Source organism: Oncorhynchus clarkii, chromosome 1 (genome assembly GCF_045791955.1).
Source record: "Oncorhynchus clarkii lewisi isolate Uvic-CL-2024 chromosome 1, UVic_Ocla_1.0, whole genome shotgun sequence".
NCBI classification, from domain to species: Eukaryota; Metazoa; Chordata; class Actinopteri; order Salmoniformes; family Salmonidae; genus Oncorhynchus; species Oncorhynchus clarkii.
The window spans coordinates 34554466-34667324 of NC_092147.1; the positions used below are offsets into that span (position 1 = coordinate 34554466).

Below are 112859 nucleotides of genomic sequence, written 5' to 3' on the forward strand. Positions count from 1 at the left end.
CAACCTCTCTCTGACCCAGTCTGTAATACCTACATGTTTCAAGCAGACCACCATAGTCCCTGTGCCAAGAACGCCAAGGTAACCTGTGTAAATGACAATTGCCCCGTAGCACCACATCTCTAGCCATGAAACACTTTGAAAGGCTGGTCATGGCTCACCATGAATGTGGATCGCCAGTGACAACCGGAAAGGTCTCACTGCGTTTACACAGCCAGTGTGACAAGATTGAGATCATTGAAGCATTCCGGAAGATGGAAGCTTCCTACAGTTCCCACGACCATTGTCGCCAGTACTTACCTGATGGACACTGCCAGTTGTCACCTGACTGTCTCAGCCAGTTCTTCAACAGTTCTCTCCTCTTACAACTGAAAGACATCTTAGATGGGGAGAACAGGGACCTGTGCCACCAAGTTGCCCAAGAAGTTGATGACATCATCCTAGAGATCGTCATGCAACAGATACTACACCAGAAGTGCCAGAATTAGGTTCTGTGGTGCCAGCGCGACCAGCTCATAGACGTCAGAAGATGCTTGAGACGGCCCGCCGTTCCACATCAGCTTCACCATTAGCCCCGGTCTCGGATCTGACCCTTGCTGTGGAGTCCCTCACAGTGATGCAACAGCTTTCTCCAGGGCCAGAGGAGCTACCACAGCTCACCCTGGTGGAGCGCTGTACCAATGTGCTCCAGCCAACCCCAGCCGTGCAAATCCAGCCTGTGGGGCCTACTACACTGCCATGTAGCTTCAGCTCACCACTCCCACCGCTGTGCTTCAACCCGCTCCTGTCGCAGAGTCTCAACTGGTTCCCACAGTCGTGAGATCACCGTCTCCAGTGACAGAGGTTCTGATGGCCCCTGTTCTAGTTAATCCTTAACTCCCTACCTATTCACAAGAAGGAAGATCTACAGCCTTCTCCAGGGATGGAGGAGATACCAGAGTTCACCCTGAGGGAGAACCATACTCCTACTCGAGCTGACATCTCTGAATGTCAGTTGGTCCATTGTGGGAGCCCTGTCTCCAGTCGCTGAGGTCGCCAAGTCCAGCCCTGCAACTCAGACCTCTCCGACCCCTATCTGGCGGGATCTGCCTAGTCCTACCTTCAACGTCCTGCCTGCTGCTGTTCAAAGATGGCTCCTGCTCCTTCTTGGGAGCCCCCTCCAGTCTCTGTTGCGGTGGCTCGGTCCGTGTCTGCTGTCCAGGCCCTGTCAGTCCCTGCCTGGTGGAACCTGCCGGTCTCAGTTCTGGGGTTCTTGCTAGCTCCAGCCTTGGAAGACCCTCCTGACATCCCTGTGGGGGACCCTTGTGACCGAGGTGTTCCATGTCCTTTTGTAGGAGACATCTCACCTTCTACCCTACTAGGTCCTCAGTCTATAGCCCCAGTAGGTCCAGAGTATATTAGCCCTCATTTCCCTGATCAGGGAAATGAGGGCTAATATACTCTGGACCTACTGGGGCTTCCCAGTTTCCTGCTAAGCTAGGTCTCCAGTTCCTATCCCAGTATGCCCAGAGCTATCTGTCCTGGTAGATCTAACATCCCCTAGCTCACAGTCTGTAGCCCAGTCAGGCCCCAAGTCACTATCTCTGTCAGGCTCCAAGTCAACAGCTCTGGCACTCTCCTGGATCCAGGGTCCAGCTCTCTCCCGTCTTTGGGTCTTTCAGGTGTGCTGCTGTCTCCTGTCCTGAGATCTTCGCCTTTCGCTGCTGTGGTGATCCAGCCAACCCCAACTCCTGTTTCTGGGGCCTCCTGTTGCTGATGGGGTGGCCTCACCATCTATAGTCCAGAGACCCTCGTTGAGCTCTGCTGCTACAGACCTGTGGTCACTAGTCCTGAGAGCTTCGTGGAGACCTGCAGCCAAACTTCCACCGTCTGCCGCACTGAGACCTACATCGAACTCTGCTGCCTGACCTCCTGATCCCGTACCCTCATCTGGTCCCGCTGCCTGGGTCCGTCCTGTGGCCACTGCCCATTGCTGCTTTGTTGCTCCAGCCGCCTCTGTATCCAGTCCTAGGGTCCTCGTCAAGCTCTGCTGCAGCCCTGTGGTCTCCAGTCCTGAGACCGTCGTCAAGCTCTGCCGCTGTGGCTCTGCAGTCTCCAGTCCTGGTGTCCTCAGCTGACACCGTATCAGGGGTCAATGTGACTCCTGCTCCTCCCCTCCTCGCCCTCACTGTTGAGGTAATCCTGTTGCCTGTTCCTGGGCCAAGGGGGAAGCCGCCACCAGATCCACCATCACATCTTGTTGGCTCCTCTCTTACAGAACTTATTCACAGCCTGCACTGGCCCCACAGTATCACTCGCCCTGGTCTGGTGATCTCAAGCACATTTGTGACGGTGCGGCCAGGTGCATTGAAGACAGGCCTTCTGTTGGACCAGTCGCCCGTCTGGTCTACATTTCAGCCTCTCTGGATGACCACAAGTATTCACGTCATTCCTCTATCACTGTCTGCCTTTGCAGCCCTTTGCTGTTGATTACAAATCTGTCAACACATTTGGGGGCAGCTGTTAAAACGGCCAGCTTCAGTCAGCTGATTCTAGCCATCCCTTCTGATTAGTTCTAGTCGGGCAGTTTAGACTTCCATTCAGAGGACCCCCACTTTTGTTAGTGTCTTAATGGTCAAAGTCACACCATCTACGTATCACCACATCTCGTTCAGCCTATCAGTGGCCTTGATTACCGGGACTTCAGTTTCAGTTAGTCTATGACCCCAGCAAGCTGTGTGGTCAGAAACGGGCTTTCCCCATCCTAATGAACACTTCCAGTTTCCCTCCTGCTGACATTTTCCTCCTGTTGACTGAATCCCTGTATGTCTGATGTTTAATTCTGCGTGCATCTAAACGTAAGTGCCTTGAGATCTGTGTCATATTATGTGGAGCTAAGTTTTGTGGTTTACTGTGTACAATTACCATGTGATGAGCTTGTTAGCTAGCTCGTGCATCCGCTAGCGTTAGCACTATTGTAAGCATTTTGCATTGGAATGCATGAGCATGTACCATGACTGTTAGCGATTAGCCGTTTATCAACATTGCTCATATTCTATATATACCGTACCAGTCAAAAGTTCTGACACAAATACTCATTCAAGGGTTTTCTTTATTTGTACTATTTTCTACATTGTAGAATAATAGTGAAGACATCAAAACTATAAAATAACACATGAAATCATGTAGTAACCAAAAAAGTATTAAACAAATCCAAATATATTTTATATTCTTCAAAGCAACCACCCTTTGCCTTGATGACATATTTGCACACTCTTGGCCAACTAGTGGTTCACTACGCTTTAGGTGCCTTTTGGCAAACTCCAAGCGGGCTGTCATGTGACTTTTACTGAGGAGTGTCTGGCCACTAAAATAAAGGCGTGATTGGTGGAGTGCTGCAGAGATGATTGTCATACTGGAAGGTTCTCCCATCTCTACAGAGGAACTCTGGAGCTCTGTCAGAGTAACCTTTGGGTTCTTGGCCAAATCCCTGACCAAGGCCCTTCTCCCCTGATTGCTCATTCTGGCTGGGCGGCCAGCTCTGGGAAGAGTCTTGGTGGTTCCAAACTTCTTCCATTTAAGAATGATGGAGGCCAATGCTGCAGACATTTTTTGGTACCCTTCCCCAGGTCTGTGCCTCGACACAATCCTGTCTCTGAGCTCTACGGACAATTCCTTCGACCTCATGGCTTGGTTTTTGCTCTGACATGCACTGTCAACTGTGGGACCTTATATAGACATGTGTGTGCCTTTCCAAATCATGTCCAATCAATTGAATTTACCACAGGTGGACTCTAATCAAGTTGTAGAAACATCTCAAGGATGATAAATGGAAATAGGATGCACCTGAGCTCAATTTCGAGTCTCATAGAAAAGGGTCTGAATACTTATGTAAATAATGTATTTTTTTATTTATAATAAATTTGCAAACTTTTCTAAAAATCTGTTAGCTTTGTCATTATGAGGTATTGTGTGTAGATTGATGATCACTTTAGAACAAGGCAGTAATGTAACAAAATGTGGTAAAAGAGAAGGGGTCTGAATACTTTCCGAATGCACTGTATTTGAAGTAAAAATCTGTTGGAGTTTACATTATAGGGAATAGGCTGGCTTGCATAGTCCTCCATATTACATCACATCCCGAAAATAAATATAGAAAAATATTCGGAATTCTGATTAGTTTTGTGTAATAACTCAAAAGATGCAAATCCATATGTTACATATGGTTAAGTATATGCTACCTACCCTTTAAACATTGGCAATAGCAGTGGCTTTTGACACACCCACTCCTTTCCACACCCCATTACTTTACTTTTGACAAACAAATCAAATCAAAATCAAATCAAATTTATTTATATAGCCCTTCGTACATCAGCTGATATCTCAAAGTGCTGTACAGAAACCCAGCCTAAAACCCCAAACAGCAAGCAATGCAGGTGTAGAAGCATGGTGGCTAGGAAAAACTCCCTAGAAAGGCCAAAACCTAGGAAGAAACCTAGAGAGGAACCAGGCTATGTGGGGTGGCCAGTCCTCTTCTGGCTGTGCCGGGTGGAGATTATAACAGAACATGGCCAAGATGTTCAAATGTTCATAAATGACCGGCATGGTCGAATAATAATAAGGCAGAACAATTTAAACTGGAGCAGCAGCACGGTCAGGTGGACTGGGGACAGCAAGGAGTCATCATGTCAGGTAGTCCTGGGGCATGGTCCTAGGGCTCAGGTCAGTTGAAACTGGAGCAGCAGCACGGCCAGGTGGACTGGGGACAGCAAGGAGTCATCATGTCAGGTAGTCCTGGGGCATGGTCCTAGGGCTCAGGTCAGTTGAAACTGGAGCAGCAGCACGGCCAGGTGGACTGGGAACAGCAAGGAGTCATCATGTCAGGTAGTCCTGGGGCATGGTCCTAGGGCTCAGGTCCTCCGAGAGAGAGAAAGAAAGAGAGAAGGAGATAATTAGAGAACGCACACTTAGATTCACACAGGACACCGAATAGGACAGGAGAAGTACTCCAGATATAACAAACTGACCCCAGCCCCCCGACACATAAACTACTGCAGCATAAATACTGGAGGCTGAGACAGGAGGGGTCAGGAGACACTGTGGCCCCATCCGAGGACACCCCCGGACAGGGCTAAACAGGAAGGATATAACCCCACCGACTTTGCCAAAGCACAGCCCCCACACCACTAGAGGGATATCTTCCAACTTACCATCCTGAGACAAGGCTGAGTATAGCCCACAAAGATCTCCGCCATGGCACAACCCAAGGGGGGGCGCCAACCCAGACAGGATAACCACATCAGTGAATCAACCCACTCAGGTGACGCACCCCTTCCAGGGACGGCATGAGAGAGCCCCAGTAAGCCAGTGACTCAGCCCCTGTAATAGGGTTAGAGGCAGAGAATCCCAGTGGAAAGAGGGGAACCAGCCAGGCAGAGACAGCAAGGGCGGTTCGTTGCTCCAGAGCCTTTCCGTTCACCTTCCCACTCCTGGGCCAGACTACACTCAAGCATATGACCCACTGAAGAGATGAGTCTTCAGTAAAGACTTAACCCACTCATTTCCTTTCGACACACCCACTCGCCAATAGATACACATGGCAAGGCATGGAATAACATGACCACACCACGAGTAGGGTACAGCCGTAGGGTACTCCCTATACTCCCATGTTAAATTTCCTACTTTACTCATAACCCGACAATGGCTGTATTCTTTTTTTTAAATCATTCGATAAACATTTTTGATATGCTTGGTTGGTCGTTAACATACTTCCATGTCATTTAAATCAACAAACTATACTGAACAAAAATATAAACGGTTTTACTGAGTTACAGTTCATATAAGGAAATCAGTCAATTTAAATAAATTCATTAGGCCCTAATCTACCCACTGGGGAGCCAGGCCAGACAATCAGAATGAGTTTTTCCCCACAAAAGGGCTTTATTACAGACAGAAATACTCCTCAGTTTCATCAGCTGAGTGGCTGGTCTCAGATGATCCTGCCTGGAATACAGCCACCCGCAGGTGAAGAAGCCTGATGTGGAGGTCCTGAGCTGGTGTGGTTACGCGTGGTCTGTGGTAGTGAGGCCGGTTAGACATACTGCCAAATTCCCTAAAATTACGTTGGAGGCGGCTTATGGTAGAGAATTTAACATTACATTCTCTGGCAACAGCTCTGGTGGACATTCCTGCACTTTCCCTCAACTTGAGACATCTGTGGCGTTGTGTGACAAAACTTCACATTTTAGAGTGGCCTTTCATTGTTCACACCACAAGGTGCTCCTGTGTAATGATCATGCTTCTTGATATGCCACACCTGTCAGGTGGATGGATTATTTAGGCTAAGGAGGTATGCTCACTAACAGGGATGTAAACAAATGTTTGCACAAAATTTGACAGAAATAAGCTTTTTGTGCATATGGAACATTTCCGGGATCTTCTATTTCAGCTCATGACACATGGGACCAACACATTGCATTTCTTTTTTTTCAGTCAACATCATACCTAAAATCACTTTGATTCTAAAGGTAAAAATGTTAGCATGAACAGAGACTGTCTCATGGAATGTATGTCACAATTAGAGACGATTCCAATGGGCTTTCTTCAGCTAGCTAACATTAGCTATCTAACCCCACTTTTATAGCCAAGATACCGAAAAGATGTTGCATACCGTTTTGTTTGAACAATAGTAGGAAAAAAGACCGCTAAATTATGTTTAAACTACCCAAGGACCAGGTTAAACGAACCTCATGGTTTCAGGCTATACCCTGTGGTGATGATGATGATGATGATGATGATGATGATGATGATGATGATGATGATGATGGAAGGCTCTGGTTTATCTATAAGTCGTTGCTAGGTAAAGCCCCGCCTTATCTCAGCTCACTGGTCACCATAGCAGCACCCACCCACAGCACGCGCTCCAGCAGGTATATTTCACTGGTCTCCCCCAAAGCCAATTCCTCCTTCGGCCGCCTTTCCATCCAGTTCTCTGCTTCCAATGACTGGAACGGACTGCAGAAATCACTGAAGCTGGAGACTCATGTATTCCTCACTAGCTTTAAGCACCAGCTGTCAGAGCAGCTCACAGATCACTGCACCTGTACATAGCCAATCTGTAAATAGCCCATCCAACTACCTCATCACCATATTGTTATTTATTTTGCTCCTTTGCACACCAGTACGGCTACTTGCACACTCATCTTCTGCACATCTATCATCGCAGTGTTTCATTTGCCATACTGTAATAATTTTGCCACTATGGACTATTTATTGCCTTACCCCCCTTATCCTACCTCATTTGCACACACTGTATATAGACATTCTCTATTGTATTATTGACTGTATGTTTGTTTATTCCATGTGTAACTCTGTTGTTGTTTGTGTCACACTGCTTTGCTTTATCTTGGCCAGGTCGCAGTTGTAAATGAAAACTTGTTCTCAACTAGCCTACCTGGTTAAATAAAGGTGAAATAAAATAAATAAAATATACATTTGTGTGTTCGAAGCACTGATTTCAGAGTAAATTGCAAGCTAACACTTGTTTATATCTAACTCGCTATGTAGGTGTAGATATCACCATAGGCTACTTTGGACAACTTGGTAGGGTTGTCTGCACCACTGGTCTCTGGCAAGTTGAAAGGACATATAGACATGCTAACAAGAATCAAGTTTTCTAAATGACTGTTCAAGGGTAGGCAAAGACTGGAAGTGATCGAGACTAACTTATCTCGCTAGCCATAAGTTAACCGGCAAAAAGCTAGGGGTAAACAAACAGTGACATAAGTATAATGTGACAGCTTTACTGTCAGTGTTAGCAGGTCGGGTAACACAGAGTGGCAGAATAAGTATCATGCAAATAATGTGTTGTGACAGCCAAGTATGTTAATAACGACAAGTGATGCTGCTGAAAACGTTTATTGAAACGACAAACGTTTTGGTAGTTTGCTTCGGATGATGCCAAATTTAGGTTAATTACATTATGAATTACATGGGAGTAAAGGTACCCAATCTCTGCTCCCTTCTTGGGGGCGTGGCCATGTTAAGCCACGCCTCGCCTTGTGTATCTGTGCTCCGGTCGCCATATTGGGCTTCAGCTTCCCCCTTCTCAGTAGGAACTAGGAGTTTCCGATAACACGTGAACGCGGCATTAGCATAGCAACTGTGAGTCTAGGCATAAAAAACAACATAACAAACGTGTTACGCGCTAATTAACGGTTATCTGGGACTATTACACTTGTATTGCTTAACACAATTTGCCCCCCAGACGCAATATTGCCTGTTTGTAGACCTTCTTTTATTTTTTTTTATTCATTGCTCACTAACGTTAGCTGGCTTCGTTCTGATCCATAGTACTGTTAGAGGGCGTCCGCTACGCATCCCTCCATGAAGCGCTGCGATGCCCTCTGATTTTATATCCCTTCTCAGCGCTGATCTCGACCTTAATTCCCCCAAATCCCTTTACTCCAAAGGTAAGACTTCTATACATGTTATGACATGGCTGCCTTTGTATTGTATTGCCATTGTTTTGGACTAGGACTGATGAACGGATAGATCACGTTAGTTGGCTAGATAGCTAACGTTAGCTAGCAGCTAGTTTTGCTTATAGCTAGCTAGTTAACTAATGAGTGCATGATGGACCAACTAACAGCTAACGTTAGGGAGCAGTAGGAGGCGTGTTGTGTTATTGTTTTCCCCCGGTACACTCGTGGTTCGGTCCCCCATGACTATGCCATGGTTACAGTATTTAAACGTTAGGTACAGGTTGCATTGTCACAAACCCCTCGATTGCTTGCTGAATTTGTCACGATTGTTCGCGAACCTTAGCTAGCTATTTAGCTAGCAGTCTTAGTTAAGCTGTTAGATATCTAGTCAGCAGATCTGGCCCGCTTGAATACAGCTGCACTGGCGTCGGACAGGCTTTCTGTGTAAATTAGGGGTGTTTTCAGATATAGTCCTCTTTTTTTTTTTAAATAACTGATCTCAGTCCTCTTTAAATTGAACTCAAGTGTGAAAACAAAGCTAAATAAGTCTTTATATTCACACTGCTCTTGCCTTTGAGTTAGGACTTTCTTGACAGTTCAACATTTTTGTGGACAGTCCTCTTTGCATTCATGTTGCTATGTTTCGAAAGGACCCATGATCTTTTTCCAACATTCGCTCAATGCACTCTGGGTAAATGCACAGTGCTGGACAAGCCATACCATCACAACCTGTTATTGGACAGCCAGAGATGTACCTTCATACATTTTGGAAGATTTTAGTTGCAAAATAAGACCTACTAATTAGAATCAAATTATAATATTTACATGTATAAATGACTGGTAACCGGATAAATGGTAGAAGAATAATAGCATAAATAATAATGCTGTAATTGAACTTTTTAGTTTGTGGGACTAATGTGGGGCGGCAGGGTAGCCTAGTGGTTAGAGAGTTGGACTAGGAACCGGAAGGTTGCAAGTTCAAACCCCGAGCTGACAAGGTACTAATCTGTCGTTCTGCCCCTGAACAGGCAGTTTACCCACTGTTCCTAGGCCGTCATTGAAAATAAGAATTTGTTCTTAACTGACTTGCCTGGTTAAATAAAGGTAAAATAAAAAAAATAAAATAAAAAAATGTGAGGACCTATGGCAGGGGAAATGGTTCTGCAGTAGCCTATAGTGTTTGGTGTGGAAATAATGACAAGTGAACCTGGACAGTTTTGTGTTCACATTGCACTAAAAAGGGAACCAATGTAGCTGAAAAGGACCAAGTGTGAAAACACCAAGACACCACAGAGCCAGTGTGAGATATGTCTTGCAAAAAGTTGAGAAATGCGGTGTAATCTGAATTGTCCCATTATCCCAACTGTTACACCAAGGCTGAACGTCTGCTAGTTTAATTAAACTGCCGTTTTCGTCCTCGTGCTAGATGGCAGAAGCCATAGCAGCCATTTTGAATGGCACATGGCGTTGAACAACAAAGGAGCTGATTTGGCTGACACTGCCATTCCAAAATCTCTGCTGTGGCTGCTGCTGCACGGACATGCCTGGTGCCCAGATTGATGGCGTTTGTTGCACAGCGAGAGTGGAGACGAACAGATTCGGTCCAGTCAGTTCAGTCAGTCGTCCTCATGAGTCCTTCCCAGCTAGCTAGTTTAGGCTCGTGTCTAGAAACTTCAAGAATTTGAAACTTGTCTGCCAAAATTAAGACTTGGGAGTGTTCAGAATCATTTTTATCAGCAATTTTAGACATTAATGCCGTAGTTATACATTTTCGGTGACAATCACTATAATACATATGCTTTACCTGTCACCCTGGCCTGATATTGGCTACAATATCTAGCTACATCCCTCTCGTTACAGCAACAAGCGGGAGCGAATGACACTGCCCCGTGTTGTCGGCTTGCAGCGCAAACTCTCCCCATTGAACAGTGTAGACTGTATCATGGTGACCTCTAGATGACTACTACCAATATTACAGGTTATTTCTCGTGTAGTCTACTATCCTATTTGAAATCAAATCAAGTGGGATGGAACATTGGAGATGGTGACCAAATCCACATGGTGACTTTAGTTATTTCTTCCTTGCCCATCAAAATAAACATCACTTTCTTTTACAAGTTTTAACTAGCGCCATGCTGCTGCTGTTGTCAGCTAGTCAACATACATTAGCTTGGGAAGAGCTTATCAGGACGGTTGACTGATCTGAATCTATTCGTCTCCAAACTCGACTCTCAGCTGCACAACATACACCATTCATTTTGGGAACCGGGCGTGTCCATATAGCCTCTCCTGCCTAGTATGAGGACGAGAAGGACAGTATGTATCAGTTAGGATAATGCTGCAGCACAATGCATTTTTCATCCCTGGATTGAGGTACATTTTCAGAGACATCTCACGTCAGCTCTATGGTGTCTTAATCTACCCAGGAAGTCTGTCCGACCCTAGTGCAGCTGTAAGCAAGTGGGTTGGATCTGCTAGCTAGCTGCTATCCTTAGCCAAACCCATTGCCTTAGGCAAACCAAATACTGAGAATCAAACTAGAACTTTGGCAAGCATTTGGGTACATAGCAGGTTACAAGCAGGTTCTGGTTGTTTCAGATGAGTGAAAGTGGTCTTATCGGATTCAGAAAACTTGAATGTCCTCAGAGATGCAGTTAGTCTTGCAGCAGTCATAAAATGTATCACATTTATGAAAATAATCTTTGTGTGCTTGCACATGTCTGTGGATGGGTGTGTTTTTGCCAAGTTCACCTTAATTCATTGGCAGGCCTTGTCAAAAGTGAAGTAGAGTGAAGTGGATGGAATGTTTAAATCGTGATCTACCCAGGAATGAGTTATATGATACAGTAGCTATATTATCTAGCTACTTGGCCAGTTGATGTGGTGTCTGGTTGGTGCTGACTGAGTCATGGCTGCTCTTGTGATAACACCGCTATGAACAGGCTCCATTGTCCTCTCTGCTCAGTCCACTACTCTTTCAGTCCAGCTGTGTCTGGAAGTGATCAAAGCCTGGGGGGTTTTAGTTTAAAGACCTTCTACAGGTGGCAGATATGGCTGCCATGCAAAACCTTTCAGTGAAAATGTACACTGCGCTGTCTTGGTGCATGAGGTTTGCTAGTGGTTTTGGACCTCTCTCTTATTCGTTGTTGGCTAGTCATCTAGGCCTAGCTGGGCTTGCAGCGACGCACTACTGCTGTTTTTTCTCCACATGTAGGCTGACGGGCTTAATTCAAAATGTTTTTTTTTGTTTTCTCTGAACTTGGTCTTTCACCAGAGTTCACAGATGCTCTGTGCATGGACTACCTGTCTCCTGACACTGGTTCAGACATCTGCCTGGACCCTGTGTGTGTTACACTAATGAGCCAGTGTATTAGTGGCCATGCCATGCTAACAGGGGCTGGCCATATGGTGCTGATGTGATGAGGTGATGTGTAGCCTATTTATATGACAGTAATTGGCTGAGGCCGATAGCAGTGTTGCTGCTTCATAAACACTTCTAATGAACACATCTCAAGTGGTTTACTGTTTGTAGACTGGCTACATCTTATATCATCATCACAAATTGATCAAGGCTATGCCATCCATGACATAGGCAGCCTTTTGTATTTCAATGTCTGGCTTTGATTTTGCCATGTAAGTATATACTGCGGAGTGGATAGGATCTTTGTCTTTACTCTGCGTTAATCTCATAGAGCCAGACGTGTGTCTAAATATTGCATAGTCTGTAGCTGTGAAGTCTAAGCATGCAAGATTACCTATGAGTTTAAGATGCATGTTAGATGCCGGGGCATTGCAAGAGACTGTGGTGGATTCTTGGCGTCTGCTTGTGGGCCAACATATTTCTGTGTCATCAAAGTAAAGGGCCAGCTGCGAACAGTAAAGTCTGACCGTTGGCTTGGCACAGCTTCAAAGCTAACGTAATGTGAGCAGCGTGTAGCCAGCTACATAACATACAGTAAGTATGTGGTGAGGTAATCGGATTGTAACAGGGGATGTATGCTGGACTTGGCTGACTTGTTGGCCTAGGCTAATCAGAGAACTGTTATAACGTACTGCTTCACATAGAGGAGGCTCCCCTAAATACATTGAGGTCCAAAAGTATTTGGACAGTTGTTGTTTTTGGCTCTGTACTCCAGCAGTTTCATTTGAAATGATACAATGACTGAGGTTAAGTGCAGACTGTCAGCTTTCATTTTTTGGGAATTTTCATTATGGGGTGAAGCGTTTAGAAATGACAGCACTTTATGTATCTAGTCTCCAAGGCGTCATAAGTATTTGGAGAAATTCACATATAGTGTATTAATTTTGGTCAAAAGTTTAGTATTTGGTCCCATATTCCTAGCACACAAGGACTAGGTCAAGCGTGTGACTCCGCAAACTTGTTGGATTCATATGCAGTTTGTTTTGGTTGTGTGTCGGATTATATTGTGCCCAATACACATGAATGGTAATAATGTATTGTCATTTTGGAGGCACTTTTATTGTAACAGAATATGTTTCTGAACGTTAATCTAGATGCTACCATGATTACGGATAATCCTGAATGATGAGTGAGAAAGTTAAAAGCACAAATACACTCAGTTTTTCACAATTCCTGACATTTAATCCTAGTAAAAATTCCCTGTTTTAGGTCAGTTAGGATCACCACTTTATTTTAAGAATGTGAAATGTCAGAATGATAGTAGAGAGAATGATTTATTTCAGCTTTTATTTCTTTCATCACATTCCCAGTGGGTCAGAAGTTTACATACACTCAATTAGTATTTGGTAGCATTGCCTTTAAATTGTTTAACTTGGGTCAAACTTTTCAGGTAGCCTTCCACAAGCTTCCCACAATAAGTTGGGTGAATTCTGTCCCATTCCTCCTGACAGAGCTGTAACTGAATCAGGTTTGTAGGCCTCCTTGCTCACATAAACTTTTTCAGTTCTGCCCACAAATTTGCTATGGGATTGAGGTCAGGGCTTTATGATGGCCACTCCAATACCTTGACTTTGTTGTCCTTAAGCCCTTTTGCCACAACTTTGGAAGTATGCTTGGGGTCATTGTCCATTTGGAAGACCCATTTGCGACCAAGCTTTAACTTCCTGACTGATGTTCCTTATCCACATAATTTTCCTGCCTCAGGATGCCATCTATTTTGTGAAGTGCACCAGTCCCTCCTGCAGCAAAGCACCCCCACAACATGATGCTGTCACACCCGTCCTTCACGGTTGGGAAGGTGTTCTTCGGCTTGCAAGCCTCCCCCTTTTCCTCCAAACATAACGATGGTCATTATGGCCAAACACATCTATTTTTGTTTCATCAGACCAGAGGACATTTCTCCAAATAGTACCATCTTTGTCCCCGTGTGCAGTTGCAAACTGTAGTCTTGTCTTTTTTACGGTGATTTTGGAGCAGTGGCTTCATCCTTGCTGAGCAGCCTTCAGGTTATGTCGATATAGGACTTGTTTGACTGTGGATATAGATACTTTTGTACCTGTTTCTTCCAGCATCTTCACAAGATCCTTTTCTGTAGTTCTGGGATTGATTTGCACTTTTCGCATCAAAATACGTTTATCTCTAGGAGACAGAACGCGTCTCCTTCCTGAGCGGTATGATGGCAGTGTGGTCCCATGGTGTTTATACATCTGTACTATTGTTTGTACAGATGAACGTGGTACCTTCAGGCGTTTGAAAATTGCTCCCAAGAATGAACCAGACTTGTGGAGGTCTACAATTATTTTCTGAGGTCTTGGCTGATTTCTTTTGATTTTCCCATGATGTCAAGCAAAGAGGCACTGAGTTTGAAGGTCGGCCTTGAAATACATCCACAGGTACACCTCCAATTAACTCAAATTATGCAATTAGCCTAGTAGAAGCTTCTAAAGCCATGACATAATTTTCTGGAATTTTCCAAGCTGTTTAAATGCAAAGTCAACATTGTGTATGTAAACTTCTGACCTACTGGAATTGTGATACAGTGAAATAATCCATCTGTTAACAATTGTTGGAAAAATTACTTGTGTCATGCACAAAGTAGATGTCCTAACCGACTTACCAAAACTATACTTTGTTAACAAGAAATTAGTGGAGTGGTTGAAAAACGAGTTATAATGACTCCAACCTAAGTGTATGTAAACTTCCGACTTCAACTGTAAATATCATACCCCCAAGACCTGCTAACCTCCCCTGTTATTGATAATGGTGCAAGGTTTGCATGTCTTCTCACTCATTATTCACAATTCAATTATCATTATCTGTAGTCACGGTAGCATGCACATTTAATGTAGAAGTGTTCAAAAACCTATTCATATTTACAATAAAAGTGACCCCAAAATGTCACAATACATTATTTACCATTCTATTGGGAACAAGATAATTCGAAACGCAACCAAAACAAACTGCTGATGCATCCAATAGGTTTGTAGTCACAAGCTTGATGTAGTCATTGCGTTCTAGGAATATGGGACCAAACGCTATTCTTTTGATATTTTAATACACTAACTAAATCTGTCCAAATACTTAAGACACTTGCAAATGGGTGGACTAGATGCATAAAGTGATGTCATTTCTAAATGGTAAAACAAAATATGTATGACGTTCTGTTTTTCATATGAAAAATTTGACCTTGAATCCAAAATGCTGGAGTAGAGCCAAATTAAACATTTTAGCTTCACTGTCCAAATAAATAGGTAGTGTATTAATAGGCTTAGCCAATCTCTCTCTTTCAAAATCTCTCTTTCAAAATCTTCACCAATCACATTTTTTTCCTGTTGGTGTCTTATGCAAACAGTGGGGCTTTTGCAAATGTCTAACTTCCATAGAAAATTAGCAGACCCCACCTACTATGGAAAAGGAGAGCGGTGAGTGTGGAAGTGTAGGCGAGAGACTGAGTGCCAGTGGAGCAGCTCCTGCACTGGGCCCTGACCTGACAGTCGTTAGTGTGACTCGCACAAGGCTGAGGTCATGCTAGATCGTCATCCCTCCATCAGCATTCACAAGGGCCCACTCTCTCACTCTAACTCAGTGGAACAGAACACAATAGACACATACCAACAGAGACCATGACCACAGAGGGTGGTGGTGTTACAAAAAAGTCCCACTTAACCGGCAGCAGGCAGGCTAGTCCTAATGTAGGCCGTTGTACGCCTCATGGGCGGAGTCGAGACATTTTAAAAATGAATTGGATGAAGCAGAACATGAGTGCTGTACTGTACCATATGCTGGCTGGAAGTCCTTGTCCCCCCCCCCCTCCCGCAGTGGTTGTAGTGCAGCTCTTTGTGTGTGTGTGTGTGTGTGTGTGTGTGTGTGTGTGTGTGTGTGTGTGTGTGTCTCTAGCAGCAGGGCTGACATCCCAGAGCCAGAGATTGTGTCCGTCTCACTATGCTGCTGGCGTTGACTGTATCACAGGCATATTAGATGACCGCTTGATAGGCTGCATATGGTGGATGGATAAACTGCACATTCACAACAGATATATCTATATCAGGGTGTCTATGGGTTGTTTCTTAGCAACCAGGTGACCTCCCACTGTTAAAACAGTAACTAGTTGGTTGTTGGTTGTTTCTGGTGCACTAACAAACCCGTGATTTCTCTCCTCCTCACCAGAGTCTGTGTATGACCTCCTCCCTAAGGAGCTCCAGCTGCAGTCGTCCTCCTCGCAGACAGACACACCCACCATGAGCCAGAAGAGTGGGGGAGAGGCCGGACCGCCCCCTTCTGCAGCCATGGCCTCAGGTTAGCTCTTCACTCTGTCTGTATCCTCACCTAGATTATTAGGGGGCAGAACATAAGACTGACCTTAGTTCAGTGTCTAGTGGACAACTTCATGCTAGTCTACTTCCACCGTTCCTGCTGAGTGCCTGTGGGGCAGTTGGTGCTAGTGGTGGTGTATTCTGGGAAATTGAGTCTTCAATTGTGGGCCATGGTTACTGTAGACAGGACGGGTGCGAGAGATTGAGAATAAATATTGTTTTGTTTGAATGAACGAACATGGCCCTGGTTTATATATATATTTATATTTGCATTAGCCTATAGCCAAAGTCATATTAGGCTAGTATTGCTTGCAATCTGTCTGGTGTGTCTAATCAAAATTGGATTAAAAATGGTTTTGTTTTCTTCCCATTGTCCTACGTTTTCAACTCTCTTAGATGGAGCGATGTAAATTAGCCCCACCACTAGAGACAACCTTTACTGTCAGTTTCTATTGTTTTAATTGTATTCTTAGATGATGAGAAGAGGTGAAAAGAGCTAGGCTATAATTAGCAAAGCAATTATTGTGTCCTTTTAGCACTTCTGAATTAGCACGCCTGTCTGAATCAACTGTCTGTGATAGACTTTCAGTGAAGATGAGATTACACACACACACACACCATGTGGACCAGCATAAAGAAAATATCTCAAGAGATGTCATTTATATTAGATCAGAAAAGCAATATGTAGTGTTCCATCAGCATGCGATTTGAAGGAAGTTGCTAACTAGCGTTAGCGCAATGACTGGAAGTCCATGGGTATTAGCAAGCATGCTAGCAGATACCATAGACTTCCAGTCATTGTTCTAACAGTAGTTAGCCAGCATTGGCTTGCAAAACTACCTCTAACTTCCTTCAAACTGGACGCATAGACATAAAAATGGTATCCATGGGGTCATCTGACTCTGAGGAAGTAGATAAAGTATTCATACCATTTAGCAGAGGAAGCTGACTGACTGAACACAGTAGTCATGTGGCTGCTGTCATTGTGCACAGTAACTCAGGATTAGGTTGAAGTTGACCCTATAACCACTGGTAGAGGCTCAGATAATTCTCAACCCCTTTAATGGTTACTGTTAGGATTGGGGTGTAGGGTAGACTGGTCCCAGATCTATATGTGTTTTAGCCAACTCCTCTGACTCTTGTCATGCCATACATGTACCAGGCTAGGGTAATCTGATTCTAGATCGGTGGTTAGGGGCCGCTTCTACCACAAGCTCATTTTCAGAGTTGGAGAGCTGGCTTCATGCTAGCCCAAGCAAGCACTACATGCATCATCGTTTTATCAAAAGACACTTAAAATAAAAAGGATCAGCTATCCTCACACAGTATTTAATTGACCCAATTTGCTGATTGCCAGGAAATTGAGTCATGACTGATCAGCTCTCTTGTTGCTCATTGGCTGTCTCATTTGTATTGCAGGAAGTTCCCTCCCTCTGAGGCAGGGGGCATCTGCATATAAAATGGCCTGCAGGTCACTGCTCCATAGGTCAGAGCCTTGTTTATTCTGTTGCCATGGCTACGCTCAGTCCCAACCCAATCCTCCAATTGGCATGCTCAGACTGCTGTATAGGCCCACTGCTGTATGCACCAGCTGCTGTATAGCTCTACTAGTGTATGCACAAACTGCTCTAGCCCCCCTCTACATTTAATTTGGCACTGTATCATTAACCTGCAAATTTGTTAAGAAGAAAGTCTGACTGACCAGATGTTTTTATTTTTGGGGGCAATGTATGTAACAATTTTAAAAGCTTGCGTTTGTTTTTTGTAAACAAAGCATGTCAGTTTTGTCACTGATTTTGTGTTTTTTTTATTGAGCAAGTTTTGATTACAGAACATTCGATTTGGGCCTATTTGTACCATTCTCAACTTTAACTTCAGAAAATTTGCCTGACACCAGAGAACTCTGGCATGCACAGTGAGGGCATTTAGCCACACAAACAACGTCAAATGAATTTAGAGTTGGGAAGAGGGAAAACTCTGGACAAATCATGCACAAATTCAGCTGCGTGAATAGCCTGCTCTGTATTGACATCCATACTAACAATGTGATCGGTCCACACGCCATCCAGCCACCTCACCCAGCCCTTCTCCATCCTCTTTGGCCACGGGAGGCCCCAGCTCGGCCCCTTCTACCTCAGCCATGGACCAATCCCAGCCTCCTCTCCTCCTCCACCATCCCAGTGGGGCCCCCAGAGAGGGGTCCGGAGCCCCAGAAGGATCCGAGAGGGAAGGGGTGGAGGGAGCTCTGTCTGCCTCTGAAGGTGGAGGCGGCAATGGGACCAGCTCTGGAACAGGAGAAGGAAACCCAGGAGCAGGGGGGGTGGGATCCCAGCAGCAGCCCCAGAACACCCCCTCTAAGCGGAGGCCAGTGTTGAGCATCTCCCCCCCTCCGGAAGACCTGTTTGACGACAGCAGTATGTCCTGCCAGGAGAATCCAGCCCCGGCCGGGCCAGCAGGTCCAGACTCAGAACACAGCAGCAGCATCTGGGCTGACGACTCGGCCTCCAACTTCAGCCTGGTCAGCTCCAACTCCTACAACGACAACACAGAGGTGCCCCGCAAGTCCCGTAAACGCACCCCCCGCCAGCGGCCCGGGGCCAAACCTGCACCCCCAGAGGACAGCATGGACGTGTTTGATGCAGACAGCGCCACGGCCCCACACTTTGTTCTGTCTCAGCTGGGCCCAGACAAGGCCAGCCCCAAGCCCAGGTTGGTTGAATAGAATGCTAGTCTCCTTTTTAGGTGCCTTTGCTAAGAGCATGAGGATTTAAGTTGCCATACCATTGACTCTGTTGCACACACAGCAAAGCAGCGGCATCACCTGGAGGCCTAATAAAGAGGTCCTCTGAGTGAAGTATGTTGTGTGCTCTTCAGTTCTCTGGAGGCTGGGTGGCTGCTGAAGGGAGGCCTGCTGTCAGGTCAGTGTCCCCAGAAGAGTGAGGGCAAGGAGCTGAAGATCCTGGTGCAGCCAGAGACCCAGCACCGGGCACGCTACCTGACCGAGGGCAGCCGCGGCTCTGTCAAAGACCGCACCCAACAGGGCTTCCCCACGGTCAAGGTGAGAGACACTTAATAAAATATATAAAATATACCATTGGTTAGCCGTAGACAATTGTGCTATGTTGGGTTGAGCTGTGTTGCCCTCTACTCACCATCTTCTCCCCTTTCTCTCTCCAGTTAGAGGGCGTCAGTGAGCCGGTGGTGCTGCAGGTGTTTGTGGCCAGTGACACAGGCAGAGTGAAGCCTCATGGGTTCTACCAGGCCTGCAGGGTGACAGGACGCAACACCACGGCCTGCAAGGAGGTGGACATCGAGGGAACCACCGTCATAGAGGTCCCTCTGGAGCCCAGCAGCGCCATGTCACTTGCGTAAGGGACTCATCCATTGAGTTAATGAACATTGGAATATCAGTGGGGTGTTTGTTTCATCATCTGAATGTTCTGTAACGTTGAATCTTGACAGGGTTGACTGTGTGGGGATCCTGAAGCTGCGTAACGCGGACGTGGAGGCTCGTATAGGAGTGGCCGGGTCCAAGAAGAAGAGCACCCGGGCCAGGCTGGCATTCAGGGTCAACATCCCCCAGCCTGATGGGTCTGTCTTAACCCTACAGACCACCTCGTCACCCATCCTCTGCAGTGAGTCAACCAACTATCGCCCTATTCATACAAACACAAGTAACTGGTTACCCAGTCAAAAGTACATTTGAATGTGGATGTGTTTGTTTGATGTTCATTAAATTCTGTATATTCTTGTCGGGCTGGAACGAAAGCTGGCCAACAACGTAGTGTCAATGGTAGGGTTTTGTGAACAGCAATTCTTCACACTCGTGTGCGTGTGCTTCCCCAGCCCAGCCAGCAGGGGTGCCAGAGATCCTGAAGAAGAGTCTCCACAGCTGTTCAGTGAGAGGAGGAGAGGAGCTGTTCATCATAGGGAAGAACTTCCTCAAAGGAACCAAGGTCATCTTCCAGGAGAACTCAGCAGGTACCAGCACTAACCTGCCGGTCTTCCTCCTTTCTTCCCAGTCTTCTTTTCCTTTTGTTCGCATCCTTTTCTGCCTCTCTCGGTGGTGTCTGTGACGTCTCCTCATAGTGACCATGTTAAGATATTGATTCCTTTTCTTTCCAGATGATGAGTCGTGGCGGGCCGAGGCAGAGATTGACATGGAGCTGTTCCATCAGGTAACAGATGGATATTGATGCATGAGGAATGCATACGGGCCCGGCGCTGACTGTTCTAATTCTGACAATGTTCTGTTTCCTCCAGAACCATGTGGTGGTGAAGGTTCCGCCATACCACAGCCTGTCTGTCTCCTCTCCTGTCTCTGTGGGCGTCTACATCACGACCAATGCCGGGAGGTCACATGACATCCAGCCCTTCATGTATATCCCAGACTCAGGTATGTGTGCTGATACTTTCCTTCAGTATTTGGATAGAAGGTAGTAAGCGATGGGATGAAGAAGGGAGGGATGGGTTTGAGTAATGGTGTGGTGTGTGTGTATATATATATATAGTACACTGTGTGTGTGTTTCTGTTTTATACCACAGCAGATAAGTCCCTGAACATGTCTGTGAAGACAGAGGGTTCTTCTCTGGCCAAGGCCTGCATCTTCCATGACCAGATCAATTATCTGGCCTCTGACCCTGCCCAGTCTGCTGGCGAACTGGTTAAACGACAGGAGGTCACCCCTATGGAGGTCTCCAGCAATACCCCATCCACAGCACTCTTCAAGGTAGGAGCAATATACAGGTCATATTTAACCAAGGGTCCTTGTATGTACATTTAGATCAGATGGTTTGGCTGGGACATCACCCATTAGTTGTACAATCAAAGAAGACATCTTGAGTCATGGCCAACTTGCAGGGAAGTGTGTAGATTCTAGAAAATACCTCTATTCAAAATTATTTCATTACTCTCTTTTTGTCTCCTCCCTCAGCCACCCTCTGACACCCTTATCTTAGTCCAGCAGACCCTTGAGCTGAGCTCCAGCACCCCGCCTAGGAATGAGTCCTTCCCCGGCCCCATGCCCCTCCAGCCTGGGGACATGGACCTCCCCCATGCCCCTGTCTTTCCCTCCCTGGAGCCTTTCAGCACCATCCAGAAGCAGGACATCGCCCCCATCACCTCCTTCCCCGTCTCCAGTGACACTACCACCCTCCCCCCTGTCCCCCCAGAGGTACCCCAGCAGTTCCTCCGGGACCCCCAGGAGAGCCTGCCTCAAGAGGCCTCCAACTCCTGCAGCGGGATGATGGTAGTAGGAATGTCCCAGATGGCGCCCCCCTCCCAGGCCCCCCAAGTTCCCCTGTTTCCCCAGGATGGGGTGGCCCAGCTGGAGAGGGCAGTAAGGGAGCTCCAGGCAGGGGGCAGCAGCCTGGTACAGCAGGTCCTAGAGGCAGCAGTGGCTCAGCAGCAACTCAACTCAGTGTTGTACAGCCCCGCGTCCTCCACTGACTCCCTGCAGCAAAACGTACAGGACACCATGAACAGCCTCAGACTGGGGTGCACTGAGGGCTCTCTGGCCACACAACAGCAGTTGCAACAACAGCAGATCCTTGGCAACATGCAACAGATACAGCAGCAACAACAGATACAGCAGCAACAACAGATACAGCAGATACAGCAGCAGCAGCAGATACAGCAGCATCAAGTCCTTGGCAACATACAGCTACAACCACAATTATTAATACAGCCACAGGATCAACAACTGCAACAGCAACAACAGATACTGGGGAACCTACAACAGCAACAATTACAACATCAACAGTTTCAACAACAACAGCAGCAGCAGGTCCTAGGAAACATACAGCTACCGGATCAACAACTTCAGCAACAACAACAAGTACTGGGAAACCTACAACAACAAAACCAAGCAGTAGGCAGCATGCAACACTTACAGCAACAACAACAACAGCAGCAGCAGCAGGTGTTGGAGAACTTTCAGCAGCAGCTCCAGGCTGAGCTCCTCCAGCCCCAGATCCACTCCTCGTCTCATCCCCAGCAGCAGCCTGTGTCTCTCCTCCAGCAGGCTGGGGAGCTGCTCACCATCCAGACCTCCAGCTTCCCCCACCAGCCGCCCTCCCACACCTCCCCCCCACAGCAGCTCCTCCAGTCCCCCAGGCCTCTGTCGGAATCCCCCAGCCCGCAGCACCAGGTCCAGGCCGCCCTGCTCCAGAACACTCTCACTGTGCTGACCAGTGGTAGCCGAGATAATGAGCAGCAGGTCACGGGGTCCACGCTGTTCCTCTCTCCCAACACTCTCTCTAGCCAGGGTAGTCAGCAGCAGCTAGCATTCCTGTCCTCCATGGAGACTTCAGCCAGTGATCCCCAGACTGTGTCAGTGTTCCAGTCTCAGACCCAGCAGCAGCAGAGCACCCCCATGGACCAACAGCAGTCCCCCCAGCAGACACAACCACAGCAAACCCAGCAGCAGCTTCCCATGGCTCAGCAAGGCTCCTTGTTACAAACTAACACTCTGTCCTCCAGCCAACACCCTCAGCCCCAGCCCACAGACCTGCTCCTCTGCACCGCCTCCCTCAACCCCCAGGCTCTGCCTCCAACCCTCCTCTTCAGTACCCAGGGCCTCTCTATGGGCAGCAGCACCCCTCACCCCCAGGACACCCCTGCTACCCTCCTGTTCTCCCAGCCCACCATGGTCGGGATCAGGGTGGGGGTGGCCCAGTCTGACCCAGCAGAGCCCATGTCCTTCCAGGACCAGAGCTCCACAGTAGGGGGGACCACAGCCTCCATCAATCCCCCTCAGCAGGGCCTGTTCCAGGGCCAGCAGCCTATGCAGGTGAGCTCCAGCTCAGGCAGTGGCCCTGACAGCCAGCAGGTGGAGCTGTTCCTGCCACAGGGTTCTCTGTCTGGTCTGCAAAGCAACATGGCTACGCAGGAACTAGAAAACCAGGCTGCAGCAGCTGCAACCATCTTTGTGATGCAGAGCGGACTGGGGGTGGTGGAGCTGCAGAGTACCGCCTCCCCCCCCGGTCAGAGACCCCCAGAGCAGCTGTTCCAGACGGGAGTGAGTAGGAATGTCGGCCAGCCAGGAGGACAACCCAACCTTTTTGTGTTCGGCCTCCAGAACGGTGAGACTGCTTTACCTGACAGGATCAGTACTCATCGTGGACTGTAATGGAGGAATATTTACGTATATATACTGTATAAATTGTTTTAAATGTTAAAATAATCTTTGTGACATCCTCCTCTTTCTCCTCAGATTCCTCCCAGCTGATGACGTCCACTGGTTCAACACTGTCAGCCCAGAGCCAACCCCAGAACGCCAACCCTGTGCAGGCAAGCCACATCCAGTCTCTACTGGACTCAGACATGGCCCAGACAGCCACACCCATGCAGACCAACCTACAGACCCCAATGCAGACAAACACACATACTGCCATGCAGACCAATATACAGACTGCCATAGAACCTAGCCTGCCGACCCTTATGCAGACCAGCTTACAGACCACCTCCCAGAAGATGGAGGACCTGCTGGACAGTCTTCAGGAGCAGTGATCATTACTGGGACCACAGACACATTGCTGGGGGTTCTTGTGATGTCTGCCCACTCTAAGACTGGGACAGGTTGTGTCTTCTGCTCACAGTACAACCCCCCCACAGATGCAGAGAATGGGATAGAGGTGTCTCACTATGCTACGAGCCCCCCTAGGCTAAGAATATGTCATGATGTTTTTAAAGATTTGTATCAAATGTACTCTTGTGCCCTTGGCTCATATTTTGATGTGATTGTACATGCATTCGTACAGATGGACAGGCGCTGTGATGATGAGTTGGTTGAGTGACTGCGCCTTTTGCTCAATCAGAGGAAAGTAACTCCATCAGTCTAACTTATACAGTGGTTCTTCTTTTTCATGCTGTACTGTGTTATTGATGGCCTAAGAGTGGAGGGAGGGAGGGAGGAGAGAGGGATACAGAAAGTTGGACCTAGAGAGAAAGACAGAAGAGATTTTATTGAGGGAAAGGGGCGAAAGAAGGACGGCCAGAGAAAGGTGTCTCGCCCTGTTCTTGTTTGTGATTGCAAGGCTTCAGTCCGGTCACACAGCAGTCTGTGTGTATCTGGTCACACAGCAGTCTGTGTGTATCTGGTGTTGCTTTGACATTTCAGTCTCCGTGTGGTCTCTTATTGTTACAAGTGGTTACAGATGCTTTCCATGTTTTTGAAGCATTTGCATATGTCGTGCGACTTTCGTTTGGGGGGATTTTAGAGTTGGACTTGGAAGTCTTTCCAGTTCATTGTGAATAGAATGGTGGTTTTAAACATTAAGCACTTTATAAACTGTTTTGTGTGACCAGCAAATCCTTATATCCATCCATAGGCTTTCTATGGTTAGTCACATTGTACTGGTTGATGTCCATTTTAAAAATAATACTTTTTTTAAGTTGTCATGGTATACATTTAAACACATTGACCATGCATTCATACATTTTTCATTCACTATATTTTTGGAATTATATATGAGATTGTTTGTGTCAGGTGTTCATCTGAAGCCTATTTATACTGAGTGGTCCATTCAGTGTCTCTGTCAATACCGTCATTCCCATAGCGGGTATACATTGTTCGTTTTGGTGTGTCTCTGATTGTAACTAGCTACTATTCATAGGCTTTCATATCTCTGCCCACACACAATTTTCTTTTGGTCTGATACATTGTGTGTGTACATTTATGCGTGTGTTATTTTTATGGAGAATGTACAGCACATTGCTATCTGTAGCCTACTATTTACCTTGTATTTTACAATCTGTAAGTTAGCCACTGGTGTTTTACCTTGTCTTGTGTGTGTGTGTGTGTGGTTGTAGTTTTTGGTTGGTTTCTGGTTCATGTACGGACAGATGTTGAACCACTACTGTCAGCGTTCAGGGCAGAGCTGTGTGAAATAGACACAGTACCTGTCCCGTGCATTGTCACCAGGGACTCACTGCTACACAAAAACTCTGCTACAATAGCCACACTACCATAGCACTTACTATAAAGCAATGTTTTGGGCATGTACTCTGTGGTATGCTAGTATGGACATTGGAATGTGGCCTAAAATCTGTTACTTAGGCTGCGTTTACACAGGCAGCCCAATTCTAATCTATTTTTTTCAGTAATTGGTCTTTTGAACAATCAGATCTGAAAAAGATCAGATGTGAGTGGAAAAAATGTCAGAATTTGATGCCTGTGTAAACTTGCCATAGAGATGGCTATTCTCATGTTATCTATGGTGCTATGTGCAGCAGTGATGGACACTTCTAATGTGATGTTTATACTTACATTTATACTCATGTCACATCAACAGTACTGATATTAATATTGTGGTAAAGTCTGAATTGTGTTTCTGGAGTAATTGCTGTGAGCAGGCAGTGTGAGGGGAGTGTGTCCTGTTTTCAAACTTGTCATATTTGTTAAATTTTTTAAATATCCTGATGTTTGTTTACTCATTTGTAATTGGTTTACTCATTTTAAATCATGCAGCTTTCATGGATAATATTAACATTGTTTTTGTACAAATTACAAACTTTAAATAATACAAATATTGGATAGCACTGTACATGTGGTAAGGTACTCTCCTCCCAAAAGTTTTGCCTCTGTCAAATCCATCCAAATGAATATGCATTTTAAACCATGTTGCTCTACTTTGCTTTAGATGCAAGCAGCCTAATTTCCCCCCACTAATTGGTCTTTTGACCAATCATTCCAGATCTTTTCCAGAGATAATCTGATTGGTCAAAAGGCCAATTAGTGAAAAAAATATCAAATGGGATTCCTGTCTAAGTGCAGCCATTGACACAAACGGATGAAATGAGAACCATTTGGTTGTTGCTCAGATTCCTACATGCTCATGTTTACATTCTGTCTTGAAAAAGTAGGATTACTCCATTTAAAAATGTAATTTAGAAGGTTTCTTACCCATGAGTCAGATTACATAGTATTTTTATAACAGATGTTCAGTTTTATATACATGCAGTATATAATTTTTCAAACGTCGGACTGAAACCCAGTGTGCAGTTTGGGGGTGTGTATACTACTAGATCGCTTCATGTAGAACGCGGGCCAATAGTCACGATTATACTCTCATTCTGTGCAAACCATATAAATGGAATATATGCAAGGGACACCATTCCAAGCATAGACTTAGAATGAGTTGTAATTGTGTAGTTCCATATGAGATACAGCTTGTCAAAGATGGTGGCACATACTCTGAGACCACCCACAGAAAACGTCAACTATTTTCAACCTCCCATTTGGTTTCACCCATTCAAAATATAAATGAGGCTTAAACACAATAGATAATCACCTCCATTGCTGTCCAAGCGTTCCATTCCATTTTTATTGGGGATTTTCAAGAGCACATGATGCCTCACTAAGCCATACAAACAGAAAAAGCCAACCTCTGAGTATCTCCTCTGTGTGATGAATGTAACTTTATACTATATAAACTGTTTTTAGAGGAAATATGAGGTAGCCTAATCTTGAATGTTCAGTGCATTGTACATGTGTGGAAATACATTGTTTTGTGGTTCTGTCTGGTTTCCTGTTCCAAGGTCAAGCGCTCTTATTTGGCTTGATCGATTGCTTAGTTTAACTGTTTGAATGACTACATATTCATTTGAAAATACTAGTTGAAAATGTTAACTTTAAGGTGGCAAAATATCACACATGCTCTCCACACACATTATTTGTCATTAACTCATTAATATCCATGTTGAAATATGAGATGGGGGTTATCAGTTGTGAATTTCTCAAGTGTGCCTTGACAAACCATCAGTGTAGTACGTTTACCAGATCCCCTTTGTCATGACTGTTCATGTCCCTTGTCTGATGTCCCTCTACCCTAGATGATCTGACTTCTCATACTTCAGTCTAGCCAGTGTCCGTGTTCTGCTTTTAGTTACATGACCACCTAACGTGTTTTCATTTCATCCATCCCTGGTTGCAGTTATGTTGCAAGTCTAAAGTGTGATCACTAACTCTATAGTGGTTTCCAATTCCAGTCCTCCAGTACCCCCAACAGTCCACATTTCTATTGTAGCCCCAGACAAGCACACCTGAATCAACTTGTCAGCTTAATCATCAGGCCCTCAATGAGTTGAGTCCGGTGGTTTTTGTCCGGGGCTACAACGAAAATGTGTGCCGTTTGGTACTCAATGACGAGTTGGGAACCACTGCTCAAGGACTTTGTGCAGCTTAATCCGTCAACTGTATCTGTTTGTGTCCCTATTTCATGCCTGTTGAGATTCATAATGATGAGGTAAAAGGGAAAAGAGGTGGAGATTGTTCTGATCAGGTGTTGTGGAATTCTCTCGTAACTGTTTGTTTGTCAGCATAACTGTTGTTGCTGTGAAGAGCTTGACATGATGAAAAGGTGGTAATAAAGACTCCTATTGGAACAGTGTGAGCTGTGTTATGTCAGTTTGCTTACTCACATTTCACCCTGTGTCTCATGTTTCCTCTGTTCAACTGTTCTTTGTAGAGCTTTAAGGCTAGATTCAATGAGATCAAGCATTAACCGGGGATAGCTGATTTCAGGGCGGGACTATGGCATTAGGTGCCCCCGGGGGGGGGGGGGGAGGCTGAGTTCAGGGCCAGCGCCCTCATTACCTCTTAGTCGGTGACTGACAATCACCTGTATGTCCTAACACTAGAATATAGCTCCTGGATGACAGGAAGCTTGGCCCAAGTGATGTACTGGGCCGTACGCAGTACCCTCTGTAGCGCCTTACAATCAGGTGCCGAGCAGTTGCCGTACCAGGCAGTGATGCAACCGGTCAGGATGCTCTCGATGGTGCAGCTGTATAACTTTGAGGATCTGGGGACCCATGCCAAATCTTTTCAGTCTCCTGAGGGGGAAAAGGTGTTGTCGATCCCTCTACACGACTGTCTTGGTGTGTTTGCACCATGATAGTTTGTTGATGTGGTGTCACGGACCGGCTCAAAGCCCGTAACAAAAGGGAGACCGTGGAGATAAGGAGTAACAAAATATATATATTTATTAAATAAGTAACTAAGTATAATATACAATGGTGTGTGTAATCAGTAGTGTAAGTGAGTGTTTTGCAGGCATGAAGGTGATAATGCAGAGTGTTGAAAGATGCTAAAGCAAACAACCAAAAAAACACCAAGAAACACAACAAAATCTATAAAGCTGTCTGCATGGAGAGTCTCCTCCATGAATGGGGAAGTGGTGTATTTATCCTGGGACACACCGGGCCCAGGTGTTTCCCATGTAGCTGACGACCCTCCCAACTCCGCCCACCAGCATCCTAATAAGGAAACAACAAAGAGAGAATACGGCAGACAGAGTGGAAGGGTCGTCACAGTGGACACCAAGGAACTTGAAACACCTGCCCCTTCGATGTGAATGGGGGCTTGTTCAGCTCTAAATTTCCTGTAGTCCATGATCAGCTCCTTTGTCTTGCTCACGTTGAGGGAGAGGTTGTTGTCCTGGCATCACACTGCCAGGTCTCTGACCTCCCTATAGGCGGTCTCATCGTTGTCAGTGATCAGGCCTACCACGTTTGTGTCGTCAGCAAACTTAATGATGGTATTGTACAGTTGATAACCATTGCTATAAAATGTTAAAAATCCAATCTTACTGAATCATATATGTCTTGTTTTGCCTATTCCTCCGTACAATGTGTTGGAAATTCAAAATTGTAGCTTAGTCAACTTAGACACATTACCGACACCACCAGGGGACTTTTCACAGAATGCCGGTCCAGAACAAAGACATGAGTGCATGGAACTCCCTTCCATCTTTTATAGCACAAATTAACAGCAAACCTGGTTTCAAAAAACAAATAAAGCAACGGCACAGCGTTGTGTATGTACTGACATGTATGTGTAACTGATAAATACACACATACATTTAAAAACATTAACATGTAGTGTATGTAAATTGTAGTCTTTTGTCCGTCGGACCTCAGTAAGACTAGCTGTCGCCATTGGTGTCAGCTAATGGGTATCCTAATAAATCAAATCAAGGGAAATATAGTATTCTTTCTAACAAACATATCTGCATATATTTCAAATAGTTGTGTATCCCTGGAAATAATCAGAATTCATGTAAACATTACAATTTTGAAAACAGCTTGTCCTGAAAAAGTAGTCTCTTGGCAAAACTTAACTTACCCCAGATATGGGTAACTTAAGCCACCTACAAATGTTTTATTTTTTTATTTCACCTTTATTTAGGCAGGTAGGAGAGTTGAGAACAAGTTCTCATTTACAACTGCGACCTGGCCAAACAAGTCACACATGGAATAAACAAACATGCAGTCAATAATACAATAGAAAAAGTCTACATACAGTGTGTGTAAATGAGGTAGGATAAGGGAGGTAAAGGCAATAAATAGGCCATAGTGGTGAAATAATTACAATATAGCAATTAAACACTGGAGTGATAGATGTGCAGAAGATGAACGTGCAAGTAGAGATACTGGGGTGCAAAGGAGCAAAATAAAAATAAGAAATAACAGTATGGTGATGAGGTAGTTGGATGGGCTATTTACAGATGTGTACAGGTGCAGTGATCTGTGAGCTGCTCTGACAGCTGGTGCTTAAAGCTAGGAAGGGAGATGAGTCTCCAGCTTCAGTGATTTCTGCAGTTCGTTCCAGTCATTGGCAGCAGAGAACTGGAAAGAAAGGTGGCCAAAGGAGGAATTGGCTTTGGCCAGTGAAATATACCTACTGGAGCACGTGCTATGGGTGGGTGCTGCTATGGTGACCAGTGAGCTGAGATAAGGCGGGGCTTTACCTAGCAAACACTTACAGATGACCTGGAGCCAGTGGGTTTGGCGACGAATATGAAGCGAGAGCCAGCCAACGAGAGCCAGCCAACAAGAGCATACAGGTCTCAGTGGTGGGTAGTATATGGGGCTTTGGTGACAAAACAGATGGCACTGTGATAGACTACACAGAAAACTGGATGCAGAGTGTTGGAGGCTATTTTGTAAATGACATCGCCGAAGTCAACGATCGGTAGGATAGTCAGTTTTACGAGGGTATGTTTGACAACATGAGTGAAGGATGCTATGTTTACGAAATAGGACGCCGATTCTAGATTCAATTTTGGATTGGAGATGCTTAATGTGAGTCTGGAAGGAGAGTTTACAGTCTAACCAGACACCTAGGTATTTGTAGTTGTCCACATATTCTAAGTCAGAACCGTCCAGAGTGGTGATGCTGGAAGGGCGGGCAGGTGTCGGTACTGAATGAAATATTACCACTACCTTTTTAAAACCATGTCTATCTTTATTTACAATTTAACACAATAGCATTTTTTTTCTTTTAATAATTTTAAGCACCTTTTAACACCGGCTTAACACCTAACAAACACTTTGTATCATTTTTTTGTACACTTTAACATATCCCAGCAATAATACCTTGCATTACATGTGAGAAGAAAACACTTCAATTTGCTAAACTTACCCCATGATTGTTGGCTCAACTTACACCAAGGCAAACATTGACTATATTAGCACACACAGCTACAAGGAAGCCGCTTTCATGCTATGTTTAGGACCTCATATTGTAGCTTACGACCCCAACTGATGTATAGAACAATCTTAAAGTATCTACTTTGATTTAAATACAAGCATCATAAAACCTCCAACATCACTTTTTCCATGTGGTGTCTTTCTTCAGACATGTTTTTTTACATGTACCGTTTAGCAGACGCTCTTAACTAGAGCGACTTAAATTGAGTGCATAGATTTGTGTGCTGGTCCCCCATGGGAATCAAAACCACAACCCTTACGTTGCATGCACCATGCTCTACCAACTGAGCCAGACGGGACCATTTGGTCAAAGGATACATTTTGTGTATGGTTTCCTACAAACAAGGGTGGCTCAACTTACCCAACTATTTTTTATGTACTTATCCTTTATTTAACCAGGTAAGTCATTGAGAACGCATTCTCTTTTACAATAACGACCGAAAACATTGATAACAAAAATGTATTCACTTTAACCAATTTTTTACAAAACTTTATAGTTGAACTTTTTTTATATATAAAATACAAGTAGGCCCAATAGTTATACATTTGAATCAATTATCTGCACAGGTATACAAAACATTTAACACAAAATGCGTTAAAAAGTAAATACATCAGAAATATACTGTATATTTAAACTTTTGAGGGGAATTACAGTCTCTTTCATGCAATTTTCATTGACTTCAACAGGTTAATTTGAGGTTGATCACAGCCGAGGCTCCTGGGTCATTTAGCAGAATTCTAGAGAAGGGTTTTAGCCAAACCAGTCACTCTGCACTCTACTGTTCTTTGACATGTTTTTTGTTAGGCTAGTTACTGATAATACATTTTATTTTTCGGTGAGTGATTGATGATCATTTTTCGGAACTGTAAACTTTTGCAACAAACGGAACCAACATGAGACACTTAAACATCGTACTTCATAAGAAGAAAATGTAATGTTGAGGGTTCCAACTCTTTGGTGTTGTGGTTAGAGTGTCCACCCTGAGATTGGAAGGTTGGTAGTTCAGAGTCATACAAAGACTAAAAATGGGACCTGGTGTTAAGGAGATTTAGGGTAATAGACTAGCGTCCTGTCAAGCTGCCTCATGCTACAGAAACAGGAGATAGGCTCCTGTTCCAGCTCGCACATTTCTTACATCAATATGTTTTATTCTGTACAGACTTTCTTTTCACTCTGTCATATCGGTTAGTGTTGTGGAGTAACTAACTACAATGTTGTTGATCCATCCTCAGTTGTCTCCTATCACAGCCATTAAACTCTGTTTTAAAGTCAGCGGTTTCCTTCCTCTCCGTCAACTGAGTTAGGAAGGACGCCTGTATCTTTGTAATGACAGGGCATATTGATACACCATTCAAAGTGTAATTAATAACTTCACCGTGCTCAAAGGACTATTACATGTCTGATTTTATTATTTTGACCCATCTACCAATAGGTGCCCTTCTTTGCGAGGTATTGGAAAACCACACTACTCTTTGTGGTTGAATCTGTTTGAAATTCACTGCTCGACTAAGGGACCTTACAGACTGAAGGACCTTACAGTATGTTTGGGGTACAGAGATGAGGTAGTCATTAAAAAATAATGTTAAACACTATTATTGCAACAAGAGTGAGTCCATTCAACTTATGTGACTTGCTAAAAAAGGTTTTTACTCCTGAAGTTATTTAGGACTGCCATAACAACAGGGTTGAATATTTATTGACTCAAGACATTTCAGCATTTCATTTTTAATTAATTTGTAAAAATGATGAAAAACATAATTCCACTTTGACATTATGGGGTATTATACAACAGGTGGGTCTAATCCTGAATTCTGATTGGTTAAAACCACCAGACAGTGTCTACTCCACAAGTGATCATTAGTTAAATCTATGACCTTAAAATACGTATTTACTCTGTTCCATCTGACAATCTACAGTCTCATCAGCCCAGCCAGGCACTCCAGCTGTCAATGAACGTGTCGGGAGTCGGGACGAGACAGGCAGGCAGCGTTTCTCAGCCAGTCTAAATCATGAATCAGCTGGCATCATTTTTATGGATATATACAATGAAATGTCAATTGACATTTAAAACGAAACAAAGTGCAACTAGTTTGCAGTCTTTCCATCTTCAGTTTGAAGTGATTGTAGCTGTGCTGTTGGTTAGCTCCTCTGAACAACAGTGTCCTAACGAGTGAGCACATTTTCTATGCCAGGTGAAATCACACCTAATTAGATCATTGTTATGGATGTATCCAAATAAATGTCACTAGAAAACAACTTAACAAATGCAAATGCAGCTACTTTGATGTTATTCTGACTAAGTTAGCCGTGGTTGGCTAACTAGCAAGCAAGGGATAAGAACGTTGCCAGCCAATATGGCAATGGAATATTTAGAACAAACGACTGGGTCGCATCCATAGATACAGAACAAAAAGAACAACTGGGTCGCGTATCTGGCAACCGAACTAATAGAACGAACGACCAGCCGGCTTGGATAGCAACCTTAGATGTGTGGATATATTGACACGGTTTGTCTCGGACCTAACAACCCCCATGCCAATTTATCCTCCAAACACCAGCTTCGCAGGCATTATTACTTACATAGAATGCACTTCAGAACGTTACCTACTGCTTGCATATCAATATCAGACTTGGATAAATGTACATTTGCGATCTCCCGCTATCTGCAAGCTTAGCCAATGAAATTACACCTTATTGGCATCTGACTTGAACCAACCCATTAAAATACCTAAACATTAAATACACATTTCTGCAGTGGCAAGTGGAAACATAACTAACCTTGTTACACATCGTTAAAGCTCATAAATGTTTCCCAAAATCATTGTTAACATTGCACTTGCAAACGCTCTAAATCTAACGCCTCAGACCACGTAGATCGTTAGATGCTTTTTTTGCCCTCCCGCATCACTTTGTACACAGAAGATCTCCACCAAACAGAATCACATGGTTTATCCATCTCTGTGACCACTTCAGAACAATGTTGCCTACGAATACAAAGTTGCCAATGTCTTTGCAATTGACACAAACAAGTGATGTATAAAAACATGTGTCAAATGAAAACCAAGATGACTGCATTAAAATATAAACAGTAGGCTATAGGCCCATTTCAATCATATTGAATTTCTTATTCAATCAATTGAGTTGTATTTTGCTACTTGTCGGCTTCTGCCTATACCACGTCTCAATATACAGTGCATTCGGAAAGTATTCAGACTCCTTCCCTTTTACCACATTTTGTTACTTTAAAGCCTTATTCTAAAATGGATTCAATTAAAACAGAAATAACTTAATTGCAAAAATATTCAGACCCTTTGCTATGAGATTCGAAATTGAGCTCAGGAGCAACCTGTTTCCATTGATCATCCTTCAAATGTTTCTACAATTTGATTGGAGTCCACCTGTGATAAATTCAATTGATTGGACATGATTTGGAAAGGCACACACCTGTCTATATAAGGTCCCACAGTTGACATTGCATGTCAGAGCAAAAACCAAGCCATGAGGTCGAAGGAATTGTCCGTAGAGCTCCGAGACAGGATTGTGTCAAGGCACAGATCTGTGGAAGGGTACCAAAAAAATTATGGAGCATTGAAGGTCCCCAAGAACACAGTGGCCTCCATCATTCTTAAATGGAAGAAGTTTGGAACCACCAAGACTTTTCCTAGAGCTGGCCACCCAGACCCTTAATTACTCACCAGCCTAAAGCAGCCCCAATTAGTCCTGTCCGTAGGACCTGTCGAGACCTGGTACGTCCAGCAGAGGGAGCCACTGCCACGTGATCCATCTGTCACCACGCCTCGACGAGTCTCCCCCTGGTGGCTTGTCTGCGGTACGCCACACCTAATACATGTAATATTCAAACAACTTTAAATAAAAACACACCGCTCCATAATAATGAGGACAACGTCCCGGACAGAGGGTCCTCAATTGAAGACAGTGTGGCAGTCTTAAAAAAATAAAGTTAAATGTAAGTATGCGTAAATAGGCAATAAAGCAGCGAAGTCGAAGATTTCATAGTTCCCAGTTGTTTTGAACACGGCATTAGTGTCAGCAGAAGGAGGGAGGGAGAGAAGAGGTTCCCGCTCTCTCCTTCCTTTCCTCCAGTGAGACTGACCAGAGTTTTCTACCCGATTAGGAAACTGAAGTCACACCGCATTTGCCTCATGCACAAATTCATGTTATTCCAAAGTCCAGAGAAAGTGACAAGCTGCTAATAATAATAAAAATGCAGGGCCATTGATACTTTGCTACTTTTTCATTGCAGCAGCAGCGCGGGATAAGTGTGCAGGGCTCCTACCGCCATCAGTGCAACACAACAAAGAAGAAAGCTTTTACCACAGCATTCATCGTTGGGTTTTCTACACAAATGTTTGGTGATTGACTAGGAATGCCTTGAAGATCGCCCAGTTGGTGACCACTACAATAGAGTGACAAAATATTATAATGTTCAAAAGTGGTCAGTCATATCATTCCTACAAACAGTGTTAGAAATGGGTGTAATCTGCAACTCTCGTCCTCTTCTCTGCAATTTAGTGTGAGTTTGAGTGAGTGACAGAGAGAATTGGGAGGCACATGACTCACCAAGAGAGGAGTCTTGAATCAGGACAAGGGTTTTGCACCTGGAAAAAAGGGGAAGGTAAAATAGGATTTAATTTTCTTTACAATCTAATATTATTACAATCAGTGTTATTTCATTTGGATCTACTTACTTACACCACTCTTAGAAAAAAGGGTTCCTGTCAGCCCAGGGATTTGAACTTGCAACCTTTCGTTTACTAGTCCAATGCTCTAACGACTAGGCTACTCTGCCACCCCATATATACAAAATACAACGACTTCTGATGAATCAAGATCTTACATGCTGGTAGCCTAGAACAAATGTTATAAGTGAATGTGCACTTTTCAGTTGGGTGGACTGCAAACTACAGAAAACACTGGCATAGCCTGTAGTAAAAGTAAAAGCATTTATAGCATCAGAGATTCTCTAAATTGGGGACCATCTCTGATACCTACAGGACCACAGAGATGTCACAAATTTGTGCTTTAAATGACTTTGTACATTTGATGACTTGGGAGTTGAAATATCACATTTCTTAGATTTTTTTCAAATTGGTATTTCATCACCTGCCAAATAAACACCTCAAATGGCCCTGCTCCTGAACATTTTTAATCTGCCCGGATAAGCTGATGTGTACTCGGCCTGACTACCATTAACCGGAGCTCAGAGTAATATGATTCTGCTGGATTTGGGAATAGCTCGCATGAAGCCACCCGCCCCCGGGTCTCAAACAGAATAAGCCCGAGCCCAGTGTGTTGACTGGGTACAGTTTGCCCAGTGTGCTGAGCTCATGCATACCCTGCTGAAAACTAACACGTTTGTTTATGGCTCACAAACACTATGCATGTTTATATAAATTGGTTTCTATTACTGGAGTAGCATTTAGATACCTGGGCCAGAGTTTAATCAGATTTCAACCAAAAACAAGATATCAACCAAAATGAGATGACTTCTTCACGACATCAAAAATACAGGATTTTAATGGAGAAAGCTGACAAAAGAGCAACGCTCCCTTTATTTTGATCCTGTCAGTATCGACACGTTCCAACTACGCACTTTGCGACCGCTCTCTCTGCGTGGTATTTTGGGAAGCGCATGTTACACATTAGGCAGTTGTAGGAAAGATGCATCATTAAAAAAAACTTGGTAAACCTAAGTTCCATCTCTAAAGGGAAGGCCCTGACATACACCTGTAGGCCAGGTGTGTCAAACTCATTCCATGGAGGGCTTAGTGTCTGCTGGTGTTTGGTTTCTCCTTTCAATTAAGACCTAGATAACCAGGTGAGGGGAGTTTCTTACTAATTAGTGACCTTAAGTTCTCAATCAAGTACAATGGAGGAGCGGAACCCCACAGACATTGGGCCCTCCGTGGAATGAGTTTGAAGACAATCCATGAAGTCAGCTTTGACAAACACACACACACCCACCAGCAAAAGGTTTCAAGATGAATAATATTGCTGTCAATGAGTGGTGAAAGAAAACAGGCATCACATTTCCATTGTATATTAAACAAAATTATGTTACAGTACATTCCAGCATTATTGGTTTGTAGTTTGTTCAATGCAGTAAAAGTGTTTGATACATGACTTTAGACTCAGAGTTCACTGTGGATATGTACAGTCTGAGACGCTGTGGATTGTAAATCAATATTCACTATCAGTGGAGATTGTAGCATGTAAATCATGGTGGGGTAAACACATTTTTTGGTGGGGGGGATGCATGCCACCAAAGCCCCTACACAACACTAAACAATACATTCATTGCACGATAACGGTGACAAACGGTACCAACAAACTGTCCCAACACCTTACCACTGCTACACCTGGCTATCAGCGGAGCCTTGTCTGGCAGTGAAACAGTTCATTGAGCCTCATTTACTGCCTTTTAAAAACCATAACTAATATGTCTGACTTGCTTAAACAGATGTGGTATCTACTGACAATTGAGATGTACAAACTATGGCATCAAGTGGATAAGAAGCAATCCGTAATTTTGATTAAGATATTAATGACTTGCCTAGTTGAATAAAAGGTTAAATTACAACAAAATTAGCGAGCTAGGACGTAGTCAATATAACTATTTGTTTAGCACTTTTGAAATGTACAGCGACAGAATTCTGAACATGAGCCGTTCTTACAGTGTTCTCCCTGTACACCAAATCAGAACCGTAGGGGAAAAAAACTGGGCATATGAGCAGACAATGAAAGCTCTTACAATATTCAATGATGACATTTCTCTAAAACAGGTTATAGGCGATATGTGCACCACCAAGTCAAAACAGGAGGTGAATTTAAGAGGGGAAATTGACCAAATGATTAGGGTGAGGCACACGGGCTACTAACGGGTTACTACACAACATACACTTAGTATTGCTTTCTTAGCTACAGTATACATATCTCCCTGGTATACAACATAGTTTATGCAGCAGCATACAATACATTTTTGCACTCACCTTGTTGTGCTGTGCTCACTTAAACATGGTGGTGCGGCCGTCCTTCGTGGGCAAATTTTGTCATCAAAATCTGACTCTCTCTGGATTTATGGTGCTTTCAAGACAACTGGGAACGCGGAAAAAAAACAGGGTTGAATCATGATGACATCAGTGATCTTCAGGTCGTAGCTCTAGAAAGAGGCCCGAGTTACCGACCTACAATTCCAAGTTTGATGACCTTACATAACTTATTTCCCCAGTCTTGAACTCACTGAAGTCAGATTTCCCAGTTCCGAGTTAACAGGTGTTTTGAGCGCGGCAGAAATCATGCTGGATTGACAGCATGTTGAATGTTAATCCTTTTAAGCTTGGAAAAGAGACCCTTAAACCCAGACTTGGGACCACACAGCCTCCCCACTGAATAGCAGGCTAGGGATTGCTTTGCACTGCTTGCAGTTAGCCACTGATTCATTCTAAACCACTCATTGTGGAATTTGCGATTTCCAACTTGTGTAATGTTTATGCCCAATGAGCACCAATACATCTATAATTTCTCTTGATATGACAAGGATTAAAAAGTATTTGCCAGTAGATTGTCAACTTGATTCATGACTCCTAAGATTTTGAAAGTATGATGTTGACCTGTCCAATTAAAGCTACTGTAGATATAACGTGATTTGACACCATTTTGTCTGTGGCCAATGATCTTGAGCCTTCTTGGATGGGCACTTCTAATGTAACTATGGCAGCACCCAAGGGGCTTAAATTTTCGAGCTCTCCTTGTAGATTTTGCGGTGACGTAGTGTCCCCGTGAGTGACAGAACCCTGAGCCAATCACAGTGCAACTAGAAAACATTACCAACCCCTACGCTCTGTATTTTCCCCTGGCTGCCCCACCTTCACAGCACTGAGCTAGACTGAAACACCTGCATTTTGGAGCTGCCTTACTCAAGAAAGCAAAAGAGAGACCATGTTTGTATGCGGTTTTATTAAATTTACTATTTATTTATTTTTTTACAAACTGATATGACACGTATCAATGACAAAATAACATGCAAAACAGGCAATCCCCCCTAAAACAGGTGGGGCTCAAAACAGGTGGGGCTCAAAACAGGTGGGGCTCTGCCACACCTACCCTGAATGACAGGTCGCCACTGTTCACTATTACTAACGTAATCAGACTAAGAGGCCTTCGAGGCCCCAAGATAATATATAAAATACATTGAAATTATAATAGTGTAATATCTCCCATAACCATCTTTACACGAGTCCTCCTCTACTTAAAAACACATTACTCATCCCACTCCTTCCAGGGCAACAATCATTTTGAAAATAAGAAATAAAAATGTTCTCAAAGAGCATCTTGCAAAGTGAATTCACAATCCATGTGTTCACATAGAGTACCAATGTATGAGTCATAATACCCATTAAATCCAGCGGTCAAACAAAAAGGTGGTTCCAAACGGTATCTAAACATCACGCCGGGGTGAGCCTACACGAAACACAGCCCTTATTTTAATTGTTTTTAAAATTCCCTATGGGAAAAATGAATGGTGGAAAACCAATTGGAACCATTTATCTGATTGACCTTTAGATTATATAGGTATTATGACACCACCGTGGGGCTCTGTTAAGTATGTAAGTAGGATCCATGAGTAAAAAATAAATAAAAAAACATTTGGTTCAGAACCCCAAAAATCTCAATTTTCCTAGTGTTTCATCCAAAGTGGTTCATCCATCTGTCCATTGCCTGATCTTCAACTCACACTTTGTACTTCACCTTTGCTTTCTCGTTCAGTATACAGATGTGCTGCACAGAGCAAAAACACAATGGTAACAAGTGTGTGTGCGCACGCACGTGTGAAAGAATACACCAATGACAGATTTGATTTAACAGATCTTATATTTAGGTCCTTCACTAACACTCAACAAGCTGAATCTTGGATAGAGAATATGATCAAATATCAGGATCATGTCTAACCCAGACCACTTACACCGAGATCTCTGAAGTACTCGTTGTAGTCCAGGGCATATCCCACCAGGAACCAATCAGGCACCTCAAACCCCATGTCTGGGAAATACAGAGAGATGGAAACAAAACAGACAGAAATCACTCTACAAATACATGCAAAAAAGCTATGTGCAACACGTATTAACATATTGATATGAGTCTAGTTCCTGGCATGCTGAATGTCAAGAAATCTGTGTCATGACTTTATGGGATGTGTTTTAGTGTACATTTCTCCTTTATAGCTATATGCATTAGTATTACATAACAACATACATAAAGTATGTTTCTCTTTTCTCTCTCTGGAGGCTAGATGGCTGACTCCTGTTGTCTGTGACTGGGGTTGACCCTTTAGCTGCCAGGGACATAGAGCAAGTCTAAGGTAAACAGCTTTTCCTGCAGCACCATCTTTAAAAGCTTAGCCAAGTCCGACTTAAAAGCATTGCATAATCACTAACCGTGTGTGTAGCATCCTAGTACTAGAGTACCATGTTCAATTACACATTTAAAGTAGATTTTCAGATAAGCATATTAATCTCATGTAGAAAATATAACTACATTATGTGTGGTCATCCTGCCTAAGGCTGAGGCTCTTTCTAGTACATCAGTGGGCACGCGCACACACACACACACACAACCCCCAACAACTGCACCGTGGACATCGATTAAGGCAGCCCCCTGCATCTCTCTGATTCAGAGGGCTTGGGTTAAATGCGGAAGACATTTTGGTGGAATGCATTCACTTGTACAACTGACTAGGTATCCCCTTTCCCCAACACACACACAGCAAAACTCACAGTCTGGTCTGTATCCTGAACTCCTTGGTGTTCTCTTAACTAGAAGGCTGAAATGACAAAGCATGCAACCAGAGAAATTAATAGGATATCTAGGCAAACCATGCTCTTAATGGCATGGGATGTTCTCAATGACATGGTCTACACAGCAAAAAATACAATCCACTCAATAATATACTGTACTACAGTGCACTCAAGAACATTACCATTTACAACCTAAACTAGAGTCAAATAGTCCCTTCGATAGCAGAGAGTTATCCTGTCCTGCCACACATCAGTTAACAGTGCATAGATGAACTCTTAAGCTGTTCCAGTCACATAACATCTCTAAATCAGTGCTTAAGGGGAAGAGAGAGCATTAGGGTAGACAGAGTGCCGTCATTCACAGTGCTGTCTGGATTGGAAAAGTGACTGACATCCTGAGCTGCAACACTTCTGTCTAAATCAGGGCAACACAGTACTTGTAGAGAATGTTCAGCAGGCATGATATGGGAGGAAAGAGAGTACTGTATACAATGGTTCTCACCTGACCACTTTGACCATCTTTGGATTGCATTCACTCAGCAGTGATAGCAGTGTCTCCATAGTCCTCCCAGTCTCCACAATGTCCTAAACCAATCAGCAGGACAGATACCGTTGGATAAGGGGTTTCAATTCAAGGCGTGCAAAGCAGTCCTACAACAATTCAAGGCAAGCAATAAAATATTTATGTGGACAGCCATAGCGATGGTACACCCAAGAGTGAATGTGATTTGTGCCCTGGTCATATTGCTACGGTTGATGTGAGAGCTAGCATGCTCCACATTTATTTACAGCAGTTTTAACATTTAGAGAGATGTAATATTCAGATGAAGTGCTAGAAAGACAGAGGGAAATTGTCTTACCTCAACTATCAAAACATTCTGAAAAGGAAATGAGGAAACAATTCAATACACAAATATACTGTTGATGAATATGTACATAATCAGAACATTTGAATTATTGTTTTTTTTAAATACGGAGCCTGTAAAAGGGTTACAATTTCACTCCTAAGATGTAAGATATTTGATCAGTGGTTATGGAAAGCAATCAAATCTCACCTTCCCCGTTAGAGTAGAGAGCTCATCCCCTCCAATAACTTTGACACTGTTTGTAGACTGGTCATTCTGGGGACAATACACACCAGTAAAACTACACCTCACCCAGGATGAGGGTGATGGTCTAAATCTGTCATAACGTGATCTAGTGATCTAAATATACCTCAGAACAGTGTTGGCAAATGGCAGTGTTATCTGCTCATGCATCAATAGCAGATCCGAGTTGTGCAGATCCGATTGTGCTTTAGCCAACCCGTGTCGTGTTTGTTGGCATGAGAACAGATAACAAAGGAGTTGGCTAAACGCACAAACTGATCTAAGAACAGGCTAGACAACATAATTCTCCAGCAACAATACCCAGAATAAGCATGTAACCCAGCATTTACTGTACATAAAGATTGCCATCGACTGTATTTAACTGATTTGGAAGCTATTGAAGGAGGAAGATGAATGTGGAATGGTTCACTCACGCAATAGCTCTTTAGTCTAATGAAATCCACAGTCAACGGGACAGACTTATCGCAGTTCTGATTTAGGGCCTTGATGTAGTCCAGCAGGTCGGAGAAGAATTTATAACCTCCTTTGAGAACACACAGTGCTACTATATGGTGTCCCCCCATGTCCCGGACTATATCACGAGCCAGGCGCTCAGTCCTAGAGAGAGACAGAGGGGACAGAGAGAAAAGGCATGGAGTTAGAGAAGGAGAGAGGAAGATACAATAGCACGTGACCTGTAATTTCTGTGAAGGCTCATCAATCTTTAGTTGGTTTGTGATCTAGTCAGTCAAAACAATAATGGTTTGTGGTTAGTCTGACCAGGTGGACACCTGATGAAAAGTTGCTTCCTAGGTCAAACCAAATGTTCTGTTTGGAGTCCTACAGTATTCAGAACACGGTTTAACATGGCATTCTACAACCGGTTAGTCCGATTACTCAGGTCTCATTCGTAATGTCTGCAATGCAAATTGATGGTGGCTGTTACATCACTGCTGGCCTGAATGCCTTACAGTGATTTGTCTAACAAATATGTTGGTGAGCTGTTTCACACAATATACCTTTGCAACCATGGGTCAATTAAAAAAAAACAATGAAGGCACTGAATGGGGGGGGATTCTTTTTGTCTTTCTTTGAAATTCAGTTTGTTAGTGTCCCAACTTGATTTACTAGTTGTTGTTTTAAAAAAAAATAATTTTAGATCAACTAAATAATATAAAAATGAAATAAATGTTTTTAAGTTTTAGTGTTAGTGTTAGTGTTGGGGACAGAAAGTAGCCTCCTATGGGTGGGAGGCTAGGAGCTATTTATGTGTTGTAGGTTTTAATTCTGTTAGCAAGTGACAACAGAGAGGAAAAAGGCGAAGCGAGAGGGTCGACACCAACCCTAAATCTGTCTGCGTGAAAATTAGCATTAACTAGTAGAAGTGGGGAATTGATGTATGGAGGTCAATGAGAGTGTCGAGTTTGGCCCCCCAAAAATTGTATTAGTAATTTGCTACGTTATGCTTATTTGATGATCGAATAGAAGTTTCGTAATGGTTAGGTTTTTACGAATGCACTGATAAGGGGACACACGTGGCATTTCCACAACTTTGAAAATTAGACTATTGGAGTTGTGCCTGTTGTTCACACAAGTATCTGCCCTCTCATCAGCTAGAATGATCCCACCTGATCTTTCCTCCTCCCGCCTGCATTCCATCTTTGTGGACCTGTATTTCCATTGTTAGAGCAGTCACTCGACTAGCTTGTCAATATAATAGATCATCTTTGGTGATAGCTAGTAGTCTCGAAAATCCCAGACTTCGAGAAACAGCACTTGGTCTAGCTGGGGAAGATGTCGGATTCTCTTGGACATTTCGTGAAAAAAAATGTTCCCGGGGAGGGGCCTCAGACAAATCTCTCAACAAATATGAGTTTCTGTAGCCTGTAGCCAGACATAACCTGGCTTGGAGGTAGATGATGCAAACTAGCCACTTGCAAAATGCACTCATTAAAATAACCTCCATCTCGCTAGCTAGTTATTACTTTGTGTCCGGCGGGGTTGTTTATGCAACAAGCAGACAAGGTGGTGACGTCACCGGATGTGACGGGCTTCCCTGTTCCGACTCCTCCGCTCTATCCCAACTGACGCAGGTACTTGTACAGACTTGTTTGATGGAACATTGTGGAAGGCAACCCATCTGTCTAGCGAGACCAGATGGCTAGTGATGCACAAGCTAAAAAACTAGCTAGGCCTATTTGAAACGTCGCCATCTCCTGGCAGCATTTACCTGCCAGATTCAGAAGTTTGAATACCCTATTAGAGGAAAGAAATCTTGAAAATCCCATTAGATTTTTGCCCAAAGATTAGAAGAGAAAAAAACTAAAACTGAACACAATTTGTTTTTTTATTTTAGCTCCTTTTAGAGTCAAAGTTGTAGTATAGTTTTTCAAACAGATTGAAATAAAATTATTAGGCAGTTTACTAAATTGTTTTTTCATGATTAGCTTTTGTTTCATTTTTTTGTTTACTAGAATAACCTTGACGCAGCATTGTGCCCTGGGACTTGATGATGATGCTACAGTACAGTAGCCTACCCAGGTTCCAAGAGTGCCAGTCCAGTGGTGATGGTTTGACTTACCTGTCCATGATCAGTCCATGAGGGATGATGACCCGGTCTAAATCCTCCTCATAGTGTTTGGGGACACAGAAGAGGTCCAACTCATACCCCTTCTCATCATCAGGTATCTGACGGAGCAAAGCGACCTTGGGTTCTATCTGTGCAAAGCATACTTCTGAGATATTGAGCATCAAAGTTCTCACATCCCAGATGCCGGAACTGGTTTGTAGTGAATTCTTCTTTCATAAAGGCCTCGCCTTAAAAGGTACCTAAATTGCAGAGTACCGAAATCCTGAGACATTTGTAAATCCATTTTTTTAGGGGGGTGCAATCACAGATATAACCTTATAGTTCTGAAATGTCAATCCGGGTTTAGTAATAAGGTTCTGACACTTCTGGATTAGACATTCAGTAAAGAAAACTGTAGCTTTTTGAATAGATAAAAATGTCAGAATAACTATTTGACCAAGATAGTCAGAACACATCAAATACATAAAAAAATATATTATGATCATCCGACGAATTACTATCAACACTGAACGATGTGGCAACATATACTTTAAGATTTCTGACATTGTTGTGGTTTGTTTGGGTGCCATTATTGCTGGCTAGACAAGTCTACAACACAGGTCAAATTCATGTTGCATGGCCCGATCATTTTAAACCTTTCCATCCATCCAAAGAGAAGTCTCCACCCACCTGAGGTACCCGGCCAAGAAAAACAAACTCCGCCATTCTTAGAGACATGGCAAAGACATTTTCTGATTGGTCCGACTTTTTGTTCAGGCTTGTAATTGGATTGCAGCTAGAACCTTAAACAGCCAATTTGAAATGGGTTTATGCAGAACTTCCTAGTTCAATGTTTCATTTAAAATAACATTTTTTTAAAAATCATATCAAATACATATGAAGAACCATCTAAAGATAAATTATTTGACACTGAAGCACATACGCACGCACACACACACGTCATCCTTGCAACATTTAAGCTTGCTTTCAACCACCTGTTTCTGGGTGAGCGAGATAGAGGGTGCGATCCGCTTTCAGGACTTCATACTAGGCCTGACAGGCTGCGTGAAGACAAGGTAGCTAACAAATGTCAGATATGTATTCACACCGTCCTGTCCCGCAATCCTGATGTTATGAAACCACACTGACACATAAATCAGAAACGTCCATTCTGCAGAATATCATTCTGTCGAGACAAGACGAGGAATCTGTCTGACTGACATTGCAAATAGAACATAGGGTACACTTTACCTGGTGATAGGTGGCCATGTTACCGCTCGTGCTGGTTCACGCCTCACTAGGGTGATATTTGAGGAGCCTTGCCTGGATACATAGTGAAGAATGTTATTTAGTGTAATGGGTGGTGCGTCTGTCGTATGTGCCCTGTCAGCCGACTACCTACTTTACCGTGGGCGAGGACATGCGATGCTCTCCCTCCCCCGGGATTTTAAACCTTCACGTCACAATCCATTTTACCATAGCCAGCCTTTTACCGTCCAATAATCTGATTTACCGGACGCAACCTGCACATTGTAGAATACCGCCGTATTCATTGCTGGTACGAATTAGTCGAATTGGCTGAAAATAATTGTAGCCTAGTGCATTTTTTTTGTCATAAACCACCGTCCGTTATATCGTATGTTACAATATAAATTAACACGTCCAAATCTATGCCTATAGCTGCACCATTGAAGGATTATCATACATTTGGGAGGCTTGCTGTCAGTGACATGCTGCGCAATGATGATCTGTATACAGCTTCCATTACTATTTAGTTCATTGTCTGAAAGCTTGTCCTCAATTAACCCAGTATAGGTTCTATCAATAGTTCATCTACAATTAATCCTAATGGAAAAATAAACTTCAAACCACTCTTTTCACTTGGTATAGCCTGTGTTTTGTTAGATGGACTGCCTATTATGAATCGATCACCAGACTTGAATGTATGGCCGTGTTAGAATCAAAACCATAATGTATATCGGTAAACTTTGACAGACAAATAAGTTATTTATGATGCAAGGTTGCCTGCACTGTCGGCTGCAATGTAAAACAAGCCCTATGTCTTCCACACAAATGCCTGGCAAGACTGCAGGGGAGACAGCTTATCATCACAATTCTCCTCCCTGTGTTTCTATGACATTACATATTATACAGTACAAAACACATCCAAGGGACAAAAAAAAATACATTTGCCAATTGGAAACATAAAATGATTTAATAGGACCCCACTTTAATGAGTGATACAGAAATGTAATGTTCCTTTTCACCATACGAAAGATAAGAGCTCCCAGGCAATTGTGTGTCTCTGTATGTATGTACATACGAGACACACCACCAGGGTCGTATTCAGGAGGGGGGAATTTACTGAACATTACCGATAGAAATAACAGAATAGAGAGGATGTGATTGCTCACATCAGAGAGGCATGTCAGTTCTACAATATGCATTTCTATCTGAGCGTTCCTTAACGTTGTGCCCTACTGAACGCAGCCCAGACAGTGCAGAACAATCATTCTCATTGTAGAGAACATCCAATACACATAACCATCCTCTCACCCTCAGCACTATAGTTATTATGCCAGTTATGACAAAGTCTCAAATGACACCATACAGAGCACTACTTTTAGCTAGACCTTATACACAGATATGTAGCTCAGGCCAAAAGTGGTGCACTATCCAGGGGAATAGGGTGGTTTATAAGACACACCAAAATAGTGTGCACTTATTTTTTCTTCTTCTCATCTTTCTTGGATGAGGAGTCACCCTTCTCCTTCTCTTTCTCGTCCTTCTTCTCCTTGTCCTCTTTCTTCTCCTTCTTGCCCTCTTCTTTCTCCTGTCCCTCCTTCCGCTCTGCATCACGGTTGGAGATCTTGTTGTTGATGAGGTTGTGGAGAGCCACCACTGAGCGGATAAGGGAAGCCAGGTAAACCACCAGCATCTGGTCATTGGTCTTTAGGTAGAAGGCCTTAGTGAACTCCTGCAGGGAGAAGTGGCAGGATTAGGGCATTGTGAATTATGATTAACCAGGGGATTTGATCAGCACAACATGGAATCTGGTGGAAAATGCCAGGCTACCTGTTCAATGTAATGAAGTAGTAGGTCCTACAAACCTGAATGTATTTTAATTGAGAATGAAAATGTATCAATGTGCACTCTTTCCCCAGAAAATAAGAATGAATGGTAATCGATTACCATGCCTGCCCCTATCCCCCTTGCTCCCACACACACTCCAGCCTACCCCCACACCCCATCATACCAGTAGGTTGACATCGGGAAGCAGGTTGAAGACGTCCTGTAAATGGTAAACGATTTGGTGGTTGATGGGAAGCTTGTCTGCAGCCACTCTCTCCAGGTAAGACCTGATGTCCAGCAGCTTGGAGTTGAGTCCCTTCAGGCCATGTACCTGGTTGGTGATCCGCTGAGACAGAGTACCCACTGTTGTGTCCTTGATGTCTCTGTGGACACGAGAATAGAAAAGGATGTCGAATTCAGTGTGGCGTTAAACTGGAAGTCAGAAGACTCCCTGAAATGCTTTATTGTACGTGTGAGTAAAAGAGAAAGACAGATGGGTATGTGGAATGTGTGTGTGTGTGTGGTCCAGTTAAAAGATCATGCGTACCTGAGCAAGTGCTCCACGCCCACCTCCTCTGCTTCCTCTGCTCCGATCTCACTGGTCACATGTTCAAACGTCTTGGAGGTCGGAGTGCCGTCCTGGAAAAGTAAAGTAACAAGAACTTGTGTGATCACTTGTATGCCTAGTCCAAAATCAGCCCAGAGACCTCGGGTTGGCTGGTCCAGGGTTTGACTGGTTTTGTCATTTAGGCTCATACAAGTCTATGCTCCACTTACATCATGTATTTCCTCCACAGAAAAGTAGGCTTCTGTTGGCAGGCCCAGGTCCTTAGGCTTTACATCAATTATCACTAATACCTGAGAGGGAGAAAGTCCCATACAAAAACAGTCATTGTTAAATTCTCGGCTGCATTATCAATACAATTTAATAATTTCAACAGGAGAGGGAACATATGTCTTACTGGTATTTATTCATGTGGAATATTTACAGGGTTGAAAGCACTTACGGAATTGGTGCAGTATTGCTTGATGAGTTCATTGATGGCAATGTCATTCTTATGTAGTTTAGGACCTGTGTGATACCAACCCACTATCCTCTCTCTGGCTGGAAAGAAGAGAAGGGAAAGGTTTGAGAATCTTATAGGATGACTGTAGAAGTCGATGAGACTGAATTGATATTTAAAAATGTACCAATGTATAGTGTGTTCTCACCATTGACTTTCTTGAACATGCTGTACATATTCTCCAAGTAATCATGATCCAGGAACCACACTGAATCATCCTTGTCATCTTCATCAAATGGCACTGGAGAAAATCCAATCAATATTGCCTCCAACTACAGACTTGTGTAGCTAAACATTTTGTCATCATAATTACACTGCCGTCACAAATGTTATAAACTAGCCACATGACATAACAGGTTATTTTGGTAACGTTGCAAGATTAAAGGAGAAGAACTCACCTGCAAAGCTGTTGGACACATCAAGGACTTTCTTATGCCAAGAGCCGAGGAGAACACCCACTACTCGCTTCTGGTTGCCTACTTTCCCTATTCTGTAAAAACAACATAACATTTACACAATCAATACCATAGGATGTCTTGGAGGAAATCAAACATTTCCTCTAAGACTAAAGTCAAAATAACTACTTTTACCCCGGCACTAGCTAAGTTAGCTACCCTGATACATAATGACGTTGTGCTCTACGAAACTGACTGAATGTTTTTTCAATTATTCCATTATTTAGAAATCAGTTGTTACTTGCTAATTAATACTAACAGGTAGTGAGTGGCCTGTAAATACAATTGACTAGCCAAAATTAACTAGTTAGCTATGCTACTGTCATGGCTAACAAATACACAGCTTCATATGAGTTTCTGACTCAGCTGGGTTAGCTGGCCAGCTAGCCTAGCTAGGCCTGGCTGCAACATCATCTAGTACAAAAAGTGGCAAGTTAGTAAAGAGGTAACGAATTGATAGGATTTGGAAACATATTATTAAATTACATACCTATTAAAATGATCCACCACGCTGAGCAACACCAGTGGATGGACAACCACATTTTCTACCGCTAAGTCCGGCATTTTTATGTGAAGTGTCTGAGGATGCAACCAAATTCTGTGATGCTAGCTGTCTAGCTAGGTAGCTACTTCCTGTCGAATGCCTAGCTACTTCCGTTTCTACGTAGCAACATAACCACTGAATAGAACGCGACGGTAGTGTAGAAGGAATATCTTTGGAAGCTGTTTGCTGGACTAAAACAACATTGATTTGACAGCTAACGTTAGTCAGCACCTGCAAATATGGTAAAAATAATTATTTCATTAACATGAAAGGTTTTGTTTCATGTAGTTAGCTAGTTCAATAATAGTTATGTAAAGGGTGTGTTACGTGTAGGCAGGCCGAACAACAAATAGTGATGACTGATGTCATTGCCAATCCATTCATGGCAGCATGAAGATGTTTTGAGTATTGCTGAGGAAGTAAATACAATCATAGAAAATATGTCACCAGAGAGTGTGACTTAGCCACAGAGGATCATTAGCTTATTTTAAAGCTGTGGCTTGTTTTAAATCACAAGCATGTAGGTCTATATGCCTAGTTGTGAAGACTTCAATTTGGTCAGAGGGCATGGCAATAGGCCTAGCTGATTATTGAGATGTGGCTGTCAGTGAAAACCAATGCATCTAAAATGTGTGTGAAGATAATGTATCTTGGGCTCCTGAGTGGCGCAGTGGTCTAAGGCATCTCAGTGCAAGAGGTGTCAGGTTCGAATCCAGGCTTTATCACATCTGGCCTTGATTGCGAGTCCCATAGGGAGGTGCACAATTGGCCCTGCCTTGTCTGGGTTTGGCTGGGGTAGGCTGACATTGTAAATAAGAATTTGTTCTTAAATTTCACCTTTATTTTTTATGTTTAGACAAGGGGAGGGGTGTGTGGCGAATATATTGGCATGTCTCTCCAGAATGCTCTCAGCTCTCCAGAATGTACGGTGTTCACCCATAGAATGATTAATTAAAAGGTTTATACAAATGTTTTATCCATCCAATAGAGAATTCCATCAGAAAAACAATAGTCCAAACCCCAACCCCATATGGTTAAAATGTTAGACGATTTACTGAGAATTTAGCATGTGAATGGAATGTCATCACAGGTTTGAGTAAAAACATGGGCTTTTTCTAAATTAAATCTAAATGGGTACTAAATATATTTATTTACAAAGCTAAGAGACTGAATTTCAGTATCCCTGAAGACAATCTGTTCCTGTTTGGTGTATTTTGAGTCTTTCCCTTTATAATCATCATAGAAATGTCTATCCATGTAGATTGATTACCAGTATAGGCAATGAAACCCAAGGATCTGGAGGTGGAAATTATGAAGGTATCAAGTTGATTTTGTTTGGTCCACCGAGCGGAAACACCTCCTAAACGGTACCACCTCACAATGCCAAATATAGAAGCGATACAACCAAGAGCAGTGCAGTCTAAACTAGCAAATTAACATTCTTATTTCATCAACACTGCCAAGTACATTAAGGTTATAATATTGTAGAGAACAATTATGTAATTTATAATGACATGGGGCAAAGAAAACTAAGTTGACATTAATTTTGCAGCACCCTCTTGAATTTGCCCTGTTTTTCTCTACATTGTACAGCAGTGAGTGAACGCACTACAGAACGCGCTGAGCTGTCTCCCACAAATTCTTGCAAATTCATTGTTTTGTCTGGTTTGCCCTTTATTTTTGTCAATTCCCCATTACATATGTCACCAATAGTACATTTACCGTTAATCCCCATTTGGTTACATACATTTGTTAATGCATGGATTAATTAGGCCTATAGTCATTTACCGTTCTCATTCTCTGAGTGGAAAGTGTTTGCAGAGTGCACAACCTGTTACACTTGTGAGAAACTTGTTTTGGTTTATTTCATACCATCAATTTTTTCATTGTATTTTCTTTTGAGCGCTCCAAATGAGCATGTGTGGTTTCTCTGTCCTACTTCTACACCTGAGCATGCATAGGCTAACTGGCCTGCTGCACACAAATGTAGGAAAGTGCCCATTTGGGGATTTCTGGTTGTCTTATCACCACTAATAAAGGTGAACTTCAGTCATTTTTTCCTCTACCTTTTTTAATCCATTGTGAATGATAGTTCCTCCCAGTATTTGAAAAATCTTTCATGGCCAAAAGTCGTGGCCAAAAGTTGAGAATGACACATTAATTTTCAAAGTCTGCTGCCTCAGTTTGTATGATGGCAATTTGCATATACTCCAGAATGTTATGAACAGTGATCAGATGAATTCCAATTCATTGCAAAATCCCTATTTGCCATGCAAATGAACTGAATCCCCCAAAAAACATTTCCACTGCATTTCAGCCCTACCACAAAAGGACCAGCTGACATCATGTCAGTGATTCTCTCATTAACACAGATGTGAGTGTTGACGAGGACAAGGCTGGAGATCACTCTGTCATGCTGATTGAGTTTGAATAACAGACAGGAAGCTTCAAAAGGAGGGTGGTGCTTGGAATCATTGTTCTTCCTCTGTCAATCATGGTTACCTGCAAGGAAACACGTGCTGTCATCATTGCTTTGCACAAAAAGGACTTCACAGGCAAGGATATTGCTGCCAGTAAGATTGCACCTAAATCAACCATTTATAGGATCATCAAGAACTTCAAGGAGAGCGGTTCAACTGTTGTGAAGAAGGCTTCAGGGTGCCCAAGAAAGTCCAGCAAGCGCCAGGACCGTCTCCTAAGGTTGATTCAGCTGCGGGATGCACCACCAGTGCAGAGCTTGCTCAGGAATGGCAGCAGGCAGGTGTGAGTGCATCTGCACGCACAGTGAGGCGAAGGCTTTTGGAGGATGGCCTGGTGTCAAGAAGGGCAGCAAAGAAACCACTTCTCTCCAGGAAAACATCAGGGACAGACTGATATTCTGCAAAAGGTTGGACTGCTGACAACTGGGGTAAAGTTATTTTCTCTGATGAATCCCCTGTCCGATTGTTTGGAGCATCCAGAAAAAAGCTTGTCCGGAGAAGACAAGGTGAGTGCTACCATCTGTCCTGTGTCATGCCAACAGTAAAGCATCCTGAGACCATTAATGTGTGGGGATGCTTCTCAGCCAAGGGAGTGGGCTCACTCACAATTTTTCCTAACACAGTCATGAATAAAGAATGGTACCAACACATCCTCCGAGAGCAACTTCTCCAAACCGTCCAGGAACAGTTTGGTGACGAACAATGCCTTTTCCAGCATGATGGAGCACCTTGCCATAAGGCAAAAGTGATAACTAAGTGGCTCGGGAACAAAACATATATTTTGAGTCCATGGCCAGGAACCTCCCCAGGCCTTAATCCCATTGAGAAGTTGTGGTCAATCAAATCAAAGTTTATTTGTCACGTGCGCCGAATACAACAGTGAAATGCTTACTTACAGGCTCTAACCAATGGTGCGAGAAAAAAAAAGTTTGTGTGTGTGTGTGGGTAAGTAAAGAAATAAAACAATAGTAAAAGACATTTGAAAAAAGAGTAGCAAGGCTATATATAGACAGCTGTTAGTCAGGCTTATTGAAGTAGTATGTACATGTAGGTATCGTTAAAGTGACTGCATATATGAACAATAGCAGAAGCGTAAAAAGAGGGATTGGCGGGTGGTGGGACACAATCCTCGAGGCGGGTGGACAAACAAAACCCCACAAATTCTGACAAACTCCAAGCATTGATTATGCAAGAATGGGCTGCCATCAGTCAGGATGTGGCCCAGAAGTTAATTGACAGCATGCCAGGGCGGATTGCAGAGGTCTTGAAAAAGAAGGGTCAACACTGCAAATATGGACTCTTTGCATCAACTTCATGTAATGGTCAATAAAAGCCTTTGACACTTATGAAATGCTTGTAATTATACTTCAGTATTTCATAGTAACATCTGACAATAATATCTAAAGACACTGAAGCAGCAAACTTTGTGGAAATTAATATTTGTGTCATTCTCAAAACTTTTGGCCACGACTCTACAGTATCCCCCTTCATAATCTCCAGGCATCGGTGTGAAAGAGCAAAACGTCATGTTTGAGGATCCCATAGGCCTATATCGAATGGGGATGTCTTAAAATACATGAACACATTTCCCTTTGTATAAAAACAGTTATGTCTGTCGCGTGCTCACTGGTGCTGGAAACTGAGGGCTTGGAACAGGCTAGTTGATACAACGTTGCAAGTTCTCTAGCGACAGCTTCGGGCCGGACCTTCATATATACAGTCATTGGGCTGGACCCAGATTTGATAGGCTACCATGGTCCACTTCACTAGGGATAGCTCAAGACCAATAGAAAAGGCAGACGGGCCTAGGGAGATGAATAGTAGAGACGACAAATAAAATGTAGGTTCTTTCAAATTGCATTCTATTTGCCACGTGCTGAATACACAGGTAGACCTTACAGTGAAATGCTTACAAGCACTTAACCAACAATGCAGTTAAGGAAAAAAGGGTTAAAGTATTTACTAAAATAAACTGAATGTTTTTTTTTTTTAAGAATAACATAATTAAACAATAAAATAACAGTAGCGAGTCTATTTACAGGAGGGGTACAGGTTAGTCAAGGTAATATGTACAGTTCCAGTCAAAAGTTTGGACACACCTACTCATTCAAGGATTTTTCTTTATTTTTAATATTTTCTACATTGTAGAATAATAGTGAAGACAAACTATTAAAATAACACTTGAAATCAAAATATATTTTGAGATTCTTCAAAATAACCACCAGCGCCTTGATGACCGCTTTGCACACTTGGCATTCTCTCAACCAGCTTTACCTGGAATGCTTTTCCAACCGTTTTGAAGGAGTTCCCACTTATGTTGAGCACTTGTTGGCTGCTTTTCCTTCACTCTGCGGTCCAACTCATTCCAAACCATCTCAATTGGGTTGAGGCCAGGTCATCTGATGCAGCACTCCATCACTCACCTTCTTGGTCAAATAGCTCTTACACAGCTTGGAGGTGTGTTGGGTCATTGTCCTGTTGAAAAACAAATGATAGTGGGACTAAGTGCAAACCAGATGGGATGGCGTATCACTGCAGAATGCTGTGGTAGCCATGCTGGTTAAGTGTGCCTTGCATTCTAAATAAATCACCGACAGGGTCACCAGCAAAGCACCCCCACACAAATCACACCTCCTCCATGCTTCACGGTGGGAACCACACATGCAGAGGTCATCCATTCACCTATTCTGCGTCTCAAAGACACGGTGGTTGGAACCAAAAAATCTCAAATATGGGCTCAGACCAATGGACAGATTTCCACCGGTCTAATATCCATTGATCGTGTTTCTTGGCCCAAGCAAGTCTCTTATTCTTATTGGTGTCCTTTAGTAGTTGTTTCTTTGCAGCAATTCGACCATGAAGGCCTCAGTCACACAGTCTCCTCTGAACAGTTGATGTTGAGATGTGTCTTACGTGAACTCTGTGAAGCATTTATTTGGGCTGCAATCTGAGGTGCAGTTAACTCTAATGAACTTATCCTCTGCAGCAGGAAGTAACTGTCTTCCTTTCCTATGACAGTCCGCATGAGAGCCAGTTTCATCATAGTGCTTGATGGTTTTTGCGACTGCACTTAAAGTTTCTTCAAAAGTTCTTGAAATGTTCCGTATTGACTGACCTCCGTCTTAAATGAGGGACGGTTGTTTATCTTTGCTTATTTGAGCTGTTCTTGCCATAATATGGACTATCTTCTGTATACCACCCCTACCTTGTCACAACAACTGTTTGGCTCAAACGCATTGAGGAAAAAAAATCCATACCTGTTAATTGAAATGCATTCCAGGTGACTACCTCATGAAGCTGGTTGAGAGAATTCCAAGAGTGTACAAAGCTGTTAAGGCAAATGGTGGCTACTTTGAAGAATATCAAATATAAAATATATTTTGATTTGTTTAACACTTTTTTGGTTACTTCACTTTTTTGGTTACTTCAAGTGTTTATATTTCATAATTTTTTCTACAATGTAGAAAATAGTAAAAATAAAGAATAATCCTGGAATTAATAGGTGTTTCCAAACTGTACATGTAGGTAGAGGTAAAGTGACTATGCATAGATAAACAGAGAGTAGCAGCAGCATAAAAATTAGTGGGGGGGTGGGACAATGCAAATAGTCCAGGTAGCCATTTGATTAGCTGTTCAGGAGTCTTACGGCTTGGGGGTAGAAGCTGTTAGGAAGCCTTTTGGACCTAGACTTGGTGCTCCGATGCCGTGCGGTTGCAGAGAGAACAGTCTATGACCTGGATGACTGGAGTCTTTGAAACATTTTTGGGCCTTCCTCTGACAGCGCCTGGTATGGAGGTCCTGGATGGCAGGAAGCTTGGCTCCGGTGATATACTGGGCCTGCACACTACCCTCTGTAGTGCCTTGCGGTCGGAGGCCAAGCAGTTGCCATACCAGGAGGTGATGCAACCAGTCAGGCTCTCGATGGTGTGGACAGCTCTCAAACTGCTCCACTACAGCTCCATCTGGGGGGAGTGCTCGGTTCTCCTTTTCCTGTAGTCCACAAATAATTTCATTCATCAGGATATTTTCTGTTTTTATTTGTCGGCTTTATGTATTATTACTTAGTTGACAATTATAGGCCCACTGATACATTGACGGAGGCTCTCTCTTAGTTCTATGCATTCATTTCTTTAGCCACCAATCATTGCGTCCATATAGCAGAGGCTGGTGCACTAGCATTAGTGGAATTTTTACTTTTAGATGTATCATTTTAATTCTGATTTGTATTTGTAACCAGTTGACAATTATTATTTTTTAAATGAATGCACATATGAAAATAGTGGTAGGAAAAATTGTAAGCTTCCCCAAACTTAACTTGCGCGCCACCTAGTAATATACAATCGTCAACAGAGCGCACATTTCTTTGTATTGCATAATTACAACAGGTGTGTGAGAGGGGTGTTGTTACCAAGATTGTGCCTATTATTAACACTGAGCAAATGGACAGCAATGCGATCCATCGCGGAGAAAAGCGCTCACCTCGATCTAGCGCCAGCTGGTGGAAAGCACCACTCACTGTGTTACTTGCTAGACTAATGGGCTAGTACACCTACGTGTTTGACATAGGCAAGAGCAGGCCTGCGAACCGAGGGCGAGAGAATGCCACGTTCCTTGATATTGTTCCCATTCCCTTTTTGCCAAGTTTATAATTCTGAACTAATAGAAAATAATGTGGAGAACCTGTGAGCATTACTCTAGATCACTTGATATCCACCACAAGGGTGAGAGAAGAGGGAGCGAGAAAGAACCGACTTAACGCGTACTGTCTGTCATACAGCAGAGCTTGTGTCCGACGCCAAACCCCCACATGGGGCCCATATATAAATACAGTATAATTTATATCAATAATGCAATTGAAAAATGGTTTAATAGTTTATTGCTACACAAATTCTTTCAATTTTACCATCACACTAGCAGGGGGTGTTGCAGCACCTTCAGCACCCGTACTTCCCGTGGCTATGAACCCATTGCATTTTAAAAAGAGGCAAATCAGCAGTTGCTACATACATTTTTGGACAAAAATGAATTAAATGTACCTATTGATTTTTGATGTATATGACATAAGTGCCTCATGAGCTTAGTTCAACTGACACACCCCACCAGTGCACAAGATCTAACCTTATTTTACTCCAATGTTTTTAAAGAAAGTAAAATGTCAACAAACACTGTTTAGCCTCCTTGTATGAGATACACATGGTATTTTATATATTTTTATTTGACCTTTATTTAACCAGGTAGGCTAGTTGAGAACAAGTTCTCATTTACAACTGCGACCTGGCCAACATCATCGTCCAACGAAATGCTTACTTGCAGGTTCCTTCGCAAGAATGCAACATTAAGAAATAGTTGTTGTTTTTTAAACACAATGGCAGTAGAATAACATTTTTTTTTTTGCATGTACAGTGCTGTGGGAAAGTATTCAGGCCCCTTGACCTTTTCCACATTTTGTTATGTTACAGCCTTTTTTTAGCAATCTACACACAATACCCCTAATGACAAAGCGAACAGGTTTGATTTTTTTTGTTGCAAATTTATGAAGAAAGAAATACCTTCTTTACATAAATATTCAGCCCCTTTGCAATGAGACTCGAAATTGACCTCACGTGCATCCTGTTTTCCATTGATCTTCCTTGGATTCCACCTATGGTAAATTGATTGGACATGATTTGGAAAGGCTAACACCTGTCTATATAAAGGTCCCACAGTTGACAGTGCATGTCAGAGCAAAAACCAAGCCATGAGGTCAAAAGGAATTGTCCATAGAGCTCCGAGACAGGATTGTGTCGAGGCACAGATCTGGGGAACGGTACAAAAAAAAACATTCTGCCGCATTGAAGGTTCCCAAGAACACAGTGGCCTCCATCAATCTTAAATGGAAGATGTTTGGAACCACCAAGACTTCCTAGAGCTGGCCGCCCAGCCAAACTGAGCAATCGGGGGAGAATGCCTTGGTGAGGGAAGTGACCAAGAACCTGATGGTCACTTTGATAGAGCTGCAGACTTCCTCTGTGGAGATGGGAGAACCTTCCAGAAGGACAACCATCTCTGCAGCATTCCACCAATCACGCCTTTATGGTAGAGTTGCCAGAACTCAGTAAAAGGCAAGACAGCCCACTTGAGTTAGCCAAAAGGCACCTAAACACTCTCAGACCTTGAGAAACAAGATAATCTGGTTTGATTAAACCAAGATTGAACTCTTTGGCCTGAATGCCAAGTGTCACGTCTGGAGGAAACCTGGCACCATCCCTACGGTGAAGCATGATGGTGGCATGCTGTGGGGATGTTTTTCCAATGGCAGGGACTGGGAGACTAGTCACAATCGAGGGAAAGATGAACAGAGTAAAGTACACAGAGAGGTCCTTGATGAAAAACTGTTCCAGAGCGCTCAGACTGAGGTGAAGGTTCACCTTCCAAAAGGACAATGACCCTAAGCACAACGCCAAGACAACGCATGAGTGGCTTTGGGACACGTCTCTGAATGTCCTTGAGTGGCCCAGTCAGAGGCCGGACTTGAACCCGATCTAACGTCGCTGGAGAGAACTGAAATATCTGTGCAGCAATGCTCCCCATCCAACCTGACAGAGCTTGAGAGGATCTGCAGAGAAGAATTGGAGAAACTCCCCAAATACAGGCATCCCAAGCTTGTAGCATCATACCCAAGAAGACTCGAGGCTGTAATGCTGCCGAAGGTGCTTCAACAAAGTACTGAGTTAAGGGTCTGAATACTTAAGTAAATGTAATCAGTTTTATTTGTTATAAATTAACAAATTTCAAAACCTGTTTTTGCTTTGTCATCATGGTGTCTTGTGTGTAGATCGAGGGGGGAAATTATGTGTGTGATGTTAGCAGTGATGTGTGATAAGGTGCGGGAAATCAGAGCACATGATCAGTCCAGTTCAAGTGTTCAGCAGTCTGATGGCATGTAGATGCCAACAGCCTCAGAGACAGTTTCTATCAGACCTCATGCTCCAATACTGCCTGGTGGTAAGGGAGAGAACAGCTCGTGGCTGGGGTGTGGTGTCCTTGATAATGCTGTGTGCCTTCCGCAAATACCGTTTCAAGTAGAGGTCCTGGATGAGTGGTGATGTTCTGGGCCATTTTCACCAACCGCTGGAGGATCTTGCTGTCGTGGACAGAGCAATACCCGTACCAGGCTGTGATGCAACCGATCAGGACGCTCTCGATGGTGCAGCGGTACTATTTGGAGAGGACCCGGGGCGGCATGCCAGATTTCTTCAGCCGCCTTAGGAAGTAGAGATGCTGTTGTGCCCTCTTGACAAGAGTGGTGGTGGTGTTGTTGGTCCATGACAAGTCCTCGGTAAAGTGAATGCCAAGGAACTTAAAACTTGTGACTTTCTCTACTACAATCCCATTGATGGGGATCGGGGCATGTTCCCTGTGCTTCCTAAAGTCAACATTCAACTCCTTTTTTTTCCTGATGTTGAAGGAGAGGTTATGACAATAACAATAGGCTGATTCAGGCAAACAACCAGGGTGTCGTTAGCAAAGTTGATGATGGAATTGATGTCGTGCAAAGCCACACAGTCGTTAGTGAACTGGGAGTACAGCAGAGGACTGAAGACACCTCTGGGCCCCCCCCCCCCGTGTTGAGTCAGTGTGGAGGTGGTGTTGTTGCCAGTCCTAACATACTGTGGTCTGCCTGTTATGAAGTCCAGATCCAGTTGCAGAGGGTGGTGTCCAGAGCCAGGGCTCTGAGCTTGGTGTCGAGCTTGGAGGGAACAGTAGTGTTGAATTCTGAACTGTAGTTAATGAACAGCATTCTCACATAGATATTCCTCTTGTCCAGATGTGTGTGTTACTGCTGTGTGAATAGTGATGGAAATGGCATCTTCCTTGGATCTGTTGGAGTGGTAGGCAAATTAGAGTGGGTCCAGTGTGCCGGGCATGCTGGCCTTAATGTGGGCCATGACCAGCCTCTCAAAGCACTTCATGATGACAGAGGTGAGCGTGACGGGGCGATAGTAATTTAGTCACCTTTTTCTTGGGCACTGGGACGATGGTGGTCTCCTTAAAGCAGGTGGGGACTACAGCCTGGGACGGGTTGAATATGTCAGAGAAGTTTTCCGCCAGCACACACTCAGAGGATGCGGCCAAGCTCGTCTGGGAGGGATTTTCCTTTCCACATGCGACTTAAGTCGGAGTTGTCGAACAGTCTGTATTGTCTTTTTGCGTCCCTAATGGATTTGCGGAGTTCGTACATGCTTTGCCTTTCATGCGTCACACACCACCAAGTTATCGGGGTTTGTTCCGCTGACATTGAATGCTGCGGTACTGACTCTCAGCATCGTACGTATATCTCCGTTCATCCAGGGTCTTTGGTATGTCTGGATTGTTATTGTGGGTACAACGTCATCAACATATTTGCTAATGAAGCCTGCGACTGACAATGTATATTCCTCAATGTTGATGGATGAGTCCTGGGTGGATGAATCTTTGAACATATTCCAATCAGTATTCTCGAAACAATCCTGTGGAATTGAGTCTACCTCTGTCCAGCGCCTCACTATTCTCTGTGTTGGTGGCTCTCTCTCGAGTTGCTGCTTGTAGGAAAAGAGAGACATGATCTGATTGGCCGAAGTCGGGATGTTTGTGTATACATGGTCAAGCACAGCGGATCCTCTTGTAGGGAAGGATACATGTTGGTGATATGAAGAAAACGGGCTTGGTTAAAGTCGGTTAAGAACAAATTGTTATTTTACAATGACGGCCTACCCCGGCCAAACCCGCCCCTAACACGGACGACACTGGGCCAATGGCCGTTTGTGATACAGCCCGGGATCGAACCAGGGTCTGTAGTGACACCTCTAGCACTGAGATGCAGTGCCTTAGGCCACTTGGGAACCCGGGGGAGAGGATTCTGCTGGCTAATGATCTTGTACAGTTCGATGAGTGCCGCCTTGGTGTGTGATTGTGGCGTTATGTAAACAATTGTGATAATAACACATGTGAATTCCCTCGGCATATAGTGGGGTATTTCAGCATCAGAAACTTCAGGTCAGGTGAATAGGAGCTTGAGAGGTTTTCAACTTCGGTATACCAGGAATTGTCAGTCGGTCTGCCAGATGGTGAAGCCTGATTTATTACTCCAGAGAAAACGTTTCCACTGTTCCAGAGTCCAATGGCCTCAAGCTTTACAACACTCCTGCCGACGCTTGTAAGTGTGCATGTTGCTTTTAGGCTTGTGTACGGCTACTTGGTCACGGAAACCCATTTCATGAAACTCCCGAACAGTTCTTGTGCTGAGGCATTTTGGAACTCGGTAGTGAGTGTTGCAACCGAGGACAGATGATTTTTACGCACTTCAGCAGTCCCGTTCTGTGAGCTTGTGTGGCCTACCACTTTACGGCTGAGCCGTTGTTGCTCTTAGACGTTTCCACATGACAATAACAGCACTTACAGTTGACTGGGGCAGCTCTAGCATGGCATAAATTTGATGAACTGACTTGTTGGAAAGGTGGCATCCTATGACGGTGCCACGTTGAATGTCACAGCTTATCAGTAATACCTTTCTACTGGCGATATTTGTCTATGGAGATTGCATGGCTGTGTGCTCTATTTTTTTTTTAACACTTTTCAGCAACTAGTGTGGCTGAAATAGCCAAATCCACTCATTTGAATCCACTAAGTCCACATACCTTTGTAAATATAGTGTAGCTAGCTAATGTTAGCTATGCTATTGACTGTCAGTAGGAATGGCTAGCTAACGTAAGCTAATCAGCTGCTTTGCTGTCTCGGTCAGACTTTTTTCCCCACATTTAACATTTATTTAACTAGGCAAGTCAGTTAAGAACAAATTCTTATTTACAATGACTGCCTACCCAGGCGACGCTGGGCCAGTTGTGCGCCGCCCTTTGGGACTCCCAATCACGGCGGGATGTGATACAGCCTGGATACGAACCAGGAACTGTAGTGACGCCTCTTGCACAGAGATGCAGTGCCTCAGACCACTGTGCCACTCGGGAGCCTAAGTGAGGCAAAGCTGCTGTACTGACACTTTATCTTCTTCCACAAACAGGCAGAAGTCGAAGAGACACTAAAGAGAATTCAAACTCACAAAGGTGTAATTGGAACAATAGTTGTTAATGCCGAGGGTAAGCAAGACAACACTGAAGTAACATCATCCCTCCCTCTCTACAATCCCATGTTTACATCCTCTTATAGGAGCTGTACCTTTAGCCACAACATGATGATTACTTTTATTTGTCAGGAACCATGTACAACATGCCATTGTACCAGATTTAGCTAGATTGCTAATTTTCATCTGTAGCCCCGGGGCATCAAAGACATACCATTTGAATTTATGTAGCAAGTAATAGTCTCATCACTTCTCTATTATAAAGTTGATGCTGTGTGTTGGTCTTTTTCAGGTATCCCAATCAGAACTACTTTAGACAACTCCACCACGGTGCAGTATGCTGGCCTGCTGCACCAGCTCACTATGAAAGCCAGAAGCACAGTCCGAGACATCGACCCTCAGAACGACCTGACCTTCCTCCGCATCCGCTCCAAGAAGCATGAGATCATGGTGGCACCTGGTGAGTGTAGCAGAGGTGGTTTAGGTTCTCAAGGGACGCCCATCCACGAGAAGATCATCTATGTATCTGACATGTTGATATTGTGCTTTTGATTCATTGTTAATATTTCAAATGTAATGAAACACATTTAGGGATTTTACAGTTTCTCCTCCCCTCTCTTTTCCAGACAAGGAGTATCTATTGATAGTCATCCAGAACCCCAGTGAATAGCCCCAGGAGGTTCCTGTGAGAGTCAGGCAGTAGCTCCTCACACACTGATCTTTGTCTCTTAAGAATAAATGTTTTGTTAAACTGGACCACATATTTTGCTTTGTGCATTTTCTCCTTTTTCCACTCTGCAATGTTTCCTTATTCTATTCATTCTCCTTCTTAGCCATTGTCATTAACAAATAAAAAATTGAAGAAACAAGGACATCATAACAATTGGAGCATTGTGTATGTCCTATTTTCCTTTGTCCCGTGCCCACCCCATATGTTGATATGAATATAGTCTATGTACGGAGGGTAGATGGACTGAATCTGAATGACTTTATTCTGAGTTAATGTAGAGGAACTGAGGAAGGTCAATGTGTCAGAGACAGAGCTGTAGTGTATGGTCAGAGTAACCACTGAGCAGCAGTATCAGACATGATTCATTTTCATTCAACTGTTTGTTCTAAAGAGCTTCCTGGGGCCTGATTGAGTTTGCTAGCAAACTGTCCAAAATTGTTTGAAATAAGTATTTTTGGGGGGGAATTATAGAATTAGAATTTACAAGGTATCATTGACTTAACAACCCATGTATCTTTCTTAATCAGAAAATCAAAGTTTATATGTGGCTGTTTTATCAAAGTTGGCTGGCTAATTTAATAATTCTGCTTTTATAAATCTATGGTGTAGACTCAAATCAAATACCAGATCAGGCCAGCAAAGGGCATATGTGGGCTGTCACAGCACACTCTCAGTTTTGTGATTTTACATTTTAGCAGACGTTCTTATCCAGAGCAACTTACAGTATTGAGTGCAAAAATGTATACTTGTTTTTTACACTTTCAAAACGGATATTCAGAATTGAGCCTGTATGTGGGTGTGATAATGTAAAGAGAATGAGGAAAATGTTACTAATGACCATAGCGAGTACATATCCACCACAGCCACTACATATCCACCACAGCCACTACTTCTGGAGGTGGGGGATGTGGTCTACATGTGCCTCTCCTCAGGTTCCAGGTATTGGCTCACTTTTATTAGGCTAGAACAAACTTTGTTGTTTTACTTTACAATGTGTCCCTAATACATAGCCTAATTATTTACATGGTAGTTAAATAGGATATGATGGTCATCAGTTACGCAAGTCCAGTATTACAGTGTTGTTGAAGAGCACTTCAAGGGATAGTTCACTCATGACAAAATTACATTGGTTTCCTTACCCTGTAAGCAGTCTATGGAGAAGGCATGACAGCAATCCATGCTATGGTTTAGTTTCCCTGGCACTGTTTCCACATGCTATCGTTTTAGCATTTGTGGTAAAAATCCCATTTAAGTCTTAGGACCAATATTAGCTTTTTTTATGCAATCAACTAAGCATGGATTGCTGTCATATACTAAAACTTTTCCCTGTGAATGTACAGCATTATACTGGAACCAGAGTTGGGATGCTGTAATATGTTTTATGGTAAGGAAAATAGCATCTCTGCTGTAAAGCAAAATTACAGTGTTAAACTGGCAACTCTGGTGCCAGTGTAATGCTGTAAATTTACAGTAATTCTCCCTGAAATCTAAATGTAAGAAAAACCAATTTGTACAAAATACATTTATTCAAATTGGTAAAAACATTTAAAAAATTGACAATAGAAGTAACAGTTAACATGTAACCAAATGAGAGCGTCATTACAACACAAATTTAAAAACTATATTGTGTGCCTGGTTGTGGGGAGAGAGACAGACGAGCTGAGAGCCGAGTGATCCAATCACACAGGGTTGTGACAGCTGAGGAGGAAGGTCACTGTGTCCTGGTGTTGCCTTTCATGCTCTCCCCATTAAGTAGACTATCACAGTGGCATCTCGATGGATACCTATATTAGTTATTTCTTGTGTAGGCGGCTATCCTACTCGAAACTATAATCCTGGGAGGGAAAGGTTGGCCATGCTACCTAGGTCGGGAGGGCCCTCGATACAAAACTGGTGCATGGGTCATTCGCATCGGTTTTAGTGGTTTGCGAGTAGTTTAGTGGCTCATGCCGTGGTTGCTCCGGTAGTTTACCACAGCCACAAAGTCAATTCTGGCTAAACCCTGTCTAATTCTACAATTTCTTTCTCATTTTAAACCTAACCTTAAACTCACTGAAACTTATGCCTAACCTTTTAAGACCAAAAAGCACATTTTTGTTTGCATGAATTTTTACAATGATAACTAGTGACAACCATCTTTTGAACCGCTAGAAACAAGCAATTTTCTCTGTAGTCATGGTAAAAATATAACGGTCACGAATCGGCACTCAGTTTATTCTCTAAGGCACTTAGAGGCTGCAGTACAGGCAGCGAAGCCTACCATCACAACAGTTATCTGGGTGATTTTTTTTTTTTCTAGGTCGCAGAGCAAGATATTTACAAGCGATTTAGTGCAGACCGAAAGAGCTAGCTAGGTTAGCTAAGAAAACATGCAGCAAGTCAATGTTGGCTAACAATAAAAATACTTAAACAAGTCAAGGTATCAACCCAGCAGCTGCTGAAAATATTCTTCCACTTCAAGATTTACTAAAATAGTCTGAGCTTCATGTGTCTTGGAAGGAGGCTTCCAATTACAGTTAATAACTGTCATGTACTGTCATGTTGTCTTGTCTCTGTCCTTTCCCTTCACCCTGTCTCCCTCTGCTGGTCGTGTTAGGTTACCTTTTCTCCCCCGCTTTCCCCCAGCTGTCCCTTGTCTCCTCTAACTACCCATTCACCCCGTTCCCCACCTGTTCCCTTTTTCCCTCTGATTAGGTCCCTATATCTCTCTCTGTTTCTGCTCCTGTCCTTGTCGGATTCTTGTTTGTTTGTGTCATTCATGCCTGAACCAGACTGTCGTCATGTTTGCTGTAACCTTGTCCTGTCCTGTCGGAATCTGCCGGTCCATCTGAGCCTACCTATGTTTGGTAATTAAAGAAGCTCTGTTTAAGTTCGTTCGCTTTTGGGTCCTCATTCACGCACCGTAACAGAAGAATCCGACCAAGAATGGACCCAGCGACTTCGGATCCTCTCCACTCAGCCGTCGAGATCCAGGGAGCGATGCTAGGCAGACACAAGCAGGAATTGTCTGCCGCTCGACATGCCGTTGAGACCCTGGCCACCCAAGTCTCCAACCTCACAGAACAGGTTCACCATCTCCGCCTCGATCCACCGGCCACTTCCAGGGCTTTCGAATCTCCGGAGCCCAGAATCAATAACCCGCCGTGTTACTCTGGGGAGCCCACTGAATGCCGCTCGTTCCTCACCCAGTGTGATATTGTGTTTTCTCTCCAGCCCAACACTTACTCCAGGAGCACTGCTCGTGTCGCCTACGTCATATCTCTCCTTATTGGACGGGCTCGTGAGTGGGGCACGGCAATCTGGGAGGCAAGGGCTGAGTGTACTAACCAGTATCAAGACTTTAAGGAGGAGATGATACGGGTTTTTGATCGATCTGTTTTTGGGGAGGAGGCTTCCAGGGCCCTGTCTTCCCTATGTCAAGGCAATCGATCCATAACAGACTACTCTATTGAGTTTCGCACTCTTGCTGTCTCCAGTGGCTGGAACGAGCCGGCCTTGCTCGCTCGTCTTCTGGAGGGTTTCCGCGCAGAGGTAAAGGATGAGATTCTCTCCCGGGAGGTTCCTTCCAGCGTGGATTCCTTGATTGAACTCGCTATTCGCATTGAGCGACGGGTTGATCTTCGTCACCGAGCTCGTGGAAAGGAGCTCGCGCTCTCCGTCGCCTCCCTCTCCGCATCACTACCATCTTCCTCTGCCGGCTCGGGTGCTGAGTCCATGCAGCTGGGAGGTATCCGCATCTCGACTGAGGAGAGGGAACGGAGAATCACCAACCGCCTCTGTCTCTATTGCGGTTCCGCTGGTCATTTTGTCACTTCATGTCCAGTAAAAGGCCAGAGCTCGTCAGTAAGCGGAGGGCTACTGGTGAGCGCTACTACTCCTGTCTCTCCTTCAAGATCCTGCACTACCTTGTCGGTCCATCTACGCTGGACCGGTTCGTCAGCTTCCTGCAGTGCCTTAATAGACTCTGGGGCGGAGGGCTGTTTTATGGACGAGACCTGGGCTCGGGAACATGACATTCCTCTCAGACAGTTAAAGGAGCCCACGGCCTTGTTCGCCCTGGATGGTAGTCCTCTCCCCAGGATTCAGCGTGAGACGCTACCTTTAACCCTCACTGTTTCTGGTAATCATAGTGAAACCATTTCTTTTTTAATTTTTCGTTCACCTTTTACACCTGTTGTTTTGGGCCATCCCTGGCTAGTTTGTCATAATCCTTCCATTAATTGGTCTAGTAATTCTATCCTCTCCTGGAACGTCTCTTGTCATGTGAAATGTTTAATGTCTGCTATCCCTCCTGTTTCCTCTGTCTCTTCTTCACAGGAGGAGCCTGGTGATTTGACAGGGGTGCCGGAGGAATATCACGATCTGCGCACGGTGTTCAGTCGGTCCAGGGCCACCTCTCTTCCTCCACACCGGTCGTATGATTGTAGTATTGATCTCCTTCCGGGAACCACCCCCCCCCGGGGTAGACTATACTCTCTGTCGGCTCCCGAACGTAAGGCTCTCGAAGATTATTTGTCTGTAGCTCTTGACGCCGGTACCATAGTCCCCTCCTCCTCTCCCGCCGGAGCGGGGTTTTTTTTTGTCAAGAAGAAGGACGGGTCTCTGCGCCCCTGCATAGATTATCGAGGGCTGAATGACATAACAGTGAAGAATCGTTATCCGCTTCCTCTTATGTCTTCAGCCTTCGAGATCCTGCAGGGAGCCAGGTTTTTCACTAAGTTGGACCTTCGTAACGCTTACCATCTCGTGCGCATCAGGGAGGGGGACGAGTGGAAGACGGCGTTTAACACTCCGTTAGGGCACTTTGAATACCGGGTTCTTCCTTTCGGCCTCGCTAACGCTCCAGCTGTCTTTCAGGCATTAGTCAATGATGTCCTGAGAGACATGCTGAACATCTTTGTTTTCGTTTACCTTGACGATATCCTGATTTTTTCACCGTCACTCCAGATTCATGTTCAGCACGTTCGACGTGTCCTCCAGCGCCTTTTAGAGAATTGTCTTTTTGTGAAGGCTGAGAAGTGCACTTTTCATGCCTCCTCCGTCACATTTCTCGGTTCTGTTATTTCCGCTGAAGGCATTAAGATGGATCCCGCTAAGGTCCAAGCTGTCATTGATTGGCCCGTCCCTAAGTCACGCGTCGAGCTGCAGCGCTTTCTCGGCTTCGCGAACTTCTATCGTCGTTTCATCCGTAATTTCGGTCAGGTGGCAGCTCCTCTCACAGCCCTTACTTCTGTCAAGACGTGCTTTAAGTGGTCCGTTTCCGCCCAGGGAGCTTTTGATCTCCTCAAGAATCGTTTTACATCCGCTCCTATCCTTGTTACACCTGACGTCTCTAGACAGTTCGTTGTCGAGGTTGACGCGTCAGAGGTGGGAGTGGGAGCCATCCTTTCTCAGCGCTCCCTCTCTGACGACAAGGTCCACCCATGCGCGTATTTTTCTCATCGCCTGTCGCCGTCGGAACGTAACTATGATGTGGGTAACCGCGAACTGCTCGCCATCCGGTTAGCCCTAGGCGAATGGCGACAGTGGTTGGAGGGGGCGACCGTTCCTTTTGTCGTTTGGACTGACCATAGGAACCTTGAGTACATCCGTTCTGCCAAACGACTTAATGCGCGTCAGGCGCGTTGGGCGCTGTTTTTCGCTCGTTTCGAGTTCGTGATTTCTTATCGTCCGGGCTCTAAGAACACCAAGCCTGATGCTTTGTCTCGTCTCTTCAGTTCTTCAGTAGCCTCCACTGACCCCGAGGGGATTCTCCCTGAGGGGCGTGTTGTCGGGTTGACTGTCTGGGGAATTGAGAGGCAGGTAAAGCAAGCACTCACTCAAACTCCGTCGCCGCGCGCTTGTCCTAGGAACCTTCTTTTCGTTCCCGTTCCTACTCGTCTGGCCGTTCTTCAGTGGGCTCACTCTGCCAAGTTAGCCGGCCACCCTGGCGTTCGGGGTACGCTTGCTTCCATTCGCCAGCGTTTCTGGTGGCCCACCCGGGAGCATGACACGCGTCGTTTCGTGGCTGCTTGTTCGGTCTGCGCGCAGACTAAGTCCGGTAACTCTCCTCCTGCCGGCCGTCTCAGGCCGCTTCCTATTCCCTCTCGACCGTGGTCTCACATCGCCTTAGATTTTGTCACCGGACTGCCTTCGTCAGCGGGGAAGACTGTTATTCTTACGGTTGTCGATAGGTTCTCTAAGGCGGCTCATTTCATTCCCCTTGCTAAGCTTCCTTCTGCTAAAGAGACGGCACAAATCATCATCGAGAATGTTTTCAGAATTCATGGCCTTCCGTCAGACGTCGTTTCGGACAGAGGTCCGCAATTCACGTCTCAATTTTGGAGGGAGTTTTGCCGTTTGATTGGGGCTTCCGTCAGTCTCTCTTCCGGCTTTCACCCCCAGTCTAACGGTCAAGCAGAACGGGCCAATCAGACTATTGGTCGCATCTTACGCAGTCTTTCTTTTCGCAACCCTGCGTCTTGGTCAGAACAGCTCCCCTGGGCAGAATACGCCCACAACTCGCTTCCTTCGTCTGCGACCGGGCTATCTCCTTTTCAGAGTAGCCTCGGGTACCAGCCTCCGTTGTTCTCATCTCAGTTCGCCGAGTCCAGCGTCCCCTCCGCTCAGGCTTTTGTCCAACGTTGCGAGCGCACCTGGAAGAGGGTCAGGTCTGCACTTTGCCGTTATAGGGCGCAGACTGTGAGAGCTGCTAATAAGCGTAGAACTAAGAGCCCTAGATATTGTCGCGGTCAGAGAGTTTGGCTCTCCACTCAGAACCTTCCCCTTAAGACGGCTTCTCGCAAGTTGACCCCGCGGTTCATTGGTCCATTCCGTATCTCTCAGGTCATTAATCCTGTCGCAGTGCGACTTCTTCTTCCGCGATATCTTCGTCGCGTCCACCCGGTCTTCCATGTCTCCTGTGTTAAGCCCGTTCTTCGCGCCCCCGCTCGTCTCCCCCCCCCCCCCCCCCCCATCCTTGTCGAGGGCGCACCTATCTACAGGGTCCGTAAAATCTTGGACATGCGTCCTCGGGGCCGTGGTCATCAGTACCTAGTTGACTGGGAGGGGTACGGTCCTGAGGAGAGGAGTTGGGTTCCCTCTCGGGACGTGCTGGACCGTGCGCTGATTGATGATTTCCTCCGTTGCCGCCAGGTTTCCTCCTCGAGTGCGCCAGGAGGCGCTCGGTGAGTGGGGGGGTACTGTCATGTACTGTCATGTTGTCTTGTCTCTGTCCTTTCCCTTCACCCTGTCTCCCTCTGCTGGTCGTGTTAGGTTACCTTTTCTCCCCCGCTTTCCCCCAGCTGTCCCTTGTCTCCTCTAACTACCCATTCACCCCGTTCCCCACCTGTTCCCTTTTTCCCTCTGATTAGGTCCCTATATCTCTCTCTGTTTCTGCTCCTGTCCTTGTCGGATTCTTGTTTGTTTGTGTCATTCATGCCTGAACCAGACTGTCGTCATGTTTGCTGTAACCTTGTCCTGTCCTGTCGGAATCTGCCGGTCCATCTGAGCCTACCTATGTTTGGTAATTAAAGAAGCTCTGTTTAAGTTGATTCGCTTTTGGGTCCTCATTCACGCACCGTAACAATAACAGTATTTTTCTGCATTTTACCCATAATGCATTGCAATCTACAGCATTAATGCTGTAAAAACACATTTACGGTATTTTACTGTGCATTCTAGAGTGTTTTACTGTTGAAATGACAGAAAAGTCTTAGTGTACCTTATAGCTGTCGTCAGCGAAATGGGACGTCAGCGAAATGGGACACCCCTGGGCTAGGGTGTGTCCCAGGGATAAATACACCTTTCCCCATTCATTTAGACCAGGGGTGTCAAAGTCAAATGGACGGAGGGCCAAATAAAAAAATCAGCTACAAGACGAGGGCCGGACTGTTCGAATGTTCATTGAAAAATTTTTAAATGACGCATATAGTCTAGTGAACCTAATTGAACCTACTGAAAACCTAACAAATATATTACAATATGATCAGATAAATAAAGCAATATTTTCTTATGGCTCTGTCAGTAATCTTTAATTTTCAACAGACACAAAAGACAAATTTCCTTTATATAAATATCCCCATAACATGAACATTAAATGAAAGAAACCGGTATTCAAGGCACCATCAGTAGACTATATTTTCTATTTTAGCAAAAGTGGGCTAAATTTACTTCAAAGAAAAAACAATAATAGCAATTTTCTATCATCCACTCAACTGAAATATTTTAAAAATATAATTGGATTGAAATACAAAAAAATAAAGTGCAAAAATCTATTAATCAAAAACAACACTTTGTTTAAGGAGAAGTAACATGCAGTGAAAACAAATATTAAATTTTAACTTTTAAACTTGAACTGAGTAAAAACTCTAAATATGTGATTGCACAGTAATGTTCACTTGTTTGAGGTTGAGGGTGATACTTGGTGGTGTCCCATCTTTTCCACAAGTTCATCAATGTTCGGGGTAAGGCTCTGAGCTGAAGAAATCCTCAGAATTGAGTGGAGGTGTTCAGCAGTAAGTCGACTTCTGTGTGATGTTTTGTTCAGGTTCATCAAAGAAAACAGTTGTTCACACAGGTATGTGCTGCCAAACATAGACAACGTTTGAGCAGCCTGGATGCGCAGCTGGGGCATTGTGCCGGGGAGGAAACGGGCGAACTCCGCAGCACCCACTGCCGCATATTTTGCCCTCAGTGCATCATTGCATTGGAGGTCAATCAACTCCATTTGGAGGTTTGGTGGTGAGCTTTCCACGTCAACAGCAAATGGGTTACCGAGCAGTTCCAACCTGCTTTTTTGTGCTTCAAAGTCAGCAAATCGGCGTCGAAAGTCAGCGGCAAGCATACCTATTTTATCAGCCAACTGTGTGCTCGGGAACGCACTGGTAGAGAGCTTCTCTTTCATGGTCTGGCAGCTGGGAAAGTGGCTCAAATTTTCTTTCCGCATCTGCGTCTCCCACAGAGTCAGTTTGGTTTTAAATGCCTTCACTGTACTGTACATATCAGAGATGACACGATCCCGACCCTGCAGCTGCAAGTTTATTGCATTCAGATGACTCGTAATGTCACACAGAAAAGCCATTTCACACAGAAACATTTCGTCTCGGAGTTGTGTTGTGTCTTTCCCTTTGCTGTCCAAGAACAGACAAATCTCCTCACGAAGCTCGAAACATCTTTGAAGCACCTTTCCCTGGCTTAGCCATCGCACCTCTGTGTGATAAGGCAAATCACCATGCTCCGTTTCTAACTCCGTCAGAAATGCCTTGAACTGGCGGTGATTCAAACCTTTGGCTCTGATAAAGTTAACTGTGCGCGTGATGATGCTCATTACATGCTCCATTTTCAAGGCTTTACCGCACAACGCTTCCTGGTGTATGATACAATGATAAGCTGTCAGCTCACCTGTCGCGTTTTCCTCTTGCATCTTTTCCCGTATCTTCGCCACCAGTCCGCTCCTGTGTCCACACATCGCAGGTGCTCCGTCGGTTGTCAAACCCACGAGTTTTTCCCAAGGCAGCTCCATCTCATTTACACATCTTGACACCTCTTCATACAAATCATGCCCCGTAGTTGTGCCATGCATAGGACGTAAAGCCAAAAACTCCTCTGTCACGCTTAGGTTGGAGTCCACTCCGCGGATGAAAATTGACAACTGGGCAATGTCAGAAATGTCGGTGCTCTCATCCACAGCCAAGGAATATGCAATAAAATCTTTTCCCTTTTTCACAAGCTGCTCTTTTAGATTGATGGACAACTGGTCTACTCTCTCGGCAATGGTGTTTCTGCTCAGACTCACATTTAAAAAGAGTTGCCTTTTTTCTGGGCAAACTTCGTCACAAACTTTAATCATGCAGTTTTTGATGAAATCCCCCTCCGTAAATGGCCGGGCTGATTTAGCGATCTCTTCTGCCAAAATAAAACTGGCCTTGACAGCAGCCTGGCCTTGTGATTTGGCTTTTTTGAACAGAGCCTGTCGAGATTTGAGGCCTCGTTTTAATTCCTCTGCCTTTTGTAGCCTTTGTTCCATGTCCATATTCTTGTTTTTGTCCGCGTGTTTCGTTTCATAATGTCGTCTCAGATTATACTCTTTCAGTACCGCCACACTTTCTCCACACAGAAGACACACAGGTTTTCCAGCTACCTTCGTGAACATATACTCCGACTCCCACCTTGTTTGAAACCCCCGGTTCTCAGTATCCACCTTCCGTTTTGCCATTTTTGATGGGTATCTGAAAGTTAATTTTACTGTGATGCTGACGACTGCTGTGCCAATAAATATTGAAATGAAGCAGCCTACTGCTCGGTGCGTCACCTTTGCATTGTGGGAAATGTAGTATTGGTGCGTGTAAAAGATCTGCGGGCTGCCGGCTTGCTGCGGGCCGGTTCTAATAATAAATCAAGATCATCCCAGGGGCCGTAAAAAACCTTCTTGCGGGCCGGATGTGGCCCGCGGGCCTTGACTCTGACATATGTGATTTAGACTCTGTGCAGACACTTATTTTTGTTTGTTTTGGCACTGCAACACCCCTCATTAACACCATCTATGCATATAACCACTCACTTACACTACTGAATACTGACTACACAAACACCACTGTTAATTGTATATAGTTTACTTCAGTTAAGAATAACAAAAATATATTATCTCCATGTTGTCTCCCTCTGTTACTTGCTACGAGCCAGTTGATGACACAGCACAGGTGTCAAACTCATGCCATGGAGGGCCAAGTGACTGCAGGTTTTCACTCCTACCCTGTACTTGATTGATAAATGGTCACTAATTAGTAAGGAACTCCCCACACCGGTTTGTCTAGTGCTAAATGAAAGGCAAAACCAAAAACCTGAAGACACTAGGCCCTGCATGGAGTGAGTTGACACCCCTGGATTATAGGTTAAGGAAACTGTGTAATTTTGTAATTTAGCTGAACTATCCCTTTAAAACAGATTGCTCTTTAGATCTTGTACAGTGATATTGATAAACCTAACAATTGAACATAGAAATCAAAATAGATGACACTGAATGTGAACCAAAGTACCTCCACTTCATGAAATGTTTCTTCTACTTCATTTGACACAAACATTATATAAAATACAATCTTATATTCATTAAGGCACACAGTCAACATACAGTATAAAGTACTAGTTTCATTAAAGCTTTAATAATGTCCCAAATACACACATTTTGATTAGTGCAACAGCCAAGCCAAAATACTTAATAATCAAGTATAATTGATTACTACCCTGGAATAGTTCAGCAGTATTGCACTCTGACATTGAATAGTCTTTCACTTCACAATCATTCCCTCCACCATTGAAGTGCATGTGTGCCTAATTTGTTTATACTTACAGTATGATGAAATAAATTGGTTGACAGAGATCCTGGGTAAGGCCTCAGATCCATGAGGGACAGAGAGAAAAAAAACTGTAGAAAAAGATTGGGAAGTAAAGGCATTTAGCATCTGCAACTTTTTGAGATCTGATAGAATTGGATAGGTGTCCCACAATGACATCAATTCCACATGGCCTTTCAGACCAGATGGAGCAAGATTCAAAGTTTATTTGCCAAGTGCACAGGAGTAAAACAGTACGGTGTACTACCATACCAGACAGCATGCAAATAGAAACGGGAATATATACAGTACCAGTCAAAAGTTTGGACACCTAGTCATTCAAGTGTTTTTCTTAATTTTTTACTATTTTCTACTCTGTAGAATAGTGACGACATCAAAACTATGAAATTACACATGGAATCATGTAGCAACCCCAAAAAGTGTTAAACAAATCAAAATATATTTTATATTTGAGATTCTTGAAATTAGCCACCCCCTTTGTACTGTGTGGAAAGCACAGTACACAGTATCTAGTGCCCCACCGAAGAGAACCAGGATTCCGTTTTAATAATGAATTGACAACACTGCACTAACGGACAGTGTGTGTAGCAGAATAACAGAGACAGAGTTTCCTTCTTTTCCTGTTTGTGCTGAGGAGTAGTAGTGGCTTCCTAGTTCTGTCCATGATGTCAGGGATGTGGTCCGTCACTGGACTGAGAATAGATATGCAGAAAGCTCACAACAAATCTTTGTCTCATTTTAGAGTAAGTTGTAAAGCATCTGAACTTATCCTTCACTGTACATATTGCCAGTGGTGTAAAGTACCTCAGTAGTACTTTAAAGTATTTTTTACGTTTTATTCTTTTGCTTATTTTTACTTCACTACATACCCTTGACACCCAAAAGTTATATTTTGACAGGAAAATGGTCCAATTCACACACTTATCAAAAGAACATCCCTGGTCATCCCTACTGCCTCTGATTTGGTAGACTCACTAAACACAAATTGTTCATTTCTAAATTAGGTCTGAGTGTTGGAGTGTGCCCCTGGCTATCCATCATTTAAAAAATAAAAAAAGTCATTGTGCCGACTGGTTTGCTTAATAAGGAATTTGAAATAGTTTTAACTTTTACTTTTGATACTTAAGTATATTTAAAACCAAATACATTTAGACTTTTACTCAAGTAGTATTTTACTGGGTGACTCACTTTTACTTTAGTATTTTCTATTAAGGTATCTTTACTTTTACTCAAGTATCAGTAGTTTTTCCACCACTGCATATTGCCGGTGTAGGGAATATGATATATGTGGGAGATTTTTAATGAGGACACAAGGTGGCCAAGTCTACATCCTTGTAGAGGAATCTCATTTCCAAGTCAGCAGGGCATTTTACAAATGTAAATAATAAAATGGTTCTACTTTACAATGTGTCCATAATACTTATGCATTTACATAGCAGTTACATAGGCAAGTACAGTTTACTTTTTTTTTTACACAGTGCTTGTTAGTTACCACTCAATAGGTGTCAGTATCATCACAGATGAACCAAAACCTGGATAGATGGGCTGAGTGAATGTGGTCTGGACTCTAGAGGAAGGTCATTGTGTCAGAGACACTGTAAAGACAGAGTTCATGCCCTGTAGTCCAGGTATATTCCTACTCAGGAGCAACGGATGGTAGGTATACCCTCTACTATTGTGGTAGAAAATGCATCTGGATGCAGAGCAGTACGACCTCCAGGATAGATCATTACCTCCAAACCAACACTCATTGCCACTTCCTCTCCGGCTGATCCCTTTATACGAGACAGCTACATCAATGCCATCCCCGCTCCACTATTACCTCCCAGTAGAAGGCTCCAGACCCTCTCTACAAAACACCAGTGGTTAAATCTATGTTGATGGTAAGGCTGGACCTTATCACTTCTGGTCACCTTTGTTTCCCTCAGACAGAAACAGTAGTTGATTTGCTGTGCTGGGATTCAATGTCAGCTAGCACCAGTCTAGGAAGAGGACAAATAAAGCATGTCAAAAAGGCCAATTGCCTTTTAAGGTAATTTATTGACAAGCCACTGCCAGTCATCCAATCTCTGCTCCCGTATGTTGGCCAATCACCTCCATTGCGACCTTTTCTTGTGCGTCAGCCAGGTGAGTTTCCAAAAGGGAGTTAGAAATAATGGGTATAGACTTCAGCAGCAGATATGGCCTAGTCAAGTTGATGAGTGATGTGTTTGTATAATGTTTGCTAAGCTTTTATACCTCTGTTTGGTTTTGACCTGCATGCATGCCTCTATACCTTCAGAGATGGACCAGACGTCCTGTTGTCTCACGCTAGCAGTTACAGAAATATTTATCTTGCTATGAGAGTGACTTGGTTGTTTATCTACCTTAGTTGAATACACAGACTGTAAATTGCTCTGGATAAAAGGCCAAAATGTACATTTAAAAAATGAACTCTTGCAAAGCACACTTGGTGGGTATTATTATAATGAGCTCCGCCCCAAACAAGACAGATCATGTCCCCTTTCTCAGACGTTGCTGACACATGCCAGATCTTACAACACCTGGATAGGAACTTTACGTTTCAGCTAATCACATCATACATTTATGTTATAGCAATCTGGTGCCAGACGGCACAGTCGATGACGTTGCACGCAGCCATTGGTTGATGCATGCAACGTCTGAGCAGGGGAACACAACCCAAATTGGTCGGTCCAGCCTGGTCCAAGTCTGAACCAATCATAGACGTCTATGTTTCACAAGTTTGGACAGCACATCACAGTAGAGTACAATATGGTAGAGTTTAGTTCAGTAGAGTAGACACAAGTAGTACATTAAATTTTAGTCATTTCACTCCATCCCGAGTTAGTGTATTAATTTTAAGATAGGTACAGTGGGGCAAAAAAGTATTTAGTCAGCCACCAATTGTGCAAGTTCTCCCACTTAAAAAGATGAGAGGGGCCTGTAATTTTCATCTTAGTTACACTTCAACTATGACAGACAAAATGTGAAGAAAAAAAATCCAGAAAATCACATTGTAGGATTTTTAATGAATTTATTTGCAAATTATGGTGGAAAGTAAGTATTTGGTCACCTACAAACAAGCAAGATTTCTGGCTCTCACAGACCTGTAACTTCTTCTTTAAGAGGCTCCTCTGTCCTCCACTCATTACCTGTATTAATGGCACATGTTTGAACTTGTTATCAGTATAAAAGACACCTGTCCACAACCTCAAACAGTCACACTACAAGCTCCACTATGGCCAAGACCAAAGAGCTGTCAAAGGACACCAGAAACAAAATTGTAGACCTGCACCAGGCTGGGAAGACTGAATCTGCAATAGGTAAGCAGCTTGGTTTGAAGAAATCAACTGTGGGAGCAATTATTAGGAAATGGAAGACATACAAGACCACTGATAATCTCCCTCGATCTGGGGCTCCACGCAAGATCTCACCCCGTGGGGTCAAAATGATCACAAGAACGGTGAGCAAAAATGCCAGTACCACACGGGTGGACCTAGTGAATGACCTGCAGAGAGCTGGGACCAAAGTAACAAAGCCTACCATCAGCAAGGGCATTGAAGATGAAACGTGGCTGGGTCTTTCAGCATGACAATGATCCCAAACACACCGCCCAGGCAACAAAGGAGCATTTCAAGGTCCTGGAGTGGCCTAGCCAGTCTCCAGATCTCAACCCCATAGAAAATCTTTGGAGGGAGTTGAAAGTCCGTGTTGCCCAGCAACAGCCCCAAAACATCACTGCTCTAGAGGAGATCTGCATGGAGGAATGGGCCAAAATACCAGCAACAGTGTGTGAAAACCTTGTGAAGACAGAAAACATTTGACCTCTGTCATTGCCAACAAAGTGTATATAACAAAGTATTGAGATAAACTTTTGTTATTGACCAAATACTTATTTTCCACCATAACTTGCAAATAAATTAATTAAAAATCCTACAATGTGATTTTCTGGATATTTTTTTCTCATTTTGTCTGTCATAGTTGAAGTGTACCTATGATGGTAATAACAGGCCTCTCTCATCTTCTTAAGTGGGAGAACTTGCACAATTAGTGGCTGACTAAATACTTTTTTGCCCCACTGTATATGTTTATTATAACTGTTGATTCAGGGCTCATGTGTGAAACTATTCTAACTGAACATTTTATTTCACAGTGACACTGACTCCGAATGGGAGCCCCCAGTGCCAATGTGTCCATCCCTCACTGAAGCTGATTCATCCAGCTCCTGCCACAAGTGGTGTTCATCTGCCCAAATTTATTTCTGCGGGCATGGATGTGCCTCAGGGCCAAAAGGGCACAGCATGGAGGCGTCGCTGTGTTCTTTGCTAAATTAAGTCCGACATCACCTGCACCACATGCTTGGTGACCCTCTGCTTTACAGCAGAAAGAGACTGCTATGGCACCTGGCATCAGCAGCACAATATTGTGTAGAGGACACAGGGTCTTCCAAATATTGAAAGTGTTATTTTGTAAATGTATATCTATTTTTTTCATGTTTTTTCTCCATTTTGGGGGGGGGTGTGTTAGAATACCATTTTGGTATTTTGTATATAGTTCTTCCATTCAAAATGTATAACTTCACCATTTTGGCCACTTGGGTACATTTGGGCTACTTGTGTGGGACACCTGGGTGACTTCATGATAAATGTCATGTAGCACACTCATTTTGGAAGTTATCATTCTAAAACTTTGCACAAGTACTGTTGCCCTCTTATGTTTTTCACTGAAATCTGAATGTTTGTTTTATCTTGTTCATTTTAAAGATGATGATACAACAATAAAAATAAAAAACCAGATCTATTGTGTTATTCTCCTACATTCAATTCACATTTACACAAACTTCAGAGTGTTTTCTTTCAAATGGTACCAAGAATATGCATATCCTTGGTTCTGTGCCTGAGCTACAGGCAGTTAGATTTGGGTATGTCTTCAGGCGGAAATTGAAAAAAGTAGGGGGGTAGCTCTATTAAAGCTTGGTTGCAAATGGGTCTTCCAAATGGACAATGACCCCAAGCATACTTCCAAAGTTGTGGCAAAATGGCTTAAGGACAACAAAATCAAGGTATTGGAGTGGCCATCACATACCCCTGACCTCAATCCTATAGAACATTTGTAGGCAGAACTGAAAAAGTGTGTACGAGCAAGGAGGCCTACAAACCTGACTCAGTTACACCAGCTCTGTCAGGAGGAATGGGCCAAAATTCACCCAACTTGATGAAAGAAATAAAGGCTGAAATAAATAATTCTCTCCTATTATTCTGACATTTCACATTCTTAAAATAAAGTGGTGATCCTAACTGACCTAAGACAGGGAATTTTTACTATGATTAAATGTCAGGAATTGTGAAACTGAGTTTAAATATATTTGGCTACGGTGTATGTAAACTTCTGACTTCAACTGTATTTCGTACAAGGTTTAGTCCATGTTGAAATTTAGTTACCTTGATTACATAGTCCTGTGGTTTAAATTTCATCCTCAAAATAACAGTTGACTTTTTTCAAATCCAATGTATCTGAATGTTTTGACTCCGTTTCATCTTGCTCCATCTTCTCCTTCTGCCTTGCCATTGGAGTTCCTATCCTTACCAAATATTGTAAGAGAGGAAGACCCCTAGCCATTTTAGAACCATTTAAATATAATGAATTGGAAGGTTGTGTAGGACTATGGTAGGTGAAGAAACCAATCTTTTCAGACTGTTAGTATTTATCTGGTCAACATGGCCGTGTATTAAGCTTGTTGCTTGTAATAGTTTTTATATGTGAAATTGTGATTGTAATATAAATTGTATTTTCACGTTTAAGGACTCTTGGAAGATTAGTCCAACTCAGGACTTTTTTTTCTCTGTGAGAAATCTTGCTTTTTCATTACAATTTGTGATATGACTGAACAGTCTGTCAGCTAAAATGGGTTGGACTTACAACTGATTGGATGACCCCTTTTCAAATTGAACCTATCATCCTCTGTTTTGTATGCAGAACCAGAGGTATCAACCTATCAGATGGAACATGAGGTAGCAAAAAGTGATCAACAGGCTATGTAACAAAAATGGGCACTATCAGACTGTTTTTGCTAGTTAATGAACTACGTGGGAGTTCTTATTACACTATTCTCAGTCACTGGTCTTGATGTCAGGCTAAAATAAAAACAACTAATGTTAATATGTAGCTAGATGGGTAAATTTGAATATTCCCATCTTTAGCCATTTCTCAGTCCTTTCAGCTGCAACTGAAACTGTATCATGGCCTATATGTTTATCCATCACACACAGCAGACAGATACACTGCTGATCGGTACGGCATGATGAGAGGGGATCTTCTCCTCTAGTTGTCCAGTGGCATTAACCAGCATGTGTTTTTTTTCCTGGGCTGAGTGCATTAGAAAGTTTCAGGTGAGTCTCACAGTAAGAGGCCAGTCACATCAGACAGGACTTGACAGCTATGGGTTTTCTCCCAGTGCAGATGTCACACCCCACACCTAAAGGTCCAGCACAACAGTGAAGGGGAGGAGCAGTTTGGAGTCCTGTCTTCATCAGTTATTCCACTAATTCAGTAAGTAGAGAGTTTTTCCTCAGAAAAGGCATTGGGCAGTGGAGGCTCATCCGAAGAGGAAGGAGAGGACCATTCTCCTCAGTGAATTTCATTTAAAAAAAAATAGTAAGTTAGTTATCCTTTTTAGATAAAACTATACTACATATATTCACATCACAAAATAATTTACTAAAACACACTAATTGTCAATGAAGGTCTGCAGTAGCCTCAACAGCACTCTCTGGGGTAGCACCATGGTGTAGCCGGAGGACAGCTAGTTTCCATCCTCCTCTGGGTACATTGACTTCAATACAAAACCTAGGAGGCTCATGGTTCTCAGCCATTCCATACACTTACACCATTAATATTATAATTTCCCAAAGACGTCCTCCAACCTATCAGCGCTCTTGCAGTATGAACTGACATTTTGTCCACCCAATCAAAGCATCAGAGAATTAATCTAGTACTGAAAGCATAAGCTAAAGCTAACTAGCACTGCAGTGCATAAAATATGGTGAGTAGTTGACTCAAAGAGAGAGAATGACAATAGTTGAACAGATTTGAACAAAAGAGAGAGAGCTAGCTTTATTGCTTCTTTAATTTTCACGTTTTCACTTTTACTAACCTAGCTAGAAAATGCAGCTAACTAGTTTAACCTTTTCAAACACCTGGCTCAAACAGAGGGATGCTACCTTAGCTAGCTGGCTATGGATACCCAACACTAAAACTAGTAAACACAAAAACTAAGTCAAGGTAAGCTTTTGGTTTTATTAATTTATTGCCAACGGGCCTGCCGTTTTGTAACTGCTAAACTGCTTGCTATACACTATGCTTGCTATACACTACTGCATGATTGTAGTGGGTTAATGCCTTAGTTCTAGTAGCTACAGTGCATTCGAAAAGTATTTAGACCCCTTGACTTTTTCCACATTTTGTTGCGTTACAGCCTTATTCTAAAATGTATTAAATAAATAAAAAATCCTCATCAATCTCCACACAATACCCCATAATGACAAAGAGAAAACACATGTATTAAAAATGAAAAACATAAATACCTTATTTACATAAGTATTCAGATTCTTGCTATGAGACTCGAAATTGAGCTCAGGTGCGTCCTGTTTCCATTGATCATCCTTGAGATATTTCTACAACTTGATTGGAGTCCACCTATGGTACATTCAGTTGATTGGCCATGATTTGGAATGGCACACACACCTGTCTACATAAGGTCCGACAGTTGACAGTGCATGTCAGAGCAAAAATCAAGCCATGAGGTCAAAGGAATTGTCCGTAGAACTTCGAGACAGGATTGTGTCGAGTACACATCTGGGGAAGGGTGCCAAAACATTTCTGCAGCATTGAAGGTCCCCAAGAACACAGTGGCCTCCATCATTCCTAAATGGAAGATTTTTGGAACCACCAAGACTCTTCCTAGAGCTGGCCGCCTGGCCAAACTGAGCAATCGGGGGAGAAGGGCCTTGGTGAGGGAGGTGACCAAGAAGCTGATGGTCACTCTCACCTAGCTTCAGAATTCCTCTGTGGAGATGAGAGAACCTTCCAGAAGGACAACCAACTCTGCAGCACTCCACCAATCAGGCCTTTATGGTAGAGCGTCCAGACAGAAGCCACTCCTCAGTAAAAGGAAGTTTGCCAAAAGGCATCTAAAGGACTCTCATACCATGATAAATAAGATTCTCTGGTCTGATGAAACCAAGATTGAAATCTTTGGCCTGAATGCCAAGCGTCACGTCTGGAGGAAACCTGGCACTATCCCTACGGTGAAGCATGGTGGTGGCAGCATAATGCTGTGGAGATTTCTTTCAGATCCAGGGACTGGGAGAGTAGTTAGGATCGAGGAAAAGATTAATGGAGTAAAGTACAGAGAGATCCTTGATGAAAACCTGATCCAGGGCGCTCAGGACCTCAGACTGGGGCAAAGGTTCACCTTCCAACAGGACAATGACCCTAAACACACAGCCAAGACAACGCAGGAGTGGCTTCGGGACAAGTCTCTGAAATGTCCTTGAGTGGTTCAGCCAGAGCCCGGACTTGAACCTGATCTAACATTTATGGAGAGACCTAAAGATAGCTGTGCAGCGACGCTCCCCATCCAACATGACAGAGCTTGAGAGGAGCTGCAGAGAAGAATGGGAGAAACTCCCCAAATAAATGTGTGCCAAGCTTGTAGCGTCATACCCAAGAAGACTCGTGGCTGTAATCGCTGCCAAAGGTGCTTCAACAAAGTACAGAGTAAAGGGTCTGAATACTTTTATGTAAATGTGATATTTCAGTTTTTTATATGTAATAAATTTGCTAAAAATTCTAAACCTGTTTTTGCTTCATTATTATGGGGTATTGTGTGTAGCTATTTAATCCATTTTAGAATAAGGCTGTAACGTAACAAAATGTGGAAAAAGTGAAGGGGTCTGAATACTTTCTGAATGCACTGTATGTTGACTATGACTTTAGCTAATATGGTGACAACGATGTAGCAGTTAGCGGTTATGGTATAAAGGTTTGGCTTGGAAAGTTTTTTTCGGCTGTTGTATTGTGCACTGAAATCCACAAGCAAATGGAAAAGGTGAGATGAGGGGGAGCGTAGATGCCAGAAGGACATATACAACGAGCAAAATGAGCATCCTTTTTTATGTGATCAGGGCACCCCTGATTCATTACGTCGATTCTGTTGAAAAACTTTTCTTAAACGGAAGCAAACAGAACGAAATGGGAATAAACATACCTGAATTTGTCTACTAGAAACTCTCATTTGTAAATTGTGGACTAATGATTACACCCTAGCTAGATGCAGGCAAGAGTGTGCAAGGCGGTATTGAATGTGTCACTATCTGTCACATTCATTACTCAACATTTTATCTTGTCCTGTGCACCTCCGTTGCAAACTTTAATTCGTAGGCTAGGTTGTAGCAACCGGTTCTGTGTGAACTCCGATATCAGACAGTGTCTGGCCAGCAGAGGGCATATGTTGTCTGTCACATCCAGAGAGAAACCCTGATGATGGTTTATTGATACTGAAACATTGGTATAAAATCATTAAATCTGAGGAGAATTAAGATCATCAGAATGTTGGAGTATCTTTTCATTACAAACAGATAGAAAATCATCTCAGAGTCATCGCCTGTGGCTGCTAATCAACGTGATTCATTCTAAACAGAGAGAGAGAGAGCGGAGGAGGGTGAGAGGGAGCGATACCAAGAGAGTGAGAAGGAGAGGAGAGCAGGGGGAGAACAATATACGTAGGCAGAAAAAGAGAGGATAGAGTGTGAGAGAGAGATAGAGAAAGAGAGTATGAGTCTCCCCTGTGGCTGTACTGGTCTCTACTAACGACCCAGGTCTGCTGGCTATCAGACAGATGGGGAATTAACACTGATTACCCCACTAACACCTGATTTTCTCTGACAGCTCAACACACACATATATTCACACACTCATGCACACAGATGTGTGTGTAAGTGATTGTATCTAAACTGAGCATGCAACAGAGTTGGTTAAAGGATGCGGTTAATGTGTACCTATTTCTATAAAGGACAGCACATTATGTACGTTATGGTCTAGATAGAACCCACAAGCTGAACAGATACTACACATTGGAACAGCATGGAAGCATCCCGTTTCCATTTCTTTCCCTCACTCTTTCGTTTCCTCTCCCCCACAACTCTCTCTCCCTCCCTCTCTCTTTCTACAAGTAGGCCTATGTGCAACTTATTCCAAACCTATGATATGTGTATGTTTTCTCTAGGGAATACGACACGATTCTCTCTCATAACAGAATGCTATTTATCTGTTTTACACTAACAGTGGATGGACAGTTTGGAAGCTGTTTTTATATTCTACACATATCACCAGGTCCCCGCTGTGATGGAGAAGCCCATAAATGCTCACACAGTAGTCATTCATGTTGGTACAATCGACTACAATCTTTGTAAATTAAAGGTTGACTTCAGATTGTCTATAAGCAAACTAAAGGAGACAGACAAATGGATTCTCTACCTACAAACGGTCTCGGAATGGAACACTTTAGTCATCTACTGGCTACACTACTGGCTACACTACTGGCTACACTACTGGCTACACTACTGGCTTACATCCTACTGTTCCTCGATGGATTTGGTGAACATTGACAATTTCGACCACCTTTGGGAGAGGGCCCAGTTTTACAAGAGGAATGGCTTGCATCCAAATATAAATGGGCAAAATTTATCTCAGCCAACATCGAGAAGGCTCTTGTAAAACATTGCCCAACCAATGGTGAGGAAACTTTTTTCCGTTCCCTCTATTTCACGGTGTTATCATCGTACTGCTCCAGATAACCATATTCCCAGGGGCATTGTCAGTAATAATCTTGTAACCATAAAATTGAATTCCACTGTTCGATCTGTTCCTGTTAGCCCATTCGGGAAACACACTGTGGTAAGCTTGTCCAGTGCTATTATAGCATCAAAATGGATACCCCCACTGTTTTCAAATCAGGTAGAGGATTTGGGCTGTTCCATATCTACCTACGAAGTTTGATGTCAAAGATGGACCTTCTTGATATCTGGGTGCATGACATGAGCCTGGACATTTTGGTTGCTAGCTATATATGTGAAATCAACTCTTGTGTTCTCATGTTCTCTAAATATCACTAACCCCCTCAAAATGTTAGCTTTTGGTTAATGTGGCCATAAGCCAAAATACACATGTATATGTTGCAAGGATTTACCACCCCATTTTAAGAATATTTGTCTTGACTTAAACCTGACTCGACTGATTGCAAAACCCACATGGATTAATGTAAAAAATCCAGCAAACTCCTCACTGATTGACCTAATTCTGACAAATACTTGCCTAGTGATGTATTTTCTAATGATCTCAGAGATCACTATCCTATTACATGTACTAGAGATCCCAAACAGATTAAAAATGATCCTTGTTTAATTATAGTTAAACGTTTTCCCCCACAAGCTTTTCTTCATGCTATGTATTACTCTGACTTCTCCTCTATCAGCTGCATGCCTGATTAGTTCTAGAATTGTTCTCATCTAGTTGTATCTCTCTGGCAGATAAACATGCTCCCCTTAAACACCTTAGAGTAAAAAATAAAACAAATCCTTGGCTCTCTACAGAACTTTCAGATCTTCTTTATGATGACAAATCAAGCCTAGTCCAAGGCTAGATAAACTAACTCTGCAGCTGATTGGCAGTTTTCAGGCAATTGAGAAATACAGTGCCTTGCGAAAGTATTCGGCCCCCTTGAACTTTGCGACCTTTTGCCACATTTCAGGCTTCAAACATAAAGATATAAAACTGTATTTTTTTGTGAAGAATCAACAACAAGTGGGACACAATCATGAAGTGGAACGACATTTATTGGATATTTCAAACTTTTTTAACAAATCAAAAACTGAAAAATTGGGCGTGCAAAATTATTCAGCCCCTTTACTTTCAGTGCAGCAAACTCTCTCCAGAAGTTCAGTGAGGATCTCTGAATGATCCAATGTTGACCTAAATGACTAATGATGATAAATACAATCCACCTGTGTGTAATCAAGTCTCCGTATAAATGCACCTGCACTGTGATAGTCTCAGAGGTCCGTTAAAAGCGCAGAGAGCATCATGAAGAACAAGGAACACACCAGGCAGGTCCGAGATACTGTTGTGAAGAAGTTTAAAGCTGGATTTGGATACAAAAATATTTCCCAAGCTTTAAACATCCCAAGGAGCACTGTGCAAGCGATAATATTGAAATGGAAGGAGTATCAGACCACTGCAAATCTACCAAGACCTGGCCGTCCCTCTAAACTTTCAGCTCATACAAGGAGAAGACTGATCAGAGATGCAGCCAAGAGGCCCATGATCACTCTGGATGAACTGCAGAGATCTACAGCTGAGGTGGGAGACTCTGTCCATAGGACAACAATCAGTCGTATATTGCACAAATCTGGCCTTTATGGAAGAGTGGCAAGAAGAAAGCCATTTCTTAAAGATATCCATAAAAAGTGTTGTTTAAAGTTTGCCACAAGCCACCTGGGAGACACACCAAACATGTGGAAGAAGGTGCTCTGGTCAGATGAAACCAAAATTGAACTTTTTGGCAACAATGCAAAACGTTATGTTTGGCGTAAAAGCAACACAGCTGAACACACCATCCCCACTGTCAAACATGGTGGTGGCAGCATCATGGTTTGGGCCTGCTTTTCTTCAGCAGGGACAGGGAAGATGGTTAAAATTGATGGGAAGATGGATGGAGCCAAATACAGGACCATTCTGGAAGAAAACCTGATGGAGTCTGCAAAAGACCTGAGACTGGGACGGAGATTTGTCTTCCAACAAGACAATGATCCAAAACATAAAGCAAAATCTACAATGGAATGGTTCAAAAATAAACATATCCAGGTGTTAGAATGGCCAAGTCAAAGTCCAGACCTGAATCCAATCGAGAATCTGTGGAAAGAACTGAAAACTGCTGTTCACAAATGCTCCCCATCCAACCTCACTGCGCTCGAGCTGTTTTGCAAGGAGGAATGGGAAAAATGTTCAGTCTCTCGATGTGCAAAACTGATAGAGACATACCCCAAGCGACTTACGGCTGTAATCGCAGCAAAAGGTGGCGCTACAAAGTATTAACTTAAGGGGGCTGAATAATTTTGCACGCCCAATTTTTCAGTTTTTGATTTGTTAAAAAAGTTTGAAATATCCAATAAATGTCGTTCCACTTCATGATTATGTCCCACTTGTTGTTGATTCTTCACAAAAAAAATACAGTTTTATATCTTTATGTTTGAAGCCTGAAATGTGGCAAAAGGTCGCAAAGTTCAAGGGGGGCGAATACTTTCGCAAGGCACTGTAGATGCACTTCCTTAATCAAGAAAGCTAAATCTAGCTACTTTCTAAGTTCTATCTCAGACTCTGCTGATGATCTGTCAAAAGTTTGGAAAACAGTTAATGCTCTGAATCTTTCTAGCAGCTGTTAATGCGAGTGTAGCAAAATGCTTGTGCTTCTAGTTCCGACAGTGCAGTAATATCTAACAAGTAATCTAACAATTTCACAACAACTACCTTATAGACACAAGTGTCTCGTTGTTGTTGGTAATCAAGCTTACCACTGTTGTGTCGTCTGCAAACTTGATGATTGAGTTGGAGGCATGCATGGCCACGCAGTCATGGGTGAACAGGGAGTACAGGAGATGACTGAGAACGCATCCTTGTGGGGCCCCAGTGCTGAGGATCAGCGGGGTGGAAATGTTGTTTCCTACCCTCACTACCTGGGGGCGGCCTGTCAGAAAGACAGGTTGCACAGGGCGGGGTCGAGACCCAGCGTCTCAAGCTTAACGACGAGTTTGGAGGGCACTATGGTGTTAAATGCTGAGCTGTAGTCAATAAACAGCATTCTCACATTGGTATTCCTTTTGTCCAGATGGGTTAGGGCAGTGTGATTGTGATTGTGTCGTCTGTGGACCTATTGGGGCGGTAGGCAAATTGGAGTGGGTCTAGAGTATCAAGTAGGGTGGAGGGGATATGATCCTTGACTAGTCTCTCAAAGCACTTCATGATGACAGAAGTGAGTGCTATGGGGCGATAGCCATTTAGCTCAGTTACCTTAGCTTTCTTGGGGACAGGAACAATGGTGGCCCGCTTGAAGCATGTGGGAACAGCAGACTGGGATAGGGATTGATTGAATATGTCCGTAAAAACACCAACCAGCTGGTCTGCGCATGCTCTGGGGACGCGGCAAGGGATGCCGTCTGGGCCAGCAGTCTTGCGAGGGTTAACACGTTTAAATGTTTTACTCAAGTTGGCCACGGTGAAGGAGAGCCCACAGACTTTGGTGAAGGAGAGCCCACAGACTTTGGTAGCGGGACGTGTCAGTGGCACTGTATTGTCCTCAAAGCGAGCAAAGAAGTTTTTTGTCTGGTCAATCAGTGAGGAGTTTGTCTGGGAGCAAGACTTCGGTGTCTGCGACGGGGCTGGTTTTCTTTTTGTAATCCGTGATTGACTGTAGACCCTGCCACATACGTCTCGTGTTTGAGCCATTGAATTGCGACTCTACTTTGTCTCTATACTGAAATTTAGCTTGTTTGATTGCCTTGCGGAGGGAATAGCTACACTGTTTGTATTCGGTCATGTTTCCGGTCGGTCATGTTTCCGGTTGCCATGATTAAAAGCAGTGGTTTGTGCTTTCAGTTTTGCACGAATGCTGCCATCAGTCCACAGTTTCTGGTCAGGGAAGGTTTTAATAGTCATCGTGGGTACAACATCACCGATGCACTTGCTAATAAACTCGCTCACCGAGTCAGCATATACATCAATGTTATTGTCTGAGGCTATCCGGAACATATCCCAGTCCATGTGATCGAAGCAATCTTGAAGCTTGGAATCCGATTGGTCGGACCAGCGTTGAACAGACCTGAGCACAGGCGTTTCCTGTTTTAGTTGCTGTCTATAGGCTGGGAGCAACAAAATGGAGACGTGGTCAGATTTGACGAAAGGTGGGCGGGGGAGGGCTTTGTATGCATCGCGGAAGTTAGAGTAACAATGATCTAGAATGCTGTCAGCTCGAGTCGCACATTCGATATGCTGATAAAATTCAGGGAGCCATGTACTCAGATTAGCTTTGTTGAAATACCCAGCTACAATAAATGCAGTCTCAGGATATATGGTTTTCAGTTGACATAGAGTCCAGTGAAGTTCTTTCAGGGCCGTCGAGGTACCTGCTTGCGGGGGATATACACGGCTGTGATTATAATCGAAGATAATTCTCTTGGTAGATAATGCTGTCGGCATTTGATTGTAAGGAATTCTAGGTCAGGTGAACAAAAGTACTTGAGTTCCTGTATGTTGTTATGATTACACCACGAGGCATACACCCCCGCATTTCGCCTTACCAGAGAGATGTTTGTTTCTGTTGGCGCGATGCGTGAAGAAACCGGATGGCTGTACCAACTCTGATAACGTATCCACAGTGAGACATGTTTCCGTGAAATAGAGAATGTTACATTCTCTGATGTCTCTCTGGAAGGCAATCTTTGCTCGAATTTCGTCTACCTTGTTGTCAAGAGACTGGACATTGGCGAGTCATATACTTGGGAGCGGTAAGAGATGTGCCCGTCTACGGAACCTGACCAGTAGACCGCTTCGTCTGCCCCTTCCGTGGCGCCGTTGATTTGGGTCGCCTACTGGGATCAGATCCATTGTCCTGGGTGGTGGTCTGAACAGAGGATCCACTTCGGGAAAGTCGTATTCCTGGTTGTAATGTTGGTAAGTTGACATTGCTCTTATAACCAATAGTTCTTCCCGGCTGTATATAATAACACTTAAGATGTCCTGGGGTACCAATGTAAGAAATAATATATAAAAAACAAAATACTGCATAGTTTCCTAAGAGCGCAAAGCGAGACGGCCATCTCTGTCGGCGCCATCATCATAAGCATCATTACTGAGAAAAAATAGATAAGTGATGTTTTTAATCAACATTTTATCTTGGCAGGCTTTTTATTTGAAAGAAATGGTGGTTTAACTGACCCTGGTCAGCCATTCAACTGCCTGTCCCACTCCCAGCCTCTACGGTAGCTGGCCCGATGGAAGTTCAACTTCTAGTGCAACTTTCTTTTCATTTCAACAACTTTCTACTTGTGAAGTTTATTGTAAAAAACTGGGGCTGATTTGCTTGATCCTTTCTTGATGCAGGTTTCTGGTCCTCTGATAGCAGAATCTTAAACATATATTCTTTACCTTATATCATTTATGGTACCATCCCTAGGGTCTGGAAAGCGGCACATATATTCCTCCTTCACAAAGGTGGTGATCCGTGTGACCTAAATAATTATCGCCCCATTTCCAAACTCTCTTGCCCAGCAAAAATTCTACAATCCTAGGTAAATACTCGATTTACATTACTTTTTCAATACTAAATGTACACCAGTCAGTCTAAGACCAGGTCATAGCACCATCTCTGCTAGTTATTTTGTTTTAAATTAGGTTCTAAATTGTTTGGCTAAGAATAAACACTGTGAGGCTTTTTTACGGACTTATCTAAAGCCTTCAACACTGTGGATCATTCGTTACTTATTCAGATGCTTTCATCAACAAGGCCTGGACAAGACTGTGTGTAGCTGGTTTGAAGATGATTTATTTGGATCACTTGAAATGACAGTTTGTATTTACTGATGGTGTTAAATCTGGTTTTCAGGACATAACAAAGGGTGTCCCATAAGGATCGATTTTTGGCCTGGTTCTTTTCAATATTTGTACAATATTGGTTTATTGTAAAAAAATATATATAAAAAAATAAAAATAACTTTCACCTGTATGCAGATGATACTATACTGTGGTGTATGCTATTGCCCCCACAGTTGACCAGGCTGTGTCAGAATGTATTACCCTGCAGAAAGCCTTCATTGAACTGAAATTGGTACTTAAAAGAAAACTTCACCACTAGACACTAGTTGGGGTGTTTTTCAAGTCTCCCTACATAACGATGAGTGATGAGAGGGTGTTTCAGACATAACTATGCACTATAGCTGTATTTTTGACGTCATTGGTTGATTGAGGCTGCTGTCTGATCTAAAAATGAGTCGAAGGCTATTGCTTTAAGACCCAAACGGCGTTCCATGGAAGGCAGGCTTTTCAAAACGGGGCAGAACTAGTTCACAGGTTCATGGGAGGTCTATTACCGTGCACAGTCTATCCAAGACTGCTAAATAATTAGCTAGGTTTTCATCCAATTGGCGACAGATTTTCATGGGAACATAAAAAAAAAACACATAAAAAAATATGTGCATTTTCCCAACAGTAGTGTGAATCCACCAAAATGACTTGTTATGGATAAAAATCCCTAAATGAGGACGTAGTGCACACAAAATATGTTTTCGATCAAGTTTTCATGTACAGAATAAAAATAGAATGTTCAATGTGTTTCCATTGGATTTTCAACCGATAGTTACCGATAGTTTTGTCACAAAACAGTTCATCATAAGTTATTTCCTCTGTAGCCTAATAAACTGCATGGTTTCCCGAGTCGTAGTGGGTGGACCACACACAATATTTATTTTACCTTTATTTAACTAGGCAAGCCAGTTAAGAACAAATTCTTATTTTCAATGAAGGCCTATGAACAATGGGTTAACTGCCTTGTTCAGGGGTAGAACGACAGATGTTGTACCTTGTCAGCTCAGGGATTTGATCTTGCAACGCTCTAACCACTAGGCTACTCATCGTTTGACTTCAAGTTTAATTCGATTTGATGGTTATTATATCAATATTTGTGCATAAAGGCATTTCCACCAATATTTCTTCCATTATTAATTTTACAGACACTAAAAGATCCCACCATGTCGAAAATACAAATGATCTGTCTGCATGTAAAAATTGTACCGAAACTTCTTGTTTCCATCACAGCTGTCATGATTTATTTTTATATGTTATGATTTTACTCACAATAAAACCGTGGATGGAAACATGGTTAATGGCTGATTCTGATGATTCCTCTTTTCAAAAGGAGCTGGGATAGAAAACTTTTTGATGTCCTTTTACATAGGAACATACAGCCCTATTTATTTGAGGCTGAATACACTGAAGAGGGGACGGCGAGAAAAATGATTGCGAGACCAGCAAGCAGCCAGCCTAGACCAGGACAGAAGGGTAATGACAAACAAGTAGGAAGTTTTGCTGTCGGTAGCTAGCTAGCAATATATGCTTTTAAATTTATAAAAAAATGTTTTACCCCCTTTTCTCCCCAATTTCGTGGTATCCAATTGTTAGTAGTTACTCTCTTGTCTCATCGCTACAACTCCCGTACGGGCTCGGAAGAGACGAAAGCCATGCGTCCTCCGAAACACAACCCAACCAAGCCGCACTGCTTCTTTATCACAGCGTACATCCTACCCGGAAGCCAGCCGCACCAATGTGTCGGAGGAAACACCGTGCACCTGGCAACCTGGTTAGCGCGCACTGCGCCCGGCCCGCCACAGGAGTCGCTGGTGCGCGATGAGACAAGGATATCCCTACCGGCCAAACCCTCCCTAACCCGGACGACGCTAGGACAATTGTGCTTCGCCCCACGGACCTCCCGGTCGTGGCCACGGGCCTCCCGGTCGCGTTCAGACAACAACGGCATACGGGCGTAAATATATATATTGCAATTATTCTCGAATGAGCGGCCGTTCATGTGCAAAGGATTAGCATTTCAATGAATATAATTATAGACTGTGTGTAGTGAATCCATTTAGTCTTTCCCTCTCTTTCTCTGTCCCCACCCCTTTCCTTTGTCTTTCCAAGCCGTCATTTCGGTTTAGCCCACTACAGACTTTTCTATCATTGTTAGTAACCAATATCTACTGTTTGTTTATGTAATTCTGTGTGATTATTTAGTTAATTAGTAAATAAATAATTAAGCCACTTTGTATATCGCTGATTCATGATTTTAACTAGGGTTCCTGCAGATATCCAAGGGTTTGCGATGTTCAGTACTGAGAACTGATGAGGTAATTAAAAATCAATAATGGAAGACTAATTGATAAGATATTAAAATATCTGGGTAGTTATATTCGGGAAATTATAACCCTGTAACGCTAAACATTTTCCCGTGGTGCTCCGACTTCCTAGTTCATTAATGTTTACATGATTAGTTTAATCGCGTAATAATTAAACCTAGAAAATTGATTTGATAATATACAGTCTTCACATGTAATGACAGTCCAGACACGACACATTCTTGCCTCCTTCATTAGCGATTAGCTGCAGCGCCTAAGACAGATGCTGAGGAAGTTGATAAAGAGGTCAGGCTAGCACCCCCAGTGGAATTGGGGCGGGTGTGTGTCTGCTTGTGTGTGTGTGTGTTCAGCCCCCACCCTCCCCAAGCACTATACACCTCTACAGTATACAGTACACACAACATCCAACCAACTCCTTCTTTTTCATTTACCCTCCCCTCTCTTTCCCTCCATCCCCCATCACTCTATCCCACACGCTTACTCCCACTAACCACCCTCCCCCATGTTTCCTTCCTCCCCCTCATCCATTCTCCTTTAGCTACCCCTCTACCCCCAGGCTTCCAGATCTTTCCATTGTCCCTGACATCTGTTCTGCTGGCTGATTAATTGAGAGTAGCTTGCAGGATGAGACCCCCCAGGTAATAACTGAAATTAGAGAATTAAGTCAGAAGAATGACTGACAGGCACAGTACAGTATCTTCACATTCAATAATGGATCAGGACCAACGCTGGTTAGACTGACTGGCTGGCTAGCTAACTGGCTTGCTTACTGACTGACTGACCACAGACGGACGGACTGACAGCCTGACAGACTGACAGACTGACAGACGGACGGACTGACAGCCTGACAGGCTGACAGACTGACTGCCTGACAGACTGACAGCCTGACAGACTGACAGACTGACAGACTGACAGACGGACGGACTGACAGCCTGACAGACTGACAGACTGACTGCCTGACAGACTGACAGACTGACAGACTGACAGACTGACAGACGGACGGACTGACAGCCTGACAGACTGACTGCCTGACAGACTGACAGCCTGACAGACTGACAGACGGACGGACTGACAGCCTGACAGACTGACAGACTGACTACAAAAACTGTTGATGTTATTACTCATGAAGTTTCTGTCAGAATATGTTTGGCTTTACACAAATAGACATTGATTGAGTTCTATGAAATAGAGCTAGAAAAACAAAATCCTGCAGATAAATGAGGCCTTGAGCTAGTGTTAGTGGTGTAGGAGTTTCTGTATCATTCCGTTCCTACAGTGTCATTCTACCCTGTCTGGGAGAAGTGATGTGATTAATATATCTCCAGGGACAGATGGGAGAGGTCAGAGGTCACAGGCTCAGATCAAGGGTTAGAGATCAGTGGTCACTGTTTAAGTTCAAAAGCCACTTGGGGAGAGTTGTTGACGTGTCACGTTATTCTGGCAGTGACAGGGCAGGACCTACTCCAACTGACTGACAGGGTGAGGGATGGAGGGAAATAGAGAGAGAAGGAGAGAAAGAGAAAGAGTGAGATGGCCATTGGCCACTGCAGTGATCCACCATCTGGACCAACAGAGTGGGGCCAAAGACACACACACAGCAGGCTTATTTCACACTCAGTATGACTGTGGCTCTGCTCACACGTTTGGACCGACAGATGTACAGATGGTAGAGAAGGATGGAGAGAGGGTCAGTGACCTCACAGGGAGGAGAGAGAGAGGAATATCGTAATTGTGTGTGTGTTTGTGTGTCAGGGGTAGATTGAATTATCCTATAATCCCAAAGCATTCCGTCACGTATCCACGGTGATGAGGCCAGAGATCATCAATCGTTATTGGCTGCTGCCTGTAATCATCACAGATCATGCGGCGTGTTCATTGGCCTGTGGCTGACCTCTTGACCTCTGTTGACCTCTGGCCCATAAGGATGCAACCTCAGGTCGACGAGCCCAGCTGTGGTTGATGTGAGGCCTGTGCGTGAGGAGTGTGTGTGTGTATATGAGCGTGTGGGGGAAGTATCTCGCTCTATATTATGCCTATCTTTTTCCATCCCTTTTTTGTAAATAGTCCTATTCACCCCCCCCCCCCCCCCATCAGCCAGGGTGTGATGAATCAGCTGTCAGTCAGGCACCAGTCCAATCTACTGTTAATGTCCGACATTATCCTCCTCTCTCCATCCTCCCCGTCTCAATTCAGTTCAGCTCAATTCTTCTTCTAGAAGTCTTTGTCTCAAATTCTCTCACCCATCTCTCTTCGCTCCCTCTCTATCTTCTCACAAAACACTACCCTTTCTCTCCATTATCTGTCTCATTTTTCTCTTCTCCTCACGTCTCTCTACTCTCTCTCTCCTCTTCAGTGTTCAGATGAGCAGTGCAGTGAATGAGACATAGGTGTTGAGGACGATGAAGGGGGAGAACAGAAAGAGAATGCAGGATTAAAAAACAGAAGACGTGTCTAATGGAAGAATAAAAGCAAAAGGAGTACAAAGCTGAGAATTAAAAGAAGAGAGGAGGAAAGTGGAACAAATCAGCTTTTCTCTTTGTCTTTCTCGCTCTCTCTCTCTCTGAGGATCCCATGAACATAGGATGACAGGATGACACACACACTCATTCTCAGCCTAGTATGGCAGAGTAACCCTCTCTCTTTTCATCTGTTTTCATGATCCCTCATTCTTCTGCGTGTCTGATCTCCCTCTGTGTGAGAGCAGTCAGGGGGGGGGGGGTAACACATGCCCACCTCCAGGCTTGAAGACAGAGCAGAGACCAGTCTAATAACTCATCCCCCCACATGGCTCCCCACAAACAGCCAGAGTCCCCCCTCTTCCCACCTTTCCTGGAGGATATTTCATAGCATTGTCTACAGATGAGTGATTGAGAACTTTGTTTGGGTTAAAAACTCCACAATTATATCTACCAGGTAAGACCTCAATTGAGGGAGTGAGGGAGGGTAGAGCAAGATTAAACAATGCTCATTACCTCCTGAATCTTTCATGCTGGTTATTGAATTATACATATGCTTTCATAAATGATTGAACCAAAGTGATTATGTGATGCTTTGTCATTGTGTGTGTGTGTGTCTTCTGTGTCTGTCTGCTGTGTGGGGGTTATCCATAGAGATGGATGGGGGATAGGTGGAGAGAGATGAGACAATGTCTCTTCCTCCTCAGGATAAAAACTCCCCCCTCTCCTCTCTCTCTTTCATCCTCCTTTTTTCTGTTTAGTACGTTTCTACACTTCTCCCTTTGGTGTGTGTGTATGCCGCGTGCATGCGTTTTTTTTGTCTGCGTGTGTGTTTCTCTGTGCGTGTCTGTGTGTGTGTTTCTCTCCTTGTCCACAGAGTTAATGGTCTCCCAGCCCCCCTCCTGGTCTAAGTGTGGTTGCCGTGGAGACAGTGTGTCAGCCACATCTACAGTAGCTCTACAATGATTATTGGACAACAGGGTGGGGTGGGGGGAGAGGAAAAGAGGACAGGAGAGGTGAAGAGAAGATAAAGAGAGGAGAGGAAAGGAGAGGAGATATGTGTGCACAGAGGGTACTCTCCTCGGTCAATCATCCCAGAGCTCTATGTGACCTTTACACACTATACCCAGTGGTGGTGGTTTGACTGTTCAAAACACACACTCTCTCACTCATTCACATACGCACACACATACACCTTAGATAATTGATCATGAGTCAATAAGGTTAAAAAACAGCGTGGTTGACGTATATGTTAGTCAGCCATATTTATTAGCTGTTGTGGCATTTCTAGGAGCTGGTCGACTGTGTATGACTTGACCTCTGCAGTGATTTCTATGACGTGTGAGAGCTACAAGGACACCAAGAGCTTTGATTAATGGGTGATGTCACACACACACACACACAATGGGTTATCTTGCTGTTAATGCCACCAGTGACACAATATGTCACTTAGCAATAAGTGCTTCCTGACAGTGAGGCCAGTGCGTGCCAGCGCTAACTAGCAGCCAACCAGTGCTTATATGGGAGACCATGACAACAGCTTAATGTCAACAGCTTAATGTCAACAGCTTTATGTCAACAGCTTTATGTCAACAGTTTTTGTGTACAGAAAACACACACACCTAAACACTGCTCCCCAATCACGTAAGAACAGGACACTGTCTCTCGCCAAGATGAAAATGAAACAACATAAATAAGAAAAATAAAGAATCCTCACCCTCTCTATCCTTCAGAGATGGGAAGAAGGATGAACAGAAGAGGGGGATCAACAGAAGAGAGGGATGAACAGACGAGGGGATGAACAGAAGAGGGGGATGAACAGAAGAGAGGGATGAACAGACGAGGGGGATGAACAGAAGAGGGGGATGAGCAGAAGAGGGGGATGAACAGAAGAGGGGGATGAACAGAAGAGGGGGGTGAACAGAAGAGGAGGATGAACAGAAGAGGGGGATGAACAGAAGAGGGGGATGAACAGAAGAGGGGGATGAACAGAAGAGGGGGATGAACAGAAGAGGGGGATGAACAGAAGAGAGGGATGAACAGAAGAGGGGGATGAACAGAAGAGGGGGATGAACAGAAGAGGGGGATGAACAGAAGAGGGGGATGAACAGAAGAGGGGGGTGAACAGAAGAGGGGGATGAACAGAAGAGGGGGATGAACAGAAGAAGGGGATGAACAGAAGAGGGGGATGAACAGAAGAGGGGGATGAACAGAAGAGGGGGATGAACAGAAGAGGGGGATGAACAGAAGAGGGGGATGAACAGAAGAGGGGGATGAACAGAAGAGGGGGGTGAACAGAAGAGGGGGATGAACAGAAGAGGGGGATGAACAGAAGAGGGGGGTGAACAGAAGAGGGGGATGAACAGAAGAGGGGGATGAACAGAAGAGGGGGATGAACAGAAGAGGGGGATGAACAGAAGAAGGGGATGAACAGAAGAGAGGGATGAACAGAAGAGGGGGGGGGGTGAACAGAAGAGGGGGGTGAACAGAAGAGGGGGATGAACAGAAGAGGGGGATGAACAGAAGAGGGGGATGAACAGAAGAGGGGGATGAACAGAAGAGGGGGATGAACAGAAGAGGGGGATGAACAGAAGAGGGGGATGAACAGAAGAGGGGGGTGAACAGAAGAGGGGGGTGAACAGAAGAGGAGGATGAACAGAAGAGGGGGATGAACAGAAGAGTGGGAGGGATAATAAAGGGGGATGAACAGAAGAGGGGGAGTGATAATAAAGGGAGATGAACAGAAGAGGGGGAGGGATAATAAAGGGGGATGAACAGAAGAGGGGGAGGGATAATAAAGGGGGATGAACAGAAGAGGGGGAGGGATAATAAAGGGGGAGGGATAAACAAGTTGTTTCGGTAAGGTCTTGGGGCCGGAAAACAAACATCCAATCAGCAGCCCTAATTGGTCAAAGGAACTGCTGTCTCTAACGAGCTGCTAATTAACTGCACTTTCACTCAGCACACACACGCACAAACACACACACAAATGCACGCACACACTCTCACTCTCTCTTCCATCCCCTGCTTGGGGTGTTTACCTTAACTTAGTCAACAGCAAAGCCAACTGAGGTTGCACACAAAACATCACCGGGGCCGAGATCCCTGCCATCCAGGACCTCCATACCAGGTTGTGAATGAGAAAGGCCCTAAAAATCGTCAAAGACTCCAGCCACCCAAGTCATAGACTGTTCTCTCTGCTACCGCACGGCAAGCGGTACCGGAGTGCCAAGTCTGGGACCAAAAAGCTCCTGAACAGCTTCTACCCCCAAGCCATTAGACTGCTGAACAGTTAATCAAATGGCCCCCAGACTATTTACAGTGCCTTGCGAAAGTATTCGGCCCCCTTGAACTTTGCGACCTTTTGCCACATTTCAGGCTTCAAACATAAAGATATAAAATGGCCAAGTCAAAGTCCAGACCTGAATCCAATCAAGAATCTGTGGACAGAACTGAAAACTGCTGTTCACAAATGCTCTCCATCCAACCTCACTGAGCTCGAGCTGTTTTGCAAGGAGGAATGGGAAAAAATGTCAGTCTCTCGATGTGCAAAACTGATAGAGACATACCCCAAGCGACTTGCAGCTGTAATCGCAGCAAAAGGTGGCGCTACAAAGTATTAACTTAAGGGGGCTGAATAATTTTGCACGCCCAATTTTTCAGTTTTTGATTTGTTAAAAAAGTTTGAAATATCCAATAAATGTCGTTCCACTTCATGATTGTGTCCCACTTGTTGTTGATTCTTCACAAAAAAATACAGTTTTATATCTTTATGTTTGAAGCCTGAAATGTGGCAAAAGGTCGCAAAGTTCAAGGGGGCCGAATACTTTCGCAAGGCACTGTACATTGACCCCCTTTTTAATTCCACAGACTTTCTTGCACATTCACTGGACTCTACCCACACACACAAAACACACAGACAATCACATATGCACACTTTCACACTATCTATCCTAATTGCCTAGTCACTTTTACCCCTACCTACATGTACATATTACGTCAACTACCTTGTACCCCTGCACATTGACTCGGTACCGGTACTCCTTTTATATAGCCTCGTTATTGTTATTATATTGTGTCACAATTTCTTTTTACACATTTTTCATACTCATTTACTCTGTATTGTTGAGGAAAGGCTTAATTAATTAAGCATTTCACAGTAAAGTCTACACTATGTTGTCTTTGGCCCATGTGACAAATACATTTTTATTTTATTTGAAACAAAATTATACACATAAAAACAAACAAACAAACACACACACACACACACACACACACACACACACACACACACACACACACACACACACACACACACACACCATGTTGCTTCAATATTCAGCCTGTTGAGTGGCCTCGGGCATGGCTCTGCCTGCCACCTGGCCACAGCATGCAGGAGGTTACTGTTCTACTTACACACTCGGGAGTACGCCCTTACACAATGTGTGTCGGTGTGCAGGTTTGCAGTGTGTGTGTGTGTTTGTGTGAGCACGCTCATGTGTGATCTCTCACCACATCTTTCCGCTTCTGACTTCATTTGCATAATCTGCATAATGAGCCTGGCTGTAATTGGCCGTGGCCAGGTATAGGAGATCATGTGGTTTAGTAGGAGATGATAATGAATCACACTAATTGGCCTGAACATAACAAGCTGCTCCTCTACATCTACCTCCCATCTGGAGAGGAGGAGGAAGGGTGGGATGGAGCAGGGAGGGGGGAGGAGGATGAACAGGGGGAAAGGGAGGAGAAGTGAGAGAGGATGAGACAGAAGGGGAGGGAAAGAGGAAGGGAGAGGGGGAAGTAGGTAGGGAAGGGAAGAAGGAAAGGACATGGGGAGGGAGGGGGATAGAGAAAGGAGACGAGATGAGAGAGGAAGGGGAAGGGAGAGAGGAGGTGAAGAGAATAGAATAGATCTCTCTAATGTTCTGCTGTTGTCATGCAGAAACCTCTAGGTGTATGAAGACTATATAATACAGGGATCAATGTTCTCCATCTCTCTCCCTCCTTCATCTCACCCACACTCCTTCATTCCCTCTATCTCTATATGTGTGTATGTGTGTGTGTGTGCGTGTGCCTGTATGTGAATGAGTGTGTGTGACACTGCCACTGTATCTGCTACACAGATGGCAGGGGTAAGTAACCCTTTCACGCAAACAAAGAAAGGTAATTCTCTCTATATAGGACACGAACAGTACACTTCAAAAGCAGAGCAAACACACCCACTCCTCCCCTTTCTCCTCCCTGGGGGTGTGGGGGGGGGGGGGGGGGGGGTGGAGGCAGGGTAATAAACAGGATTATAGCTCATCTAACAGCAGTGCGTGTGGCAGTGTGTGTGTTGGCTGAAGATAAACAGCACAAGCACCTCTCTCTCTCTCTCTCGCTCTCTCTCTGCATGGTTTCCCTTAGTAATTGTTACAGTGGCTCAGGCATTTCTCTGTTCTTGGCTGGCTTAGTTAGACTGCATCTCAACAGCCTAACATGACATCCCTTTCTTGTTTTCTTTCATCTCTCTCTAAAGGTCACACTACTCTCTCTCTGTCTCTCTTTCCTCTCCCTCTCTCTCTGTCTGTCTTTCCTCCATCTCTCTTTTTTTGTCTCTGTCTCTCACAACATGTCGCAGCTGCCAGTGTTGAATGATGACTGAAAAACAGAGAAAGGAGGAAAAGGAGAGGAATAGAGAACGGACAGAAATAAAGTCAGATTAGAAAGAGAGAGAAAAATAGAGAGCTTTTGTGACAGTGCTTGATGTCATTTATACAAATCAATGATGTAGTGTATTTTCTTCCCCTGCTGTAGGCTAGGTTACTGTGTGTGTGTCCATATTTGTGCATGTCCGTATGTATGAGGGGTGATAAAGGCCAAAAAATAACCAAAGGGGGTGACTGAACATCTTACTAAAACCATGTTGAACTCGTGAAAGCCTGAACGCATATTTCAATTATTTAAAAAATGTATTATCATAGTTACACGTTCACACATGAATGCGGGTATGCGTGAACATGTCATTATTTGTATATTTTTATGTAGAATCTTTTACAATTTCAATAAATGTATAGAAAAAAAGTGAAGATGTGTGTGTATGTGTGTATGTGTGCGTATGTGTGTGTGTGTGTGTGTGTGTGTGTGTGTGTGTGTGTGTGTGTGTGTGTGTGTGTGTGTGTGTGTGTGTGTGTGTGTGTGTGTGTGTGTGTGTGTGTGCGCAGCAGGATTTGGACTCAGACGAGGGACACCGGAGAGTCTCAGTCATGTTTTCACTCAAGATACGGTTTGTCTTATCTTATTCTGGACTGATCATTCAGTAATGTTTAGGGCTGTTGGTAGCCAAGCCTACCAGTTGTTTCAGTTGTTTTTATAAATTAAACTGTGTATTTTGCAATAATAATGGAATATTTTTAGCACATTTATTATTTGGCCTTTGTAGTTCCCTAGCCTCAGAGCTGTTGCCAGACTATGATCAGCTTGGGAGAATATTTTTCCCAAGGGGGCACTCTTTTTGATGCCTTATTTATAGATACAGTGCATTGGGAAAGTACCCCTTGACTTTTTCCACATTTTGCTACGTTACAGCCGTATTCTAAAATGCATTAAATAAAACATTTTCTTCATAAATGTACATGCAATACCCATAATAACAAAGCCAAAACAGGTTTTAGAAATGTTTGCAGGGGCCTCCCTAGTGGCAAGGTGGTCTAAGGCACTGCATCATAGTGCTAGAGTCATCACTAGAGACCCGGGTTCAATCCCGGGCTGTATCACAACCGGCTGTGATCGGGCAGCGCACAATTGGCCCAGGTTGGGGAGGGTTTGGCCGGGTGGTGATTACTTGGCTCATTGTGCTCTAGCGACTGCTTGTAGTGGGCTGGGCACCTGCAGGCTGACCTTGTTGTCAGTTGAATAATATTTTTATTTTATTTCACCTTTATTTAACCAGGTAGGCTAGTTGAAAACAAGTTCTCATTTACAGCTGCGACCTGGCCAGTTTCCTCCGACACATTGATGTGGCGGCAGGTGTTAAGAAGCGTGGTTTGGCGGGTCATGTTTCGGAGGACGCATGATTCGACCTTCGCCTCCTGAACCCATTGGGGAGTTGCAGTGATGAGACAAGATCGAAATTGGGAAGAAGAAAAAGGGGCTAAAATACAAAAATGTTTTTTTTTAAAACAATGTTTGCAAATTTATAAAAAATAAATAACAGAAATATCTTATTTACATAAGTATTCAGACACTTTTCTATGACACTTTGAGCTCAGGTGCATCCTGCTTTCAATTATCATCCTTGAGATGTTTCTACAAATTCAATTGATGGGACATCATTTGAAAAGGCACACACCTGTCTCTATAAGGTCCCACAGTTGACAGTCGACGTCAGAGCAAAAACCAAGCCACGAGGTCGAAGGAATTGTCCGTAGAGTTCCGAGATAGGATTGTGTCGAGGCACAGATCTGGGGAAGGGTACCAAAAGGCAATTCTGCATCATAGGAGGTCCCCAAGAACACAGTGGCCCCCATAATTCTTAAATGTAAGAAGTTTTGAACCACTAAGACTGTTCCTAGAGCTGGCCGCCTGGCCAAACTGAGAAATCGGAGGAGAAAGGCTCTCAGATCATGAAAAGCATGATTCTCTGGTCTGATGAAACGAAGATTGATTCCAAACACCAGTCTCAATGTCAACAGTGAAGAGGTGACTCCGGGATGCTGGTCTTCTAGGCAGAGTTCCTCTGTCCAGTGTCTGTGTTCTTTTGCCCATCTTAATCTTTTCTTTTTATTGGCCAGTCTGAGATTTGGCTTTTTTTTTGCAACTCTGCCTAGAAGGCCAGCATGTGTTTTGCGGGTACTATGTAATGAAGCTGCCAGTTGAGGTCTTGTGAAGGGTCTGTTTCTCAAACTAGACACTCTAATGTACTTGTCCTCTTGCTCAGTTGTGCACAGGGGCCTCCCACTCCTCTTTCTATTGTGGTTAGAGACAGTTTGCCTTGTTCTGTGAAGGGAGTAGTACACAGCATTGTACGAGATCTTCAGTTTCTTGGCAATTTCTCGGATGGAATAGCCTTCATTTCTCAGAACAAGAACAGACTGACGAGTTTCAGAAGAAAGTTATTTGTTTCCATTTTGAGCCTGTAATCGAACCCACAAATGCTGATGCTCCAGATATTCAACTAACCTACAGAAGGCCAGTTTAATTGCTTCTTTAATCAGAACAACAGTTTTCAGCTGTGCTAACATAATTGCAAAAGGGTTTTCAAATGATCAATTAGCCTTTTAAAATGAAAAACTTGGATTAGCTAACACATCGTGCCATTAGAAAACAGGAGTAATGGTTGCTGATAGTGGGCCTCTGTTCGCCTATGTAGATATCCCATACAAAACCTGCCGTTTTCAACTATAATCGTCATTTACTACATTAATAACAATGTCTACACTGTATTTCTAATCAATTTGATGTTATTTTAATGGACAAAAGATGAGCTTTTCTTTCAAAAACAAGGACATTTCTAAGTGACCCCAAACTTTTGAATGGTAGTGGATATATACAGTATTTATATTTATTTTTTTGATATCTAAATGGTAATTACAGTCTCATCCCATCGCTTCCACTCCGGTAGGGACTCGGGAGAGGCAAAGGTTGAGAGCCATGTGCTGCCGTACTGCTTCTTGATACACTGCTTGTTTAAAAAGCTGTTTTTGCTTTGTCGTTATGGGGTTTTGTGTGTTGATCGGAAAAAATAACTATTTCATCAATTTTAGAATAAGGCTGCAACGTGACAGAATGTGGAAAAAGTCAAGGGGTCTGAATACTTTCTGAATGCACTGTATATAAAATATTTGCATTGAATCTTCCACTAACAGGTTTATGTTCATGCCAATGCAGCACATAACCAATAAGCAAAGCATTAACATTGTTCCGATATTCACCGGACCAGAGCCGGACTAACCAACTATGGAGCCCAGGGCAAGAACGTCTTTAACCAACTGTGCTCGGAAAATGACTTTAGTTCAGAACACAGGAGTGGCATGTTGTAACTAAGTGGGAGAAGCCCAGGTAAAATAGAGACAGAAATAGGCTAACTTGTGTTATCCGTTTAACGCCCTGGGCTGTTTTGTGCGTCTCCGTGGCGGGAGTGACAATATCAGGACCATGACCAGCGGCCAAGCGCTCGGCCAAATAGATAACGCGACAGTCTCATCTCAATGCAACAACAGAAACGGATTCATTTTCTTTAGGAAACGTTCTGAACAGATATTGAAAGAATTAGCAATCTCACACACTCACACCTGTCAAAAGGACCCATTAATCAAAGCCACCAGCGCACCTCAAACGCACAACAACAAATCACATTTCTCCTTTCCTAAGAATGTCGGCTATTAATAACCTATATAGGCCTATAGGATCATGCGGGAAACAATGTCGCCTATCAAATGAATTGACAAGGAATGTTTGAAGGTGGATAGCGAGACATCTATGCAATACTAGACATATGATGAAGATGAACTGTACAACCATTCAACGTTTTAGTGTGGTTATGCTGATTGCTGACACCACATTTTCATTTGTGTATATGATAGACCTATTTGAATTTGTCACCGGTGGATATTTCTTGTCTCTGTCTTGCATAGCACATGTTCAGGTGATATGGCAGCATAGTCCTGTGAATGATAGATTAATATATTATTAATTTCTCATTAACACATACTGTATCTCTGTCTTCACTGTTCCCATCTTGCACAATTCACACATCTCTGCTGACATCAGCTCCACTGGCCTCTCTTGCTTCCCCTCTTCTCTCTCTATTCTTAATAGCTTTGTACTGAACGAGTAGCCTATAGCTCAATGCGAGTCACAGGAATAGCAATACCGTTTTTTTCTCACTAATTTAGAGACATTTTTAAAACAAATATTAGAGGAGAAAAGCAGAGTAGGCTGCAGCATTGGAAATGAACTGCGAGAAGTATCTCTGGTGGGATGTGATGTGAGTGACGGGTGGGGATAAATTGATAGCCTAAATGGCTGAATTGACACGTTGCAAAGAGATTAGTTGATGAATGACTTCATACAACTCCTGCTGTAGATACTGGTGAGGGGGATGGATTTTTTGGCCATTTTGTATGTCCTAGCAAGATGACCGTGCATGTTTATTTGAACATATCCCTCCTTGTGCCAGAGATATATTGTGCTAGCATTCAAAATGCTGATATTGAAATGTAACTGTTCCACAAAAAATGCATGGAGGAGAAATGTCTATTCACTATGTCGATAAATAAAGATGCATAAATAATATTTAGAGTTATTGTATAGCCTACCTTTTCTGAAAAAGATGAAAGATTGGCAAGACACATGGAGGCTTCCATGCAGGTTATGCTACTGTTGTATGAATATAAGAATAATTGTTTATTAACTTATTCAAACTTGTGAAGCGTAACCAGTGGTACACAAACAGTAAGAATTATACCCCTCCCACCCAGAAAGTAATACAAAAATGTAATAATAAAAAAAACAATGACAGTTGACTAGACAGCGTTTCTGTCAATTCAGCACTATGGAGCTAAACTACCCCTGATAACTGGAACATGAAAAACACAAATTATTATTATAGCAGAAATACTGTATGTTTTCATTTATGGTTACATATTTTACACATACCTGTCAACTACATATTAGCCAGGCATTCATTACTCAAAGCATTAGGGGGTGGTCACAGAATGTATCATAGCCTACCAATACCTTCTATAGTGAACAAAAAAATAAACGCAACATGCAACAATTTCAAAGATTTTACTGAGTTACAGTTCATATACTGTAAGAAAATCAGTCAATTGAAATACATCCATTAGGCCCTAATCTATGGATTTCACATGACTGGGCAGGGGTGCAGCCATGGGTGGGCCTTGGGGGGCATAGGGCCATCCACTTGGGATCCAGGCCCAGCCAATCAGAATGAATTTCTCCCCACAAAAGGGCTTTATTACAGACAGAAATAGTCCTCAGCACCAGACCCCCTCCTCAAACAATCTAACAGGTGAAGAAGCCAGATGTGGAGGTCCTGGGCTGGTTTGCGGTTGTGAGGCCGGTTGGACATGCTGCCAAATTATCAAAAATGACAAATGTAGGCAGCTTATGGTAGAGAAATTAATATTACATTCTCTGGCAACAGCTCTGGTGGCCATATCTGCAGCCAGCATGCCAATTGCACACTCCCTCAAACTTGAGACATATATGGCATTGTGTTCTGTGACAAAACTGCACATTTTAAAGTGGCCTTTTATAGTCCCCAGCACAAGGTGCACCTGCGTAATGATCATGCTGTTTAATCAGCTTCTTGATATGCCACACCTGTCAGGTGGATGGATTATTTTGGCAAAGAAGAAATGGTCACTAACAGGGATGTACGGAAATTTGTGCTCATAATTTGAGAGAAATAAGATTTTTGTGAATATGGATAATTTCTGGGATTTTTTTATTTCAGCTCATGAAACATGGGACCAACACTTTACACTTTACATATTGTGTTTATATTCAGCGTAGTTAAGAAGAAGTTTGGAATGGATATGCCAATATGGCAATAACAGAGGCAGACAGACACCTTGAAAGCGCATGTTGCCGCACACAAAGACCATTCATATAATTTTATTTACGTTTTATTTATTTATTTATTAAAAACACAATGGGTCTTGTTTAATGAAACCATATTATTTATTTTCATGTTATATCAAAAACATGTTCGTTAAAACATTTAAATGCCCGTGGAGAAAGAGGATGTTGCTCACAGAGGAGGGCTTGAGCATGGAGCGTCTCTCCTCCAAAATTGGGCCACACACACTGAACGCCCGCTCGGAGGGGGCACTGGAAGCCAGGATGCTGACTACGTGGCTGGCAAGGTTGCTGAGTGCAGGGAACTGAAATCTCTGACTGCCACAACAACAGAACAGCGCTGGGTATGCTTGTTCAACTGAAGTAGAGTTTGACTGCCACATATTATTTTATTTCGTTTTCCCATGGTCTTGACTCAGGCGTAATGGTATCTGCTCCATCCTCCCAGTTGGGACTGTTGGTCTCTTTGGCTGTGAGGGTCCTGGCTCTTCAGCAGTGGGGGGACCTAAGGCTCCGGCTCCGCTCTCAAGGCCCTAAGACATAATGAGCTCTTCGGTTTGCCTGCATAATCTCCTCTCATGCAGTTTCCTCCAGCACCTTCAGCAGCTGCAACATGGAGGTCAAAAACGTTGCTATGATCTATTGTTTTGTAGGCCTTTAATTTTAAGGAACAAAGTTGTACACTATCATAGAAATTAAAAATATAGTTTAATGAAACAAGAGCCGTTGTGTTTGCAGCCGGCAAGCAGCGAAAATCACCCGTGGTTTACTTCTGTTGCCTATGGTTGCCTGCATGAGATGAACTGTTTTGCTCTATCTATTGCATGATGATATTGTTTTATATCTCAATTAGACCGATCTGGTTGAATAAAGGTGAAATACCAAGGTTAAATAATAAATAATTAACGTGGTTATATAAAAATAGTGGTTCAATTGGTCTCTGCATGCAGCAAACCTATAGGCATATATGCTTTCATTATTTAAAAAACAATGATGTTGTTGCCTTTGTTGCTTTTGTAGAGCAGTTAAATTAAACTTGTTCTCCAAAAAAATCCCATTCTAACAAAAATAAGTCTAAATGCCTTTATTATATAGTAATTATTAATCAGCTCGCCTTGCACTCGCTGTTTCAGCGTGCAAGCAGCCTCCATTCAGCACACCACACACAAACACACGTGGCCCAAACTGGCGAGAGGAGAGGAATGAATGAACAATGAAGTTGAGCAAGCAGGACTTATCTGTGAATAATGCAACAAAAATTATTTTATAGCCTAGAATATAATGACCAAAGAATAGAAAGATGGGACCAACATTTTTTTATATTCTGAAGTTGTCTGCCTGACCAACTGCTCCTGCCCACAGCATGAAAAATGCCCTCTATTATAATCATCCCCTGATAACTGGGACATGAGGCGCAAGGCAGAGAAAATTCTTGCAGAAATATGTTTTCACTGATTCGCTTTCACATGTGTGTTCACAGGTGCTTTCACACGTGTGTTGACAGGTCCATCGACACATTCACACTTGTCAATGTGTGAACGCACGTGTGAATGAACACGTGAACATGCGTGTGAAAGCCTAAGAAAAATAAATGTGTCTTCATTAAGAGTCCAGATTAATTCAAGACGGTTTCTTAGGCGCTAAGTTACACATGACTTGGTGAGATGTATTAGCAGCTACATTAGACTCGATTTAGTCCCCATTTCACCCCTCATACATATGTGTGCATATCCTTGTGTGTGCTTGTCAGTGTGTCAGTGTGTATGTGTGTGAGACAGGTTTATGAGGGGGGGTTTATGGGTGAAGTAGACTGATGACTGGGTCTCCAGCAGCAGTAAAACTGTTACTGTTATTATTACCACTGTAGATCTACACATTATAGTGGCCTCAGTTACACACCTCTTAAACGACTGCACACACACACGCACACAAAAACACACACACACACACACACACACACACACTGTGATTCCTGTGTGTAGAAGGTCAAAGCGGAGTAGAGAAGGTTAGAACCCCAGAGAGTGTCTGCCTGCACAGCTACACCATTAATCATCTTGGTTGCTATTCTTTGTGGGCAGGCACACAAACCCATGCACACAAGCAAACAAACACACACACATACTTTTTCCTGTCCCTGTTCTATGGCAGGTCCTACTATGCAGATGCTTTTCTCTCTCTCTTTTTCACTTTGGGTCGTTCCATGAAATCAGTGCCTTTGATATTTTAAGTAGAAATCGTGCGCCAATTTTGAATTTTAAAAGCCTGTTATATTAAATTAAGTGCCCCTTTATATAGACCACATGGAGAATTCAATAAATCAGATTTTTTTTTACATGAATAAAGTCTTGCTAATGTGCCAAAATTCAGCATTTTGACGTGTCCCTCCGTCAACCCTGTGTCACTTCTAGGAAGATGTTAACCCACTGAATCCCCAAACCTACACCAGGTTTCACCATCATGGTAAAGTCCTAGTTATGTTGTTGCTTTCTAAAGTCCTTTCTGAAGATGATTATTTATACAATGTGATTAGTGATTCATTTATATCTGTCACCCGTTTTAAGTTCAAACCCTGTATCATGAACTGAACTATTGTTTTAATATGGTGAAACTATTCCTTTTAAAATGTTTTTATAAAAAGAAACATCGAACATCTAATAGTTCATTCATAATGTAAAAGCAGGTGAGCTGGTTCTACTCTTTTTGGACATTTACTGGTGTTTTGTGGTGGGAAACTGAGCGGTCGAGCATAACACATCAACCCTGTTACCATAGATAGACAGGCTAGAAATGTTTAACAAGGTAAAACAAATGTGTGAAGCTTGCATTCAATTTCCAAAAAACGAGGTGAAATCATTTTTTTTAAACAAAGTTTAACACTTCTCAAAAGGCACCGAATTGGTGGAACGTGTGTGTGTGTGTGTGTAAGTGTGTCTTTGTGAAGGAGAGGAGAAATGAAAGCGGTGGTGATGGTGGGCTGAACATCCCCCCTTTTCTCTTTCTTTTTTTCTTCTCTCCTCTCAGTGCCTCCTTCAGAGGCTTGCTACTTTTTGTTTTTACAAAGGGAGAGGGGGGGGGGGGGCTCTGAGCAGTATTTGTTTGTGTGTTTGTATGTGTGTGCGTGTGTCTTCCAGCAACGAGGGGATTTCAGGAACAGAACTGAAGGAAGCATTTTGTTCAGTTGGAGAAGAGAGAGAGTGAGAGATAATCTTACTGTGTGTGGAATATCTTATTCTATGGTTCAACAGGAAGGAAAGGGGGAGGGAGGGAGGTAGGTAGGTAGGAAGGAGAAAGAGAGAGAGAGAGAGAGAGAGAGAGAGAGAGAAGAGGATGGAAAGGGGAGAAAACTGCATTTATGAAGGGAAATATATGCAAAACAGCTGTTAAATAGCTGTGAAGTGGAGCAGCTGCTCAGGAGACAGAGGGTGATGGAAGGATGGAGAAAAGGAGGGAGGGTGGGACATGTGAAGGGAAAGAGAGAGAAGGGAAGGTAGGGGAGAGGGGATAGGTACAGGAGAGAGAAATGGATAGACCGAACGCAACGGACCGACTGAGGGAGGGATAGAGAGAGAGACAGAGAGACAGAGAGACGCAGAGAGACAGAGAGAGAGGGGAAAAGGCAGATATCTCTAGGAGAGATTGAGGAGATAATAGGTGAGGCAGGTTATGAAGTGTACGAGGTGGGATCATGGTTAAGTCTACGAGGTGGGATAAAATCAAATCATCACATGCTTAGTAGATGATTTTAGCTAAATTCTTGTGTTTCTAGCTCCAACAATGCAGCAACAAGGGTGTAGTCCAAGGCTCGATCCTAGGCCCCACGCTCTTCTCACTTTCCATCAACAGCATAGCTCAGGCAGTAGGAAGCTCTCTCATCCATTTATATGCAGATGATAAGTCTTATACTAAGCTGGCCCTTTCCTGGATTTTGTGTTAAACGTTCTACAACAAGCTTTCTCTGCCCTTAACCTTGTTCTGAACACCTCCAAAACAAAGCTCATGTGGTTTGGTAAGAAGAATGCCCCTCTCCCCACTGGTGTGATTACTACCTCTGAAGGTTTGGAGTTTGAGGTAGTCATCTCATACAAGTATTTGGGAGTATGGCTAGATGGTACACTGTCCTTCTCTCAGAACATATCAAAGCTGCAGGCTAAGGTTAAATCTAGACATGGTTTCCTCTATTGTAATCCCTCCTCTTTCACCCCAGTTGCCAAACTAACCCTGATTCAGATGACCATCCTACCCATGCTAGATTACAGAGACGCAATTTATAGATCAGCAGGTAAGGGTGCTCTAGAGAGGCTAGATTTTCTTTACCATTCGGCCATCAGATTATCCACCAATGCTCCTTATAGGACACATCACTGCACTCTATACTCCTTTGTAAACTGATCATCTCTGTCTACCCGTCGCAAGACCCACTGGTTGATGCTTATTTATAAAACCCTCTTTTACCTCACTGCCCCCTATCTGAGATACCTACTGCAGCCCTCATCCTCCACATACAACACCCGTTCTGCCAGTCACATTCTGTTAAAAGTCCCCAAAGCACATACACCCCTGGGTCGCTCATCTTTTCAGTTCGCTGCAGCTAGCGACTGGAACGAGCTGCAAAAAACACTCAAACTGGACAGTTTTATCTCCATCTCTTCATTCAAAGAAAGAATCATGGACACTGTTACTGACAGTTGTGGCTGCTTTGCGTGATGTATTGTTGTCTCTACCTTCTTGCCCTTTGTGCTGTTGTCTGTGCCCAATAATGTTTGTACCATGTTTTGTGCTGCTACCATGTTGTGCTGCTGCCATGTTGTGTTGCTACCATGTTGTTGTCATGTTGTGTTGCTGCCATGCTATGTTGTTGTCTTAGGTCTTTCTTTATGTAGTGTTGTGTTTTCTCTCTTGTCGTGATGTCTGTTTTGTCCTATATTTTAATTAATTTTTGTAAAAATAAATATCCCAGCTCCCATCCCCGCAGGAGGCCTTTCGCCTTTTGGTAGCCTTTTCCTAGTTAAATAAAAAATAAAAATGGTTTAAACACAATCTAAAGTAAAGGAATGGAATTAAGAATATATAAATATTTGGACGAGCTATGTCAGAGCGGCATAGACTAAGATACAGTAGAATAGAATACAGTATATACAGTTGAAGTCGGAAGTGTAAAAACACTTAGGTTGGAGTCATTAAAACTTGTTTTTCAGCCACTCCACAAATTTCTTGTTAAGAAACTATAGTTTTGGCAAGACATCTACTTTGTGCATGACACAAGTAATTTTTCCAAAAATTGTTTATAGACAGATTATTTCACTTATAATTCACTGTATCATAAATCCAGTGGGTCAGAAGTTAACATACACTAAATTGACTGTGCCTTTAACCAGCTTGGAAAATTCCAGAAAAGTATGTCATGATTTTAAAAGCTTCTGATAGGCTAATTGACATTGTTTGAGTCAATTGGAGGTGTACCTGTGGATGTATTTCAAGGCATCCTTCAAACTCAGTGCCTCTTTGCTTGACGTCATGAGAAAATTTAAAGAAATCAATCAAGACCTCAGAAAAAAAGGTAGACCTCCACAAGTCTGGTTCATCCTTGGGAGCAATTTCCAAATGCCTGAAGTTACCACGTTCATCTGTACAAACAATAGTACGCAAGTGTAAACACCATGGGACCACGTAGCCGTCATACCACTCAGGAAGGAGACGCGTTCTGTATCCTAGAGATGAACATACTTTGGTAGGAAAACTGCAAATCAATCCCAGAACAACAGCAAAGGACCTTGTGAAGATGCTGGAGGAAACCGGTACAAAAGTATCTATATCCACAGTAAAACGCGTCCTATATCGACATAACCTGAAAAGCCGCTCAGCAAGGAAGA

The 112859-nt window shown here is 43.4% G+C and overlaps 4 protein-coding genes across 5 annotated transcripts; 2 read left to right on the plus strand and 2 right to left on the minus strand.

Moving 5' to 3' along the window:
- The first annotated feature begins 8110 nt into the window (after window positions 1-8110).
- Window positions 8111-27583, plus strand: LOC139406391 (nuclear factor of activated T-cells 5-like). Of its 2 annotated transcripts, XM_071148939.1 has the most exons (13): window positions 8111-8139; window positions 8329-8447; window positions 16048-16176; window positions 18263-18902; window positions 19068-19251; window positions 19371-19561; window positions 19656-19828; window positions 20040-20174; window positions 20319-20371; window positions 20457-20589; window positions 20739-20923; window positions 21128-23276; window positions 23408-27583. In XM_071148939.1, the coding sequence occupies exons 2-13, from the start codon at window positions 8375-8377 to the stop codon at window positions 23701-23703; spliced, it is 4341 nt and encodes a 1446-aa protein (XP_071005040.1). In that variant the 5' UTR covers window positions 8111-8139; window positions 8329-8374; the 3' UTR covers window positions 23704-27583. The 2 variants fall into 2 exon arrangements, with proteins under 2 accessions (XP_071005040.1, XP_071005048.1); XM_071148947.1 differs by having other exon boundaries at window positions 8122-8447; window positions 20742-20923.
- An 11065-nt stretch (window positions 27584-38648) lies between these two features.
- Window positions 38649-45604, minus strand: LOC139416105 (hypoxanthine-guanine phosphoribosyltransferase-like). Its single transcript, XM_071164401.1, has 10 exons — window positions 45568-45604; window positions 45412-45483; window positions 44173-44279; window positions 42026-42209; window positions 41559-41624; window positions 41364-41381; window positions 41006-41088; window positions 40483-40529; window positions 39672-39748; window positions 38649-39487 (listed from the first exon to the last, which is right to left on the minus strand). The coding sequence occupies exons 2-10, from the start codon at window positions 45427-45429 to the stop codon at window positions 39440-39442; spliced, it is 648 nt and encodes a 215-aa protein (XP_071020502.1). The 5' UTR covers window positions 45430-45483; window positions 45568-45604; the 3' UTR covers window positions 38649-39439.
- A 752-nt stretch (window positions 45605-46356) lies between these two features.
- LOC139406424 (26S proteasome non-ATPase regulatory subunit 7-like) lies at window positions 46357-49437 on the minus strand. Its single transcript, XM_071148983.1, has 8 exons — window positions 49242-49437; window positions 48695-48786; window positions 48445-48537; window positions 48240-48337; window positions 48010-48090; window positions 47780-47871; window positions 47417-47615; window positions 46357-47137 (listed from the first exon to the last, which is right to left on the minus strand). Exons 1-8 carry the CDS (start codon window positions 49313-49315, stop codon window positions 46883-46885), a joined length of 984 nt encoding a protein of 327 aa, XP_071005084.1. The 5' UTR covers window positions 49316-49437; the 3' UTR covers window positions 46357-46882.
- Window positions 49402-75334, plus strand: LOC139406430 (dynein light chain roadblock-type 2). The gene is made up of 6 exons (XM_071148997.1): window positions 49402-49537; window positions 61812-61887; window positions 62164-62331; window positions 62498-65131; window positions 70175-70409; window positions 73061-75334. The coding sequence occupies exons 1-4, from the start codon at window positions 49535-49537 to the stop codon at window positions 62539-62541; spliced, it is 291 nt and encodes a 96-aa protein (XP_071005098.1). The 5' UTR covers window positions 49402-49534; the 3' UTR covers window positions 62542-65131; window positions 70175-70409; window positions 73061-75334.
- Window positions 75335-112859: the final 37525 nt, after the last annotated feature.

What these genes read in the sequence shown, in the direction of transcription:
- LOC139406391 (XM_071148939.1), top strand. Translation starts at nt 8,375, where the DNA reads ATGCCCTCTGATTTTATATCCCTTCTCAGCGCTGATCTCGACCTTAAT. An exon ending in AAGGCCAGCCCCAAGCCCAG is followed by an intron (nt 18,903 to 19,067) that starts GTTGGTTGAATA and finishes TGTGCTCTTCAG; the next exon opens with TTCTCTGGAGGCTGGGTGGC. An exon ending in CTCGTCACCCATCCTCTGCA is followed by an intron (nt 19,829 to 20,039) that starts GTGAGTCAACCA and finishes GTGCTTCCCCAG; the next exon opens with CCCAGCCAGCAGGGGTGCCA.
- LOC139416105 (XM_071164401.1), bottom strand. An exon ending in CATGGACTGATCATGGACAG is followed by an intron (nt 42,210 to 44,172) that starts GTAAGTCAAACC and finishes GTCTCTCTCTAG; the next exon opens with GACTGAGCGCCTGGCTCGTG. An exon ending in AGTACTTCAGAGATCTCGGT is followed by an intron (nt 39,488 to 39,671) that starts GTAAGTGGTCTG and finishes TGCTCTGTGCAG; the next exon opens with CACATCTGTATACTGAACGA.
- LOC139406424 (XM_071148983.1), bottom strand. Translation starts at nt 49,315, where the DNA reads ATGCCGGACTTAGCGGTAGAAAATGTGGTTGTCCATCCACTGGTGTTG. An exon ending in CATGTTCAAGAAAGTCAATG is followed by an intron (nt 48,338 to 48,444) that starts GTGAGAACACAC and finishes TCTTCTTTCCAG; the next exon opens with CCAGAGAGAGGATAGTGGGT. An exon ending in GGCGTGGAGCACTTGCTCAG is followed by an intron (nt 47,616 to 47,779) that starts GTACGCATGATC and finishes TCGTGTCCACAG; the next exon opens with AGACATCAAGGACACAACAG.
- LOC139406430 (XM_071148997.1), top strand. An exon ending in AATAGTTGTTAATGCCGAGG is followed by an intron (nt 61,888 to 62,163) that starts GTAAGCAAGACA and finishes GGTCTTTTTCAG; the next exon opens with GTATCCCAATCAGAACTACT. An exon ending in TGAGATCATGGTGGCACCTG is followed by an intron (nt 62,332 to 62,497) that starts GTGAGTGTAGCA and finishes TCTCTTTTCCAG; the next exon opens with ACAAGGAGTATCTATTGATA.